This window comes from Vitis vinifera, chromosome 15 (genome assembly GCF_030704535.1).
Source record: "Vitis vinifera cultivar Pinot Noir 40024 chromosome 15, ASM3070453v1".
NCBI lineage: Eukaryota > Viridiplantae > Streptophyta > Magnoliopsida > Vitales > Vitaceae > Vitis > Vitis vinifera.
In genome coordinates, this window is record NC_081819.1 from 15,972,686 (window position 1) to 16,116,864 (window position 144,179).

General features: G+C 34.9%; 4 protein-coding genes and 2 long non-coding RNA genes across 10 annotated transcripts; 3 read left to right on the plus strand and 3 right to left on the minus strand.

The window, feature by feature from the left end:
• Positions 1-12,847: 12,847 nt before the first annotated feature.
• On the plus strand, positions 12,848-13,248 carry LOC132255151 (uncharacterized). Its single transcript, XR_009467763.1, has 3 exons — positions 12,848-12,960; positions 13,052-13,109; positions 13,187-13,248. It is a non-coding gene; the product is annotated as an uncharacterized LOC132255151 (long non-coding RNA).
• A 2,382-nt stretch (positions 13,249-15,630) lies between these two features.
• LOC109124064 (uncharacterized) lies at positions 15,631-16,053 on the plus strand. The gene is made up of 2 exons (XR_002031957.2): positions 15,631-15,742; positions 15,841-16,053. It is a non-coding gene; the product is annotated as an uncharacterized LOC109124064 (long non-coding RNA).
• Positions 16,054-17,868: 1,815 nt separating this feature from the next.
• On the minus strand, positions 17,869-19,679 carry LOC104881826 (protein FAR1-RELATED SEQUENCE 5). Its single transcript, XM_010663151.1, has 2 exons — positions 18,350-19,679; positions 17,869-17,897 (listed from the first exon to the last, which is right to left on the minus strand). Exons 1-2 carry the CDS (start codon positions 19,677-19,679, stop codon positions 17,869-17,871), a joined length of 1,359 nt encoding a protein of 452 aa, XP_010661453.1.
• An 8,232-nt stretch (positions 19,680-27,911) lies between these two features.
• Positions 27,912-47,989, plus strand: LOC100264989 (autophagy-related protein 3). 5 transcript variants are annotated; one of them, XM_002276306.5, is made up of 10 exons: positions 27,912-28,233; positions 42,177-42,247; positions 42,826-42,942; positions 43,563-43,729; positions 45,009-45,094; positions 45,569-45,620; positions 46,900-46,965; positions 47,041-47,168; positions 47,370-47,473; positions 47,682-47,989. In XM_002276306.5, exons 1-9 carry the CDS (start codon positions 28,073-28,075, stop codon positions 47,464-47,466), a joined length of 945 nt encoding a protein of 314 aa, XP_002276342.1. In that variant the 5' UTR covers positions 27,912-28,072; the 3' UTR covers positions 47,467-47,473; positions 47,682-47,989. The 5 variants fall into 5 exon arrangements, with proteins under 5 accessions (XP_002276342.1, XP_010661362.1, XP_010661360.1 ...); XM_010663060.3 differs by having other exon boundaries at positions 27,914-28,233; positions 47,370-47,478; positions 47,668-47,989; XM_010663058.3 differs by having other exon boundaries at positions 27,914-28,233; positions 47,370-47,478.
• A 794-nt stretch (positions 47,990-48,783) lies between these two features.
• Positions 48,784-84,987, minus strand: LOC100241021 (E3 ubiquitin-protein ligase BRE1-like 1). The gene is made up of 19 exons (XM_010663057.3): positions 84,460-84,987; positions 80,142-80,303; positions 79,923-80,010; positions 79,237-79,461; positions 78,967-79,128; positions 74,445-74,638; positions 74,276-74,359; positions 74,029-74,148; positions 73,747-73,933; positions 73,479-73,639; positions 73,331-73,402; positions 69,281-69,357; positions 63,530-63,724; positions 55,927-55,999; positions 55,749-55,835; positions 54,328-54,465; positions 54,047-54,249; positions 53,800-53,965; positions 48,784-49,322 (listed from the first exon to the last, which is right to left on the minus strand). The coding sequence occupies exons 1-19, from the start codon at positions 84,568-84,570 to the stop codon at positions 49,191-49,193; spliced, it is 2,637 nt and encodes an 878-aa protein (XP_010661359.1). The 5' UTR covers positions 84,571-84,987; the 3' UTR covers positions 48,784-49,190.
• Positions 84,988-110,170: 25,183 nt separating this feature from the next.
• On the minus strand, positions 110,171-131,096 carry LOC100263281 (uncharacterized). The gene is made up of 9 exons (XM_002274039.5): positions 130,958-131,096; positions 126,399-126,454; positions 124,210-124,366; positions 121,941-122,199; positions 121,485-121,613; positions 121,345-121,394; positions 120,176-120,273; positions 119,817-120,104; positions 110,171-110,903 (listed from the first exon to the last, which is right to left on the minus strand). The coding sequence occupies exons 2-9, from the start codon at positions 126,444-126,446 to the stop codon at positions 110,415-110,417; spliced, it is 1,518 nt and encodes a 505-aa protein (XP_002274075.2). The 5' UTR covers positions 126,447-126,454; positions 130,958-131,096; the 3' UTR covers positions 110,171-110,414.
• Between the last annotated feature and the right edge of the window lie 13,083 nt (positions 131,097-144,179).

A 144,179-nucleotide genomic window follows, 5' to 3' on the forward strand; every position in this document is an offset into this window, starting at 1 on the left:
TAAAATATTAAAAAATGTTTTTCAAAACCAAATGTAACCTAATTTTTTATCGAAGTAGTTTACTAGCTTCTCCAAACAAAATAATTTTGACTCTAGAAAAAATATATCATCTTTTTACATATTAAAAATGCAATTTGACATTTTCTTTTTCATTTTGAAAATAACTTTCATATTGAAATTTTCTCAAAAATAGTTAAAATTAAATAATAATAATAATAATAATAGAATGGAAAAAAACAAGACATCATTAGGTCAAGACTAAAAATGGCCACACCAAGTAGATATAATATGATAAGCAAGTTGGTTCTCCAACTTTTGATTGAATTCTATACTTTCTCCCTTTTAGGGTTTGTTTTATATGTGTTTATAGTGGAGCATGTAACAAATTGAGTTCTTGTGGGCTCTCCCAACCGTGTTTTCCCCATAAATCTTTTCTTTTTCCCTCAAATAATTCAAGACACCTAAATCAAAATCAAACCCACCACCACGAGGAATGTTTAAATCACCTGATAAAATTTACGTAATTTTTTTCAATAATGTAGTTCATTTGATTTTAAGTAATAAACCCTTGTAACCTTTGCTCTCTCAAATTCTCTATTTAATATCAATATACCTCTTATACCCTTAATTAAGGGTTACAGTTTGTGTTAATAGATCATATTAGTATCATGTTATTACCCAAATACTCAATTAAGTAGGTTAATTCAAACACAGTACAAATGATAATCAATAATCAAATAAAAAATGCAAACTCTAATATGATATAATTATTAAATAGGTAAAATGTCATATAGCTTATTTAACTTATTTAATAATTAGGTTTTATTTAATAAACCAAACAATTTAACATGTTTATGATTAAGTTTACCTATTTACTTAAAATCAAAATTTGGATGAGTAAAATATAATTTAAGTAGATTAGAGTTATAAACAAATACAGCTAAAATATGTTAGAGTTATAATCAGGTTAATCATAAATACTAAAAAAAAATGCGGATGAACACAACTTTGACCTAAACATGGCTATACTTGTCTCAAATTTGTGAAAAAAGTGTTAAGTTAGAACGGGATTTTCCAACCAATTCTTTCATTTATTTATTATTTATTTATTGCTCTTTTGAGAGTGGAGGATGTATATATTTATTTTAGAAAAATAAAATAAAAATAATTTATGATTCCTCAGTTGCTTCACTCGCAAGATTTGGACATAATCATGTTGGAGATGAATACTCAAATAATTGTTTTGGACGGATCTTCAAAGCTAATACAAAAGAACCTCTCTACCCAAGGACTCACTGGTCCACAGGGAACTGGCTGGCTCTTTCCTTCCACCCCGCTCAATGTCCTAAGAATCACAAGTAAAAAAAAAAAAAACAATAATAATAAATAATTAAAGGTTCATTGCTTGTATTTTGTTTTTCAATTTCCTTTTAAAAAAATTTAATGTTTTAATAATAAATAAAAATATAAAAATGTTTTTACTTTCAAATTTTTTAATAACTTTTAAAGTAAAAAACTAATTCCTTTGACTTATTCATGTCCTTTTCCTTTTCCCTCAACCAATGAGATTGATGCTTCCATCTTGGACATCAAGAACCATTGAAAAATCATCAAAAACCAAAGTTGTATTTTTACCATTATTATATAGTTATCAAACTTATTTGATTTTAAAAAAAAAAATGAGAAATATACCGGAAGAGAGGTTCAATTATCGGGAAAAATATGTTTTCATAAACTCATATAAAAAAAATAAAAAATAAAAAAACTATAAAATATAACTCAAGTTTATAAAATACAAATTTAAGTAGTTATTTAAAAATAAATAACATTCTCTACATTTTTTTTTATCAAATGTATTACCTTTGATGTTTTAGATACTAACTTTTTATAATATAAGTATTATCTTTTATCATTTTAGACATCACCTTTAACCCGTAAGTACATAAAACTTAAATTGTTTTTAGAGAATTGTTATTTTGTAATTATTTTTATATAAGTGTATAAAAACAATTTTTTTTTAATATCTATTAAAAAAATTGAAGTATAATTAAAAATATGTTTATATTTTCCATTTTTAAAAATAGTAAAAAAAAAAAGTATCAAATCCAAATATAAATAATAAAATATTGTGTTACAATTCCCACATGCCATAACATGTAGCAAACCTTTATTTACTTGTCTCCCTTTTTTTTTTTCTTGTCAAGAGATTGGTATCCAATAAGGCAGTTCCCCATGAGGTGAAAAAGAAAAAGGAAGAAGAATAAAATTTCTTTTTAAGAGCATAAGCAAAGAAGTGGCTTTGTGGATGTTCTTTATCAGACTTTTTCTTTACAAAGAAAATAGTTCATATTCCCATGTGCCACACATGCATGCTTTAATGAATTATAGAAAAGGCAAAGACAAAGTGAACAAAATTATTACAAGGAAAAAAAAAATTTAGAAATTAAAGGGCTGCAATCTAAATATATTTAGATAAAAAAAATAAAAATAAAAAGTGGGGGGTCTGGTCTATTGTATTTTTGTAGTAACTTTTCTTCACTTCACTTGGCTTTTTTAAATGGGAAAATAAATTTTTTTTCCTAAATTTTATACATTTTTTTTTTCATTTTTTTAATTATAATTAAATAGAGAATTATGTCCATTGGGTTTTACCTCCCTCCCTCTTCCCCACCTCTCTTTTTCTCATATTCTACTTGAGCTACAAACAAAACTTACAAAATGGGGTGAAACTATAGGTACTAGCCACTTAAAAAAGCTATACACAATCGTGTGGGATGTGAAGGTACTGATAAATACAAGCAATAAATTTTTGTCCAAAAATCTTTCTATATTATGGAAAGAAAAAAAAAACCCATGTTTGTCACTCCATTGGAAGATACTTCAAGCTTTTCAAAAGATCATTCTACAGTCCTGTTGCATGCGAAGATAGCCAACAAGACAACAAGGTGGTCCTCATATGTACAAGGCCAATTAAATTCACATTTCTCTTTTTTTTAGTTAATCTAACCATGAAAAAAGAGGAAAAGAACAACAGATCCATGAATCCAATGATTTTTTTCTTAATATGTACATAGCTTTATGCTATAAGGAAGTACTATATTATGGTCCAAATTGATAGCCGCACAAAAGACATACATGTCACACTCTATAAGGAAGTATTTAATTAAAATTAGTAAACTAAATTATTTTTTAAAATTGATTTTATATATCACCAGAGCATAAATAAGATAATACCAAAATCTACCCCTAATCCATTTATTTTAATTATAAATCCATCATCTTAATAATAGGAAGGATATGAATACTCGAAAAAAAACTCGCACTTTGTCCATCCTTGAAATCAAATACTAAGATGGTGTTTGTTTTTTTACTTAATTTTAAATAGAATCTTAATGCTTAATAGTGTTAAATATTAGGTTGTTTGTTTTTGTAATATTTTATTTCTATTAAGTATTAAAAAGTAAAAAAAAAATCAATATATTATTTTTTCTATTTAGAAAAAATTATATATTTTGGTTTTTTCTATTTAGTAAAAAGTTTATAAGAAGTCATGAAAAAGTAAAAAAACAAAGAATCTAAATTTTAAAATTAAATTGCTTTCAGCAAAAAGCAAAAAAAAAAAAAACACCACCTAACACATGAATCCAATGACTTTTTTCATAATATATATGTAGATGAGTTGTATGGGATAAGGAAGTATTGTATTGTGGCTAAAATTGATAGCCCAACAACAGATATAATTGCATTACATGTTACACTCCATAGTTTCAACCAAGTGATGTTGGAGATTCCTTATGGCTAGCTAGGTGCATGTGCATGTGCATGGAGACATGCCATCATGTATAAATGGAGTACAGGCATGATCATGATGGATGAGTTAGAAAAGTCTTGTTGTTCCCACTTGGATCAATGGTAATTCATGTCATTTTCATTGAATCCATCTTATTCAATAACTATCGAGCTCTATTTAGATTGATTTTTTGGAAGGGCAAAAAAAAAACGTTTTTAAAGGTAAGTATAAGATTTTATGCGTATTTGATTATTCAAAGATAACTTGATTGAAAAGTAAGGAGATTGTTGTGTTTGGTGAAAACTCTTTTCCCACTTGAAAATAAAAAGTTGTATTTTCACATTTGGACTTTAACTTTAATTTTAATTTTTAGTCGAAACCAAAACAAAAATCTATCATAAAGAAGATCTAAGTAACATTAGATTTTTTTTATTTTTTATTTTTAAAAATATCAAGGTATAGTAGCAAAACCTACCAAATTGAAAATTCAGACTGTTGAATATCTATAATGAGATATAAACTATTAAACGAAATAATAAATGAATAAAATCAAGATATAATAGTAAAAACAAATGAAATTATAATATAAATAATTAAACTTGAAAATATGTACGTGACATCAACTGATTGATAATATATTTTTAATAGGTATTGAAAAAAATACATTTAGACTTTTTTATGTCATCTAATACAAATAGACTACCGAATCATATATCTATCATTGCCCATAAAAATGTTGAATAAGCGTTTACCTTGCCTTGCCATGGGTCACTAGGGTTTGTACCTCGAGTAAGAAGAGGGTTAATTATTGTGAGATATTGATAAGAATGAGAATATCTTTTCTTGCATATGACATTGATAGGAATGAAAAGGTCCAAAAGTTTTAATATTGTGACATTGATTAGAGTGAGAATATCTACCCTTATCATTAAAATGTGAGAGTTATTGTTAAGCTTGTCCTAACATAGTTCACTAGGAATCATAATGTATATTGAGATGCTTTCCATGAGTAAAGATAAGAAGGTTCTATTCTAAAGTTATGTCCATTAATTACTATGTCGATCGTGTACATGTGTAAATAAACTCAATTTTTTTTTAGAATTGATCGAGTTTGTTTTAAACTCAAGTTGGTCAAAGTGTGAATTGGGACTTGAAGATAATGATATTTATTGTAAAGATCTTTTTGATTAATTTGAAAAAAATTATCCTAAGTAATAATTTTGACATTGGTGGAAAACTGTCTTTTAAAAAATAACTTTAATTTAAATATTAAAGTGTGTTTTAAATATAACTTCCTAGTAAATTTTTAGAAATAGTTTTAAAATAATATATTTTAAAAATTATTAATCTATTTTGGTAAAAATCCCTAAGAAAACCTTGGACCTATTAAAAGGTGGATAGTGTAAACCACATACAACAAACTAATTAATCATTGAAAGCTTTAAACAATACCACAAGGTGACATCCGTGATTCTCTATGACAAAAAGAAAGTTCCAATATATATGGCGATGGTCCCTTCCAAGGATTTTGAAGAGCAAACAGGAGACAAAGAAAAAGGGTACCATAATGTTGCTTTGTTTTACTACAGGATCATTTACTTGTGGACAGAATGTCACGTTCCCCTCAAGGACAGAATGTTACTTCCTAACCCCATTAGCCTAAGTTCATGTCCTGAAGAGTGGAGGCATGCTGCAGAGTAGTTCCAAAGCTGTGGGGTTGCGTGACTTTCATTTTTCCATACTATGGGTTTGTCGTTTTGTTAAATTTTACATACCAAGTCGTTGTCTACCAAACTTCACCTAAGAACCATTATAAAATTTTGCGCATCAAGTCGGTATCTACCAAACTTTACGGTAAATTGATTGAATCTAATTAAATGCAAATCGTTTAGTGGGTGTACAAATAAAGTAGATCGGACAATGCATATATGACACCTCTTGATTAATAACATCTTTTTGATACAATGCTAATCGGTATCGTACGTAGAGCAGCGAAAAACAAAATATGAAAAGAATATTGAGGAAAAAAAACAAGAAGTATAATAAAAGTTTGAGTTTTCATTATTCAATAAACATAAGGGAAAGAATCGAGCTTACTCAAAGAATTCTTTCGTATCATCATCCTACTTAAGATTAGGTCTATCTTACCATTCCATATCTTCTATCATTGACTAAAATGATTTAATTTCCATATATCAGATCCAACATACTTTAGAGTCCATTTATAGGAAATTTTTGTTTTAATGTTTGATTATTGTTGATATATAATTCAAGATTTGTATCAAGTTTCTTATTTTATTTGTATCATTTAATTATCTCAAGAATCTTATTATTCAAATATATATGTATATATTGTTCAATAAGATTAACCGTGAATTTCATAATCATGATTCCTCGCCCGTGATATTCCACATCCCACTTCTAACTTTTCATTTCTTAGACCAATTTCTTCTATAAGGTCACATTTGGAATATTTGAATAGAAAATTAGAATGAAAAATCAATTTCATTAGCACTCATTAATGTGTTTGAACAATGGGAATAACAATAAAAATTTATTAATATAAACCAAATTTCACTTCAATTGTTCTCTTTTACATAGTGTATATATATATATATTATCCCATTAATTTATTCTAACTATCCATTCCATGATTAAAATATCCTACGAAAAATCATGTCCAAATTTTAATATAAGAGTTGATATAAAATTTAAGAAAAAATTTTGGAGAACCAAAAGAAAAGAAATGTATACAATATGATTGTAAGTTATGCGGTCCAATACAATCCAGGGTATGGGCTTGGGTAACTTTTACAATTTTGGGTTGGGCCTAGTTGGAGCTTAGACAAGTCCAACCCACTGGAATAGTTTCTTTCTTTCTTTTCTTTTTTTTTTCTTGGTATAATATAGTAAGTGTACACGTGCCAAAGCAAGTGAAAGAATATAAAAAAAAGTTCAACAAAAAAATTAATATGTGAATTTATTCTTCCAAAACTTGTATATAAATCAAGTAAAGATTCATAATCAGATAATTCAATTAAACATGAAACCAAATTTTAAAAATATATAAGATTACCCTTTTTGGCACCATATTTTATGATAATAAAATTACTTTTTAACCAAGTTTCTTAGATTAAAAAAATAAATATCACCTTGGTCTTTAACTATAACATTTACCAATTTTAATTTAAACACGTTGTTTATTTCTTTTACACTAAATTTGTAAAAAAAAAAAAAATTGTGTCAATTATTTTATATATAGTTTAAATACTTTTCTTCTTTTATATAAGAGATTTTTAATTAAAAAAAGAACAAAAATGAATTAATTTGAGCAAGAAACTTGTGGATTAAGAAAAAGAAAAATCTTTACAAAAAAAAATCTCAAATGATAGCATTGTTAGACATAATCCATTGGAAGAGTTAAAGAGAAAATTTTGAAAAAAACTAGAGAATGACAAAAGAGGAGAAAATTTTTCAAATTTTAAAAAGAATAAAATTTATAATGGATGAGAATTTTGAAAAGTTTTCAAACTTTTAATAATAAATTTTTATAACATTAATTATATTAATTGTACAATTTTAAAGAGAATGAAATTTATAATTTTAAGACACTTTTGGAATGAAAAAAAAGTGGAGTAAATAAAAATTAATGATTGGTTTTCATACACTTTCTTTTCAAAAAAAATTTATATTAAATTTAAAAATTATTGACTTATAATATGTTATTAAAAATTATTTTTAAAAATTATGTTTTTAATTTTTTTTAAAAAACCATTATATATTTTGCAAAACTTATTATTTTTTTGTTGTTAAAGATAGAAAATAGAATCCAGATTAAATTAAATAATTTAATATCAAAATAAAAATAATATATCAAATTATTCAATCAACTGGAAAAAAATATAAACGAAAAATAAGTTTTGTTCTAAAAATATTTTAAAAAATCAAAAGAACTAAAATCTCAATAGAAATTTTTTTATCATTTTGGTAAATTTTATATCAAAATCTTAATATTTTTAAAATTATGTTATAATTTTCTTAATAAAACTTAAATTTATATAAATAAATAATGTAAATGAGTGATAAAACTTTTTATTCAATAATTATTTATAATATAATAAGTGTTATTATTAATTCACTATTATTTAATTAAATATAAAAGTTTAAAATATTTAAATATCTCAAAATGAATGGAAATTACTATTATAGTGATAAAAGGTAAAAAGTTTCATGTAATTTTTTTAAAAATAAATTAATTTATTTCATTGAAGAAATGAAAGATAGGATAAGATAAGAAGAAAAAATTAATAATAAATATAAGTATTATATACACTTTATTTATTTTCTCAAAACACCTCAAATATGATTTAAAATATTTCAAATTTGTTATTAAGAAGAAAAAAAACTTGATTTGTGGGAGAATTCCAAACAAATCCTAACTATTATTGATCTCAATTCTAAATTCGAAATCAGAAAAATGCTTTTGTGATGATCTCTTACCATAACAAGACTTCTCTACATACATATTATAAATAAACCAAAATTAATTGTTGAGACTGATAAACATTATATTGGTGGATGATGGGGCACTTTGTCAAACAGGATGAAGGATGGAGTAATTATGTCATATATATTATAAATAAACCAAAATTAATGGTTGAGATTGATAAACATCATATCGTGGATGATAAGGCACTTTGTCAAACATGATAAAAGATGTAGTAGTTATGCCAAATGGGAAGAGTAGCTATGCTATATGGGACCAAACCGATTGTGTCAAAGATAAATACCTAGTTTAAGAGGTTTCTTACAAACATTAACATTTTTCTTTATAGTTTCTTGAGAGCACTTTTAGGATTGAATTTGAATATAAAATCAAAATGAAGTTATGAACATACAAATTTTCATTAAGTCAAGTAATTAAAACTTTAAATTAAATCCCTATTGCAATAATTGATGTAATAGAAATTGAAGGCAGAAGAAAAAATTAAATTTTCCATTACTTTTTAGGTTTGTTATGTGTGAAACCAAGATTTGGTTAATCTTGATTTTGATGATAACAAAACAAGGTTTAGAACTAATGATTATATTTCAAGTGTGATTAGGCAAGACGATTTCCAAAGTGGCAATCACAAAGACAAATCAAGTTAAGGAGAAATCATGAAGAAGAAGACCACCTCAAAGAGAAGTGTTTTTTCAAGACCCAAGCTTCATAAGATCTCTTTGTAAGGTTGTTGGTGCATTAGGATTTTCATACATTACATTCTTTACTTATGCACCAAAATCATCCAAGAGTTATTTTGTTTTAAATATTTTAAAAATTGGATAATTTCATGTTTTCAACTAAAACCTTGTGTTAAATGTTTTTCCAACTTGTTTTAAAAGATTTTAAGTTGAAAAAGTTGGTTGTTGAGCCAAAAACGGCTCAACCGATTGAACTGGATGATGAACCAGTCGACCCCGAGATCAACCGGTCGCAATCCGAGTCGACCCCCAGTTCAATCGGTCGAGGACCGGTCGAGAGATTCCAAAAACTTTCTCTCTCTCCCAATGGCCTTCTCTTCCCGGTTGAGGTGATTCTCTTCCCGGTCGAAGTCCGGTTGAGGCCCAACGGCCACCTGCCAAACATTAAATGCTAACGGCTAGTCAACCGGTCAACCCCTAACTCGACCGGCCAAACCCCCAAACGGCTAGTTTGACTTTTCTTTTCTATAAAAAGGCTTCAATCTTCATTTTTTTTTAAAAAAGCTTAACCTTCCCAAACCTTTCTTGAATATATTTGAGTCTTGGAAGAGTGTTTTTGAGTGCACAATTGTTCTAAAACTTGCATATCTTTAGTGCATCATTCAATCCTAGTTTTCTTGTATCATTTGAGTTTAAAGTTTTTATACTAGGATTTTGTGAGATCATTTATTTGTAAATCTTTGAGAAAAAGTTTCTCAAATATGGGGTATCACTTGAGGAGTTGTTCAAGAGTGGGATATCTCTTGAGAAGTGTAGAGGGTGCTTGGAGCCAAAAGTCCAAGAGGGTGAATTGGAACCATAATCCAATTGTATTGCTTGAAGGCTTGGTTTGGAAACCTTGAATTAGTGGAACCTTAAGTTTGGGATTGAAGATAGAGGAGAGTGGATGTAGATCGGGTTGTGTCGAACGACTATAAAATCTTGTGTTTGCATTCTCTTCCTTACTCTTTTAATTTATATGCAATTGTCTTTATATTGTTTATTATATACTTGCATATAATAGTCTCTTACATTCACATAGTTTAAATTTGCAAAAAGAGACCATCACCCTATTCACTCTCCTTCTAAGGTGATTACCATAGGTTAGATTAGCCTAATTTTTCTAACATTATGACAATGTTAGGAATGACTTCTGTTAACCCTAGTGAAATAAAAAAATTAAATTCCCAATTAAGTTGATTATAAGTATAAAAATGATTAAATTTTGAATTACCTTTTAGGTTTATGATGGTAATTTCAAAAATGGTTTTAGTCACGTCTAAGTAATAAAAACTCTAACTAAATAAAAAAATGAAATTTATATTTAAGTTGATTATTAATATTAAAAAGACTAAATTTTGAATTACTTTTAAGTTTGTGATAATAATTTTAAGAATGACTTTCGTTACATCAAATAATTAAAACTTCAACTAAATGAAAAGATTATATTATTATTTAAATTGATTATTAGTATTGATAAGTGTATTTTTGGAAATAAAAAAGTGAAAAACAGCTACTATTTTTATAAGTAGTATTGTAAACCCCTTTGTGGAGATCACCCGGGGGGAGTTGTTTTTTTGAAATGGGAGGGGGGGACCCCTTCATGCCTTGAAGATTAGCATACATGGACAGGTGGCCAAGGGAATGGTTGGCCATGATGGTTGGTGGACAGTGGTGACATGCTCCCGGGACAAGAAACAGTGGAGCAGAAAGGAGCTTGTGAAGGAGAGATATTGAAAAGAGGCTGGCAGAGGAGTAGGAGGGGAGACGGTCTGGCCGTTTTGATAGAGAGATATTTTCAGCTGCAAAGTAGGTCTCTTGCCTGGCAGCTAGGGGATTTGAGGGAAAAGTTGCAGAGAAATGCCAGAAAGAGAGAAGGAAGGAAGGCACAGGAGGGCATTGCTTTATTTTTCCTTTCGTTAGTTTGTGCTCTATTTTGTTTCCCCACTCCCCTGCTCTTGGCATCTCGTCGCGTTGCATATCAATTTGCATCTCCCTACCTGAGGAAACCGGGCACCAAATGGACCCTTCTTCAACCTCTCGTCATCTCACTCTGTTTTCAACCTCCAGGTTCTTTCCTTTCTACACTCCATTTTATTTCCTTCTCAAATTTTCTCAATTTTGCTGGAGCTTTGCTTTTGTTATGGAGGATGGACGTCTCGTGGTCTGTGAAAGATCACTTTTTTATTTTTTTAAATAAAAAAAAAATACTCAGAATGGTCCAAGCACGCCACCAGTGCAGCATTTTGTGAGAGTAGAGATGCTGTGGGTTTTTTTTTTCTTTCAATTCTATATATATATATATATAGGAAAATTCTACAATACCTCCTTCGGTACCATGCCTCCATTTTTTTTCAGCCATTGGATGAAAATGAATAAATCTCAGCCATCCAAATGAAAAGGAAAAAAAAAAAATTCAAACCGCGTACCTCCCCCTCCCGTTCTCTCCCTCATCTCTCCTCATTTTCCCCTTTTTCCCCCCTAATTTGCTCTCTTCGCCTCCATAGCCGGCTGTGTGGCTCTTCCCCACCCTCACTCATCCTCCATAGCCGACTTCCTCCATAGCTCACCCATTTCCCACTCTCATCTTTGTTTTCTCTCCCTTTTCCCGTTTTTCTCTCCACTGATTCTCCACAACTGGGTGAAGACCACGGTCGACTTCAACCAGGCCAACTTCTTCGAGGCCAACGTCGCAGACCTTATCAAAGACGTATCCACACTCACCCATTTCCCACTCTCATCTTTGTTTTCTCTCCCTTTTCCTGTTTTTCTCTCCACTGATTCTCCACAGCTGGGTGATGACCATGGTCGGCTTCAACCAGGCCAACCTCTTCGAGGCCGACGTCGCAAACCTTATCAAAGACGTTTCCACAACTAGGTGGAGACCACCTTCGCCGTCAACCGGGATCAAAGACGTCTTCACAGGTGGGTGAAGACCACCATCGCCGTGAACCAAGCCAACCTCCTCCAAGACGACGTCTTGACCTCATCAAAGAAGTCTCCCTCAAGGACCGCGAGCTCAGGATTATGGGCGAGGTCGGTGCCAAGATCTCTCTCAAGGACCGCGAGCTCAGGATTGTGGGCGAGGTCGATGCCAAGATCCGAGTCTTAGACTTCATTTCTCCCGATGTCCAGGTCAGCTATTTTTTCTACTAGATTCTTCTTCTCGAAGATTTTATGTAAATTTTCTGAATTTTTGCTTTCTCTCCCCCCTACCCCTGCATTTTGTCACACGGAGAATTTCGGTTCTTTCACACTGAGAATTTTAGTGGAATCTTCATAACCCTTGTATTTTCTTCATATTTTATATTTTGTTTAAGAGGTGTAAGGGGGTGTTTTCAGGTTCTAAATTTAATGGTTTAAAAACCCGAATTAAAGACGTAGCTGGAAGAAGAAGAAGAGGACGTGTAGTACTAAGGAAAAGAAAGCTAAGAAGGACACAATTGTTTCTTACTCAAAAGGCGCTTGTATCCTAATTATTTGGCGAGTTCTATATAAAGGGGAAAAAATGTGAGTAGTAATTATGTGTTTTACAATATTGTATCCATTATATTTCATATTTTTTGTTAGATTTATGGATTGATTACATTATAGAAAAAGAGTGTGGTTAGATCCATTATTGAACATTGAAAAAAATTTATATGTTAATTTTGTCATCATTTTAAATGTAAAGATATTTAGGGAGGATGTTGTAGTTGTAATGGTATTTGTATTTTAATTGGCATTTGATTGATTGTAGAAAGATATAAATATAAAATTTATTGAAATGTGAAAAAAAAAATTATGTTGAGATAATGTGTTGGTGAAAGTATGTTTGATTTATTATATCCGAAATCATATTATAAAAATTGACTTAAATGATTTGATTTAATTTTTAGGAGCGAACGCGATGGTCTTGAAGTTGTTAGAAATCCAAAGAGGCCTATCGGCGCTTGGATACATTACTAGTAAAGGAAAATAGAAATATGTAAAATAATATGTTTTTTAATGTAATTTTTGTGGTTGTTATTGTTAAATTTGTTTGAAATTGTTTTGTAGTAACGATCAATTAGCCATGATGAAAGAGAAGGATAAAGGAGTGAAGATAAATGATGATGTAAGGAGTAATATTGCTATGTCTAATATAATTACATTTTAAAATTAGAATTTAAATTATGTGACCAATTAATGTAGTTGAGGAAAAAATTGGGCAAGAAGTGGAATGCACTTTCAAAAGTAGAAAAAGAAAATTTCATTGCAAAGTCCAAAGAAAGTTCAAAACAATATTCACTTCAAAAGGGTGTGGTTTCAAAGGTAATTTTTTTTTGTAATGAATATTTAATTTATTTACTTATGTATTTGTTGGAAATTATATTAATGTAAACATGTTTGATGTTTGTGTATCTTTTCAGTTATATCTTCAGACTCGATGCTCCCCCGAGCGAGTGATTAGAGTGATTGAAAAATTAGAACCAAAGCAAAAGGCAGCCATAGAAGAAATAGGATTTGGTAGCCTCTTACAACTTCGATGTAGGAAAATTGATCATGGGTTATGTCTTTGGTTGATAAATAGTTTTAATCCGAACACTTATATGTTATAGTTGTATAATACTTGTATCAAATTATCCCCCATTGATGTTGAATTTATTATGGGATTGAGGGCAAGAGGGTTCAAGATTGGCATGAACAAAGATGTTGACCATAAGAATGATTTATGTAAAAAATATTGTGATAAAAAAGGGCGATTGCCATTAGTGATGTTAGAAAATCAAATTAGGGAGGATAAAGAAGGTGGAAACGATTTTAAAGTTCGTTTTGTATTATTTGTGTTGGGTGCATTATTGTGTCCAACAATGAAGCTTTTTGTGAATCGTTGTTTCTTACATCTTGTGGAAGACATCGATTCAATAAAGAAGATGAATTGGGCAGAATTTGTGTTGTCCTATCTTGTGCACGGATTGAAGAGTTTAAGAAAAAACAACAAAGTGGGGTTTGCGGTTGCTTATTGTTTTTAATGGTAATATCCTTGTAATTAATTTACATCATAGTGAAATACGATTTTGTTTTAATATAATTTATGAACTAACTATATATCTATGTCAAATATACTCGTAGTTATTCTACCACGGGCATATATCGTTTGAAGAGAAATTTCTACCGCTATATACTCGACCTTCTCCTCGGATTACTACTTGGGGAGATGATGAAGTATTGGACAGGAAACGAAGATTGAAAAAACTTGGTGGATATGCAAATGAGAATGTAAGTTATAGTTTTAAAAGTCATTTACTATTGATTTAAGTTTTTAGTGATTTAAAATCTGATATGTATTATATTTTGATGAATATATTGTAGCTCAAAATATGGGTGATAGAAAATGAGATAAGGGATTGCGTTGATGGAAATGCAACGACAATGGCAAGTGAGAATGAGGACGATGAGAAATTTGTAATCAATCTAAACAAAGGTGTTATTAAACGAGTAAGTATTTTACAATATTCATCGTGACTATCTATATTAGCATTGAACCTTTGTATTATGATGTTATTAATCATGTTCGTATATATCACTAGGTTGATGGTGGGAACTTAATGGAGATGGATAAAACCTTTCAACAATTAAAAACACATCTAATTGATATGGCTTATGGTGCAAGTAGTAGTAGTTGTGATCAAATTTTGGCTAAATTTGAGGAGAATTATACTATAGTGAAAGGTCTCTTCCTTAGGTCAAGCGGAAAACCTTTGAGAATGCACGAGGAAGGAACGAAGAATGACATGCTCTCATGCGAGAGAAGTTTGGAAGATACAAACAATATGAATGTGAATGAACATTATTGATTACTACCAAAAAGTGCTATTTTGTAGACCTAATTATAATGATTTTAAGCACCTTTGAGTAGTAATCATATTCATTTAACCCAATTAATTCATTAAGGTCCTTAGTAATTGGTTTTAACCATTTTGTGGCAAGTTTACATGTTTTTATCAGCTTATGAATCGATTCAAGCATGTCAATTGATGGAGGAGCTATTTGGGCGAGTTAAGCAAGGATTTTGGACGATTACAGGCTTGAATTTCAAGTGGAAACACGAGCACAAGCAATGGAGAAGAGGAAAACAGAGTGAAGAAAACAGCTGCAGTCTTTTTCTCTTGTTGTTTACTTACATATTAAGTACAATATACTAATGTTCGTATTATGTTTTCTTATTAGCAAATGATTTTGTGCGGGAGTCCTCATCCTTTTTTCAATAGAAAAACATCAATCGTGAGTAAGTACATTAGCGAATTGGATGATTGCGAGAAGGTTAGTAATTATTTCTAATGTTTAATTGCATATATGAAATTTAGAATAGATATTGTTTTCACCTATAATATAGTAGATTTTTTGTGCCCCAACTCATATATATTGTTTTTCTAACTTTACAGCTATTTATTCCAATGCATGACGAATGCCCTGATCATTGGTATCTGTGCGTCATTGACTTCAAAAACTCTCATATCCAAATTTTGGATTCATTACGATCGAAGAATCGAGACAAGTTCCGGTTTCAGAGTGTCAAAACAGTGGTATGCTTTCATGTTTATATTTTTCTTCTATTCTATTTTTTTTCTCTTCCATATTTATTAACACTTTCATAATAAATTAGGTTGAATTTTGTCAAACGTTCTTCAAATTGTATGACATAGGGAAAGATGTCTTCCAATTCTCCATTGATTGGGCTCCTTCGATTCCGACCCAAGAGAATGGGTTAGTATGAATACATAACTCACATTACTATTCTTTTTCTGAGGTATAATTAGACAACCATTTAATAAGTTGTTTTGCTTTTCTTTTCTCTTTCTTAGGTGGGACTGTGGAGTGCATGTCATTAGACATATGCAGAGATTCAAAAATGGTGATTCGATGACGAGCTCCGACTTTTGTAATTCTGTTAAAATACGTCGAGAAATAGCATGTGATTTAGTTTTACACGAGGGAAATAGAGAAAAACAAACCATTGTGGCTATTATTTGTACAAAGACGTCGACACGAGCAATGAAAAAATTATTATTATGATATTTGTTCTTTTTCTAATATTTATCATTTCCATCTCCACATATCGTTATGTTTATTGGGAAGTTGTGAGATTCAATGACCATACATTATTAATGATTAAGTCCATTTTATTTGAATATCCAAATACTCTTCTTTCAATATGGTAGTCAAAATGAAATTGTAATATATTGGTATCATTCATGTTCGACATGTGTGATTTTGTACGATCTTTAACCTAATCAGATTTGTAAATATTCATTTATCTATGCTAAAAATATATAGTTAGTACATTAGTAGACCGGTTAACGAATGACGTTGAGCCGGTAAGAACCAGTCCAATGATTTAGCTAAGTCCACTTTTCATAGGCAAACGCATTATGCTAACCGGTTGAGAACATTCCTCATATGGATAATGACCCTATGGATGCAATGTGAACTCGTTGAGGATTTGTCCCAACCAGCTCAAACAATTTTGGATGCAGAATCACTCGGTGTAGGCGTTCAATTGAGTGATTGAAGAATTTTCTAAAGCGAGTGAGCAATTTTTTGAGTTGTGGAAAGCAGTCAATGAAGAAATTGTCTCAACCGGTTGACGAATGATTTGACCAGTGGGAACCGGTTGAGGAATTTGCTCAACCGGTTGAGGGTATTTTTAACCAAGGGCAACCGGTCGACCGCTTGTAGCAACCGGTTGAGGGATTTTCTCAACCGGTTGACGGTTTTTGTAACCAGTGGCAACCGGCTGAGGAATTTTATCAACCGGTTGAGGAATTTTCTCAACCGGTTGAGGGTATTTTTCACCAGTAGCTACCGGTCGAGGAATTGTAACAACCGGTTGAGGAATTTTCTCAACCGGTTGATGGTTTTTTTAACTAGTGGCAACCGGTTGAGGAATGGTATCAACCGGTTGAGGAATTTTCTCAACCGTTTGAGGAATTTTCTCAACTGGTTGAGGATTTTTTTAACAGTGGCAACCGGTTGAGAAATTTTCTCAATCGGTTGAGGCCAAATCTTAGCCGGTTGCCTCCTGCAATGCTATTGTGCAATTTAGAAGTACGACTACCGTCCACAAAAAGGGTATGAGTTGTACCAATAACTTTTCACTACATAAACATTCGACAAGGTACCATTAAGTTCAATTAAAAGGTTTGAAATTGATGGAAACTGCCATTACAAATTACCTAACTACGATTTACCCATTTTGAGTAAAATCACTAACTTTACCTATTTCATATGAATTACATCATATTGATTACTTTCCTATAGTTAACTCATAACCACCTAATTGTCAAACTTTAACCACAATTGAATTTAATTAAATTCGCATAATTAACCGTTTTTTTCGACATGATATAAATGAATCGGTTTCTCCATTTACCAATCATTTTATCACTTGTTATCAATTAAATTATAAATGTAGAGGATATTGCATTCTATCAATCAACTTGACTCTTAATCAAAATTCAAACTTTTCATTAAATAGTTAAATTAAAAGTACACATTAGTGGAAGTGATAACGTCAACTAATATAAATACTGATTTAATACCTACCATCCCTTACTCCGTTAAGGAATAAAAAAAAGGTTGCATATCCTTTTCAATTGGATATTTGTTTGGATCCCCACCTTGACATGGTGTTGTCATATTTTGTTCATGTTGCTGAAATCCTGCTATCTGCACATGCACATTCCATTGTTTTTTTCAGCTGTCCAATTCCATTCCAATTAATTAAACCTAATCATTAAATAATGCATAGCTCAAATTCATGTCAAAAGTGTTTCTTTATTCCCGAACTTACATTATTAAGTTCACCACAATCTATGTACATGTCAGATCAGTCATTCGACAAATGCTCCCCTAACATTCCCTGCATTTTTCAATAATTAAGTGTTGTCAATTATTATTGAATTAGATGTTATCAATGTTTGGAAATTATATAACAAGCCTATTGTACATACATGTACGGTTGCAAAAATGTCAATTGATGAATTTGTTGAAGGCATCATTTCCATTTAAATGTCACATTGGGAAGACAAATTAGTTTCCTCCTACGTACTCATAATGCCATCAAAACAATTATGTTAGTTATTTATGTAAGTACAACTACAAAAATTAATCTTAAGGGCAATTTTTTATTGAATATGACATACCATATAACCCGGCTGAGCATTTTGAGGGATTGTAGCTTCTGACACTTTCGAATTGTGTGACCCACTCTTTTACAATGACTGCATCGTCTTTCCTTTTGAACATTCATTGCCACTTTGCCTGGATTCCCTTTAGTCTTCACAATATTTGGATCACGAACTTGGTTAGTACCTGTCACTCCATCTACTGCTATTTTCTTCCCTTTCAAATTATAGGTATAGAGTTCCTCCATTCTCGCCGTCAAATTTTGTATTTCATTTTTGGCCTCTATAAATGAAGATGACGTATCTGACGCAAAGTAGGAAAGCTTGTTGCACATCGAACTCAATGAACCATATCGTACAAACCGATCCATGTCGTTATCCGTCTCATTCACTGGTACTGATCTTGTATACACCTTTGCTAACTTTGTCCACCTCTTCATAATACATGACTGAGGAATCTCTTCCAAATGCTCCACCTTCATAACCACCACCATGTGGCAACATGGGATGCCAATTGACTCAAACATCATGCATGAGCATTTTAATGTTACAATATCCGGGCAAAATTGTACTTCCCAATTTAAGTTCGGGTGTCTAAACTTAGATAATGTGTATGCCCGCATTGAATGATCACTTACAAGCCCTACCACAAAGAATAACTCTGCATTTTTCATCTCCTCATGAAATTTAAGGAAAGATTCTTTCGTGTATACCGTCGCAGCATGATTTTCAAGTATGGATAGTTTGGTTGAAAGCACGGGTGAATAATTGTTCGACTCGAACTCTGCCTTTGCCTCGTTTTGCCGTATTCTCAGTATGGCTCTATCAAATTGTTGTACAAACTCATACAATCGCAAGTGAATTTTTAAGAATCTATTTAGATATGCATTCATACTCTCACACCTTTGTGTGGTTCTCATCCCTCCAAAGAAATTTCCACGTAAATACGCCTCTACCCATCTTTTACGTTTCCCATATATCTCGGTCACCCAACGATTCTCATTAAGTCCCAAATTTGCAACCATTTCATGCCAAACCTTTTCAAATTCTTCTTCATTCCCACGCATGAACATACACCTTGCAAATATGCTTGAGAAGTCCTTAATATGCACATTCGTGAATGCATTTCGTTGCAAATGCCATGAACACAATCGATGACACGTATCGAGTAATACTTTTTTAATTGCCTTACGCATAGCTTTATCCCTATCGGTTACAATAGATATGGGTTTCTTATTCATCATTGCATCAAGAAATGTCTCCAACACCCATTCATATGTCCCAACACTTTCATCTATCAATAACGCACAACCAAATACAACAGTTTGGTGGTGATGATTAACATCGACCAACACTACTAGAGGCTTTTTATAGGCATCTGTCCTATATGTTGTGTCAAATGTTAGGACATCTCCAAAACACGCATAATCCATTCGAGCAGTTGAATCGGCCCAAAACAAATTTGCTAGTCGACTTTCTTCATCAATGTTGAATTTATAAAAAAATGAAGAATCCATTTCTGCCTTTCCACACAAATAAGCCAATGTCGCTTCTGCATCAACGTGATTGTATATATCTTTTTATGTGAAACCGACGTGCTCATGTCCCCCTGATTGTTTGACCATATAGTCCATAATTTGTGTGGTTTTAACACCTACTTTACGCAAAACATCAACTTGTGCCTTATCTGGAATTGTGTGTTGATAGCATCGACCAAATTATGATTATGATCTCCTATAAATTCCTTTACAATCCACTTTCCATCTTTCCTATTCAAGCCTACACGAAATGCAGCTTCACATCCAACTCTACTCAATGATCGTGGCTCACGCTGTCGCTTCTCATTTTCAATAAACTTTGTCGCTCGCTGTCCTTCTCTAGAACACACCCACTTTCGAGATATTATATCTCCATTCTTATCTTGCTTCAAATCATCTTTTCAAATACTAAATCCGACTACTTTTGCTAACATGTTGTAAAATGTTTCAGCCTCATCTATGCAATCGAATTGCAATTTGTAAACTTCTTCATCTGAAATACCCTTCAACACCTTCTCTTTCAAACCGTTTCCACCCAAGTGGTAAGTGCCACCGATAAATGCATCGTCATTGACGACGTCCTCCTCCTTCACTTCAAACTCCCGCTTGATTGTTTTCTCATTCACCGATTGCATCATCTACATTACATAAAAAATGTAAAAAAGTGCCCCAATAATACTTTAACAAATTATCGTATCACTTTTGTATCAATTGATTGCATACTTGAAGATAAACCGAATTCGACAACGTCATCTATTCTCATTTTTGGATAAAAATTGAGATTTTGAGAAATTACAGAACCGATGTAGACTGCAGACGTGATAATTTCTCCATGATTTTCAATTTAAAAGGTCATATGTTGCAAAATTGATACTTGTCTGCTATACACAATCATAAGCAAAACTTTTTGAAATCATTACAGAAACGCACCATAATTTAAATTGACCTTAGACAACCAAGTGAAGTAATAGTTAAATTCAACTTCCTAGACATGATTCTGCTGTTGAGGCTAAGGTTGTAGTGTTTTTGGAGGTCCTTGTGCAAGAACAATATTTCATATTGTCCAACTTTTTTGTGGTAGTGGATGGTGTTGTTGGTCTTGATGAGCATAAAAAAACAATCGGTACAATTGTTTGGTTCCTTGTAAACCGAATCTATTCTCTTCCCTTACTCTAAGCTATTATAATGTGGAAGAAAGTTGTTGACCTACAAATTAACCGGATGCATTTTGGTGCTGCTTACAAAATTTGGCAGTGTCTACCGGTTGAGAAAATGTATCAACCGGTCTTATTTTACCGGTCGATCGGTACATGTTCACTGTTATAATATGTTAACAAAGTAGCTAATTGTTTGTTTTCGTTGTTCATTTCATTAAGGCCTTCATTCCTTATTAGAACGTTAGAATGTTGCCCTATTTAGGCATAATATGTTAACAAAAATTCCATCATTAATCTTAGTTGCCATCTTCAAGGAGTTTGCTAGTCACAATAATTAATACCTCTCATGCACATTCTTTAAAAACATGGAAAATCACTTTTATATAATTCTATCTAATAGCATGGAAGCTTTTGGGTACACCGCCAAACTTATTCCAAACTTACCCCATATTGGGAGTCAATAATACACATTTCTTAAGGTTGATTCTCTCCTTTTAAGTCAGTTGAATATGTATTACCCTATAATTTTGATGATAGTGTGATTTTTACATCCAACATGAATCACTTATATTAAATAAATTAATGTCAACTGTTCAACAGATCACTGATGCAGATTACTAACAATGTGCTATAGACAATCAAAATCCAAACTCTTTAACATCATTACATGCCATTTAAAAATCACTATTAGGTTTTGGGAATATTTCCCCATCCATTTGAAAGATGAGGGCATTCAGCTTAAAAAAAGTATTATGGATTTGTTTACCTAATCTTTATTGAGTTAAAGATCATACCGTTAAAATGGAAAGTCCAAGTGTGATGCAGCTTGACCTAAAGATTTGTCTTATGGATGTTTTTTGTAACCTGTTCTCCAACATATAGCAGACCTCATTCAGTCTCCAAGATCCTTACAATATGTTCCCTTCCAAATATATACTAACATATGTATGTGGTTGGTTGATGGAGTTATTACATTTTTTAATAGGCTGCCACATGTTGAAAACCTACCACCACAATGATACACTTGGTGGTTGATAGTTTGGATATTTGCATCAGTTTTTTAGGTGCCATTAAATATAACATTTATAGCGGGTGGGAAAGTCACCTAATGTGGATATTTTTTACACCCATTTGAAATGGATATATGTATAACTTAACAAAATATAAAGGGGAGATATGGACTTAATTGATAATATTGACATTTCTTACTGTTGTTTAGCCTATTTATTGTAACTATGTTTTCATACTTTGTGGAGATCACCCGGGGGGAGTTGTTTTTTTGAAATGGGAGGGGGGGACCCCTTCATGCCTTGAAGATTAGCATACATGGACAGGTGGCCAAGGGAATGGTTGGCCATGGTGGTTGGTGGACAGTGGTGACATGCTCCCGGGACAAGAAACAGTGGAGCAGAGAGGAGCTTGTGAAGGAAAGATATTGAAAAGAGGCTGGCAGAGGAGTAGGAGGGGAGGCGGTCTGGCCGTTTAGATAGAGAGATATTTTCAGCTACAAAGTAGGTCTCTTGCCTGGCAGCTAGGGGATTTGAGGGAAAAGTTGCAGAGAAACGCCAGAAAGAGAGAAGAAAGGAAGGCACATGGGGGCATTGCTTTATTTTTCCTTTTGTTAGTTTGTGCTCTGTTTTGTTTCGCCACTCCCCTGCTCTTGGCATCTCGTCGCGTTGCATATCAATTTGCATCTCCCTACCTGAGGAAACCGGGCACCAAATGGACCCTTCTTCAACCTCTCGTCATCTCACTCTGTTTTCAACCTCCAGGTTCTTTCCTTTCTCCACTCCATTTTATTTCCTTTTCAAGTTTTCTCAATTTTATTGGAGCTTTGCTTTTGTTATGGAGGATGGAAGTCTCGTGGTCTGTGAAAGATCACTTTTTTATTTTTTTTAAATAAAAAAAAATACTCAGAATGGTCCAAGCACGCCACCAGTGCAGCATTTTGTGAGAGTAGAGATGTTGTGGGTTTTTTTTTCTTTCAATTCTATATATATATATATATATATATATATATATATGTCCTAGTAGCCGGTCAAAGTAGTACAATTATGGACACCATACATGGGCAGCCACCTTTGCACTCAATCCAAAGCATGCCCATTTTCTTTTTTTTACCCTACACGTTTTCATGTTTTAATAATTTAGTTTCTTTCTTAAATAACTTGGAACTTCCTAATAGTCATACTCTCACTCCCAATCTGATATAATTTCCTAAAAATTTCCAATTTCAAAATCTAATTCTTTAAAAAATCTCATTCACCAAATATTTGTTTAAGTTGTAATTCTCAAGTTCATTTTTTCTAAATTCTATTTTTAAGTAATTCTTCAAAATTCCGATTTTCGAATTTAATTCCTATTTCAAAAATTCTACTATTCACGTCCATTTGGTTAATTATTATTTCCATTAATATTATTATCATTCCATTTATTTATTTTATTCATTCACTTTAAAATTTCATCCGTTGACAATTCAAATTTTCCGACTTCTGCATTTAATTTTCAATTTCAAAAATTCAAATATTCACACTTATTCATTTAATCATCATTCTCCTTATTATTATCATTCTATTTATTTATTTATTTTAAAATTCTATTTTTAAACATTTTTTTCAAAATTCCAATTTCTAAATTTAAACCCCAATTTATGAGATTCCAATTTTCATACCAATTCATCTAATCATTATCATTTTGTTCATTTGTTTATTTTTAAAATTCAATCTTTAAATAACTCTTCAAAATTCCGGTTTCTAATTTTAAATTTCAGTTTCCAAAATTTTAATTTTCACATCAATTTATTTAATCATCATTATTTTATTTATTCATTTTAAAATTCCACCGTTAAACAATTCTTCAAAATTTTCGATTTTCAAATTTTATTTCTAAAATTTAAATTCTTAAATTTAATTCCCAAGACTCCAATTATCAAATAATATTCGGGACTTCAATTTTCAAATAAACTTTAAAAATCCAGTTTTCACTCGAGTTGTTTTAATTCTACTTTAGTTTTCAAATAATCTTCTTTTTGTCTTGATTTTATATAAGCATGAATGCAATTTTCATAATTCCAGAATAATGAAATTTGTGAGATTAATTCGTGCAAGATGGATCGGGCTTTGGTGGGGGCCCCACATACGTGATTTTATGATTGATTGATTTATTTATTTATTGATTTGTTTGTCACGCGCAATTGATTTATTCCACTCTATGACATGCATGTGATTATTTTGTATTTAATTGCTAACATTCGCTTTCATTGAAGTAAACCAGTTCATCACTCAGGTACATTCTTTGTCTCTCCTATTCATTCAATTATTTTGTTTTGAGTAATATTTATCTGGTATCCATGCTCGATTAATCAATTGTCATGATTGTTTCATTTTATTAGTAGAGACCCATTTTAGGGACTTAGAGAGGTGCTACGGTCTTTACCGTACCTTCCTGATAAGTAACCTGACCCCCGAACCCGATCCGATTTTTCACAGACCACATTTTCCAAAATAAGGAGTCACACTTAGGGTTTTCTTTCTTATTTTGTTTACCCTTTTAAAAATGAAACAAAAATAAGTGACGACTCCAAGTCAGTTTTCTTAATCAAATAAAATCAATTTTTCAAAATAAAGATCGAGCTCGCCATCGAGTGAGAAATGCATGAGCCGAAATGCGGGGTCCACAAGTATAAATTGATAATTGTTTTAATTTTGATATATATGAAATTTTCCATAATTTCAAGGAGATGTTGTACCGGATTTTTAATCTGAATTATTATATTTTAATATTTAATAAAAGTCACTGACAAATAAAAAAGAGACTAATTAAATGAAGAGTCAGTCTCAGTCTCTTTCTCCACTTTTCTAACCCTTCTTCCCTTACTCTACTTTTTGTCTTTTTTTAAAAATAATAATAATCTAAAAATACTCTTCCACAATGTTAGCACTTTTCCTATTTTTATCCGATTTAAATTTTATTTTTCTCCAAAAATTTATATCCTATTTAGAATCTAAACAAAAGTTTTTTTTTTTTTTTAAAAAAAGAAATCATCTAAAAAATATCTCAAAAATTAAAGAATATATTAGAAATGCCAACTAAATAAAACTACATAGAAAAAATAAAATGAAATGAAATGAAATTACTATTATAAACTATTACACCCTAAATACCATCTTAGAAAAATTAAAATAAAAAGCAATATTTTGTATTTTAATTTTATATACTATTGTTTTTTAATTTTATTTTTATATCTTTTAAATTATTATTATTATTATTATTAGTGAAGAAACTTTCAACTTCAATGTTAGATGATTATGTATTTATAAAGTGTGAAGACAAACATGGCAGCTCTTACATCAACTATCACCTTAGATTTCTCTTAATCATAATTTATTATAATTTGTAACAGATTTGATTATATCGAGGAAGTCTCTAGAACTTTCTGAAACTTCTTTTTTCTTTCTTTATACTCAGTTAAAAGACTCCACGAATCAGAAAACAGAGACTTGACCCTTATAATTTTCTTGGTTCGATAGGTGTCAACATGATAACAGCCATGGAAATCTCAGAAGGAATAAGCATTGCCATCCAATCGACCATTTATGCTTTCATGATATTATTGCACATAACATTATATATTTTATATATATTTGCTAATATTTTATATTATAAATTAATTATAATAAATTATTTTAATTAAGTTAATTTTACTTATCATATTTTATATAATAATTAAATGTAAGACAAATATAAATTTATAAATAGTATATGTTTGAACCGGTTGGTCCACCAATTCGCATGGTTCATGGTTGATCTATGTTATTTTTTATTTATTTTATAAACTATATATAAACATAACATAATATATCTCATTTGATACATTACTTTAAGATATCATGCTCATTGGATATAATATTAAAATATATCATATTCCATTAAAAATTATATATTAGGATATATATTGCCTATTTAATAAGATATGATATCTTACGATATACTTATTATATCTTACCTTATCTAGTCAATTAGAATAGCTAAAACATATTCTTTTAATGTGGTGAATATCAAGGGAAATATTGTAAATGCTTTATAGAGAGTAGTGTTCTGATCACTACATTTCAAGCCAGTTTGGCAGTGTTTTTTCAAAGTGTTTTTAGCCTTAAAAACACTTTGAAGCATTTTTAAGGTAAAAAATAGGTGTTTGGTAATATTTTGAAAAACACTTGAAGTATTTTTTTAAGAGAAACACTTGGGTGGTGTTTTTTTAAAAAACACTTCAAAAATTTTCATGTATTCCTAAAATACCACTCACCGCTATGTTTCGTTTCCCTTTCACTCTAGACTTTCTTCTCATTTTTCACTTCCCTTTCATAAAAATAATATAATAAATATTTATATATATTTTTTTGTAATAAAAGTTTTTGGTTTATTATAATATTTTTTTTAATAAAAGTCATTTTTAGTAATTTATTATTATTAAAAATGTTTTTGCATTTACGCCATATATCATAAAAACATTATTAGAATCACTTTTTTCAAATTCTTATAAAAACGTTTCTCACAGAAGTGCCATAAAAGAAAACACTTCCAATAAAAACACTTCCACTATGTACAATACCAAACGGGCTCTTTATTTACTTTCCCTCACTCTCTCATTCTCTTAATTATCTTTTACAACTTATTTTTCTTAGTTTGTTTCTTGCTACCATTCATATTTATACATTTTTAAAAGCCAAATTCTTATTACATGTATGACAATTGCAAATTAATTTAGAATTCATTTGGTAGTAATTTTAGAAAGTGTTTCTAACATTTTAGTGTGTTTGGTAATGATTTTAAGAAATATTTTTAATTATTTTAATACTTAAAAGATAAAAAATTTTAAGTGTTAAAAAAACTTCATAAAATAACTTAGTGAATGTGACTTTAATTCGATAACTAATTATTTATTAAATAGATGTAAATTTACTTTTTGACCGATCCTTATCCAAGTCACTATGAATGATTAAAAAATTTCACAATCACTATAAAAAATTATTTTAAATTTCACCATCACGATAGAAAATGATTTTAAATAAAGAGATAGTAAATAATTATTTGGATAAATTTGATAATTAGTTTATAAATGAAGTTAGAGGGAAGAAAAATCTCAACTCCAACCCAAAATTAGGGAGTAAAGGATTTTTATTATTTATTTATTTATTTATTTTTACTGATCTCACAAGATTTTAATTAAATAAGTCCAAAGATCTTTTCTTGAAATATTAAAATTTGATATAGTTAAAAATTAAAATTTCCAAAATTTCATCAATTAGGAAAATAATTCATTATGATAATATCTAATGAAAAAATGCGCCCCCAAGTGTACCAAAGAGAATATTTTTTTTTCTTTCAAAATTTGAAATTCCTAGAAGAATAGGGTTTTGACCCTAAAAAGATTCAAAATGATTAATTTACTTATAATTTTTTATGAATATATTTTTATTTTTTAAACTATAAAATAGGAAAATACATTAGAGTCGGTTTGATAATATGATTTAAAAACAGTTTTTTGTTTTTAAATATAGAATTTATTTTTAATGATTAAATATAGAATTTATTTTTAAAAATCATTAACACCCGATATTTTTTAAAAATAATTTTAAAAAATAAAATGAAATAAAGAATAATTTTTAGAGAATAAGTAAGAGTTATTTTCATTGATTTTAAAAAACAAAAGAAAAACATAAGCTTCTTTGACCATATTTCAAAAAACAATTTTTAAAAACAAGCTTGAGAAAAGATTGGACCCTTAGTTTTTCAACAATTGAAGGATTAAAAAGGAAGAATAAGAAATAATAATAATAATAATAATAATAATAATAATAATTATTATTATTATTATTGTTATCCAAATGATTTCAAAACAAGCTTATAAGTGGTGACATATTTTTAAAAACATAAAAATAACGTTTTTGGAATCATCTTGCTTTCAAAAGTAGTTTGAGAAAACGTGTTATTAGAAAATAGACTTGGGATTTTATTTACTTTATATATCTAATTCTCACATTAAGTTTTAATAATATATTGTCACTTAAAAAGTTTAGCATGTGACGGTGTACTCACGCGCCTGCAATTCCCGTAGATTGAAATACTCCATATTCCCTCACCGAAAAGCCGAAAAGCTCCGAAACCCTGCCTGCTAAGATTTCTAGGGTTTCGAAATCTCCATCGCGAGAGAGGATGGTTCTATCGCAGAAGCTTCACGAAGCCTTCAAAGGAACTGTAGAGAGAATCACTGGGCCTCGTACCGTCTCTGCGTTCAAAGAGAAAGGTGTTCTCAGCGTCACCGAATTCGTCATCGCCGGCGATAATCTCGTCTCCAAATGCCCCACCTGGTCTTGGTAATTTCCACTTCTTTGTGTTTTTGTGCCGACGTTTTGGTTTTGGTTGAATTGTCGATTCTTTGTTGTTGCCAATTTCGATTATTCGGCTTTGAATTTCCGGAGGTGGTTTGTTGCTTCGTCAATCATTCTAATCACGTGATTGGGCATTGCGCGGAAGCAACAGGATCAGTTCTTGCAATCCTTTCAATTTTGTGGAAAAATATGAGTTGGTTATTATTTTGATTGATACTGTTGTTCGATGTCTGTTATGGGCGATGTATGTATTTCAGATGTCATGATTTGATGCTATTTTTTTTTTTGAATTGTGAATTGATATTGATGTATGATTTGATTTTGAATATGGATGTTTTATTCCTTTCAAGGTTTATGATGTTGATCTCAATGTTTAGCTTTGAATGCCGAGTTTCTGAAACTTGTAACTGTTGTTAAAGCTGTAATAGGGGTTTTGCAATGCTCTATAGTTCAGGTGGGAATATGTTGGCTTTGGTCAGTCCTGGTGATGTGTTTTGGCATTAAGCTTGCTATTTCCTTGGGCAACATGGTGGCTCTACCCATCCAAAAAGGTCTTTAGAGTGTCCATGAGGACTAGACGCCCCATGGATGGTGCCAAGTGTGGACTCTGGGCATAAATTTCGATCTTGAGGTGCTCAGATGTGCTTCCTCCAGGCAGTGCCATATTGACTAAGTTGGTATTGTGTTTACTGGATTAGGCTTTGGAGGGCATGTCCTATGCACTGTGTGCTTTGTGTCTCTGCTAGGATTAAGTTGGATTAGTGTCTTAATTTGGATTTCAAATCATGTCCTATGCTCCAAATCAAATTGTGTTGAGTTCAGGAAAAATCATGACCTTTTAAGTTTTGAATTTTGTTTTAAACTACAAAAGAATTAGATTAAAAACTGTTAAATTTGGCCATAAAATTATTTTATTGATCCGCTGAAATTTTAAATGAATAATACAGAATTTGGTCTAAATTTGATGGTATTTTAGCTAATATGATTCAATAGTTTTGGCCATACAAAACTGGCTACAATCAGAAATTCTGGAAAAGTCAAGTTTAAGTTAAAATGTAGAAATTAGAATTTCCCTGTCAATCTTCATATTGAAAATGATACCAGAGCTTAGGGTTTTTGTTATATTTTAAAATGTAGCCTGAAAACACAATTTTGGTTCCTCCAGTTTTGTGTTCTAGTTTTTTTATTCTTAAGGCTATTTTTGTTGATGAAACTTCTTGTGCTTTTTCTTACAAATGATGGCTAAACTTTTAATCCACCCCTTATTTTTCATTTTTTTTTTTTTTTTTGGAAAATAAGTTTTTGAGGTGATAGAGTTTTTAGTACAAGATACTCTTGAGGATGGGGGGGGTTACTAAATACTGGAATGGGAATATAAATTGAAAGGAATCTTAAGCTGGTTTGACAATGTTATCGAAATTAGTTCTCTATTGTTTTTGGGAACAAATTTGTTTTTATTCTTTATATTTTGTGATAGGCAATGATGAAATTTTATAAACAACCACTGTGAAAATAGCGCATCAACTTCATGAACAAGATTCTTATTGGAAATTTTCTCAGCATATTTTCCATGAAGACCTCATTTTCAAAAAGAAATTCTTAAAAACTTGTTGTTAATAAAAAACTTGTTGTTAATAAAAAATTTGTTTAATGTGTTTTCTAAGTTAGAAAACTTTTTTCAAAATAGTTTCCAAACAAACCCTTAAATTCTCAACTTTAAGAAAATATTAGAATGGGAATCCCATAATTATTTCATTTTCGGCATCCATTTCTAGAAATTTAATTCTCATTCCTGAATTTAGATGCTGATGAGCCAAACACACTTAAAAGGATTATTTTTTAAATTCACTTTAATTCTGAAGCAATTTCCAGGATTATGAAATACTATAATGGGAATAAAAGTTAAAGGGAATCTTAAACTCCTAATTTTAACCAAATATTAGAATGAGAATATTGTATCTATTTCAGTCTAGCATCCATTTCCAGAAATATTTTTCTTCTGGAATTTAGATGCTGATGACTGAGGGTGTAATTGTTTTTGAATATCGTAATTAGGGAATGAGTGTTTCTTTATCAAGTACAAGATTGCTATATTTAGGATGCACATAGATCTCAAAATTTTAACTTCCTTGGATGTGAGATTCTCTCAAATTGAGCAGATCTAATACCTATCATAGATTTGGTAAGATAAAAGAAAGTGGACAATTAATTCTTGTCCTTCTTTATTTATAAATAAATCTATTGTATTAAAATACTATTTGAAGGTACTTCTATAAATTCTAATTCTCAATTCAATCCTATAATAACCGAACACTAGAATGGGAATAAAAGTTGAAAGGAATCCATATTCCCAAATTTAACCAAAAGTTTGAATGGAATCTCATATCCATTATACTTTGAGAATTGATTTTCAGAAATATGATTCGTATTCTCAAGTTTATATGCCTGCAAACTAATTGCAGCTTGAGAACCATCTTAATTTGGTGTATTATGAATTTAGTATTGGCATATTCCATTGTAGTAGCTATTTGGGTTAGTTAGGATCATGATTATTCAATTAAATCAAGTTATAATCATCCAATTAAAGTAAGCCTATTAAAAAAGTTATAATTACCCAATTAAATCAAGTTGTAGTATGAAGGCAAGTGTTCCATCCGTCTATATTTGCTTTGGACACCATCAATGACTTTGTTTCATGGACACTCAAAAATATAGACGCCCTTCTATTGGATATTAAATGACAAGGGTTTAGGTATGAGATTGTTTTTTTGATAGGTAAGTAAAGATTGTATTAAACAAAAGAAAATACAAGTAGGTATACACTACATATACAAAGCAACCTAAAACCCAAAAACCGGTGCTAAGGCACAAAAATCAGCAATCGCACCATACATAGAGCCATCCTTTTGAGTTGATCTAGAGTCATAATCTTGCCCTAAGTTGCTTCCTAGAGAAGCTAATTCTTGATGGGACCTAGGAATTCTACACTGTGCTATAAGAAAACGACTCTGCTCTCCTATTTGACAAAGAGGAATAAAAGAACTTAAATGAGAAGTGACCGTTCTTTGTAACCAACCACTCCATATTATCTTCAATGCCCATGCTAATGGAATGCTCATGCAACCTCCTAAAAAAGACTTCTACCTCCTCTATATCCCAGTCATGCAACTGTCTTATAAACTTTGGGCTCTAGCTACTACCATCCCAAATGTCAACCACCTTAGCATTTTTTAAAGAGGGTATAAAATAGAGTTGTAAGGAAGACTCCTTCAAAGGTGTGCCCCCATTCCACTTGCCCTTCTAGAACTTCACTTTGTTCCTAAAGCCCACCTTAAAACTTGTTCTATCCTTGAAAGCCTCCCAACCACCCATGATTGCCTTCTATACCCTCACTCCATAACCCTCCCTTGCCTCTTTAGCACACCACCCCCTTTCTTGCTCATACTTACCAACAATTACCCATTTCCAAAGAGGACTTCTTTCACTCACAAATCTTTAACACCATTTTCCCATAAGGGTCTTATTAAGGATGGATAAATTTCTTATCTATCAAAAAAAGGATGGATAAATTTCTTATGCCTAAGCCCCTTTATGCTTTTCCATGTAAACAATAGACCAATTCACCAAATGCAACTTATGTTCCAAAGGCCCCCTATCCCCAAGAAAATCTCTTTGAATATCTTCTAATCTAGCAACTACCCTCTTCGGGATGACAAAAAGGGATATGAAATAAATCGACAAGTTGGACAAAGTATTTTTTATCAAAGTCTATCTTCCACCTTTTGAGAGATACTCTCTCTTCCACCAAGCAAACCTTTAGAATTTTTCTTCCACCCATCCCAAACCTTATAGGACTTGAAAGGGGCTCCCAAAGGAAGGCCTAAATAGGTGGTTAGGAGAATGCCCACCTTGTAACCTAAAACTCTAGCAAAATCCTCCATATTTGAGACCACCCCAACATGAATCAACTTGTTTTTTTCCAGGTTGATCTTTAGCCTTAATATTGTGTCAAACAACATAAAAACCCAACTCAGGTGCTTTAGGTTCTCCTTACAAGCATCATAGAGAACGAGGGTATCATTTGCAAATAACAAATGGGAGACCTCCACTCCCACACCATCTCTTATTCTAACTAAGAATTAATAAACCCTCCCCCCCCACCCCACACCCCACACCCCACCTCGACTCTCTTTGAGGAAAGAGCCTCAATTGCCATGATGAAACATATAATGGGACAAAGGATCTCCTTGTCTCAAACCTCTAAAGCTTTACAAGAAACTTGATGGGGATCCATTGACCAAGATATAGAAATGCACGATAGAGATGCACCATTTAATCCAACTAATCCACTTGGAGCTAAAGCCCATGTTTTCCAATCCTACAAGAACATAACTCCAATTTACATGATTGTAAGCCTTTTCAATATGAAACTTAATAACGATCCCTCTTGAGTTGTCTTTAAGTCTAGAATCAATGGCCTCATTTGCTATCAAAACGCATCCAAAATTTGTCTCCTCGCTTGAAAGGCATGCTAAAAATTTGAGACTATGTTACCCATCACCTTTTTAAGTCTGTTGGCTAGGACCCTTGCTGGAAGCTTGTATAAACCTCTTACTAAGATAATCGGTCTAAAGTCCTTTAAGTTTTCTACACCCCCTTTCTTTGGAACCAAGGCTATGAACATGATGTTTAAACTCCTCTCAAAGGACCCTAAATCATGGAACTCTGTAAAAAACCCCATCACCTTTCTTTTCACAAAATCCCAACAAAACTAAAAAAGAGCCATGGAGAAGCCATCCAAACTAGGGGCTTTATCCCTAAAGTAGCAAGGACCTCCTCTTTTGAGTAAGGGATCTCCAAAGCCTTTGAATCAACATTGGACAAGGATTCAAAGGACAAGCCACTAATGCTTGGTCTCCACTCCCCCAACTCAAATAGAGTCATGCAAAAAGCATTTGCCACTCCTCCTTTAATGTCAACTTCCTCTCCTCTTTTGAGTAAGGGATCTCCAAAGCCTTTGAATCAACACATGGAATATAGTTCTCCCATGGTAAGGGGGGGGGGGGGGGGGGGGGGGGGGAAAGAGGGGGGAGCTGCTGGTTTGCAGTAGACTCCAAGACGTTTGAAATCTCTGTGGAGGTTTCTGGGAAGAAACAGAGGGGGATTATTGTGGAAAGAAGCAGAGGCTTCACTTCGTGGATTAGATTTGGGGAATCCAGCTTGGGCTGGCTGTTGGAGGGTGTGGAGACTAGCTGTAGGGGTGAGGGTGGGCAAAGGTTTGTTAAAAGGTGGGAGGATGGAGGTAGGAAGTTCAGATTAGAATGCCGAACAAATGATGCCGGTAGGTTTCTACTATGTTCTGTGGTGGATTCGGAAGCAAAGAGACATTGCTTGGTGTTCCCGGAAGGTAAAGGTTTCTTGGGAGGATGGGCTTTGCTGGCTGAAAAACTTCGCTCCATAGGAATTCTGTCAAGAGATGAGACTAGGGAAGAAGAGATACCCCATAAGACTGAGAGCAAAGATGGGGCTCCTAAGGGGATGAAAGAGAAATCCTATGTTGAAGCAGTGAATACAAGAGAAGTTCCAAGAGAAAGAAGGCTAGGGGAGGCAGTGTGGATTCAACTGGGAGAAGAAGATGTGGGGAAAGGAAGGGAGTTTTTGGATAGTTGCTTGGTTGGGAGATGGGGAGAGACGGAGATGACGGATGCTGATTTGCGTGATATGGAAAAGTGGGGAAAACATCACTGGAAACTCCAAGGAGAAATGAGGATAGCAAGGATAGGGGGCTGCTGCTGTTTGTTTGTGTTTGAGTCTAAAGCAGAGGCAAATAATGTGTTACAACGAGGCTTCCGGCGCTTTAAGGAATCAGTAATACATCTGAAAAGATGGGACCCAAGTGTGGGATGTTCTCAGAGTCGTGAAAAAGTCAAGGAAGTCTGGGTGAGAGTAATGGGATTACCACTGCATCTATGGAACCGGGAAGTGTTTAAAAAGATTGGAGACAGTTGTGGGGGATTTATTGCAATGGATGAAAGTACCGGGGCATTGAAGGAGCTACAATGGGCTAGAATTTTGGTGAAAGTGGAGGGGATGGGAGGGCCAAGCTCTCTGCAAGTGGTAATCGGTACTTCCTGTTACGCTATTCAACTTTGGTGGGAGATGTTGCCAAGGATGACTGATGTGATTCCAGCCGGCATGTATGGGAAGGGGAAGAAGATGGAGGTAAGGGAAGAAGAAGGGGGGAAAACACGCGCCAGTGGTGCGGTGGAAATGGTGCAAGCAAAAGGACAACTTGTAAAGCTGACGGTGCCGTCTGAAGATGGAGAAAGCAGCTGCATACCAGCCTTGGTTACAGTCTCTGACATGATGCAGACAAGAGGGGTTGTGGCAGAGAGGCAGAAGGATGGTGGGGAGTTTTTGAAAAAAGAGGGGACTGCAATCAAAACAAAGGATAGATCGGGCTGGGTCCTGGATTCAGAATTGGAGATTAGGCCCAGTGAGGAGACCCCGGTGGTCACTAAAGAAGTTAGTGGGTTGGATCTTTTAGGCCCACATGCAAAAGAGTCAAAGTTAAAAGCCCAGAAGGGGCCAACTGAGGAGGACCATCTTGAGGTACGTGGGCCGTCCCTTTTAGGCCCAATACCAAGCAATTTTGAAAGTGTAATGGGCTGCGCCCAGGTGGATACTCATAAGGGCTCAGCTGGGATCGGGCATCCCATAACTCATTCCACAGTTCCCGCTGGTGCTAGGGCTCGCGAGGCTTGTCGGGAGGAGACAGATGGGTGGACTGATGGGGTCTTGGTCGGCGCCTCTCAGGGATCGACTTTCCCGGACTGTAACTTCAAAGAAATTACCGACGAAGCTCTAAAGGAGGAGGCGGCAAGGTACACATACTCTTGTACTCGGGACGATTTTTCGTTTGGGGAGAGGGCTCTCTATTCTTCTTCTCGTTCTGGGTGGGTTGGGACGATGGTCGATCCAGCTAGGGGTAGCGATGTTGGGGGACTAGACATGGACCCTCTAAGGATGATTATGACGGATGGAAGGGAGGCAGAGGTCCTAGGGTCGTCGGGGATGGTATTTGGGACTGATGGAAAGGAGGCAGAGAAAGTGGTGGGATGGGATATTACGGAAGAGAGAAACGAAGGGGGCGAGCAGTGTTGGCAGTCCAGTTGCTTGGCTAGATTCAGCCGATGCCTCGGGATGCCGACGGAGGGCTTTGAAGGAGAGATCCTGCTCCTGCTCAAAAGAATGAAAGAAAGAAAATTTCAGAAGGGGAAGAAGGGGAACCAGGATGGTAGGAAAAAAAGAAAAATGGAATCCTCCAAATTCGAAAGGGAATTGAGGAAGTTGGAATGGACCGTGAATTATATTGGAGGAGAAAGGGGGGGGGGGGGGGGGGGGTAATGTTTCCAAAGTTAAATGAAGATCCGAATTCTATCTTGGAATGTTAGAGGGGCAAATCACTGTGACAAGAGAAAGGTGATTAAAGCATTGATTAAGAAGAATAAAGTAGACTTGGTCTGTCTACAGGAAACAAAGATTCAGGAGATGACTAGAGGGATTATTCGGAGTATAGGGGTGGGAAGGTTCCTTGATTGGGGAGCTGTGGACTCAAGGGGGTCAGCGGGAGGCATAGTGGTGCTCTGGGATAATAGGGTGCTGGAGATGATCGAGCTAGAAAAGGGAGAATGTTCAATTTCTTGCCTTTTTAAAAATTTTGAGGATGGCTTTACGTGGACCTTCACAGGGGTTTATGGTCCGACTAAAAGGAGAGAGAGGGAAAATCTATGGAATGAGCTGGGGGCCATCCATGGCCTTTGGAATGGGCCGTGGTGTGTTGCTGGGGATTTTAATGCTATTCTAAGTCCTGAAGAGCGCAGTAGAGGAGGGAGCTTTAATTCAGATATGAGAAGATTTGCAGAAGTTATAGAAGAACTACAATTAAAGGACTTGACTCTGTTTGGGGGTCCTTTCACCTGGAGTGGAGGGGTGAACAACCAGACCATGTCAAGACTAGATAGATTCCTGGTCAATGAGGGGTGGGACTGCCGTTTTAGCCATTCAAGGCAAAGCATTCTACCGAGACCAGTGTCAGACCATTTCCCAATTCTGTTAGAAGGAGGGGGCTTGAGAAATGGTCCATCCCCCTTCAGATTTGAGAACATGTGGCTTAAGGTGGAGGGGTTTAAAGATTTATTGAAGGCCTGGTGGGAGGGGGATAATTTTAATGGTGCTGCAAGCTTTGTTCTGGCTGAAAAATTAAAGGTGGTGAAGACTATGTTGAAGGAGTGGAACAGAGACGTTTTTGGCAGAGTGGAGTATAGGAAAAATGTTGCTTTGGACCAGATGCAGTTCTGGGATGCAAAGGAGAAGATAAATCGATTGACGGTGGAAGAAATGGAGGCTAGAAGAGAGGCGAGGGAAGAATACAAAAAATGGGTTCTTTTAGAAGAGGTCACTTGGAGACAAAAATCTAGGGAAGTGTGGTTGAAAGAAGGGGACAGAAATACAAGTTTCTTTCATAGGATGGCCAATGCGCACAGGAGAAGAAACAACATGGAACGAATAAGAATTAATGGTGTGTGGAAGTCGGAGGAGAATGGGATGAGTGAAGGGATAGTAAATGCATTTAAAACCCTGCTGTCCAATCCGGGGGATTGGCGCCCTTCTTTGGCTGGACTGCAGTGTGAACAGCTACAGAGATTGGATGCTGATGCTTTAGAGGTGCCGTTCACGGAAGAAGAGGTTCATGACGCGTTAGTAGGTTGTAGTGGGGACAAAGCCCCGGGTCCTGATGGATTTACAATGTCTTTTTGGCAGTTTGCGTGGGATTTTGTGAAGGAAGATGTGATGAGATTCTTTAGGGAGTTTCATGAACATGGTAAATTTGTGAAAAGGCTAAACACTACTTTTTTGGTTTTAATCCCAAAAAAAATGGGGGCTGAGGATTTGAGGGAGTTCAGGCCCATAAGCTTAGTGGGAAGCCTATATAAGTGGTTGGCTAAGGTTTTAGCCAATAGACTTAAAAGAGCGGTTGGAAAGGTGGTTTCTAAGGCTCAAGGGGCTTTTATGGAGGGAAGACAGATCCTAGACGCGGTGTGAATAGCTAATGAAGCCATTGACTCGATCCTAAAGAACAATGAAAATGGGATCTTGTGTAAACTTGACATAGAGAAGGCATATGACAATGTGGACTGGTCCTTTCTTCTTATAGTAATGCAGAAAATGGGTTTTGGGGAGAAATGGTTAGGGTGGATCAAGTGGTGCATATCCACTGCAAGTTTCTCTGTGTTGATTAATGGAACGCCTAAGGGTTTTTTCCAAAGCTCAAGGGGTTTAAGGCAAGGGGATCCTCTCTCGCCTTATCTCTTTGTGATTGCTATGGAGGTCTTCAGCTCGTTCCTTAATAGGGCTGTGGACAATGGTTATATCTCGGGCTGTCAGGTGAAGGGAAGGAATGAAGGTGGGATTCAGATTTCCCACTTGTTGTTTGCAGATGACACTTTGGTGTTTTGCCAAGCCTCCCAAGATCAGCTAACTTACCTAAGTTGGCTGCTAATGTGGTTTGAGGCCGCTTCGGGAATGAGAATTAACTTGGATAAGAGTGAACTTATTCCAGTAGGGAGGGTTGTGGATATTGATGATCTTGCCTTGGACTTTGGATGTAAAGTGGGTAGTCTTCCGTCCACGTATTTGGGTCTTCCTTTGGGCGCTCCGTTTAAGTCAGTGGCAATGTGGGATGGAGTGGAAGAGCGGTTCCGCAAAAGATTGACTATGTGGAAGAGACAATACTTATCCAAGGGAGGAAGAGCAACCTTGATCCGGAGTACCTTGTCAAACCTTCCCATTTACTATATGTCTGTTCTAAGATTACCAAGTTCAGTTAGAAGTAGACTAGAACAAATCCAAAGGGATTTTCTTTGGGGCGGTGGCAGTTTGGAGCGTAAACCACATTTAGTAAGATGGAAGGTGGTATGCTTAAGCAAGAAGAAAGGGGGTTTAGGGATCAAATGCCTTTCCAATCTCAATAAGGCACTCCTTTCTAAATGGAATTGGCGTTATGCAAACGAGAGAGAGGCTTTGTGGAATCAAGTGATTAGAGGGAAGTATGGGGAAGATAGAGGGGGTTGGCGCACGCGGGAAGTGAGAGAGGCGCATGGCGTGGGGCTCTGGAAAGGGATAAGGATGGACTGGGATTTGGTGGGTGCGCGGATTTCTTTTAGTGTTGGCAATGGGAGGAGGGTGAGCTTTTGGAGGGATAGATGGTGTGGGGATGCCCCTCTGTGCGATTCGTTTCCTTCCATCTATGCCTTATCGATTGAAAAGGAAGCTTGGGTGGCGGATGTTTGGGATCCCTTGGTGCAAGGGGGTAGGGGGGGTTGGAACCCTTGTTTTTCAAGAGCCCTAAATGATTGGGAGGTGGAGGAGGCGGAATTATTTTTGGGGTGTCTTCACGGGAAGAGAGTCATTGGAGACGAAGATGATAAGGTAGTTTGGACTGAAACAAAGAGTGGCATTTTTTCGGCTAAGTCTCTATACCTTGCTCTAGAAGCGGGCTGCCCTAGTTCTTTCCCATCTAGCTGCATTTGGAAGGTGTGGGTACAACCCAAAATCAGTTTTTTTGCGTGGGAGGCCGCATGGGGTAAGGCGCTTACCCTAGATCTTGTTCAGAAAAGAGGATGGTCATTGGCTAATAGATGTTACATGTGTATGGAAAAGGAGGAGACCATAGATCATCTGTTGCTCCACTGCTCCAAAACAAGGGTCTTATGGGAGTTGCTTTTTGCTTTGTTTGGGGTGTCTTGGGTGATGCCGTGTTCAGTTAGAGAGACTTTGCTTAGTTGGCAGACTTCTTCTGTGGGCAAAAAACACAGGAAAGTGTGGAGGGCGGCGCCATTGCATATTTTTTGGACGGTTTGGAAGGCGAGAAATCGTTTAGCCTTCAAGGATGATGATATATCAATACAGAGGTTGAAATATTCCTTTTTATGCTCGCTTTGGTCTGAGGCAAAGCTGTTTATAGTAGAATGCCCTCAAACTTTGGTGAATTTTATAGATTGGGTGGGATCATTGTAAGATTTTGGGCCTTTTGGTGGGTGGGTCTTCTATATGTTTTTGGTCTCTTTTGGTGGCGGGTGTATAGGTTTGTATACCTTACATAGGCTGTATACCTTGAGTCGCTCTTTTGGCGTCTCTTTTTAAATGAATTTTCTTTACTTATCAAAAAAAAAAAAAAAGCCTTTGAATCAACACTAGACAAGGATTCAAAGGACAAGCCACTAATGCTTGGTCTCCACTCCCCTAACTCAAATAGAGTCATGCAAAAAGCATTTGCCACTCCTCATGTCAACTTCCTCGGTTAACATTTCACCATTCACCTGTATCTTAGCCAAAAAAATTTGTATTCTTTGTGCATGGGCCTTTTTCTGAAAAAATTTAGTGTTCTTATCTCCCCTTTTTCGCTAAAGTTCTCTTGACTTTTGTCTCCAAGAGATTTCCTCCATCTCTACCCATTTTTTAAAATCCTCCACCACCTCCTTCTAACCTCCCTTTCCTCCACTAAGAGAAAACCTTTCCTTTCCTTGGCATCCCAAAAACCCAAAAACTCTTGTATTCAACATCTTGTTTGTCATATATGCATTGAATAAAGAAAAAGAACAACAAGTTCCTAAATTCATTCTCATTTACTTTAGTAATTTGGCACTCATTTCACAAAGACAAATTAAGTACTTATACTAGACATTCTATATTAACTTAACCAAGGTTTTGAAAATTGGATTGGACTGGCTTGTCAAACCGTCGACCGGAGGCCTTTTTGGTCTAGTTCCCCATTTTGAACCGTCTACCCATTGGACTAGTCTCGAACCGCTTGAATCGGCGGTTGGATTGGTGAATCGGGTGAGCCAAATAGTTCTTCAAGAACCAAACGGGTCAACACCACCACCTTTTTATTTTGGGAAAATGGGCCAAATTTCCCTCATAGCCCAATATTCAACGCCCACTCCTATCTTGCAAAATGGGTCATTAAGCCATACATTAAGCCCCATGGCCCAACAGTCATTTAGTTTGTGATGGATGGGAAGAGGTTTCTAAAGCTCTTCATGTTTCCTCTCATTTCTGATGTAGGATCAATGTGAAAGAGTTTAAAGAAAAAATCAGCTTTGTTGTTGCAACAAGGGAGCTTGAACCATAGACCTCAAGTTCACAGTAGGATAATCTCTACGCTTTGCTATGCCTTTGCTTGTGTTGAAACCTTACAGGGAGCAACTACATAGGTTAATTCAAAAAATAATATAAATATACATAATACAATTTTTTTTCCATTTTCAATATATTTTCATATTTAAATATTTTATATATTTTGTTTAATAAATTTCAAATATTAATGCATTTATATAAAAATGAATAAATAATATTACAAATATTATTAATTTTTAATTATATATATTTAAAATATTTTAAAATTATTATTTATTTTAATAAAATATAAATTATATATTTTTTACGTCACCAATTCAACTGTGGTTCAACCACCAGTCCGACCAGTGAACTGCGAATCGATAACTTTTTCGGTTCAATGCTTGGTCCGGTTTTGAAAACATTTAACTTCAATTTGGCCAAAGATATAAAATAAGGGGAAAAAAATGAAAATTAGGTTACTAATTGTGTGATTGTGTCATAGGCCCTGAGGAATCTAACACTTAGGCAAATACCAGCAGCCCAACACATGCATTTGAATCCACCTAATAAGTCAAGACGCATTTTAAGGCATCGTACATGATTTTGAGACTATAAGAAATAGGTGGTTAAATTATCTTCTTTTTTTCTTCATTAACAACATGTCCTTAGAAGTTTTGCTTCACCTCTCAAAGCTTTTATTTGATTAATTGAACTCTAGTTTCTTGTGTCAATCAAAGGCAAAACAAGCTCAATTGATTTCTCAATGTTTTTTTGATAGACAATTGATTTCTCAATGTTGTAATGCTCAATCAATCAAGCAGTTAATAAAATTGGTTTTCTTATTTATAAATCTTAACAAACATTTTTGTAGCAAGCAAGGGTTTTTGGTGACATTGATATTGTAATTTTCTCTCGGAAAACATACTCTATCAGCCCCCAAATACTAGTGAAATTGTGAGATCCAGACTTTTGCCTCCTCATTCTTTGAGAGAAAATCTCAAAATGATAGTAGAATAGGGCTCATATAGCTTATACCCATTCAAGGATTCAAGTGTCTGCTGATGGGCTTTGGTGTTTGTGTGTTACGGATTTGTAGTTCAAATCTTTGACGTGTACCTAGCCATGGATCAATCTGTTGCTTTGTGCAAGTCATGGAAATGGTTCTTGCGTGTCATGAGAATGGTTCATTCGTGCTTTGCGATTTGACCTCAGATGCTGAGATTGGAGGATTCAAATTGGGTAATCAACACACCAGTATTTTTCCCTGTAAACTTATTGTGCACTACTTTATCTTTATTAAGTGCTGCGGTTTTCCCCATTAGGTTTTCTCATAAATAAAAAAAAACTGTCCAGGATATTCTTTCACTTGATATGACAAAAACTAAGCTAATCAATTGAAGATAAAACGTGCCTTTGATATATTTGTGAAGATTGATAAATCTTGTTCAACTGATCTTTAGGTATTTATTTGGTGTGATTACTAGACCTAATTAAATTGAATTCTTTAACTATTTGAGTTGGTAAAAGAACAAGTATGTTAAGACTTATTTGACTCCCTTTGAGCCAGCAAGTCTTATATTACCCAGAGTTTCTGGGTTTTTGGGTTTCTTTGCATGGTCATTCTCTGCAGCTTTTGGAGGATTCTTCATCATCCTTTTCTAGTAATTTTCCTGATTTATGTAATGATGTTTCTCATTTTCTTATCAAGAAAAACGTTTAGTTTTCTCATCATGTCATCTTGTCAGGGAATCTGGTGAGCCAGGCAAGAGGAAGTCATATTTACCTCCTGAAAAGCAGTACTTGATTACTAGAAATGGTAAAACAAATACCTCTGGTTCTTTCTCTTTCTTTCTTATTATTTTTCTTTTAGTAACATTCCACGTTTGAGTGGTGGTTAATATTTGGCTATTATAAAGACTCTGAAGTGATGAGATTGACTATGGTTCCATTTCCACTTTTCCTTTTTGCCTTTTATTAGTTACCTTGTGATGGTTGAGTTTAGGCATTCTTTCCCCAGCTTACAGGGCCACCATGGGGAACCTTTGAAGTCATTCACTGGTGATGGAACATCTCCAATAAATAATTTTATTATGCTTTAAAAAATTAATTTAACAAGGAATCTTCCATCTCCAACATGTCACAGTTTACTTGCCTTTTCCCCTTTTGGAAAAAATGCTCTATTTTTTGGATGATTAGGCTCTAATTGTTTGGTTGTTTTATTTATTTATTTATTTTCTAAGTGAGATATATCATAGGTGGAATCATAGATATCAGTATGGAGGAAAACTTCCAGCAGCTCTTTTTTAGATTATTACTATTATCCAAAATCTATTTTTAGCTTCTTCCAATTGGTAGGGTTCAAAGCAATGATCAACTGTTTGCTTACTTTTTCAGTCCCTTGCCTGCGAAGGGCTGCATCTGTTGAAGAAGAATACGAAGCTGCGGGTGGGGAAGTTCTTCTTGATAATGAAGATAATGATGGCTGGTTAGCAACCCATGGGAAACCAAAAGGTACCTATTTTTTTTGGATAAGAAACTGTTGTAACAAATGTAAGAAGGACAACGTGTTCCTTCAGGTACAAAAATATCATTTATCTACTCCATTCTCTGAACCATGCACTGAAATAAAAACAAGCACCAATCTATTAGCTTAAGTCAGAGGTCTGCCTTATCCAATGTTATACACCCAACTCCCATCTTGCCTTCTCTAGCCCATGAAATCATCTTGGATTAATAACATCTATCAAGTTGACATTTATCATTTATCTTGGATTAATAACATCTATCATCTTGCCTTACAATTTGATAGTGATCCCCCTCCTGAAAGGCACCAAAAATACCATAATATATCATAACCATGGTCTCTGAAAATGCCACCAATGGTAATAGTACTTAGATTTCCATGAAAGACAGTGCTTGGGAAGGAGATTGATTATTTTTCATAGACAGTGTTTGGGAAGGATGATTGATTATCTTTCATTTGTAAGATAGAAAACAGATTCACTGGAGAATTCACCACTGGATCTAAAGATCCAATGTCCACTTAGTCGTTGATGCCATGTTACTTCTTGAAGTAGTATGTTTGAGTGTCTTAAGTTTAAGCTTTTGAAATTTAACTGTCTTTTCTGTAGAAACTAAAGGTGATGCAGAAGAGAACTTACCTTCAATGGAGACTTTAGATATCAGCAAGGATAAGACCATAAAGTCAATCCCCACTTACTTTGGGGGTGAGGAGGAAGAAGATATTCCTGACATGGCAGATTATGAAGAAACTGACAATGTTGTTGAAGCAGATGCTGTAAGTTGTGATCCTGTATACTAATCTTTATGAAAAATGTTAACTATATGTAGGGAGCAATGTTGCTATTTTTAATTTTGTCTGCAAATCTGCCCAAAAAATGATGGTGCTAGTTTCTATTAAATTTCCAGATCAATGAAGCATTTCTTGAATTGTGTAATGCATGCATTGCAGTGTATCATTAAAAAATGAAAGGAAAAAAAAGGAAGAACTAGAATACAAGTTATAGAAATTACATCCTCCTTAGAGGAAATTCCAGATCTGTAGTTGGGTGATGACCCACCTTGGTATCCTTCTTGGCTTTGCCCCTGTACATGTCTATTGAACCTGGCTTAATCTATTTGATGGGTCTATGGCCATCAAACATTTTCTTAGAAATAATTTTCTGAAAATTCTTGTAGTTTGCAAATTACTAGTGCTTGTTGATAACATTTTCTGCATTTGGTTAAATTGCTCACTAGCAACCTTGTTAATGAAGATTTCTTATTTTGGGTTCTTAGGCCTTGAAATGTTAAAGAGTAAGCCTTTGTTCTAGCACTAAAAAAGAGGAAAGGCATTGTTGATAAGTGCAAAAACAATCTATTTTAATTCATGTTTTTAGTTTAGAACTTCAGATAATCGTGTATATTCATGTCAACTGGCCCTGCTTTGAACAATGGCTTCCTGGTTTAATATCTATGCAGAATCAATATTGACTCAGAAACATCCTTTACAAGGTTAAACATTTCCTTAGTGTAAATTCAATCACATTTAAAGTTGTTTTTCTTGTTGTTGCTGCTGCTGTTATTCTTTTAAGGGAAAACAGAAACATACTTCATAAGTTGGACATAGGAATAAGTTCGATTTCCTTTTATACCTGATTAAAAGTGTCAAAATGGAGAGATTTGTTAGCTAACTTATTATTAAATCAGTGCATAACAAATTTTGTTGAGAAAGCAGATCTGTCATCTGATGAGGCAATGAGGATTAATTTACTGCATAATTGAAAAGATCTATAAAAGGATTCCAATGGACATTTTAGACATGACTGTGACTTTAGGTTAGATATTATTATGCCTACTGGGTAACATTCATGGTCAAGACCAATGATACTGTAGGCCAACAAACCATGTTCTGATCTCTTGCATAGAATGATAATAATATTTTGTTATTATAATCATCTAATTCAATGCATATGGTTGTATTATTTTTTTGTTTCACTAGTTAATTATACAATTTACGTAGTTACAAATTTAATTTGCTGTGAATTGTGGTGTACATGTACCCATAATTAATGCAGGCAACACTTCAAATGCCATATCTTGTTGCACATGAACCTGATGACGACAATATTCTACGAACTCGAACCTATGATGTCAGCATCACGTAAGATAATTCAATTTTATGATTAATTTATTTTCTTTACGGTAGTGCGAACTAATATCTGATTGCTTTATAGCTGGCTATGTCATAAGACCTTATAACTTCTCTATTTTCATTTGATTTAAATTGGAAAATAGAGGAAGTCAAACACTTGGTCCCTTCAAATTTCTAAGATCCTCTTTTTTATTTTGTTTTTATTTTTTTTCCTTTTCCCCTCTTTTGTGACATCTTTAGAGTTGATTATCTCAGAATGATGGAGCACAATTGAAATTATTGTGTGTGTGTGTGTGTGTATAAGGACCATGTCTTATTTTTGGTTGGAGAGGGAGTTGATTATCTCAGGTTCAACAAGTCTCATACTTCACCATGGGGCAATGCCATAACGGGTTTTTTCCCCCTCTTTTATTATCCATTTAATGATTGATACCAGGAGTTCATTCCATGGCATTAATTTGGTTGATTTTGCCTTGTTTCCAGGTATGATAAATATTATCAAACTCCTCGTGTGTGGCTTACTGGATATGATGAGGTACATCCTTGTGTATTTTCGATGTGGCTTATGTTTCTACAGACATGTCTACTTATGTGATTTCAGGGTTTTTCCCCTGTTTTATTAGAAGATATTGCTTTTGGTTTATGAATCAATGCTTTTTTAATTCCTTTCTTTTCCTTCTTCCTTTTAAATTTTGAAATGTGGTTGATTTACCTGCATTCAGACTACTATACCACAAAAGAAGAAAAAAGAAAAAGAACAGGACAATGTATTTGGGTTTTATTAACTGGCCCAAAAGAATGAAGATTTGAGCTTAAGTTTCTATTTCCATTGATTTCCTAATGAGCTAAGCTTGAGCCATTAAAAGATCTGCCTGTTTGAGCCCAACTCAATTTATTGGTGGCATGCGTGTTTGTTCATACCATTTTTATAGTTATTTGTTTTTCTTTTATTCCTATTACATGGACTTGAACCTGGAATCTCTGTTATCCACCCCCTAGCCCATGCCACTTGGCCCAGACCCCAAGGGTGTGTGCGCACGCACATGAAAATATTTGTAAACACGATGAAAGGGATAAATTTAAATTTTAGAATTAAGACCTATTCAAGGAATCTTTAAATTAAGTTTTAAAGTTAAAATAGGTTTTCAGTGGGCATCCTTCCATATTATTTTTTAAACTTAAATAGGCCTCATGTGCTGGCAATATTTTTTTCTTTTTGCAAACTTAAATTAGAACCACATGACAAAACTGTGACTTCTGACTAAAATACAAACTCTGTGTAGGTAAGAAATCTGTATCTTCACCCTGCAGCGTTGTCTGAAACACTAGACCACAGTTTGCCATCATAGCAAAAAAGTCCATTTTGAAGGATAGTTTGAAAAAAAATGCATATTTAGTATATTTTTTGGGCTAAAAAAACAAATTTTGACTTTAAATAAGAGGCTGACAGAATTGTATTAGCCAAACTTAGAAAAGAGGAGTTCAAGCTTCAAAGCTTGCCTACATATTGTTTTTTATAAATTCGGTACATTACTTGTGGTATGCCCTAAATTTCAGCAAATTAGGTTTGACACTCATTTCAACAAAATTTAGGTTGGTCACTCTTTCCTGGTACAAAGTCAGAAAATGCATATACTGGTGATTCAGTTTGGCACTTCAATGGTTGCTAGAGCCTTGGAATACAGTCCTTTATTGGGAGGCATTTTGTAGTTGGAATTTTGATGGAATTTTTTTCTGCTTTATGCACACAACTATTTTAAACTAATTACCACTGTTATGCTACTTACTGGGATGCTCTTGGAACTTTGTGTTAGGCAAGGATGCCTCTACAGCCCGAGCTTGTACTGGAAGATGTTAGTCAAGACCATGCACATAAAACAGTGAGTTGTCTCTGGTAAACTGTTTATTTTCTTTATTGTATTTGATTAAATTTAAAGTTACTTGTTTAAATACAGGTAACCATTGAAGATCATCCTCACTTGCCTGGCAAGCATGCATCTGTACATCCCTGTCGACATGGGGCTGTGATGAAAAAGATCATCGATGTGCTAATGTCACGTGGAGTTGAACCAGAAGTTGACAAGTAATCTTCTTCCCACCATTTTGGTTATAAAACTGATTTATTTATCCTGCTACTAAAAAAATAATACCCGTGATTTTCCAAAGTATCTTTTGAATTGCAATGCAAATTATGCTATTTAAATGGTTGAGCTAAGATAAAATATTGGATAGATAAATATCTGTATTGTGATAGACAATTTCATCTGGATTGCAATTTTTGTAGGTACCTTTTCCTATTCTTGAAATTTGTGGCCTCTGTGATCCCTACTATTGAATATGATTACACCATGGACTTTGATCTTGGTAGCTCCAGTAGCTGATCTTAAGGTAAGGTAAAATCCTTTTATTCCTGTTCATGCAAGTATTAGATGGGATCCATGAGAGCTAATGGGGAGATATTCTTCTCATTCATGTCAATTTTTTAATAAAGCTTTAAAATATTTTAAGCTAATAAAAGTTCCCAGCTTTTGGCTCATGTTTGTAATAAAATTTCTGTTCAATATTGCATGTCTGAAGTGTAGGCTGATTGTTGCAGATTTAGATTTGAGATCCAGGCTGAAGTAAATTAAATTAGAGATGGGAGGGGAAGTAGGGAACTGCTCAGAAAAGCCCATTTCTCAGGGTGAAGCCACTTTGTACATATGGGTCCCACATATATATATATATGATGTCTTTCAGATGTTTATACCTGTGATGAGGATGGAGCATGTCGTTGGATGACAATTGTTTGGTGTGTACTGGAATGATAACACTATTTATGGAGTCAATGAATTTAGGGTATATGTGCAGTCTGTAAACGAAACCACGTTGATGCATATAAAGACTTCTGTGTTTTAAATTCAATCATTTCATATTTTGGTGTATTTAACTACTGCACAAAAATGAGAGGTGGCACATTGTTATTAGGCTAGTGCCATCGCCATGTTATTTAGTGTGATGGTTGACACGTGATGTGCCCGCTTAGTTTGTTTACCAGAGTTTTACCTTAAGATGATTTCCAAATTTTAGGCTGCCAAATAACCGACTTGGGTTCCAGTTACAGCCTTCCCTTTTAGGTAAGCTTATATTGTTCAATAAAATTGAAAATCTCATTAAAGATGCCAACTCCAAACCATTCCAGATCTTCTCTATGATGCAAAGTCGAGAAACCTGAATGTTTTTGCTTGGATGGCAGAAGGCAAGAAATATCTAACCATGTTCACAGGAGTAAAAAATGGAAAATCCAAACCAACATTCTCAGAAGACAAACAGAATGAGAATAAAATTATAATCTAAAATAGAAAAACAAGCTACAAGTGTATGACAATAAAGAAATGGAGTGAACTTTATGATATTGAGATCAAACAATGAATAAATGATGTTATATCACTTGTGAATCCTTTTTCAAATGCTACCACATCTACAGACACTACTGGGTACACCGAGGAAAATTAAAGAACTATTAGTATGGGCTTATAAAACAACAAAAATAAACGTGCAGCAGAGCAATATCTGATCAATCTGTGCTGGGAAAACTAAGCTGATGATTTTGCTCCGCTTTAAGCTGAATTAAGCTCTTGAAATAGAGATAAGAAATGGATATCGTACATTCTGAAGCAACTTGCAATGAAATTCGCGACAGGATGCGTTTACCAGGCTTTTAGGCAACAATATTTTTATTCAATTATATGGTTGTCCAACCTCCATTGGCCTTCACATATAGCTTTTGGATTGGTTCTGATAAAATCTGCAAATAATAAATTCAAAGATTCCAGTCGCTCCAAGCAGTAAAATTAAATAAAGAGACAAACATCATAAGTACAGTGAAATTCAACAAACTACTTGAAAATCAATAACCACGACTCCAAATCTATGATGATTTGTGCTGGTTGAATCAAGGCGGGTAGGAACTTCCACCAATTCAGGTCAATGTATCTGTCTCTAAGATAAACAATACACATGAACCTGAAGGGTACCAAACGTAGGGACTTTCCACATTCCACCAAAAGAAGCTGGTGTTAATCCCATAAATGAGCAGCAGAGAGCACAGTTTCCCTGGTCCCTTTCAGATGTAAACGGGTTTGACATCATTGGGCCCAAAACTTGCAGAACATACAGGACACTTGCGGTTACGAGCTTCAATAATTCTTTGCACACAGGGATTGCAGAATAAGTGATAGCATTTTGTGATGACAACCTGAAGAACCAAGACATGCCTAATAAATATACCACAAGGATAAGAAGCGAGAACAAACAAAATGACAAGTCTATATCAAAGTGAGATCTTTTTCCACTAATATAATACTAAACTGGTATTATAAGCACAATCACTACTATGGCTATTATTTCAAGCAACATTGACAAAGGGACAATGTTCCTAGTCTAGGCCCAGAAGGATTGTGAGGCAGGGTGAGAGATGCCTATGCTCACAAAAATCAACAAAAAGGAGGGAGCAGGAACTCTCTAGTGCATCCAAAAGAGATGGATGAGATCAGTGAACCTCAGATACCAAGTAATAATCCCAGCGAATCGATACCCAAGATCAACCCCAACTCTTTACTAGTAGTGTTTTACTTAAATCAATTTTTTAACCTTTTTAAAATGTTACTAAGGTGTTTTAACAGGTTTCAAACTTTTATGTAGAAGGCATTTTGGAATGTTATAAGCCCCCTCTTATGGGAAATAAAATTTATCAGAAAAAAAATAGAAAGCGAAAAAAAAAAAAAAAAAAACAATAATCTCCCATTGTATACCCATCCCCATGCAGCCACCACTTCCCCTGTCACTCTTCTCTCTTCTTCCTAATTTTTCCCAAATCATAGTTTGGAGAATCCAAATATAATCCTTCCATTGTGGTCTCTACGAAGAAGGCTTTGCTTCACACAAATTCAATTGCCAACAAAGTACCCTGCACCCATCAAAATTTAAATGTTTTGACACTCCAGATGAATCCTAGGACTATGATAAAACCTACATCCACAGAATTTCTGATGAATGAGCATAAAGATTTCTGGTATTACCACAGAATGGTATAGTGGAGAGAACCTTTTCATCAATATTTTTAGCCCCCAATGGAAATCTTCAAATATTCCTCTGTTCCTAGCCGATACCACAAATGAGCAAATTGAGGTACATAAACGCTGTAGCTCAGATGATATCCTAGAGGGAGTTTGAAGTCGAGAAGTTGGGAGTACAAGCCCATCTGAGGATCACTAAGCTTTCAGTATTTTTTTCAAAATTATAGCTTTGATATTCTTTTCTGTAGGAAAAAAAAACTGATTTATGATCACCTAGACAGATTATCTTCTAAACCTGGAAATGAGAATCCCAGAATAGAGGAAACGATCGAGGGAAGGCCATCCTTGCTGATCTCAAAAGAAAGAAACCAACTAGAAAAGGCGACATCAAAATAAGAGAGGAGATGATTAAAAATCCCTCATCCTTCACAAACACAATGCAAATGTGAGGACAGAAAGCTTTATACGTCCTTCTGTCCTCATCCTTGGTATAGTGCAGGCAGTGGCTACCCACTGGGGACAAGTACAATATGGGGACCTTTCCAATGTGTTCCTACATCCTGATCACTTCTGGCTATCAGGGAAGCAAGATTCTGCATTTCATTAATGGAACTTTTTGAGATTACTATCTAGGCAAAGCTTGACACTGCATGCACTTATATGATCAAATCTCTTCAGCAGAGGAAAATAAATCACAAATGGAGGTTCAAGGGTCCAAAGTCTTGAATGAAACATCAGAAAGGCATCTTTATCAAGATTTATAAAGGAAATGAGTTCAGGGAATCTTGGCATTCTTAGGTTGCATATGGATTTAAAAATCCAGACGTTGCCACCATGAGCAAGTAGGTTCGCTATTGAGGTAGATCTGACCAACATGGCCCTAGATAAATGGTTCAAGACATGAACTCAAAAGGATAGATTCTTCCTCCCCCTACAAAAGAAGAAAATTGTATCCTTCAAGCAATGAATTTTAGCACTTGTCTAACATCAAACATCACCAAAAAATGTCGAAGATCACAAGTTATAAGTTAATAATCCAAACCTACCCTTCAGTGGTCACTTTCAAATCCTGACCAGCAGCATGACCTTCATATACATAAAACCACATTTTCATCATGCTTTTAAATACCCCTTATAGGAACCTCCACTCTGAAAACCAGAATACTAGTACCTAGTTCCTCTATGTATAGAAACTTTGGAATGAAGCACAATTTCCAAAAACACATAACCTTCCTTCTCAACCACAATTCAGAATAAAACAAAAACCAAAAAAAGTGAGGACTGTTCTCTTTATAAAAAAAAAGCTAGGACTTGCCAAAATTGGCAAACTAGGATCTTAACAAGCTACATGGCTTAGTTAAAGGTATCTTAACGAGATCAAACATACCCAACCACAATCAAATCCAAAAAGGAAAACTATTTTTAGAGCATCAGACATTTATATGCCCCCAAAAATCAGGGCAAACATCAACAGAACAAGACTAATCAAACTACTTACAACACAATCCCACAATAACAAAATGCTATGCCCCAAGTTCACATGATATCTCCATACTCCCAAAAAGAAAGGGACCAACCAAATGCCTAAACCATCTTGGATCCCTAAAGGATGCTAATTGGGGTTTCTGCACTCGCAAGCTTCCATGTATAGAAGCTTTAGTTTTCTTCCCTCAAGGTTGAGTGCTCAGGCTGGTAATTTCTTCTCTAGAGAAGCCAATGCTGCAACTTGAAGTATATTAAAGTGCTTCGAGGTTTAAACTTAGATGTTATGCCTCAAAATGCAAGCTGGACACTTCAAGTAATAGGTTAGACTTTTGCCTTACTGCATATATCTCATATTTTTCTCTAAAGAATTTTCCACTCACAAAACTAGAACATAAATTTTAACTCATTTTTGGTACACATAAAAATGTATAAACCTTTATTATTTCCCTCTCTTCTTGAAGTAAGAGTTGGAAACCGCCTTAAATCAAGAAATGAGAAAACACGGCAGATAATACAATGGATCCTTAAAGGAGTCCATTCCCTTGTCTTGATCTAAATTTGAACATTGTGGAAGAATGTCTCGTTATTCTTGATCTTTTTAATTAATAGAAAAGATCTATTAGGTTTCTAATTAAAAGGAAAAAAAAAAAAAAAGAAGGATGATGGATCCTTTGAGAGGAACCAAGGAAATAGTAAAGAGCACAATAATTATATATATAAACTAAAAAGGAAAAGAAAATGCTCACATGACATCTAACTCAAATTTAAGGGAGATAACTCCCAAAAAAGCATCCAAGATTAGAGATCCCTCTCAGCCAATGCCATAAATGAACCTCATCTACTGGCTCCAGCCCAGGGAAATGACAGAAGAATCTTTTTCAACAAAAAACCTTTATCCTTCTACAAGACTTTGTCCTCAGCTTCAACCTCGACCTTTCCAGCAAGGAGATCTGGGATCCTAAAGTATTGTACAGGGTTAGCTTTTTGGTTTGAGAGAAAATCAAGGAGAAAATCCTAGCCATAGATCACCTTATAAGACATGATTGGACCTTCATAAATCAATTTTGTTTGTGCAAACAAAATAAAGACACTGTAAATCACATTCTGATTTCCAGTATCTGAGTTCTACTACATAGTCACATTTGCAGTGCAAACAAAATTGATAATCACACTTGTATTCACTGCATCTAGGCTTCTGCATGAGCCCTTTGTTGCTCTCTCTTTTTTTGGGTCTCTTGGGTCCCTTCCCAAGCAATCAGATACCTACTATAGGGTGGTTGGAAAGGCAATTTCCTAGTGAAGAATAGCAAACTGATTTAGAAAATGGCTTATCTATGTTCTATTTCGGAAAATTTTGAAAAAAGAGGATTCCAAGATCCTTCAACGGTTTAGAAGGGTCAGTACAAGTGGTGGAAAAGTCAATTTATCAAAACTCCACTTTTGTGGTTTAAAGGGCAATCATGATAAACAGATTTTCCATCATAGACTGACTTCATAGATAGTCTGTGGTTGGGGTAGTCAAGGAGGGATCTTATATTTCTTTCCTTTCATGAGCCTTGCAATGCCTTATATACTCCCTGTGTACTTGGATCACACCCTTGCTTTTTGTTATGCACTTTTTTAATAGTACTTTTCAATTTAGTTGCCCATAATTTCAATTTAACATTTTAGTATCCTACCACCAAAGAAGGTAAACACAAGAACTATTAAATCATTATGTTGAGTAACAAACAAAGCTGAAAGTATCCAACATCTTGGAGTCCAAACCACAGTTGCAAGATGCTTTTGCCCTCAGTGGAAAACTAGTTTTCCAGGAAACACAACTATGAACAATTCACTAAAAATATGAAAAGATTCCTATCACCAGAAATGATCTAGAATTGTTAATTTCCCTTCATAACATCCAAGTCCAATCCCTTAATTCAGTCCTTCCTATGTTTCTCTAAGATTTCTCATCTTTTTTTACGCACTTCCTCATTAAGTTTATCTTTTTCCAATCATCTCAAACTGCTTCCCATGATTCCTACATTTTCCTTGGATAAAACTTCCATAAAGTTTCACATCCTGATTCCCCAAAGTAACTATGGTCTAGAAAGCACCAAGCACTACCAATCAAAGTTTGCATTTCAGGCTTGTCAGCCCATAACATAAAAATAGTAAGTGGGCACTCACCTCTTTTGGCCTCTCATGGCATATACCGCACTTCAGTATATCCCTGTATTCTCTGAGTTCCTGTCGAAGCTTGTCCACAATCGATGACCCCTCTGTCTGTGCTCTAAGACGTGAAGCCTTTCTCCTTACAACTTCCAATTCCTCCTCTGTTCTTTTCTTTTCAAACCTGAGATACAGCGAGAATGATCAATTTATGCCTGTACTTTGCATAGGTTGCGAGTGAAGGGAAATATATATGTTCCATTACCTCTCTTTCTCTAGTTCAATCTGCAGCTCTCCAAGACTAACTCGACTCTTGTCGACTTTGGATTGTGATTCCTCCAGTGACTCCCTTGCTTGCTGAGATAATCTAGTCACATCCAGTAACCTTTTTTGGAAATTAGCCAAAGTACCTAAGCTTTGCAATCTATCTTCTGCAAGTTTTTGAACCTGATCTGAGCACATCTTCAACTACAAAGAAAATACATTGACACAATATTAGCATTTTTTATGAAATTGAGTTAATGTCAAACAAACGTTTACAAATACCTGATCTTCAATTCTTCCAGCTTTCATGTCAAAAAAACCAAGAGATGTAGTGGCTCGTTGAAATCCCCTCTCCATGGTTTGTTTTTCCATCAGTAGAGAATCCTGCAGCTGTCTTGACCTCACACCCTCTAAAACAAGCTGAAAGAGGAAGAACCAAAGTCACAATATCAACTCAAAATGAAAACACTGAATAGACATGTAAATGAAAATTTGGCCTGAGAGCCCCACCAAAACCCACACCACCCATTCCCCAAACCACCACCATCAGCCACTGAGGTATGCTTGTGGAGGTCTTAAGAGCGAATATGCAGGCTACAGATGTGTTACACTAATATTTGAAAAGTAAGCAAAATTTCCTTAATATATGCCAAAGAATATTTTTAAGGAATGTCAAATCTCAGATGTTTTAAGCAGGAAAATATGAGCACATAAACTTAGTTGATTTGACAAAAATGAATAAAATTTCTTATTAGAAGTCATATTCCTATTTCTTTTCACCTATACACATGACAAACAAACAAATTCAACATATATGTTACCAGTCATGACCCAATCACTAAACTAGTTACAGCTAAATCATGATGAGAATAGATACTTTGACTAAAAGCTAAGGCTTCCATTATAAAGCATAAGGAAACTTTGGAATTTGTTCAAGGTTTTGAATCCAATATGAGTGTGTGCTAAAAATATCAGCCAGACAAACAATAACATAATCTTGCTGGATCTCTGATTTAGACAGACAACTTCAAGGCATTCGATATCATTTCTTTTATCTTTTCTTCCCCCCACCTATATATATATATATATATATATATATATATATATATTTCTGGTAAAATACAATTCTTGAAACCTGATACAATTTCAGCCTCAGTTCCAATGTTATTATTACTTGCACCTCCAAAAAGGTCCAACCATATGTAAGAAAAACTTAAAAGGCCATTTAGCATTAGCCAGCTGAGCATCTAAGGGGTCCAACAGATAGATCCATAAAATCCAGGGTAAATGCAATAGGAACAACAAACTTGGTAATTTATCGTTCCAGTATGTGCTGGAATGAAGACATTATATCATGATAAAAGATAATGAATTAGGCATAAATAAGAAAAGAGTATTTAACATTATCACAAATTTTTATCATATGAAATTGCAGGGTGAAAGTAGTAAATCACAAAACAGAAGGAAAAATAAGGATCTTCATAGTCATTGAGAAGATGTTACATAAATTAGAAGGGTTGCAATCCAGAAAATACAAATTATAGGAACAAGACTTGGGGCCAAACAAACAAGTTATACATTGAAAGAGTGAGAATAATCATACAACCTCCAGCTAAAGGACATAGATGAGCACAACATGAACGAAAGTGAATATTTCTTTATAGACTTCCAGATAAAAAGGGGAGACAGGATAAGCTAACCACCTTAATGTTATAGTCATCTCTCTCAGTGATTTGCTGCAATAGGTGTTGGTTTTGAGTCTGCATATCATCATATGCCTGCCCAATTGTCTGACAAGAAACCAGATTAACAATCTTAGAGCTATTTCACATTTGTGCTAAAATAACAAATTCTGTTCAAATAATAAAACGGGAAACTTACTTCTATCTCAGATAAGTAGGCTTCATTTTCCTCATGCTTGGATTTCAGGACATCTGAGAGTCTAAACATATCCCTGAAATGCAAATAAATTAAAAATCTTTCAGAATTTTTTCTACTTATTTAATATACCTAAAAAAAATTAGTTATGATCAAATGTTAATCCACCCAACAAAAATGAAGTTGATAAATTAATCTTTTTTTATAGGTAAAGAAGTAATTCTTTAAAAAGCAATAGTACAACAAAGTACAACAGAAGTATACAAAGAACGCCTTAGAAAACAACAAAAAAGACCAAGGAACAACCAAGGCAGGAAAACAAAAAATTACCCCCCTCCCTTTATAAGTACCCAACCACTCAACAGAGTCCATTAGAGTCATTGAACCATCACCTATGTACGTTTTTACCCACAATAGAAGATTAGTTAGCAACAAGTTTTGGAACTCTGAATAGACATCTCTACATTCTTAAATGACCATCGATTTCTTTCCTTCAACAAAGTCCAAAATAGACATAAAGAAGCAACTCTCCAAACATTCTTCTGCTTTTTACCAACAAAAGAACCATACTACCCAAGCAAAGTCTCCCTCACCATGGCCCCAAGAAATCCCAAACAAGGAAAACCACAACTGTCAAAGAACTGTTGCCTTACATGGAGCCCATGGATTCCAGATGAGCCCTGCTGGAAAAGAAGTTGAGCTTCCCAACTTAATAAGATAGAATAAAGTGAGTTTCACTTCAATGCATTGGAAGATGGGGGTGAAGTGACTTTCCCTTAAAAGATAATTTGGAATCCTTAGGCTCCAACTAAAGTGAGTTTTTTTGCTTGGGAGCCAACTTGGGGCCAGATCCTAACTATGGACCAGCTCAAGAGGAGGATGGGTTTTGGCAGGTTTTTGTTGTATGTGTAAAGATGCGGATGAATTGGATGATCATCTTCTCATCCATTGTGGGGTAGCTAGAGAATTATGGCACTTTCTCTTCTCCTTCTTTGGCATTTTGTGGGTTCTTCCTTTTTCTATTAAGGATTTGTTGGAGGGATGGCACGGTAGCTTTGTGGGTAGGAAAAGAAGGAAGGTTTGGAGAACAGCCCCTCTTTGTCTTTTACAGATAATTTGAAAGGAGCAAAATCAAAGAACTTTTGAAGGGGAACAATGCACTATCCAAGCCCTCAAGGATTCCCTCTAAACTAATCTATATATGTGTTCTCAACGGTTCCTTCTAGGAGACGAGTAGGAAGGCCCATCCTCTTTATTAGATTTTATAGAATGGCTGGGCTCTTCTTTTTAAAAGTGGTTTTGTAGCTACTATAGCTGATTTTTGTTTCTCACTTGTATGCTTGCAGTATACTGTATTTGCCACTTTAGTTTGGCATCCTTTTTATAGTCATTAATATACATACTCTTATTTGCCTATCAAAAAAAAAAAAAAGATAGCATAAAGGGACTTCACTGAGAGTTTTTTTCCTTGTAACTGTCCACGCTACCCTATCCTCTCTCCACTCACTGACAAATGACAAATTCTGCTCATATAAACTAATCTGATTTTAACCATATACCAACATGGATGAAAGCATCATCATACTCAGATAAGAGCTGATCAAACCATTCAGACTTCAACACTAGAACTTAAATCCAAGGAAAATATTTCAAAATGGATTAGTAAAAGACCTAGTAATGTCAGAATGGTCTTATGTTAATGAATATAGAGAAAAAAAAGTTCTTATGAAAAGAGCTTGCATAGTTTTCTCAAGCACAAGGTAATAAAGGTTCTGGAGTGTGAAAAAAATTCTGAATTTTGGTTAACTGCAGGATCATGCCAGAGAAGACAATGTAAAATCTTCAAGCCAGATAAAATAGGTCAACCAAGCTCTCACCAAATTGCAAAAAGGTAAAATTAGTCAATTAATATTAGTATAGACTACAAAAAGTTTCAAATTTAGAAGGCAGAACCCAGATATTGAGCCAGTTGAGAGAGAGAGAGAGAGAGAGAGAGAGAGGAGAAAAACCTTATTCTCATTCATTGTGATCTCTACTTACAATTGAGAGATATATATATACAAGGCTAGGAGTCCTAACTACCATACATGTGACCTATATTAACAAGGAAAGATAGTATACTATACAATACATACATTATATTCAACACTCCCCCTCAAGCTGGAGCATATACGTCATATGCACCAAGCTTGTTACAAATATATTTAATCCTAGGACCTCTGAGAGATTTAGTGAAGATGTCTGCTAGTTGATCATTTGAATTGACAAAACTTGTAGCAACACATCCTGATGCGATCTTCTCTCTAATGAAATGACAGTCAACTTCAATATGCTTGGTCCTTTCATGAAAGACTGGATTGGATGCAATATGTAATGCGGCCTGGTTATCACAGATGAGTTTCATCTATTCATCCTTTCCAAATCTCAACTCCTGAAGAAGATGTCTCAACCATATGAGTTCACATGTTGCCAAAGCCATAGCTCGATACTCGGCTTCAGCGCTAGATCTGGCCACTACATCTTGTTTCTTACTCTTCCAAGATATTAGATTACCTCCAATAAAAACACAGTACCCTGAAGTGGAACGTCTATCTGTGGGTGAGCCAGCCCAATCTGCATCTGTGTAACCAACAACTTGAGTATGACCTCTGTTCTCGTACAATACACCTTGGCCTGGTGTACTTTTGATATATCGAAGGATACGGATTACGGCATCCCAATGGCTATCACATGGTGACTGTAGGAATTGACTAACAACACTCACAGGAAAAGAAATGTCTGGACGAGTAATGGTGAGATAGTTCAATTTACCTACGAGCCGTCGATATCTCCCGGGGTCTCCTAAAGGCTCCCCCTGTCCTGGTACAAGTTTGACATTCGGATCCATAGGTGTGTCTACTGATTTACAGTCTAACATACCGGTTTCTTCCAGGATGTCTAAAGCATACTTCCTTTGGGAAAGGACCACACCAGAACTAGATTGAGCTATCTCAATTCCCAAGAAATACTTGAGTTTCCCCAAGTCTTTGGTCTGAAAGTGGGTAAAAAGATGTTGCTTTAGTTTCTGAATACCATCCTGATCACTGCCTGTAATGACGATGTCGTCCACATAAACAACCAGATAAATACACTGCCCCAAGGAGTTATGATGATAAAAAACTGAATGGTCTGCTGTACTGCGAAGCATGCCAAACTCTTGAACAACAGAACTAAAACGGCTAAACCATGCTCGAGGAGATTGTTTCAAGCCATATAGAGAACGGCGTAACCTGCACACTAAACCAGACTCCCCCTGAGCAACAAAACCAGGAGGTTGCTCCATATAAACTTCCTCGGCAAGATCACCATGAAGGAAGGCATTTTTAATATCCAACTGATAAAGAGGCCAAGAACACATAGCAGCCATGGAGAGAAGCAAGCGGACAGAAGCAATCTTGGCAACAGGGGAGAATGTGTCACCATAATCAGAACCATAAACTTGAGTATAGCCTTTAGCAACTAAACGGGCCTTAAGGCGATCAACCTGACCATCAGGACCAACCTTAACTGCATAGACCCAACGACAACCAACTGTAGATTTACCAGAGGGTAAAACAACAAGATCCCAAGTGCCATTAGAGTGTAGAGCAGCCATTTCATCCACCATTGCCTGTCGCCAGCCTGGATGGGAAAGAGCTTCATGGGTGCTCTTTGGAAGAGGAACAGAGGATATAGCAGAAACAAAAGCAGAATAGGGTGAAGATAATCGATGATAACTCAAAAAATTGTAAATAGGATGAGGATTACGAGTAGAGCGAGTACCTTTCCGAACAGCAATAGGTAAGTCATTAGGAGAAGGCAGAGCCGGGGCAGGTGAAGCCGAAGGGATAGGAAGTGAGTCAGCAGGTGCCTCAGGAAAAGGGAGAGGAGCAACGACACGAGGGCGACGATGATAAATCTGAAGTGGTCGAGGGGGCATAGCATCAGGTGGGGAGACAATGGGAATGGGCAAGACTTCAGAAACAGGAAGAGACTCAGAAGTGGTGGAAAAGAATGGTGAGTCCTCAAAGAAGGTGACATCAGCGGAGATAAAGTACCGATGAGTCTCAAGGGAATAACAACGATAACCCTTTTGAAGTCTGGAATATCCCAAGAAGAGGCACTTCATGGCTTTGGCGGAAAGCTTGTCCTGTCCAGGAGTGAGAATATGAACAAAGCAAGTACAACCAAAGACACGAGGAGGAAGGAAATAAAGTGGTTGGTCAGGGAAAAGAAGGGAGTGAGGAATCTGATCGTGTAAGACAGAGGAGGGCATACGATTAATCAAATAACAAGCGGTAAGAACAGCGTCCCCCCAAAAGCGAAAAGGAACATGACTATGGAGGAGGAGAGTACGAGCTGTCTCAACAAGATGTCGATTCTTGCGTTCAGCTACCCCATTTTGTTGAGGAGTATGAGCACAAGAAGACTGATGAAGAATCCCATGATGAGACATAAACGAAGTAAATTGGGCTGAAAAATATTCCCTGGCATTGTCACTGCGTAACACACGAATAGAAATATTGAACTGGGTTTGGATTTCAGTATAAAATTTCTGGAAAATAGAGAATAACTCAACTCGATTTTTCATTAAAAATAACCAAGTACATCGAGAATAGTCATCAATGGAAGTGACAAAATACTGAAATCCTAAAGTAGACGCAGTCCGACAAGGACCCCAAACATCAGTGTGGACAAGCTCAAAAGGAGACTTTGCCCGATTATTCAAACGCTTTGGGAACGAGACACGAGTATGTTTCCCAAGCTGACATGACTCACACGGAAGCGACGACAAAGTTGAAAAACGAGGAACCATCTTCTGGAACTTGGAGAGACTAGGGTGGCCCAGACGATTGTGAATGAGGAGAGGAGCATCAGTGGAAATGCAAACTGCAGGAGATGAATCTGAGGTGAGGTGATAGAGGCCTTGAGACTCACGTCCTATGCCAATCGTCTTCCCCGTACTCCGGTCCTGCAAGGTCACAAATTTATCAGAAAAGGTAATAGAGCAATTAAGAGTACGAGTGATTTTGCTAATGGAAATAAGATTAAAAGGACATTCAGGAGTATAAAGGACAGAAGTGAGAGGTAGAGAAGGCAGAGGAAGGGCCAAACCAATACCTTTAGCCACAGTTTGAGAACCATTAGCTAAGGTAACAGTAGGTAAATCAGAGGTAGTAGTAATAGAGGAGAAAAGATCCTTATTACCAGATAGGTGATCAGATGCTCCAGAATCGAGAATCCAGGGTCCAAGAGAAGATGTGTGGGTAAGGCAGGCAGAGGCATTACCAGGCTGGGCAACAGAGGCAATAGAAGCCTGAGATGTCTGAGATGCGGAGGAGCTCGGAGGCTGAGGCATCGGAGAATCAGAGGACTGGGCCATATGGGCAGTGCGAGGAGGTCTTCCATGTAACTGATAGCAACGATCGCGAGTGTGGCCAAGTTTATTGCAATAGGTGCAATGAGGACGTTGGCCTCTACCTCGGGTACCACTGCGTCCTCCTCGAGAGGTAGTTTGAGAAACTAACACAGAAGAATCTGAAGCGCTATCAGATGGCAAAGTCTGAGTGGACGAGATACGGAGGAGGCGAGCAAACACATCATCCAAGGACGGAACTGATGAACTACCAAGAATCTGATCACGAATAGGCTCAAGATCCGGACGGAGGCCAATAAGAGTAAGGACCATGAAGAACTTGTCAAGCTGTGTTTGTTGAGCCCCAACATCAGGAGTAAGAGGCATCACAGTCAAGAACTGCTCCTTAAGAGAGGCAATCTGACCAATATAAGTAGATAGATCCAAGTCCTGTTGGCTGAGATGGACAATAGCAGAAGCCACCTTATAAAGACGTTGGATATCATTCGTGTATAATCCTTTGGCCTGAGTCCAAAATTTAAAACAAGTTTTATAGGCCTGAAGATGAAGAAGAATCCGGGGATCAACCGATTGCCATAATACACTACACAACTGTGCATCTATCTTCCTCCACTGTACGCGGTCAACCTCAGGGATATCTGCCTCCTGGGTAACCAAGTGATCCTCATATCCTTGACCCATAAACCAAAGTTCAACAGAGGCAGACCAGGAGAGATAATTCTCACTGCCAACCAATTTCTCTGAGGTAATCAGAGGAGATCCAGAGAGAACAGACGTAAAGATCTGATTTTTGGTGGTCATATTCACGTATTTGGATTGAAGAGAGCCCTAAGATGGGTTCAGATTTCGGCGGAGAGAGAAAAACAGTGAAACCACGGCTGTGAGAGGTGCAATCAATGGAGAAAAAAGGTCGTGACGTGCCTGGAGAGGAAGAGAAGCAGCACCCAAGCCTCGGGGATGGAGGGGGAGCCCTGTCGGAGGTGGCCGGAATGGCAAGAAAGCCAAAAACAGGGAAAAAATGGAGATGCAGGGCTCGGGGAGGACTGCCGGAGGGCTAGAAGGCCAAGACGGCGCCGGACGAGCCTGGAGAGGTGTCGGAAGTGGCCGGAAAGTGAGCCAAGCGCCGTCACGCGCCGGCGCGTGGGTGACAGGCCGGAGGAGTAGGGCGGCGCGTGGGGGCGCGTGAGATGCCGGTTGCCGGTGGGGTTTCCACTGGCGTGTAGATCAGCCTCCGGCGGTTCGGAATATGTGGTCTTTTCCCGGAAAAAAAGGTCGCCGGAAAATTTCGCCGGAAAAGGTTGCCGGCGTGGTGGAGATCCGACGGCGATGAGGTTGTCCGGGGTGGTTCGGAAAGAGAGTGAGGGGACCGGAGTGAAAACACGGTCACTGGACGGTTCGCCGGAATTGAGTACACGGCTAAACCGAAAAAATTAGGTTTTCTCCTTTGGCTCTGATACCAAGTTGAGAGAGAGAGAGAGAGAGAGAGAGAGAGGAGAAAAACCTTATTCTCATTCATTGTGATCTCTACTTACAATTGAGAGATATATATATACAAGGCTAGGAGTCCTAACTACCATACATGTGACCTATATTAACAAGGAAAGATAGTATACTATACAATACATACATTATATTCAACAGAGCCATTTGACAGCATCACAAAATCAGATGACATAGGTCAACCAAGATATCACCAAATTGCAAAAAGGTAACAATCACTCAATTGATAGTATCTAGCACCAGTGACTCATGCCATTCTCCGCATAATTCATTCAAGAAAAACTCTAATTTCCAGAATTAGCTTGTTTGCCATATATATCGCACTTGGAGCAAAAAGCAACTATAAAACCTTTCAAGCATATTTTGCCTGATCTAGAGAGATATAATAAGTGACTTTCTTGTCATTTGAAATTTTTTTTAAGGGAAACAAACATGCACAAGTTCAACTCTCTAATTGAAAGAGCACCATGAATCTTTTTATGTCTTAGAGTGGACAGGGCAGTAAGCCTTTTTTCTTTTAAAAAATAAGGCCTATTTCTGCACAGGAATTGTACACTTGTAAAGAAATTTCTTACAGGTGAAAAATAGATAGAAAGATCAATATACAATTTCATTTAACAATGAATTTGACTATCCAATGATGCTTTGTTATTAGAGGGTCAACTAATAGTAGAATATTAAGATATAACCATCATTAACATAAAGATGAACCTCTTAGAAGCTTCCAACTTCTGTCTCAGGTCAACAATCACCGCTTCAGCAGCAGCTAGCCTTTGCTGAGATAAGGCTTCAGCTTCAATTGCTGTTTTAACTCGCAATTCCAGGCTATGCTCATTGAGAGAAGACTTGAGGCTTTGCACATGAGCCCATGCCTTGTATTCTTTATCCCTAGCTTCTAAGACATCCCTGCATGCACAAACTGAACTTTTAAGGACAATTACTAGAACCACATCTTTTTGACATTATCAGATTAACCCCTAACAAGTGATGGATCAAATTGGGCAAAGCCAGATTAGTAATGCAAGATTTCATGTCAGACAAATTGATGTCACAAAGCTAGAACCTTTTTCTTTTTGGATGGTAGAGGTATAAAAATGCAAATTTTATTAAAGAAAAAGAAGAACAACAATCTTTATGCACCGATTATCATAGAAAATTTTTATGACAAGCACCCCACACTCCTAATTGTGAATAACTGAAGGTATCCTGATCCCCCAATATACAGTCATCAAATCATTGGTCTTACTTTAGTTCCCAATAAAAATACCACCAAAAATCTTGGTTGGCAATTGAAAGAGCATTTTCCAAAACATATAAATTAGGTTTGTGAAGCAGAAAATTGCAGCCAGCTATCAGTTAAAAGAATGTTTTATTCCTCATTGATATAGTCAAAGGCACTTCTTTTAGTGCATCAGGTCCTAGAAGGAGAACAAAAAAACCCATGTTTGATGTTGCCTCGGATAAAAGGAAGTCAAAAAGTTCATGATTTCTATTCATATTGGTAAGAGATCTTCAGTTATGCAATAATCTAAGGCCACAGTTGAGAATGTAGTGTTTTATCATGTGACCATATTTAATTCCAACATGAAACAAAAAGGCAATAGAAATTCATTAAAAACCAAAAATTCATTCCAGTAGTTACAATAAAATGCATAAAATAGAATGATAATAAACCAAGCTGCAGAACACAAAACGTTATCTTTACAAAAATAAAAAAAGGAAAAAAATTGAACCATATTTTGTACAACCAAATGCAAAATCTAAAACCAAGCCTTAAAAATTTTGAGGAAAGAAAAACCCCTAAATTTTCACAAAATGGAACACCAAAATATGATTAATTTTCCAGATTTCTGCATCAAAAGTTTCCACATTTGAACCTCCATCTTTGTTTTGAGAGGATTTCTCATCCTTCCTTTGTACCTTTTAATCCTCATTTAATATATTACATTGTTGTTTCTCATAAATTAAAAAAAAAAAAAAAGTTCCCATGTTTGAACTTGCTAGAAGGGACTAAAAATGGATATTCAATGGGAAGTTACATAAACCACCATTGCAGCTCAGGTTTCTTAGATGAAAACCAAGGATAAACCTAATACAAAGGTGCTAATCAAAAAACCCAAAAGCCCTCAGAGAAACATAGAAAACCAAAAGGCTGTCAGCAGTTCACTCATTTCTACAAGAGACATATACAAGAACACCACAGGGCAAAAAACTAGTTGAGGGAAAACAAAAAAAATCCTTCCCCTTACAACCGAACCAATCTACAAAATCCATCAAAGACATGGGCAAGTCCTTTAAACCCCCTTCAACCACCCCAACAAATTACCCATAAAAAGGGATTTAAGCTCTTGATTAGTAACTCTACATCATCAAAAGCTGTCCCATTTCTCTATTTCCAAATAATCCAAAACAAGCACAAAGGAGCAGCTTTTCATGCTTTCCTTCGTTTCTCCCTGACAAAACAGTCATGCCAACTTAAAAAGAGTTTATTTCACCAAAGAACTCAGCCCCCATGAAATACCAAATGAGAAAATTGCCATAGAATTCTTGCCTTGGACCAGTGAAGGAGAATTTGCTCGATAGATTCTTCCTCACCTTTCCACATAAGACACCTATTCACAAAGTTCCAACTTCTCATTAATTTTTCCCTAGTCAAAATACCTTTCCAAACTGCTTCCCATGGAAAAAAACTTACCCTTGTTGGAACCCAAGGATTCCATATAACATCTGTCAGAAAAGACACTAATCCTTCATGCTCTAAACAAGAACAGGAGGATTTGACTGAAAAGTTGCCACTCTTAGAGTTCACCACATCATCTTATCTTTAGAATCCCCCCCTAAAGAATTCCCTTGCAGTCTCAGAAGAAACACTTTCATGCCATCCAATTCCCAATCATGGAGATGTCTTAAGAATCCCCACACCATGTCTATAAAAAATTTTACCCTCCTTCCTTTGCTTGCACTAAAACAAGTTTTGTTTCTAAACTCTTTCCACCCTTTCCATATAGTTTTCCACATCCCTACACCATACCCCTCCCTTGCCTCTAGAGAAAACCAACCCCCCTCTTCTTTCCCAAACTTCCCTATAATAACCTGCTTCCAAAGAGATACCCTTTCCAACGCAAACTTCCAGCACCACTTCACAAGGAGAGATTTTGTTCAAGCCAAAAAGATCACGAACACCCAACCTGTTTCTTTTTTAACATACACACATTGGATCAATTCACCAAGTGAGGCCTTCTTTTCAAAAGTTTCCCCTCCCCATAAGACATCTCTTTGAATCTTTTCTAGCATGCTCACCCTTGGAATAACAAACAAGGACATGAAATAAATGGGAATGCTAGATAAGGTACTTTTAATTAGTGTCAATCCCCTCCCCCCCCCCCAATTTGTCAAACATGTCGCTTCCACATCAAAGTCACATCCTAAACCTATTAGTTCTTTCTTTGAACCTCCAGTTGATATTTTGGACTTTGGCACATTGAATGACATCATTCATTCCCTTGCAAAAGTACACAGTGAAAAATTTCCCACAAAACACATCCTTAAAGCCACCAAATGATGGGAATAAACCAAAAAAATGGCCTGACCTCTAAATCAAATTCTTAATACAAAATTTCCTCAAGGTAGGAATTCCAAAATTCATACTCACCACAACCCTTCCTTTCCACTGCCTTTAGACACACCATGCAATCTTCCATCATGAAACCTTTTTGTCCTTTACACCCTCTAGATCATGAATGCCCCACTAAAACTTACAAAACACTTTCCACATACTCTTCCACGATAATCAGATGCTGTTATGTTAGCTTCCCCGATCATTACAAACCCACGCAATGCAACCATTGATTAGACAAGGCCTGATTCACAACACTTGCTTGTTGGCCGGATGTGATGGAACAAAGCCTTATTCATGCTGGGTAGCATTCTGTGTTCCCCCTTATAAGCACACAATATGACTTGACATACTATATTCAAATCTTATCTGGTGAACAAATACGAGTATAATAATGTCACAGTAGTCCCATTAGAGCATCTAACTTCTACTACGAAAGTTTCCACTCAAGGAGATCCACAATAGCCCTTCAACCATCCTTAGCATGCACACCATGCCACAACTTCTCCCCACCACAAGAGATACTAGAACCAAGCACAAATTGAAATTTCTGAATACCATGTTCCTGTCCAAACCCTCCTACATCCTTGATACTTACTAAATACCAAACCAGTACCAGGTACCTTTCATATACTCTCCGACTTATTTCAGCTCTAAATTTATCTCATCTTCATGTAACAATTTTTTTAATCCCCACAGGGAACAGACAAAAATTATCAATCATAAAAAGCCATAAATCACTTGTCAGTGATAAAAGTAAGCTTTTCTCGCTTCGAAAGTTGGACCCCTTTTCAAGCACAAAGGAAATTTTCTAAATCATTCAGTGTGCCATGATCACTATTTTTATGAACCAAGTGTCACACAATTCTATTGCATATAACTGAATAACTCTCAAATTATTTATAGAAATCAAGAATGTTGCAAAAAATCTCGAAATAGTTAAAGTAAATCTTAGCACATTCTGTAAATTGCTAGTCCCAACAGTCATGATATTTTTCCACTTAATTCTCAAATTGCAAATTGTTGCCAAAGCACAGTAAATCTCTAGTCCCAATTTATCCGATTTCTCACACTGGTCAATGAATGTCAGAATAATAAGTGCTTTGGCTAGAACAATGACAAGGATCCTCCACATGTTTTAAATGCCTGAAAGCATCCATGGTTTCATTAACCAAAATAAAATGGATGCGAAAATGCACCATTCCAACACACTTCTCCCATTCTACTGTTCTACTTCTACCATGTCAATCTGAAGAGACACGTTCAGAGATTCAATCACCAACATGAGGTCGATTGTGTCAATTCACAAAGAGCACCATAAGGACTATCTTCCACAGGCAAAGGCACACCAAGAAAAAAATGCAAACCAGAGAGCATCCTCCAAATGCATCCAACTACATAACTCAAATTTAAATTGTTTTTTTTTGGTAAGTAAATATTATAAATACTAGAGAAGAAAACTATACATTACTCAAATTTATTTGCTTCATCCCTTCAAGGAATCATTTTATGAAGGGCATCTTCACACTTCTAACTACGTTTGATTGCAAATGACTGCTCATCACTTTTGTTTCCCCCAAAATTTCTTATAACATGTAAATGATCAGTAATTTAAGTGTACTCCTCCTCGCAGCAAATTCCATCAAATCTAAAAACGTCAATAATCCTTAAATATTGAACTACCCAACTAATTTTTCATCTCCAAAAGAAAAATAGTCAACTGTAACCCAATTAAAAGAGATTTTGATAATAGAAAACTTGAGGGACTGACAAAATCGGATGATAACTTCAATGTTAAACTCATTGAACAACTTCCCCCGCAGATCTAAACACACAAACTGTACATTTGACATTAGATCTCCCCTTCATTTCCTCATAACAGACCGTTTTCTTCTACTTACTTTTAGGTCTTCATACACAAGACATAGAGGAATATCTGAAGAGAACTGAATCTACAAGGAAGGTGAAAGTATTCCGATTTATCCAGAGTAGACTACTTTCCCATGTCAATTCTTCCAAATATCTATATTGATGCATTCCTTACTCAACGCACTGAGGACTTCAATCTTTATTTCAAAAACCTGAGCCTGATTATCTTCATCAAAGACTACCCCAAAAAACAGAAAATCTATACACCCACATAAAAATAAAGAAAAAGAAATAAAGATTTACCAATAAAAATATTTTCACCATGTTGCTCATGTTGAATTTGTTAATCAATTTGCCAATCCTGCCTTTATAAGGCAACAAATGAAGATGCTAGACTGATCATGTTTCTTTTACCACCTAGTATGTGGGCTGAGGTGGCATCACCACATCATCACGAAGAATCACCATATGAGTAAATGAGATTGTATTTTCAGAAAATGAGACCAATATATTTTATTTTGTGTTGCTGGGGCCCACCAAGCTAGGAACAAAATAGGGTGGTCATCCTAGCTTTTTCCACAGAAAAAAGAGCAACAACCCAACCAATTAAAGTGAAAGAAACCAAGACACTGCTGACAAGTGATAAGTAATAAACTCATCCCACAGAGAAACTCCACTGAAATGGCAAGCTCATAGCATACCGAAGATGTGGAACAATTAAACAGAAAATAGAAGCAAAAGAATAAGAAAACAGGGCAAAGCTACAAATATACTCATCCTAGAAAAAAAAACCATGCAATTACACTTTTAAACACCATGAATTTACAAGTAAAGAGAATATGAATTTAATTGCAGTAAAATAACCAAAGCTGTTTAAATGAAAAATAAAATAAATAACACACACACATCCCTTGGAAGAAAAAAGGAACACAAAAAAAAGGAAGAAAAAATCCAGCATATTTCATACACACTCTGACCTTGAATCAACAGATTCACATCTATACATTTCCAAAATAAGCTTCAATTGTATATCACTCTCCTCCAAGTCCTGAATCTGCACACAAGAAAACAAAGTGAAGCTGAATCACATGATATTACATTTCAATGAGGAAAAAAAAACCCTTTACCAAGAAAGGGTAAGACAGAAAAACTGGAATAATTCTCACCAAGCATACAAAAGAGAGAGGAAAAACAATTTAAAATCCAAACTGGACAAGTCATAATAACAACATCCTGCTTCTCTGCATTTCTCTTCATTTCTAGACTATTTGAATTATGATGTATCTCAACATAGAGGCTTTTAACAGAACCCTTGCTTCATAGCTCTCCTTCAAATTTTATGGCTATCATTGTGTGAGGTTCAACATGGGTTCCATCTTCAAAATTCCACAGCCAAACTGACTGGAAATTGGGCACTATAATTCTTCTATTTTTTTAATTCAGCCGATCAGCATGACATGACCTACTTGAATGGCTTGTATGATTAGGTCATGATTTTGTCAAAGCTTCAATTGTATAGATGAGACCAGCTTCTGGTTTTTAAAACAAGAACCTGAGTTGAAATTATTGCAAAGTATACAGTAAGATGACCGAGCAGGGCAGCCCATAGTGAAACAAAGACAGTGACTTCATGATCTTTACCTGAACAAATGTATACTTCACACCTCCTCTACCCTTTGCCTTATGATAAGTGGGCAATTTAAGAGTGAGCTAAGCCCACATCAGAAAACATTAAGCATTGAAGAATTCTGCTTTAGATATTTTGTCGTGCTTAGTAAAATTAAATTTAAAAATGAAAAAGGATAAAAAAAAAATAATTATTTCATGTTGAGATAAAAAATTAATTCCGAGGAGCACCTAATAATTATTTTTAATAAATATTTCAAGTTGAGATTGAAAAAAAAAAAAAAAAAAAAGAAGTAATTTATTCCCACATCATAACCTACAAGCCCATCCAAGTATGCATATTTAGATGCTTCCATATACTATTTTATCCCATTAAAACGGATGAAAAGCGACAAATAAATTATAATACCACTAACTCTGAGGTTAAGTGAAAAAAAAACATGAGTTCAAACAATTTCCACAGGATACCTATTATAGCAAATGCATATATAGATGATAAAAGTAATTCACCTACCAAAACAAGCTAATAAAAAAGAACTATGAGGTCAAACAACAGTACATGTTCTTCCTTTCATCAGTCATCTAAAAGGCAAAAACTAGAGAAAACTTTCCATAACAAAATAATCCCAAAGCATTAACTCTTTAACTTTTCATGATTATACAAATATGTCAACTCTCTAAGCTAATTCCATGCACACCTGCAGGTTCCATTAAAATTTAATTAGCGCCAACAAGATTTTTACCTGAGCCCTATCTACTATTAGATGACAAAAAATTTATGTACAGGTCACAAAGGATACAAAGAAATCTAAATGATTCAACTTCAAAGCCTAGGGCCTGCAAAATTCACAATCAGCATCAGAATGCCAAAATAATAATTCAAGCTTCATATAAAAGCAAAATTTGACCCTTTTTTTATAGGCAAAAGAGAGAATATATTAAAAGCGTCAAACGAACTAGTGCACCAGAGTATGCAGGACATCCAGAACAGGCACCAAGAGGCAAAGCAAAAATGAGGAAAAACAAAAACTACTCCATTCCTCAACAGAAACCAAACCAATCTACAAAATCAATTAAAGGCAGAATGCCTTCCTCTATGTGCACCTTGAGTCAAAGAAAGATATCATCAAGGCAAGTGCTTTTGAGACTTTGGTCTGACATCTCCACGTTTTCAAACGATCTTCAACTTCTTTCCTTCCAAATAGTCCAGAAAATGTACAAGGGAGCAGCCCTCCACTCTTTGCTTTCACCTTCTTCCCATAAAAGAGCCATGCCACCCTAGAAGTCTCCCTGACCGTGGCAGAAACAAAGGCAAAAACAACCCAGGTAATACCAAATAATGAGATCAATAACTACCATAAAATCCAAGCTTTGCCACAAAAAAGAATAATGTGATCAATGGATTCTTCCTCCTCTTTGCAAAGAGTACACTTGTTGACTAACGACCAACCTCTTCTTTGAAGCTAGTCCAAAGTCAACACCTTACCTTAAAGCTCTCCCCAGCAAAAAGTCTCACTATCCCTAACAGAAAAGGAATGGCATAGTCTAGCCCCAAAACGGAATAAAGGCCTTTCAAAGAAAACCTACCATTGTTGTCCATCATCCATACTCCTCTATCCTCCTCCCTATTCACCATCTTTCATTGGAGTCCTAACAAAAAACACTCCATAATGTCCAACTCTCAATTATTCAAATTCCTTGCAAAATGGAAATTCGAGTGTCCTTCACCACTCTACTCCAATAAATCTGCCACCCACGCCTCTTTCAACTTAGCCAAGGCAAACAAGGAAGGAAAGAAAACACATAAAAGCTCTTCATCACACCATCTGTCCTTCCAGAATCTTGCCTTTCTCCCATCACCCACAAAAAATGAGACTCTGTTAAAGAAATCTCATTTCTTTCTTATAGCTTTAGGTAACAACTCACCTCACCCCCTCCCTGATGAGGTAAAAGCAAAGGGATTAATAGGATTATTTATTTATTTATTGTATAGGAAAAACAAGAAAATATATTTAAAGAGACTGAAAAAGGTCACAACAAAAGCCACATGATACATACAAATAGCGCTAGCAGGCAAGCAAAAAGGAAGAGAGAACAAAAATAAAGAAATTATGTCTATAGCCTTTTGGCACTATCTAGATACTTCCTATATGCTTTGGTCCACCCTTTTTCTTTTTTTGGAATAGGCAAAAATAAATACTTTTTTTTGGCTTTTAGCACCTCTTCGTAATATAAATGCTCTTCTTCAATTATAAAAAAAGAAAAAAAAAACAGCACCTAAATAGAATAGGGTGCACCAAAGTACACTAGTATACAAAGGTGTTTGTCTTTCTTTCTTTTTGAGTTTTGTTTATAATGTTTTCTTTTTTCCCATAAAAAATAAAATAACCTCCTCCTTATAACACAACTAAGTTGAGATATTGCCATATGAACACCCATTTCTATTCACAATAGCTTCACCACATGACATTCTAAAGCACATCACCTCATGGATGATTGGGAATGCAAGATCATCACAGCCTGAACCTTTAGCATTCTAGCATGGGTGAAATGCTCAGGCTATTAAACCTAATCACCATGATGAGTCTGAAAGGCAAGTAACATTTGGGCATATGATATGTGGGTATTTATATTTAAAAGGTAAAAAGACAAGCAATGTTCTGATAAGAAAAACAAAATTAGGAATCAGCACCTAATACAAAAACCTAGTAGATTTTATGTCCTAAGATAGCCCAACCAGAATGGGTTTCACTGACGCATAGACAAATTAGAAACATTGAATTGTAGCGCCAGATTGGTTTCATCTTTTTCTTTCTTGTATATGTCTCTACTTCATCCACCATTACAATACATTTTTTTCCCTTACCTCTTGTTCTCGATTTGATTAATACTTCTTATATGAAACAAACACTTCATTGAGTACAAAAAGAAAGAAAAGAAAAAGGATGGATGAGCTATGCAAACCAAACAAAAGAAAGGAACTGCAAACAAAGGTTCCAGAATAACTCTTAAAACAAGTGAAACCAATTATCATAAATACCAGCAAAGAACCAGGGACCCAGATAAACACTCAGCAAGAACTAATATAGATTAGTTTCCCAGGTTTGTTTTAATTAGGATAATTATCCAACTAAGAAGAAATACATAATTATTTTCATCACATAGGCATGTTAAGTACGGTTAAGACATGTATGTTCAAAACGGGAGGTCTTGGCAAAGGCTGTCAAAGAAACCGCAAGCATTCAAATAATCTTCTGGATACAAGCCAAATGCTGGGTTGGATAATTTTAGTAGGAAGATAAAATTTAATACAAGTTGATGGCACTTCAATAATTTTATCCTAATATTCTTATTTCTTTAGATCCTAATGGTAAACTAAAAGTGACAGTAACATATCATACCAAAGCTTGCAACTTCCGTATATCAGCAACCTGGTCAGCAGATCTAGTGGATAAAGTTTCCAACTCTTTTTCCTGTTTGAAAAAGCAAATGTTTTAGCATTTCCTCTGCATGCAGAAATTATCATTTATATACAAGAAGGAAGCTCACCTTCCTCTCAAGAACACTGGATAGAGACTGCACATCAGCCCGCAGAGAGTGAACATCGGAAGCAGCCTCTTTGTATTTACGAAGTTGATTTTGCATAGTGCCCATGTTGTCAGGAAATGAAGAAAGTAGGGCTTTAAATTCTGCAATGATTTCTTTTCTTCCTGAAGTACAGATGTCCATCAGGATTGCATTATACCTTCCCACAACATTTAAGAAGGGCGCAGACATTTACAAGACGATCAAAGGAAAGCAGCATATATCTCTATACCTGGTTCTCTTGATGCCTCTTCCAGCTTAATTTCAATCAGGTTTCTTTCATTAATTTGATTCTGTATCTCTATTCTGAGCTCTGATAATCTAGAATCAGTAACTACAGAAGATCTTCGAAAAACATCAACAAAGTCATTTTTCATATTCACTTCCTTTTCCCTCCAGACAAGGTTATCCTTCTCAACCTACATTTCCAATGAAGCAATGGTAAGCATGACATCAAAATCCTTCAAGAAAATGACAGCTAAAGATATCAATGAAACTACCGACCAGCTACAACCTGTAGTTTCTCAAATAAGGCCTGATAATGGACAACTTCTGCTTTCGACTTTTCCAGTTGATCTGTTACCAAGACATAGGCTGAAGAAGACGAAATGCACTTCACATTCTTCAAAGTGTTCTGTCATACAAATATCCCCATTGAAAATATAAATGAACAGGTAGATTTCTAGTTGAGACTTCCCTGGAGAGAGTTAAAAGAGTATCTCCACAGCAAAAACAGAAAAATCAGGGATCCAGAAAAGAACCTGCAAATTAGATAGTTGCTTTAATATTCCTATCCTTTCTTCATAAAGAGCCTTCAGTTCTAGTAGGCGAGATGAAGATTGGTCCTGTGCAGGGACTTAAAACAGTTGATACACTAAGCCTTTTTAATTGAGAAATTTCCTGTACCAGAAAGAAACAGCAAAAAATTACCAATAGCTCCTTGAGTGTAGCCTCCATATCATGCAGATCTTTTTGTTTATCTCTGGCCTTATCTCCTGCAACATTTTTACTCCCCAAGCTTAAGATGGGGAAAAATGCCCCTTTAGCTGCATCTCTCTCTGCTTTAAGAGTTACCAATTTACAATTACTTTCTTCCAGCTCTGCAACAGTGCTCTCCAATTCCCCTTTAAAAGAGCAACCAAAAAGTAACAGTCAAACCTGCATACTATTTACTGACCTTTCAGGCCATAAGAATTGATGACAGTTCAGAATAGAAGCTTACTCAAAAATGGTAAACAACTTTTTTTTTAAAGGGAAAAAACACACACATGAGCACTTTATCACAAATTTTTCATTTGATGTTTTAAAAAGTTGTTTCAATGCAGTATATCTGCCAGTTTCAAAAGACTAGCTCAGATCAGTTTGATAAAATAATGTATAGTTACAACCTAAAAGAAGAAAAGAAATATAACTACCTTGTGATTCCCGAGCAAAAGAAGTTCTAGGAAGAAAAATATTTAGGAACATCATCACAAGAAATGTAAAAGATACATAATAGAGTTGTCTTCCAAGCCTTTTTGTGCTTCTTGCCCACAAAGGAGTCATGCCAACTAAGAAGAGTCTCTCTAAACGTCAAGGAAAGGACTTAAGACACTCCAAAGAGAGCAAAAAGCAACTGTCCTAGTCTTTGCACAATGAACTAGAATGTGGTCGATGGATTCTTCCTTGTTGTAGCAAATGAAACATCTGTTTGCTAAGGACCTCACCCTCTTTTAAACCTGATCCAAAGTTAAGGCCTTCCGATACGTCTCTCCTAAGCAAAAAAAACGTACCTTAGGAGGTATGCAGGATCTCCAAATGATAATCATTAGAAAGGACTGAACCCGCCACCTCCAAGGTAACATAAAGGGATTTGACAAAAAACTTATGCTCTTTAACTTTATCCAAAGCACCCTATTTTCCACATCTCTACACACCCTCTTCTCTTGAATTCTCAAAAGGAACCGCTCCATAGTATCCACCTCCCAATCATTCAAAGGCCTAGAGAAACAAGGGAATCACCCCCTTCAACTGACTAGTCCCAAACATCCACCACCCGTGCCTCTTTTGAAACAGCTATGGCAAATAGATAAGGGAAATTAACACACAATGGATTGTCTTCACACCACTTATCCTTCCAAACCTCACCCTTTGACCATTACCCACCAAGAACGAAATTCTATTACTTAAAAGATCTCATTCCTACCTAATAGTTTTCCACAACCCAACACCATACCCCTTCTTGATTTCATGAGAGTGTCACTCCCCTTCTTCTCCAAAGCACCAACACCATTTACAAAGGAGGGCCCTGCTGAGCGTAGAAAGACATCTAACACTTAAACCACCCTTCCTTTTATCTAAATAAACAACTGCCCATCTTACTAACTAAGGCTTCCACTCAAGAACAACCCCACCCTCCAAAGAAAGTCACTCTAAATCTACTCTAATCTCATTCTAACCTCGGCAAGCACAACAAGGACATAAAGTAAATAGGCATATTAGAAAGGGTGCTTTGTATTAGAGTAATCCTCCCTCCTTCTGAAATATATTGTCTTTTCCATATGATCAATCTTTGGCAAAAAAATCTCTCCTCATCCCATCCCAAGTTGTCACAGATTTAAACGAGGCACCTAAAGAAACACCCAAGTAAGAAGAAGGGAGAGTGCCTATATTACAATCAAACTTTAAGACCAAGTCCTCTAAGTTCTCCACCTTACCTACTGATAATATCTCGCTTTTATCTTAAGTGATTCTCAACCCCAAAATTGCCTCGAACTACATTAGCAACCAACTTAAATAAGTCATCTAATCATGTTAAGCCTTATAGAAGACAAGAGTATCACAACAATGAATAGATGGGAGATTTGAACCCCTATGCCACCCCTTCCCCTCACTCTACAACTCAACAAAAAACCACCACTCACATCCCTCTTGAGATGGCAACTAAGAACCTTCATAGCAATCACGAATAAATAGGGCGAGAGTGGGGGTGGTTTACCATTGACAAGGATAGAAAACCTTGTTGTCAAAATGCACCACTCTATCCAATCAATCCACTTCTCCCCAATACCTATCTTTTATGGTACAAAAAGTAGGAAGCTCCAACTTACATAATCATAAACCTTTTCAATATCAAGCTTGCAAAGCACACTAGTCTCATCACTTTTTAACATTGAATCAATAGCCTCGTTAGCAATCAACACCACATCCAAAATTTGTCTACCATCCACAAAAGCATTTTGGGACAAGGAAACCACTTTATCCACCACCTTCTTTAGTCTATTGGCCAACACATTGACTAACAGCTTATACAAACCACCAATCAAGCTAATAGGCCTAAAATCTCTAAGATCCTCAACACCCCCATTCTTTGGAATTAAAACCAGAAAAGTCGCATTTAAGCTCTTTACAACTCTACCCTACTCATGGAATTCCCTACAAAAACCTGTAACCTCTTCCTTCACAATATCCCAACTAAATTGCTAAAACACTATAGAGAAACCGTCTGAACTTGACGCTTTGTCCCTACTAAGGTTTGAAAGGGCAACAAAGATCTCATTAATTGAGAATGGCTCCTCCAGCCTTGCAGCATCCTCAACACCCAACCCATTAGAAGACAATCCATTAATGCTAGGTCTCCAATCCTTTAGGTTCAATCAAAAGATTTTGAAACGCCTGAACCAACCCATCCTTAATTTCATTCCCCTCTCAAAACTAGGTTCCATATATTTTAATCTTGGTCACACAATTCCTCGTTTTGTGAACATTAGCCATCCTATGGAAAAAAAAACCCTTGTTTTTGTCGCCCTACATCAGCACATTTCCCTTGATTTCTATCTCTAAGAAATTTCTTCCAAAAGAAACCATTTTTGAACTCCTCCCTTGCCATCTTTCTAGCTTCCACCACCTTTACCGTCAAAGCACTAGATCTCTCCTCATCCCAAAAAGTCACTTGTCACAGAGTCAACTCCTTTTTGGGATTAAAAAGAACTTCCCTCCCTTTACCTAGAAGCCAACCAATCAACTACACCTGCAATAGATATGGAAGCCAAATCTGAGCACCTTCAAGCCAAAAGCAAAAGGGTGGACAAGAACGATATGTTAAGGGTCTAGTCTCATTCTTCTACATTTTCAAATAATTTGTCATTTGTCTTTCCAAAAACTCCAAATAAGCACAAATAAGATGCCCTCCACACCTTACACTTTTCCCCACACAACATTCATGACTGCCTAGAAGAGTCACTCTAATTAAAGAAGGCAAAACCACTCCACTCTCAATAACCTTATTTTAAGAGAATGAACAGGAATCTAAGCAGCTGATTTTCTTCATTTTGGAGAGAAAGCATCAATTGGCCAAGGACCAGCCCCTCCTTAACCGATTCAACATCCAAGTACACCACCAAACCACTTTGCAAGGAAAAAAAAACCCACTTTTGTAAGGACCAATGAATTCCAAACACTTCAATAAGAAGTGCCCCTCCAGCTTCTAATTCCACACTAGAATAAAAAGATTTGGCTGAAATTTTCTCATCCTTTGGATTGTTCCAAATCAGTCTATCCTGATCATACCTCCTTGTCAAACAGTCTTGAATCCTCTATAGAAGAACTCAAGTTCTCAAGTTGGTGTTAGCTTTGAAAAAACAGTTTCTCAAGTTCTTACTTTTTATTTTTTTTAATCTCTAAGGAGGGGACCAGCTTGTCCTTTCATTACCTTGACAAAGTGGAGCCTGCTTAATGGTTAGTGATTGGGCAACTTTGTTTTCTTTTATTGTTCTTTCGTTCCTGGATTTTGTGGAATAATCTATGTACACTTCCTACATGCTAAAGATCACTCCTTTTATGTAGCTTTAATATTGCCCATTTGCTTATCCATATAAAGTAAAAAAAAAAAATCAACAAAAGGGCTAGGGATTACCTAGTTTCATTAAGGAAAAATGGTAAATAAGGTTTTGCTTGAGAGCTCCACCCATGCCAAGCCAAAGTACCTCTTTTTCAGAAATTTTATCAAGTCCAACTTGCCCTTTATAGTTGAAGATTCTGGTCCAGCGAACTGATTTAACATAATTAAGCAAAGCTAGAAGCATTGAGCTGAATTAGATGATCATGCTCTTGGTTGTTATTTTCAGGGCTTCTTCAGAAAGAATAGATGCCTGAGACTAGCTAACCAGTCCAGAGATGGTTTGTCCAAGAGGGAAGGCTAGATCCCTAGGGAATTGTGTTGTGATCGAGATCCTCCAATGTTGGTATAGGGTCTTTCTGTTTGGCAGATTAGCTTGGTTTTAGTTGGCTGTGCTTTGATTCTTGCCTTGATGCTGCTTTTTCATTACAGGAGGTTCATCCTTACTACTCCCTCCTTTCATTCAAATTAATAAATTTTCTTATCACAGTAAATTCCTTCAATGATGGAACTCTTGAATTTTCTTAGAACAGATTATGTTATATCATTTGCCCCTGTTATAGGTTATAAATTTACCTCTTAAACGTTTAAGCTCAGCCTTATTCTTGGCATCTATGTCCCGATGGCTCTGCATGTCCCTTGTGACTGATTTGTGCTTCAAGTGAAGATCACCAAATGCCAATCTCATGTTATTAACTTCTGCATGTAAATCACTGGATATCTTTTTGTTGCATAAACCTAAAAAAAAAAAAAATTGCATGATAAAGCAAAAAATGAAGGAAAACTCAAAAAAGATATATGCTTCCAACAGAAATAACATAAGGAACATATATAACCCTAACTTACCATCTTCTGGAAGTGCCTCTAAAACTGCGGCATATAATCCATCCTTCAAACACCACAGATCATTAATGGTAGATACAATATTACTTAAACTGTTCTTAGTCTTTCCACAGGATGTTGGTCTGTCTTCTTCCATCCGATCAGAAAAGTCATTTGCAGAGCAACTTTCAGTTGCACCCGTTTCTATGAGCCGGCTGAGAAAAGCATCCTGTAAGCAAGAGTTTCCATCTGACAAACAATTTAAAGCAACTTCATCAGCAAGTATAATATTTAAATAAACAAACTGGAATCGAGGAGGCAAAGGTGATTGACGCTAGAACTACATCTTCAAGTTGTCCTGTGGAACTTCAAGAATTGGAATTCAATTTGGTGATTTTTTTTTTCAAGCAGCTCTGCATATATTCTATAGCTGAGCTTCAGCTAAACAAAATGATTTGGTTCAGCACATAACCACATGCAGGTGCAGGTGCCATTTCTAACCAGAGTTTTGTGTTCAGGGCGAACAGTCAAACAAGGAGAAGGATAATCATACCTTTTGGTGGGTAAAACCTTCCCTAACGTGCAAGTATTAATGGTGAACAAGAAAACTACTCCATCGAAATTAATCAAATAATTCTGAATATACAAATGCAACAAGGTAATATGGAGAAAGAGTAAATGAATGGCTTATGTGAGCAAGCAATCCTCACCCTCTGTTGTTGAAGGAAGTTTAACATGTCGTCCAGCACTTGCTGAGTCCTTTAGGTGGACAGAACATGTTTCCAAGTTATCAACCAGCTATAGTAAAAAATAAGAGGAGTCAGTTCTCCATCAAGCAATGCACAGCATGCCAACAGTAGCCTAATATTACATTACAGGAGTAAAAGGAGAAGGTAAAAAAGGAAAGATTAACATCCATGGAAGATTACCTCTCTCCAAGTTTTATTAACCAGTGTTAATGTGGTATTATATGACTGTTGTGTCTCCTTCAGTTGGCTGAACTTATTCTCAAGAGCAGAACACTCAACCTTCTGAGCTTCTAACTTCTGTTTTAGCTTTTGATTTTGATACTGAAGTACAGCAGTATCAAGCTGCATCATTGGAGAACACCACAAGAAAAATGAAGTTCAGAAACAGTCTACTTAAATACAGCATTAAACTACATTTTGCCAACCAATCCATAGAAATTACTAAAGAAAATGATGGGAACAACATGGGAAAAATCCTTTGAAAACTTACAAGAAAAGGGGAAAAGCTGGTTTCAATGATCAAGCCTTCGACTGGGATACCAATGATGATTTGAGTTCCTCTTGGGACTTACCATAGTTTAAGTTAAGTCAAATCTTGCCCTTGAGGTATGGCTCAAGTGGTAAAAGATTGGGAAGGGTTTGTGAGAGATTCTAGGTTCAAGTCCCATTCGGGAAAAAAATTAAGTTGAATCTTTGGTCAAGGATCTAGTTTTCTTAGTTTTCTTGTTATATTAGAAAAGTTTCTCTTTCTTCTAGTTCTTAAATAATATTCCTTTCATATATCTGGTCTTAGTTTTGTAAGGGAAAGATAAGGAATTTAGAAAGTTGTTGTATTAGGAAAGAGAGTCATAAGAATCAATATAGAGGTATACAGCCTTTCAAAGTAACAGAATTTTAATAATGTTTTCAGCATCTATTATGCTTCCTTTGAGGGCATCATTGCCTTCTCCCCAAATGTGATTGCTTAGTAAATCCATGGTGAGATTGTCTAGGATCCTTCTTGTTGGCCAATAGATGCTTTCTCTGTTCAAAGCTGAAAACCTTGTTTATGTGCAACTTGTTAACCTGGACCAAACTGTTTATAGGCGAAAGCTCAAAGTCCATAGTTGATTTTATTGATTGCTTGGGTTTGGTTCGAGGGAAGGAGTAAGTTTTTATTTTCCCTTTCCTTTTTTTGGCCGTTATTGGCGGCCATTGTATACATCGTGTGTGCTTTCGTGTGCCCCTTTCTGGCACTCTTCAATACTATTTCTATTCACTGATCAAAAAATCTTATAGAAGCTCTATAGCACTGAAAATCTAAAGGTCCTAAATAAAATAAAAACAAGTGTTTCATTGGTAACAAGCTATAGAAAATGCCATTTTCGAATGCCCATAAAAACAAGTTTCTTCATTGATAACAAGCTATAGAATATGGCATTTTCGAATGCCCATAAAAACGAGTGTCTTCATTGGTAACAAGCTATAGAATATGCCATTTTCGAATGCCCAACAAAAAAGTTATATTTTTTAATAGGAAACAAGAAAGCTATTCTATGAAAGCAAAAAATCTAATAACACTGCAGACAATCAACTATTCATGCCATCCAATTACAGTATGCAGTTTTAAGAAAAGTCCCAGACACAGGCAGTTACAACACATGTTAAATGCTTAGAGCCTTGTCCACCCCCTATACTTGGTTCATCCTTTTTTGGCACTCTTTATATTATTTACTTATTTGAGAAAATACCTTATCAAGATTCAAAGCTTGAAATTCATAAAAGAGTAAAATTTTTAAATAGTTTCTAACAAAAACACAACACAAAGATACAAGCACCTTTAACTGTTTATAATAGTTTCTAAGAAAAATTAAATTTTAAAATAATTATATTTTAATCAATTAAAATGTGCTTTGAGGTTAGATGTTAATTACAAAGGACCAATAAAGTAATCCTACATGAAAAATTGAGACAAGTGTTGCCAAAGGTCCACCCCCCCCCCCTTCTTTTTTTTTTTTTTTGGGTGTGGGGGAAGAGCGGATAAGAAAACAAACTGATTTATTGCATTGAAATTAGTAAGCAAAAAAGATGAAAAATCTTTCCAAAATTGGCAAAAAAATAAAATAAAATCCAAAAGGAAATGTAAATCTTAACAAGATAACGAAATAACATATCAACCATAACCACACTTGGGGTTGCAGTTCGGGGGGTGGGTGTTTTGTAAAAAGATCCATCACTTCGCTAAATGATCTACAACTAGGTCAGCTAAGCACGGAACCCAAGAGAGAACATCCAAAGCTAATATGACATCAATAATTTAAAAGAGACATTCATCATACTTCCATAGACATCTCAAGTTACTAGCTTCTTGTAATAAATATGGTCAACCTTGAGATTGTGAAAGAAAATATTTGCTTGATATATTAGTTTTCTTTCTCAATTTTTTTCCTTTAGGGAAAAATAGTCGAGTTTAGAAAGTTGAAGGTTCAACGATAACACATAAATACCTACATATTAACAATAAATACAAGTATAAATGATTAATTGGAACTTAGAACTAAAAGTTATAACTAAAACATCAAACCATTTATTTTCAAAATTCCATAACAAACTTGTGCATTAAAATGTCATATTTTGTTACGTTGAATTTTCCAAAACTCCATAGTTCAATATTTTCATACATATGATCTTGACAAATGCCCTTTCTTTCTTGCTTTGCTTCTTGACATCCTTCGTATACAACTTATGTCCTTTGGCACGCTTTTTGTTAGGCATTGTTAATTTATTTTTTTTTTTTGCCTATCAAGAAAAAAAAATAATCTTGATGAATGCCAATATTTTAACTCTCGTGTCATAGGCAAATTAAAATATCATAAAGAAGTGTCTTACCACGAAAGGGGAGAAGGCATGCACAATATATGCACACAAAGTGCACCACAAGGTAAAAAAAAGAAACTAAGAAACAAAGGATCAACCAATACCTATTAATGTCTCATTAATTGATGAAATCTAGAAAAGAAGAGTCAGTTTTCCCCCTTCGAGGAACCATATCTCATTAAAGAGTTGTGTAGGATCTCTTGCTCAGTTTGTCTAGTTTGTAGTAGGTGTTCTTGCACCCCGTCGAGTATTTTACTATTGGGCTGGCATGGACCAGACATTGGGAAGCAACAAAGAATGGCTTGGAGAATGGCTCCTCTCTACTTGTTTTGATATATTTGGAAAGATCAGAATGACGAAATCTTCAATTACGAGGAGCTATCTAATCAGAGGTTGAAAAGAGTTTTTTTCTCAATCTCTCTAAGTTAGTTAGGGTTCCCATAGAATTTGTAGAACTTCTTTTCTTTGGATTTCAATGGCCATCAAGTTGGGCATGGATTATGACTTTTTATTTTTTATTATTCATTTCTGTATTTGGTCACAAGCCTATAGCACGTTTATCTTTTTCCCCACTAAAAGAAGTGGCAACACAGGAAATTCACATAAGAAAAGCAGAATAGGAACTTTATGCAAATAACATAATGAACTATTGTCTTTCCTACATCAAGGCATGGATGGCAATATTTCCACCATAATGAAGCTCCTTGCACTTATGTTTGGCTGTATAGAAAAATCTGAGAAAGTCCGACACCGAGGTTGAGCATGATGTGTCTAATGCTATACCTTCAAGTGCCTCTTTTTTTTCTTTGATAAGTACTATTTTTTGGCTAAATGGAATCAAACCTAGAACATCCCCATCCTCACTACCAACCCCTTGCCACTTGAGCCAAGCCTCAAGGGCATGATATTGCCTCATTTAAGGGCGAGGGCTATAAGGCCCAATTGGGTTCATAGATCGTCCAACTCAGAAACAGCATTTGCTAAAGGAAATGCTAACATTTTGGGGGGCGTAATTACCTCCGCATCCTTTTCCCCTGCTTTGTAATTTTGTTCTACAGTTTTGCTTTCTTTATAATTGAATAAAATGACTCATCAACAATAATACATATCTACAACCATAATAATCATCATCATGACTACATCAGTCATCGAGTGAGCATGTCATCAACAGAACAAACAAAAGGAACCATAAATAATCAGTTACTGCACACAAAAGGTACTCCAAAGTCCAAACCGAATGATTACCATGTATGAATGTGTATCATACATAAATACATATATAACCAAGCGGTACAGTACAGAAAATAGTAAACAAAATATGTTCTGTTTATATCAGAAAAGGCATAATAATTGATACAGAGCATGAGCATTTACACCGTAAGAAATGTATATCTGACATATTTTTCATTTTAGGGATGAATAATATCAAAGACAAAATAAAATCAAATCAAATAAAAATATTCGTAATTGAACAAAAATCTATAACAAAAAGTTAATTACAGATGCAAGAAACCTTGAAATGGATATACAAACCCCAAAAAGACCATAAAAATGGAAATAGAACCAGAAATCATTTCTAAAATTATATAAAATCAATTACCAATTTTGAGATATTACTGTCAAATGGAGAAAATGATCTTACCTTTTTATCTTCAGATACGGGCAAGAATGGCATCTTCTTAGCAGTAGCAGCCGTGGGCGACAGAGAGCTAAAGTGACGTCGTTTTCGGTCTGGTTCACCTGTGCTCCCCATGGTGAAACCACACAAACCCTAGCCCCAACAACAGCTTCACTCACATTAGGGCACACCAAAAGGCAAAACCAATATTTAATTTTTCAAAACGCTAGAAAATTAGGTCTAAACTACAATAACAAAAAAATACCGCCCACAAAACAAAACAACTGATCTTTCAAAACCCTAATTCCATAAATTTTGACGATCTCACACCCCAAAAAACCAGTCTTTTCCCAACCACGAAACCCTAAGCTTCTCACAACCTAATTCACTCTCTATCTGAAACTGTATTTGAAACTCTCTCTCTCTCTAAAGCTCACAGAGAAGAGAGAACTACTCTTTCTCTCTCTTAAACCCACTCCTCTGTCCTCTCTCTATGAATTTCAAGCAGCTGTTGAGAGAGAAAAGGCGTATGTGAACGTCAGGCTCTGTAATTTTGTGAACTTCTCAAGGGTATATTCGGAATAAAAATGGCTTTGCGCTCGAACCGTACAGTTGTTCAAGGAAGCCATGGGGATGATTGCGTCACTGCCAGTGAAAGAAGGAGACTCACTGACTGAATTTGATTAGCGGAATGGTGAAAGTACCTGTGGTTCCCTTCGTTTGACTTGATGTTTTCTTCAGTGACTTGAGATCTCATTGGCTGTTGTTTTATCCTTTGTGACCAACTTTTTCTTTTAGTTCCTAAATAAGAATGGGACTCTAGGCCTCCTACAACTTCTCCACCTTATTCATTTGTAAATGGAATAATATAATTTTAAATAAATAGAACAATATTAGATACAATTTCCCATTTTGTTTTTAAAACCTCAAAATGACATGATAATAATTTTTATATAAAATAAAAAAACTATTTAAACTTCCTTTAAAAAGTTCAAAGTAATTTATATTGTTAATATTTTAAAAAAAAAATTATATTTTATCTATAATTAAAGAAATTATCAATGCATTTGAAAATCTACTTTAAAAAATAACGTCATCATGGTTATCTAATGTAATTTGAAAATATAGTTTTCCAATTAAGATTTGGTTGAAAATATTAGCAAGTATAGTTTTGCCGATGAAAAATGTTTTAACGAGCATCCTTGAGTTTTTTTATTATTCCAAAGTTATGATTTAAAACGTTTACAATGTTTACAATTTTTTCTTTTAAAAAAAAAAAAAACTTGTTCTTACTTACATAAGTTATTTTACACATAAGCTAATATCAAAAGAGAATTTTACTTAACAATATTAAATTTTATGGGCTTGTTTGATAAAATAGCTAATCATTTATAAGTGAAAATAAAATGGTAATTCCCATTTTTTCAATAAACTTAACATAAATCAACCGCAACCACCCTTCACTTCTTTAGTACTTGTAGGATTAGTCAACTAACTTCACTCATACAAGTCAATTGAGTTCCAATCGAGATAGAAATTATTGGCTCGTCAGCAATCCTACCATTGAATAGGTTTCCCATGACTCATACATAAATCAATGCAAGGATCATGGCTCCAAGTTAGTTCTCGTTGTGGAAACAAGTGTCTTGCTTTAACTTTCTAATATCGCTTTTTCCATTGCCTTTCTCTTCCCACTTTGTAAATTGCAAGCAGCTTACATATGTTCACTTCTTTTTTTGAAATAGAGGAAGAGGAAAAGTCGACCTTAACTTTTGAAGCAATCAATGAAAGCACAAGCAAACTTCTAGTATGTATGATTAGGCTTGAGCATAAGGAACTTTCACCACACAATTGCAAAAGAAAGTTAAGATAAAGATCAATTTGAGAATAGACGATCTATGACATATATTATTTCCATGACACGAGAGAGAATCTACTTTGTGTATGAATGAGATTGTCTTTAATTTCACTTTTCTTCGATGCAAGAAGCATCGAATTGCATGTGAAAAGCATGATTGTTTTATAATATAAATTTTAAACCACTTAAAACTAACAATCTATGGTAAAATATCGTAAGTGAATTTTAAAATTTTATAACTTTTTTATTTATATTTATGTCTTTTGTAAAACAAAGATTTCTATTATTAAATAATTTTATACTAAAACGTGTCTTCATTTAAATTAAATTTTTTATTATTAGATCCTTTATGTAATATAATTAAAATTCTAAAAAAAAAACACTTATTTTAGTTTACATATGGGAATTATATTAAATCATACTCCATTTTTAATTGGATTATGTTGAATTTGAATTCCTTTTATAATAAAGTATTTTATTTTTTGTTATTTAATATAACAAAATTAGAATTCCAAATATACTCTCCTTAATTCATTTATAAGAACTATTTTTTTATTGTAGAGTTTATGAAAAATCTGATAATTATAATTATATTTATATTTCTTTAAATGATTTTAATAAAAAAATAAAAACGATGAGGAAATAAATTAACAAATTATTTTTATTTATTATGAACTATTTATGTTATACAACATTTTTTTCTTTTGTATTGTGATCTTTTACTTTATAATTTATGATTACATTTACTTTATCTCATTTTTATGTCATCCAAATAGAAAAGAATAATTTTCCTTAATATTTTTTTCATTAAAGATCTTTTTTTTTTTATAAAGAGTTATAAATAGATTTATATCAATATGGATGATCATCTACAAATTCCCATAATATGATAAATTATCATATTTCATTACACCCCTTCTTGATAATCATAAGAATATTATCTCATTAAAACCTTACCAAGAAAAACCAAGAGGATAAACCTTAGTGAAGGAAATAGTACAATATTCTTCAAATATTTTGACCGTTGTGATTGTCTTGTTAAAAACTTTGCTAGTACACCCAATTGGATAAAACTTGAAAGAAGAGAGAAAAAAAAGTGCATTATATCCATATTAGCATTCTCCCCTCCCATATAGACATGACTATAATATCTTTAATACTTCAATTGATAGATCTCTCAATCTTCATATTATAAAGTCGTATCTTAACTTTTTCAATGTAGTTAAAGACAATGTCTTTTGTAAATAAATTTGCTAAATTATTACATGACCAAATTTGTTGAACATCAATTTCACCTTTCTCTTAAAACTCGTGAGTATTGGAGAATTTAGGAAAAATATGCTTGGTTTTATTACCTTTTATGAATCATCCTTTAATTTGTACAATACAAGTAACATTTTCTTCATATAACTTGGTAGCATTACCTTTGATGAATGGTAGCCCATATGTTTTCTGAATATGCTGGACTATTAGCCTTAGTCATACACATTCACGACTTGTTTCATGAAATACAAGAATCTCTTAATGATTTGAAGAAGTGACTACCATTGTTTAATTGATCTTCATGATGTTGTAACTACTATAGTTAAATACATACTTGTTTAAGATTGAGCTTTGTAGGGATCTGAAAGATAGTCAGCATCTGCATATCCAAGTAACTAATATTTTTATCCTTTCGAATAAAATAGACCATGCCAGTTGGTCCATGAAGATATCGTAGTACATGTTTGACTTCGTTCCAATGTCTCCAAGTTGGTGTATAACTATATCTTGCAAGCAAGTTAACAAAGAATGTAATATCCAATTGTGTACAATTTGTAAGACACATCAATGCACCAATAGCACTAAGATATAATACTTTTATACCAAGTACTTCTCTATTATCTTATTTTATGACATAATGAGTCTTTTTTCACTTCAAGTAAATGAACTACCAACAAGAACTTAATGGATGTGATTTTCCATATAGAAGCGCTTTAAGACTTTCTCTATATGTGTTGACTGATGGACTAGCATTCTATTTGGAAAGTGTTCTATCTACAAGTTGAAACAAAATTTTGTTTTTACAAGATCTTTCATTTCAAATTATTTCTTCAAATAATTTATTGTTTTTGTGAACTCTTTAGAAGTCCTAATAAGATTTAAGTCATCAACATACACTACAATAATTGCAAAACTGGTTTTTGATTTCTAATTTAAAATATATAGATATATAAAGTTATTTACACACCCATACTTTAGTAGGTATTCACTGAGGCAATTGTACCATATACGTCTAGATTGTTTCAATCCATATAAGGATCATTATAACTTGATTTGGTATATGCTACAAAGATTTGTAATATTTGCTTTGAGTAATTTAAATCATTCAGGGACTTTCATAAAACCTCGATAAATGAATGTTCAACAAATTAATAACCTCGCATAAATAATAAAGTCTTTTGGTTTGAGCTCGAATCATTGTACTAAATTAATAACATCGTTAAATGCATAAGATAATAATATTTCTAGAATTTCATAATATAGTATTGAGTAACTTTTTATAACTTTTATTTTCTCAAGTTACTTATTCTCGAAATCATCACATACTTGAAACCTTTTTATTTTTTGAAAAACCTTTTTATTTTTTGGAGCATTAAGTTTTAACACCACTTCTCTTCTTTTTAAAAGTCTTTCTATCTTTTGCAATTAATAAATTTTTATTTTTTAGTTTTTTAAGCTTCCGTGTATTAGTTTTTTTTTTTAACCAAATACATTGTTTTTAAATTTATGGGCTTATTACACTTTACCCACCCTAACCTATAGTTTGTTTTGCATATTGTCCATTTGAGTTCAAAATCAAGCAATGTACCCTTCATCCTTTATTATTGCATGCAATATGCATTTTTTGAGAGACAACGTTATTTTTTTGGACGGAAAGACATGCGCTCTCTGCATGACTGAGGGTAAAATAATCATTTTCTTATTAAGTGAGGGCAAAAGGGTCATTGTCATTTTAAAACTCTAAACTCCAACCTCTTTTCTTCTTAGTCGATCATTTCTTCCCATTGTTGTTATTGAATCCTTAACCCAAAGCCCTAGAATCCCAAGGAAGCTAATGCAAGGTTTTTCTCTCTCTGTTGTATTCACATCTCTCATCTTTTTTGCTTTATCTCTATGAAAACTCTAATTCGGAGTCGTTGTTGGATTTTTCGATTCAATTTGTGGAATTTTCTTGATTCAAGGTCATGGCGATGTGGATTGATGTTAATTTTTTTATTTATTAAATTTCTTGTTTTGGATGTGAGCGTGTTGATTTATTGGGGAATGAAAGGAATTAAGACGAATTCCCAACCTATGAGAAACAAAAATAGAGAAAACACACGCCAAAGAAAAAAAAAATCACACTCACAAGACAGTATTTAAGTGGTTCGGCAATTTGCCTACGTCCACGGAGTTGCAGGGATATTACTATTATCAAGGAAGAATTAAGAGTACAACATAGCGGCTACAATATTCTTTCTATATATAACATGACAACCCCACCACACTAAAAAACCCTAATTACAAAAGGCGGTTCCACAATGGGCTAAACGGGCCTATCGTTCCAAGCCTTCGCTCTATGGACTAAGCCTCAATAAATCTCCCATTAAAAAACCATGCAATATTATTTGGGTCGGGTCGTCAAATCGGATCAAACAAAACTAGGCTCCATAAAAGCCTAACAAATCTCCCACTTGGAGACTAGTTCAATCACTAACATCAAACCGCTATCCTCCAAGAAACAATCCCTCATCCCTGCAACTCATCCTCCTGTCCTCAAGCTAGAAGACCAATTGAAGCTGCGCACAGCTTCAACTTCTCAATAGTGACACCCTTAGTCAACATGTCTGTTTGGTTCTTAGATCCACAAATCTTCTCAAGTATTACCGGTTTGTATATGCTTCAATTTTGAATGAAAAGCCGATTTTTTGGCAAGAAAAATTCCACTCTGATTGTCACTGTGTAGAATGTCCATCTCCTACTTCTTACCCAATTCATCTAAGAAACCATGTAGCCAAATCATCTCCTTTCTAGCTTCAATTGTTGCAACATACTCAGCTTCTGTAGTAGACAAAGTAACAATCTTCTGTAGATTTGAAGCCCATGATATAGTTGTACTACCTAGAGTAAAAACAAACTCGGTAGTACTCTTTCTACTATCAATACCACCAGCAAAATCAGCATCTACATAATCCTGTAGTTTCAAACTTGCACCTGTGAAGCAAAGACATGTATCTAATGAATCCTTCAGATATCTTAGAATCCACTTGACTGCCTCCCAATGCTGCTTTCCAGGCCTACTCATGAATCTGCTCACAACTCCCACTGCATGTGCAATGTCTGGCCTTGTACACACCATAGCATACATCAAGCTGCCAATAGTTGAGGCATAGGGCACCTTGCTCATATGGTCCCTTTCTTCTTCTGTCTTCGGTGACTATTCTTTGCTTAGTTTGAAATGACTACCCAAGGGTGTGCTCACTAGTTTAGTTTTATTCATGTTGAACCTACTGAGAACTTTCTTCACATACTCTGACTATGAAAGTTTCAATGTACCATTAGCCTTGTCTCTAATGATTCTCATACCAAGGATTTGCTTTGCAGCTCCCAAATCCTTCATTGCAAACTGTTTGGACAATTGCTTCTTCAGATTATTAATCTTCTCAATGTCAAACCCTACAATAAGCATATCATCCACATACAACAGTAATATGATGTAAGAATTGTCAAAAGACTTAACATAGCAACAATGATCAGCTTCACATCTCTTGAACCCAATTCTATGCATAAAACTGTCAAACTTCTTGTACCACTATCTAGGAGCTTGTTTAAGGTCATACAAGTTATTTCTCAGTTTGTAGACTAGATTCTCTTGTCCCTGAACAATGAACCATTTTGGCTGAATCATGTAAATGTCTTCCTCCAAGTCACCATGAAGGAATGCTGTCTTCACATCTAACTACTCAAGATGTAAGTTTTCTGCAGCCACCATTCCTAGTACAAGTCTTATTGTTGACATCTTCACAACTGGAGAAAATATCTCTGTGAAGTCAATGCCCTCCTTCTGCTAGAACTCTTTAACAACTAATCTGGCCTTGTAACGTTTGCTACCATCATGCTCATTCTTTATTTTGTATACCCATTGTTGTGCAAAACCTTCTTTCCTACTGGAAATTCAGTTAGTTCCCATGTTTGATTCCCCAACAAGGAATCCATCTCATCTTTCATGGCTAACTCCCACTTGCTTGAATTCTCATCTTGCAAGGCTTCATCATAACACTCTGGCTCACCACCATCAATCAACAGGAGATAATTTAAAACAGGTAAATAACGCTGTGGAGGTCTAATGTTCCTGGAAGATCTGCGAACTTCAGCTACAAGTGTACTTAGATCTACCTGTGAATTTACATTCTCCTTATCTTCTTTACCCCTTTTTTGGACAGTACTTTCAGTCAATTCATCTAAGTTGACAAACTCAGATTTCTTTTGATCTATCTCTATAACATCTGACACTACAGTTGACTTGTCATTGTACATAACCTGTTCATTAAATATCACATTTCTATTTCTGATGATTTTCCTGTTTTGTTCATCCCAAAGCCTATAGCCAAATTTCTCATCACCATAGCCAATGAAAAAACATATTTTAGACTTTGCATCAAGTTTACTACAAGCCTAAGAATCAAGATGAAAATAAGAAACACAATAAAAAACTTTTAAATGTGAAAGCTTTACTTCTTTACCGTTCCAAACCTCCTCAGGAAGTCTGAACTCCATGGAAATTGATAGTCTTCGGTTTATCAGGTAAGCTGTAGTGCTAACAACATCAGCCTAAATTTTTTTTGGTAGTCCAGCATGCAACCTCATACTTCTAGCATGCTCATTGAGAGTTCTGTTCATGCGCTCAACCACACCATTCTGTTGTGGTGTCCCAAGAATGGTCTTCTCCATCCTAATTCCCTGTACAACACAAAACTCACTGAACCTTCCATCTATGTACTCTCCTCCATTATCTGACCTCAAACATTTTACTTTAAAATCTGTTTCTGTCTCAACCATGGCCTTCTACTTCTTAAAAGTTTCAAATACATTAGATTTATTTTTCAGAAAATAAACCTATACCTTTCTGATTGAGTCATCAATAAAAGTGATGTAGTACCTTGAACCTCCAAGGGATGCAACCAGATAAGACTCCTACAAATCAGTGTGTACTAGTTCCAATTTTTCAGCCTTCGGTGTCCTACCAGTTTTCAAGAAGCTCACATTTTTTTGCTTTCCTAAGATGCAACTTTCACACATGTAAAAATCAATGGACTTCAATTCTGGTAGTTTTCCTTTTAACAATAGCATCTTCATCCCTTTCTCACTTATGTGACCAAGTCTGTAGTGCCATAGGCTTGTATCAGTACTTGCATCAGCAACTACAATTGTGTCTCTTAGATATGAGGTCATATACGGAGTACTAGTCTTCTTTCCATGAGCCAATACCCTAGCTCTCTTTGTAACCTTTCAAGTACCACCAACAAATAATATTGCATGTCCTTCATCATCAAGTTGTCCAATAGAAATTAGATTCCTCCTTAGGTCAGGAATATGTCGAACCTTCTCCAATAACCAAACAAACCCATTGGGCAATGATATCCGAACGTCTCCCAGACCCACAACATCCAAGGCTGAACCATTAGCCAAATACACCTTACCAAAATCACCTGTAGTATAATTCTGTATGATTTCTCAGCATGGAGTGGTATGAAACGAAGTTCCTGAATCCAAAACCCAATCATCAAGTGGACTGTCTACTGCAAGAAGTAATGCATCATGTATCTCGTCTATTACAGCATTAGCAGAATCATCTTCATTCTTCTTCTTAGGACTTTTGCATTGCCTTCTAAAGTGACATGTTTTCCCACAGTTCTAGCATTGTACTTGTTGGCCTGATTTAGATTTGCTTATGTTCTAATTAAAATTTCTGGATTTTGATCTACCCCGGTTTGAATTTTTGTCATTTCCTTTGCCTCTTGTCTCAAGGTTTAGGATAGAACAGATCCTAAGGTTTCGTCTGCATCTCTTCGACAAATCTCCTCAGCCAGAATTAAATCTCGTATATCATTGTACTTGACCTTTTCCTTTCCCGTAGAATTGCTTACTATCATCCTCATTGTCTCCCAACTGTTTGGCAAAGAAGCCAAGACAATCAGAGCACGAATCTCATCATCAAAATCAATTTCTACAGACGACAATTGATTTGTGATTGTATTAAATTCATTCAGATGTTGTGCTACTGATGCATTTTCTGCCATATTCAAATTGAACAATTTCTTCATCAGATGCACTTTATTGTTTGCGGACGACTTTTCACACATATCGGACAAAGCCTTCATCAGATATGTTGTGGTCTTTTCCTTTACAACATTGTGTGCAACAGATCTAGACAAAGTTATCCTAATAACTCCTAAAACCTATCTGTCAAGAAGTGCCCATTCCTCAGCCTTCATACTCTCAGGTTTTGTCCCCAAAAGAGGCAAATGCAATTTCCTCCCATAGAGATAATCTTCAATCTGCATCCTCCAATACGCAAAGTTTGTGCCATCAAACTTTTCTATTCCAGACATATTTTTTGCTTCCTCTGCCATTGTTCCCACTCAAACCTAACCCTAGGCTCTGATACCAGTTGAAGGGAATTAAAACAAATTCTCAACCTGTGAGAAACAAAAATAGAGAAAACACACGCCAAAGAAAAAAAAAAATCACACACACAAGACAGTATTTACGTGGTTCGGCAATTTTCCTACGTCCACGGAGTTGCAGGGATATCACTATTATCAAGGAAGAATACAGAGTACAACATAGCGACTACAATATTCTCTTTATATATAACACGATAACTTCACCACACTAAAAAACCCTAATTACAAAAGACGGTTCCACAATGAGCTAAACGAGCCTATCAGCCCAAGCCTTCACTCCATGGACTAAGCCTCAGTAAATCTCCCATTAAAAAACCACACAATATTATTCGGGTCGGGTCGTCAAACTGGATCAAACAAAACTAGGCTCCACAAAGCTCAATAGGGAATTCATCGACTTTTAAAAGAGTTGAGATTGGATTTTCTGCATGTTGTTGGTTTGAATTGTTTTTTGCTTTAGATTGGGTTTTGATAATGTATGTTTGGTTGCGGAGAAGAAAGTGAGGTTATGAGAGGGAAATACGATTTTGTGAATTCAGATTAGATTTTGAATTTTTTGAGCTCAACTCAATTGACTGATTATACAAGTTTTTGTTTGAGTTTGTTGTTGTGTTTTTCTCTGGAAAATTGCAAGAGGAAATGTTATTGGATTTCAAATTTTTTTTTTTCATTTTTTTCGACAAATTCCAATTTTCATTTGAAAACTTGATGAATTAAAGTTGGATTTAGATATATAGGATTAGAACTTGGGCATGTTTTCAAATTATTTTTATTGAATTTAGATTTTTCAAATTTGAAGAAATAAAGTTTTGATGAGGATGGCATTTTGCATCCATCTCCAGGTGCTATGACTTCAAATGAATTTGATGCTCGATTGAACAAGTTATTGAGCTCTCATTTGAAAAACCCTAGTTTAACACCTAAGAAAACTCCGAAAACATCAAGATCAGCTGCCAAAGTTGCAGTTAAAGTGGTTAGGGCTACTATTGAAGAGAAGACCGCAATTATAAAAGAAAATGACCCTTTTGTCCTTGATCACATGAAGAGTACTTGCATTTTCGATAAAAAAAAATGTAACATCGTCATTCAAAAATGTACATTACATGTAATTATAAAACATGAAGGGTACATTACTTGATTTTAAACTCGATGGGATAATGTGCAAAACACGCTATAGGTTGGGGGGAGGTAAAATGTAATAAACTCTAAATTTATAACTCATATATGTACAAGTACTAGACAATAAAAAGATAATACTTTTTTTCTAAATTAATAAATATTGATTTATCAATAAATTAATAATCTCACTAACATAATAATTTCTTTTGATCCCAAGAGTATTATTTTATAAGGGTTTTACTATGTATACACACACACACACACACACATATGTGTGTGTGTGTGTCTGTGTGTGTACATATATCATTATACATGAATCCATATAAATATGTAATGACAACATCCATGATAAGCATATCAAATCCTTCTAAAATCGTCAAACTAATTAAAAATTAAAATGTGATTGGGTCCATGACAGGAAAGTATGTTTCTTCATAGTCAATACCAAGTCTATACAAGAAATCTTGTGCTACTAATCGCATTTTATATCTTATAATTTTATTTTTCTTATTGCACTTTTGTATAAAAACTCATTTGTACCCAACAAGTTTTACATTTTCAAGCATTTGGATTATAGGTCCAAATACTTCTCATTTTGTTAGCAAGTTTAACTTTATTTGAATTGCTTCTTTCCATTTTGGGAAATCGTGTTTATGTTGTCATTTATCAACAGTTTTTGTTCAGGATCCTCATCGTTTTTTATGATGTCAATAGCCACTTGGAAAGAAAATATATAGTCAATAATAAGAGTATTTTGATCTCATTTTCCTCTCTATGTAAATAACTAATTGAGATCTCATTATTTTGAGGTATTTATGTCTTCATATGGTAATTATATAATTTGTGCCTCTTGAGGGGGCATTTTGGGATTGATTAGTGAATTTTAATGGCCTATTTTTTAGGCACAACTTCTATAGGATTGTTCACCTTTTCATATGTTTTTCCTTGTATTTTTATTTTCGAAGGAATTGTATCTTTTGAGCTGATGGGTCTACCACATTTCAAACATGCCTTAATCCATTGCCTTTGATATCACTTAATCATCCTATCAGGGCATCAATCAATGTTGGAGCATTTGCAATCATTATGAGTTGGTCACTTTCTTTGCATTAATGAATGAATATAATACTTGATTCACAATTTCTAACGAGTGAATAATTTTTTGAACTTCTAGTTCACATTGATTTGTTCGAGGATCAAGGTGAGACAAAGTCAATGCATTCCAAGTAATTTTATTATTTTTTACGCCATTCTTTTGGATTTGACTTTCTTTGCCTTAACTGTAGACCCTTCATTTTGTCTTTTTGACACATGCCCTGATTAAGTACTCTTTCAGTACACAATAGTAGTAGTTCTTGGTAGCCCATTGCTACTCATATAGCTTACCTCTTTAAGTCATTTTGGATACTAGGTACACTTTTATGACAATTTGCTTAGACATATTTAGTCTCATTAGGCACACTTGGCCTGTCTATGTGCATATAGTTCGCTTAGGTTTACCCCAATACCTCTAAGTCATTTGCATGGTTGACGTAGTTTACATGGCTTGCATGACTTATGTAGCTTGTATGGTTTCTTTATGAATATGTGACGCGTACTTATATTTATTTATTTATTCATTTTCTTATCTACTTTTGTTTTATATAGTCATTATATATATATATATATATTTTTATTATCATCATTAGAATTGTCTTTGTTATCATTGTTTCAATTATCATTATTACTATTATTATTATATTTTATTTTTGTATATTTTTTTATTATATTATTTTCTTCTTTATTATTTTATTTTTATTTTTATTTCCAAAATGCTTATTTATTTAGGTAAAAAAATAATTCTTGAAGAAAAATAAAAAGAATTTTGGTGGAGAATTGGAAAAGAGCCTCAAATGGTAAAGAGAGACCGGGGGATTACAAGACATGAGAATTGAGAAGAAAATGGAGGAGGAAAGTCAAAATAGGTAGGATTTTTTAGGAGACGTTCAAGGAACTTTCAAAGGAATCATTAGAAAGAAAGAAATCCATTTTTGAGAAGGTGAGTTTGGGCAACAAGAAAAGTTGGAGAGCTTGAGAGAGAATGAGGAGAACAAGAAAAAAAATGAAAGAGAAAGAGAGTAACAAGAAAAACACACATGACTCATTAACTTGTTTTTTCTCCGCTTAGTTGCTTTGGTCTATGCTTGATGATCTACAAATGGAACTAGCTCTTGGTAAATGCTTAACTGATGGCACATTTGGTAGCACATGAGGTTCAAAAAGGGCTATAGAATACTTACTTTCAATCTCACATGGGAGATTATTCAAACCTTGACCCTGGTAATATGAAACTCATATTCAAACTGCAGATTTGGGGATTTTGAGGGTATCCTAACAATAAATGGCACCATCCAACAACATTTTTCTTCATCAAAGGACATCACTTGGTGACCATACTAAATTTGGCATTGCCATTTGGATCGCGAGGATGTTTGCTTGCTATCTTGCACCATAGAAGAATGCATGAAGCTATCGTGCACCATTTTTTGAGTTCCAAAACACATTCTGATAAGTTAAGAGGAAACAATCCACATCAAATTTTGGAGGCCACAACATCTAAGGGGGTTATTAAGACTTGAGAGGATCTTTTTCGACTTTCTAACATCTTCAATCATTTAATCCACTGAAAGTAAGAAAATCAAAGATCATTGGCAAATGAGGTTGTGGTATGGTGCCTAATTTTGGGTGCAATAGCCTTAATTTTGAGTTATATATCACATTTGATCATCAAAGGTAGGAACAATAAATGACGGGGTTTGGATTCTTCCATACATATATCAATGATGGCAGTGATGGTGAGAGGGTCTCATGGCGCATCATCAAAGCCATCCAAAAAGAAAGCTCCAACCTGGACTACGTCTCATGATGCTTCTTCTAACAGTTTGATGGCTTGTGTCGTTCAACATTTTGGGGATGAGCTTAATCATCCACTGAATGTGATGTATCTATATCAAAGGAAGTGGATTTAAGAAACCATCCGCATAAGTATTGGCAAAGGCGTACAATCCATGGAAAGAGAAGGTTGCCACTTAGAGATAGAAGCACCACACATGTGTATGAGGGACTTACATGTTCCAGATTCTTGAGATCAACACACATATGGGAAGACTTCACAACTCAACTTGCAACTCTTTAAATGAGCAGCAACCACACCTCAACATGTAGCAACTCACAAGACTACTTGAAAGAGTCACTACACAACCACTACACAATAGGTTTTTGGAAGGTAAATAAAATCGTTGGTTTTAGCTTTAATCCATCATACTTTAGTTTAAATGTTTTTGGATTTTTTAGTTTATTATTTTATTTGATCTTATGGACAAATCCATGTCTTAGTTAATAAATTTTAGTCTTCCATTGATTTTTGTTTAATTTATATATCTTTATAATTTTAGTTATTAATTTATTTAATCCCATGAATAAAATTTTAGTTTTTGTTTAATCTACATGTCTTTAAAATTTTAATTATTTAATTTAATTTATCTTGTGAATAGATCCATGTTTAAGTTAATAAATTTTTAGTCTTTAATTGATTTTGTTTGGTTGATATGTTTTTAGAATTCTGGGTTCTTTAATTTATATGGTCTCATGTGTTAAAGACCTTTATTTTAATTTTGTGCGGTTAGTTTATCTCTCATCTTTAGGTTTAAGTGTTTATAAATTGTTGTTCGGTTAGTTTTTCTTTCTTCCTTAGGTTTGAGTGTTTATAAATATTTACTTGGTTAGTTTTCAATTCACCTTTAGGTTTTAATATTTAATTAGTTTGTTGATATGATTGATCCTACATGTTAAAAACCTTGTTTCAAATTTGTTTGGTTAGTTTTTATCTTGAATTCATTGATATTTCTTTTGATCGAATCCTATTTATTTGATTTAGAAAATTAGTTAGTTTGAACAAAGTAATTGTCTTGATTGAATCTCATTTATTTGTTTTAGGAATTATAATAGTTTGAATAAAATGATTGTTTTGATTGAATTTTTTTATTTGTTTTAAAAAAATTAAATAATTTGAATAGAATAATTGTTTGAGTTGCGATCCTTTTAAAATTATCTAATTGTTGGTGGGCTAATAAAAAATCTTTTCTTTTTGGTGGCTCCTTGATTTCAAATGAAAGGTGGCCAAAAAAGATATCTAAGTTGTTGTTGTTGGTGGTTTTTTTTTTTTTTTTTTTTTGTCTTATTTTCAAATTCTTTTGTGTTAGAGTTCAAAAATTCCTTCTCTGTGTCTACTATTTAGGATTTTTTTAATTCACTTGTTTCCTTTTGCTCTTCTTAAAATTATTTTGAAAAGTATTTAAACCAATAAAAGGCTTTAAAAAACATTCATTATAGGTTTAGACAAAGAACACATTATCTTTGGAAATTATGCAACTCATTTCAATCTAAGTTGCATTCTCCTTTGTTGGTTTTCAAAATTTTGTTTTTATTCACATAGGTTTGAACTTATATTCCCAAGCTAATGGGAATACATATATTAAACTTATGAATATTGAATGGGGACTTGGTGGAACCCTTATATGATTTTTTTTTTCAAAACTCATCCTTGTTGTCGAATTCCACTTTAGCAACTAACGCTTTAGTTTTAAAAATCAATTTGATAATTTTATAATGCTTTAAAAATTTTTCCAAAAATTGCATGATGTTTCTTATTTCTTATAGTTGATTGTGGAATGTTGATTGAGTAAAAAAGCCTTGCTCAAAATTGAGTTGTGATCACCCTTTTCAGCATGTTTTGTTTAGGCCTAATTTTGTATACCCGAGAGCACTTTGCAAAATTAAATTAATTTTTGATCTTTTTAATTTAAATGAATATTTTTCCTAGATTTTTGACTTATTAAAATTGAATTTTGACACATAAAATATTAAAAAATATATACTTTCTTGATGGAGATATGATTTTTCAAAGTCACACTTATTGCACATTACCAAATCTTGACAATAGATCAATTATAGTGTTCTAAAAAATCTTTTGAATGATTTCTGCCCTTGGATTATTTTAATTTTTTTTTACAATATAGACATCTTAAATGACTTGTGTGATTTTTTGTATGAATTTATAAGGCATGTAATTATTTTTTAAAATTCAGTTTACATTGGTTATTGTTTTTGAAAAAGATATTGATTTGGGACCTTTATCTATGATCTAGATGTTCCCAAATCAATTCTAGTTGATGAAAAAGTTGGTGTGGATCTAAAAAACCTTATGATATTCCAATTAATGGCTCTCTCTTGGATTTTTGCTCATGAGATGGTGGAATCCTGTTTTAAGGGATGAAGGCTAGGGTTTCCACTTTCTAAAAGACAAAATGGTTGAAATTACTAGTCCTAAACCCTTATGGGGTTTTACATAGGCTTGTCTATGGGCTTAAGTGACTTGAGTCCATCTTAGGATTAAGTCACTTAATCTAGCCCATTTAGTCATAATTAATTATTTAATTAAATCTATTAGACTCCAATTATTTAATTATTCAAATCCAAAAAGACCATTCATAAGCTCTTGTGTAACCTTACATATTTACCAAAACACCCTTATGCACACATATGAATAAAGAACCCAACTATCCCTTAATAATGTGCCACCTGTTGGCACTTGAAATTTAAGTAATGGAAGCAATACCAAATTTATATAATAAAAAAAAATTGTTTTTTTAGGGTTAAGGTACTAACCTTTAGGTTTGGATGTTCTCAAACCTTAAATTCTAAGTATTGAAGAATCAAATTGATATCTTCAAAAGTTTCGTAGATACACGATCTTTCGCTCGATGACTCTTCCTTGATCTTGACACACTTTTGGTAGGAAGGGAAGAAAGGGTAGAGGCTATGACTTTCTTTCTTTCTATAGGGTTCCTTAATGAGCTTAAGTGACTTGAGCCCACTAAGGGTTTGAATCACTTAATCTAACCTAAAATGAATCCTAATTAATTAATTAACCCAACAAGGCCTACTAATTAATCAATTAACCTAATTTAGAGACCTTGTTCACTTACCCCTATGCAATCATGTGTGATTACCAAGATACCTTTATGTATAAAAGTAAACCTAGAGCTAATCCAATCTTGATAAACCATACCAACAAGGTATATGAGCTCAAACGGGGACTACTGGAATCCATAGGACAATACTGACTTCCTCATAATTCAATTCTAAAATTGATTCAACATCTTAATATAGAGAATCAACTGAACTCCAACATCTTATGTAAATAATAACAAGACGTCATGTGCTCGGATCTGTGACCTACCATTCATTGTGTTCAGTTTCCTCATGAATTGGTGTTTGTAGTCAAACAACGTGAAAGTTATTAACCTTCCAATACCACATCTACTATCCTTGAGTTATAGATCCTCCTATTATGTGTTCAAATGACATATCTTAACTCTTTAAGTGCATAATGTCAAGTTCCATTTAAGGAACTACTATGACCTAGTTTACTTAGGATCACCTAAGGGGATGTTTTGTCTCAATCCCATGAGATATCGCGATGTCTCTATTGAGAATACCTATTGCTACCAACTTTTATCAACAATGGTCTAATCCATAGGGAAAATATATGATCAACTTATGATCTCACCTATAGGTCAAAGTCACCATTAATTTTAGCACAAACTCAACATTCTCTCAAGTTTGAGAGACAACATAATAAAATAACCTAATGAAATCATGATTACTTGATAACCTTAAGTCATGACTCACTGTAGGTCTCGTCTAATGTGTAACCATACACATTAGTATATTCACCATGGGAAGCTCATCCTGATGGCTAAGACCAACCATCCCTCCAATTAGGAGATAGTGCACTACAACTTCAAATGGATTGTCTAAGTCTATAGATTGGCTGTAAACAAATAATCTACTTGTAAAAAACTCATGACTTGGATCTTCTGTACAACTTCTAATGCACCCAAGTCATGTACAATGCAAGAGATGTTAGATGAGAATGCTCATAAAATATAATGCATGAAATAAGGATATATAAAAGTAAAACTAGAATATCATTAAATAAATAATGAATTCCAAATCTGTTACATCATTTCATGCTTTTAAGGGATTTATCCTAACACCACCAAGGCATGTGAGCTCAAAATAGGGATCACTAAGACTCATACAAAAATATTGGCTCTAAAAGAGTCTAATTTGAAGTTGACTCAACATCCCATTACAAAGAGTCAACTATGCTCTGGTATCCTATGATATTAAATCGAGATACAAAACTCGAGTCTATGACCTATTAACAACTAAATGCAAACTCCTCATTAACTGATATTCAAAATCTAATGATATGAATACTATTAACCCCTCAAGATTAATTTTATAATCCTTGAGTCTTAAATCCTCTTATTATATGATCAATTGACATACTTTAACTCTCTAAGAGCATATGTCAAATTTCATTTAAGGAAGTACTATAACCATAGTTTTTATTATCACATGTCTTTAAGATCACTCAATATGACATATTATCTTAAATCCATGAGATATCATGACACTTATTTTGAGAATACTTGTTGTCACCTACCTTAATCAATAGTAACCCAATCCATAGGAAATATATGACCACTACAAGGTCTCATCCATGGGTTAAATCTATTGAAGACCTTAACATTAACTCAATGTTCTCTTAAGGTTGATAGCTCAAGTAGTATAGTAGCTTTGTAAAGTCATAACTACTGGATAGCAAATGTCATGACTTAGCAAATGTTTTGTCCAATATATAACTATACAAACTAGTTCACTCACCACACGAACCTTATGTTGATGACCAAGATAAGTCATGCCTCTAATTAGGATGTAGTGCACTATAACCTCAAATAGATTTTCTAAATCCATGAACTAGTTATAAACAACTCATTTACTTGCAAGGACCCATGACTTAAATTTTTCATATAATTCTTAATGCACCTAAGTCATGTACAATCCATGAAATGTTTGGTGCTAAGATTTATGTTGGGATTGAGCCTTAGAAAATATGACGTGATGTAACAGATAGAAATGTTAGGAAAGAACCCTTAAAAGCATGACATGATGTAATAAAATTTTTGATTTTATTATTTATTAATAAAGTTTCAATTCACTTTTATTTATCCTATTTCCATACATTATATCTTATAAGCACTGTGACTTGCACATTTTGCATTGTACATGACTTGGGTGTAGTAGGAGTTGCACAAAAGATCCAAGTCATGGGTTCCTTACAAATAGATGATTAGTTCACAACTGGTTTGTAGGTCTAGAAATCTCATTATAGGTTGTAATGTACCACCTTTTAATCGGAGGGATGACTAGTTTTGGCTATCGAGATGGGTTTCCTATGGTGAGTGCACTAGTGTGTATGGTTATACTTTGGATAAAATTTATGATGAGTCATGACTTAAGGCTATTAAGTAGTCATGACCTCACTAAGTTGCTTCATTGTGTTTTCTTTTAGCAACCTCGAGAGAATATTAAGTTTGTACTAAAGTTAGTGGTGACTTTGATCTACGTATTAGATTGTAAGATGATCATATATTCCCTATGGATTGAGTCACTGTTGATGGAAGCCGATAACAATAGCTATTTTCAATAAAGGCACCATGATATCTCATGGGATTAATATAAAGTGTCTCATTAGGTGATCTTAAGGAGGTGTGTTTATGTAAACTATGGTCATAATAGTTCTTTAAGTGGAATTTGATATTAGCTCTTTGAGAGCTAAGATATGTCAATTAAACACATAATAGGAGGATCTTTAACTTGAGGATAGTATAGGTAGTCTTGAAATGTTGATAGTGTCACCTTGTTAGACTACGAACACTAGTTCATAGGAAGATTGAACATAATAGATTGCAAGTCACGGACCCAAGACATAATATCTCATTTTATTTACGTAGGATAATGGAGTTTAATTAATTCTCTATAGTGAGATGTTGAATCAACTTCAAAATTAGATTATAAGGGAACTAGTACTCCTATGGATCCTAGTGGTCCCCGCTTTGAACTCATATACCTTATTGACACGAGTTATGAGGGTCGGATTGATTCTAGGTTCACTTTTATGCATAAGGGCGTTTTGGTAATTATGCAAGGTTACACGGGGATAAGTGAACAAGGTCTCTAGATTTTGACAATTGATTAATTAGTAGGCTTTATTGAGTTAATTAATTAATTGAGACCTATTTTGGGTTAAATTAAGTGACTCAAGTCCTTAGTGGCTTAAGCAACTAAAAACCCTTTAAATACTCCTTTAGGGCTTAAGGTTTACATAACTTTTTCTAGAGAGTTATCTTCCACCTCCAAAAAGAGAGAGTCATGACCTCCACTCTCTTTTCCATCCCCATTGGAAGTGTGTTAAGATCAAGGTTGGAGTAATTAAGCAAAAGACTCCAGGTTTATAAGACTTCCTACAACTTGGTTCTTCATCTTCATTGCATGGAAACAATTTAGGAACATCTAAATCTTAGGTATGATTTTCGTTAGCATATTCTAAATTCATATTAAGTTTAAAAATGCAATTTTTCCAATTGTACATAAAATTTAGAATAGTCTAGGATAGTTAAACATATTCCTAACCTGATTCAAGATTGGAAAATGAAGCGGGTTTTTCCTTTTAACTAGTATCAAAGCAATAGGTTAGTGAGCGTGTTATAACCATTTTAGGATGTGCTAACTTGGTCATGTTGGGCCTAAGGAGATGGCCCATCGTGCCATTGTGTTGGCTGATCATGTCAACCTACTTGGCCCATTCAAATATTACTTTTTGTTTTTTTTTTCCCTTTTTGCATATCAAATGTCAATAATAACTCTCTCAACAACTATATAATGGCTAGTTTGAGAAGTAAAAAAATGAATCAATAGCTTTTTTTTTTTTTTTTCATATCAAATATCTATATTACCCCTCTTAACAACTATATAACAACTAGTTTAAAGCATAAATAAGTAAATCACTCACTATTAGTATTTTTTTTTCTTATCAAATAACTATAATACCCCCTTCAATAAGAATATAACAACTAATTTTAAGGGTAAATAAGTAAATGACTCACCAATGATTTTCTATAAATACTCTATCATTTTAGTTTTTTGTCACACAATTCTTTATTCACTCTCTTTACATTGTTTACAATTATCTTTAATCTCACTTTCTACAAATTTCTAAGTTTAAATTCCCTACAAGTTCTCTAATTCAAGGCTTTAAGTTATCTAATCTCCACAAGTGTTCATTGCTCACAAGTTCTTTGGTGCTAAAGATATTTACTAACTTTACAAGTGTTCATTATCACAAGGTTGAGGTATTTATATTTAGTTATTTTATTTACTTATTTTTTAATTCTATATTTTCATTTAATTATTATCTTCTTTTTGCCTTTCTTTATTTTTTTTTTCTAACATTAAAAATGAATTCTCGTTATCTATATGTTGAAAACTTTGACTTTAATATTGATGAATGTAATGAATTTGAACCTTTTGAAGATAAAGAGAACCCTACCCCCACTAGTGTCCCTCTCTCTAACCCTTCCTCTAACTTTCCCTAACTTGATTGTACAAGCAAAAGACTTAGGGTTAGTAGACTTACATCTGTAGTATGGAATCACTTCATTATAATAAATAGACAAAATATAAGAGAGCTAAAAAAATTAGCAGAATGTTAAAAAAAAAAACATATATTTGCAAAGTTATTGGTGGCATAAGTCACCTTAGAAGACATGTCAAACAATGTACTAAAAAACATGGTGCATTAGACCCTAAGCAATCTCAAATAAATATAACTAAAATAGGATCTAGTACATCATCAATGTACACCTTTATATTCTTGATTAAGAAATTCATAAGAGTTTGCTAAATTTGTGGCTAGTGCGAACTTATTATTCACATTTGGAGAAGATCCTAGATTTTTACATTATATTCAAGAGTAAGTCTAACTAGCCCTTCAAAAAATTCCTAAGAATACTTGTTGTGGTAATGTAATTAAAAGCTATAAGGATTATAAGCAATTAATAATCCAAGAATTTAATAATCATAGTGGTATTATATCTATGACCTTAAATATATAAACCAATCAAAGTAATAATCCTTTCACATGTGTGATAACACATTATAAAGATTCAAATTGGAAATTAAATAAGAAAATATTAGGTTTTCGTAAAATATATCATCCTCATGATGGGTATGCCATATATGATTCTATTACAAGTGTTTTTAGAGAGTTTGACATACAAAGCAAAATTTTTAGTAGTACCTTTGATAATGCTTCAAACAATACAAGTATCATAAATTTATTTGTAAGAACAATTAGAGGAGGTCCACTAAGTGAGATATTCCATGTGATATGTGTTTTTCATATAATTAATTTAATAATACAAAATGGTTTAAAATAAATGTCTCCCTCATTAGAGGTTATCTAGTTTAATATACAATTTATTTATCCACCTACCTATCAGATTACAAAAATTTAATGTTTTATGTAAAATGGTCGGTTTGAAGAAGAAAAAATTTCGTTGTGATGTTGATAATCATTGAAATTCTACATAGCTAATGTTAAAATCTTGTGTAACGTATAATAACATATTATCGAATTATGTTAATGGCAAGGTAGGTAAAATAAAATAACTTTTGGATTATATTATTTATTAATAAATTTTCAATTCACTTTTATTTTTCCTTATTTCATGCATTATACCTTACAAGAATTTTGGCTTGCATATCTTACATTGTACGTGACTCGAGTGTATTAAGAGTTTCATGGAAGATCCAAGTCACGAGTTCCTTGCAAGTGGATGACTTGTTCATAGCCGATTCATGGGCCTAGGCAACCCATTATAGGTTGTAGTGGACTATCTCCTAATTAGAGAGATGACTGGTCTTTGACTATTGTGATGAGTTTCCTATGTTGAGTGCACTAGTGTGTATAACCACACATTAAACAAGGTCTATGGTGATTCATGACATAAGACTATCAAGTAATCATAACTTTACTAAGTTACTACATTGAATTTTTTTTAACCTTGAGAAAATACGGAGCTAGTGTTAAATTTATTAGTGACTTTGTCCTATAGGTGAGATTGCAAGTTTATCATATATTCTCTATGGATTGAGTCATTATTGATAGAAGTCGGTAACAATATCTATTCTCAATAGAGGCACCATGATATCTCTTGGGATTGAGACAAAGTGTCATCTTGGGTGATCCTAAGGAGGTGTGTTCATGTAAACTATGGTCATAGTAGTTTCCCAAGTGGAACTTGACATAAGCTCTTAGAGAGTTAAGATATATCAGTTGAACACACAATAGGGGGATCTGTAACTGAAAGATAGTATAGGTAGTCTTGAAAGGTTGATAATTTTCACTTTATTAGACTACAAACACCAATTCATTGGGAGATTGAACAAAATAGGTAGCAAGTTCGAACCTAAATATTCAGTGTCTTGATGTTATTTACATAGGGTACTATAGTATATTTGATTCTTTGTAGTAGGATGTTGAATCAACTTTAAAATTGGATTTTGAGGGAGCCAGTACTATCTTATGGGTCCTAATTGTCTTTGCTTGAGTTCATATACCTTGATAGGCTATGGTACGGTCTTGAAGGGCATTAAATGTAGCTTTTGGCACATTGGATACACTAGGATCGTTGGATGCAACTTCCAATGCTCAAGTCCACTACTCGAACGGTCAAGGCACTTGAGCGCTCCTATAGATTTCCATATTTCAACGACTAGTTTCTACATCTCCGATCATCGTTTTTTGCTAAAAGGTACATATTTTTGGTAGGGTAATGTGTAAGAACACCTCATGATCATCCAAATTGCTTCCAAATCCTCTATGGGTTATAAAAAATGATAAAAAATAGATTTTTACAATAAAAGCCTTTACTCCATTAATCAAAAGTGTACACACTATTCTAAGAAAACGAGATTTTTTACATAACAACAAAAATCCTATGCCCCTTATAGGGCTAACAACCCATCTAGAAAACAATAAAGGCAATCCCAACAAAAAATAATGACAATCATAATAAATAATCATAGTTATAACAATCATATTATCATGCACATAATTATCCTTGGGGCCATGAGATAAATAAAACACCCTAGAAAGGTTTTAATATGCCTTTTGCTAACCTAAGATTCTGATACTAGTTGTAGGGAATCCCGAATCACTAAGTTCCCCATCCTAGGATCAAGTAGGTGCATAATTTTCTTCGTTAAGCTCTAAATCCAAGTACTAGAAACAAAAGATACATTTTTAAACAATATGAATCTAGATTAAGTGCAATGGAAAATGTTACCTTGATTTGGACGTTTCCAAATCAAATATACACGATGAAGATGAAGCTTGAAGTCTTTGGAGGTTTGGAACATCCAAGATCTTCTGCTCGATGGCTTTAACTCAATCTTGGCACTCCAAAGATGGGTCTTTAGAAGGGAGGAGGCTATGACTTTCTTTTTCTTTAGCTAGTGGAGGATAACTAACTTGAAACCCTAACCCCTAAGGGGGTATTTATAGGATTCCTTAACTGCACTTAAGTAACTTGAGCCCACCAAGGGCTTGACTCACTTTATCTAGCCTAAAATGGGTAATAATTGATTAATTAATCTCACAAAGTCATCTAATTAATTAATTAACAAAATCCAAAAACTTTGTTCACTTACTCCTATGTAAACTTGCATAATTACAAAATGCCCTTATGCGGGAATTCTCTTCATGGCATGGTCTACGAGGGAATTCAACCAAGAAACAAATCACTATACGTTGCTCATGGCAAAAACAAAGTATAAAGCTCTAGCCTTTATTATTTATGAATTTCCTTAGGTAATATACATTCTCTAAGATCTGTAAGTAGACTTAGGAGTAATGGAAATGCATTGTGATAATCAAGTAATCATTCACATTGCAACCAATCCAATTTTTCGTGAGTGAACACAACATATTAAGTTGGATTGTTATGTGGCTAGAGAGGAAATTCAATTTGAACAAGTGCATACTCCCTTCATGTCTTCCCATCTTTAAGTTGCAAATATGTTTACCAAACCTTTGGGAAAAGAGTTCTTCTATTATCATCTATGCTCCAATTTGAGGGGGAATGTTAAAATTGAGATCAAGAGAAGTGGAAAATTGATTTTAGTGAGAGGAATTATTAGATATAATTTCATTCTATCTAGAGATTACTTTAGATTTTGCGGCAATTAAGTTTGATTTGTTTTGATTGATTAGTTGTATTGATGGGTGATTTCCGTTGATTGAGGCTTGTACCCTATGTTTATATGGAGCTAATTTACAAAGCTCCTCACTAGTGAATTTTCTCTTTTATCCCCTTCATCGATGTATAGCCACAACGACAAACCATGTTAAATCTTTATGTTCTTTTCATCTTCTTCATTCCTCTTTCTTTTAACAATCTCAACAATTGTTATAAAGCAAGTCTTAGGTGACATGTGGGTGCACTTATCATAATTGTTAGTGAAGTAAACTTGGATAATATGAGCTCATCCCTCAATAAATATTAGCTTATCTCAATCAAGGATGAAAATATTGCGATGCATGGACAAAATATCATTGAAAAATGGTGGAGAAATCTTGAAGCAACAAATTTTCTCAAAAATTGACAAGAAATTGTCAATTTATTGGAGATAAATAAGAGATACCGCGATAATCAGCGGCGCTTATTGGTTGTGGCAATTTGTCATGATTATATATTAGCTATTTATCTACGATATTTTACCTACCAACCACGCCTTCCAATGATAATAAAATTCATCCAACGGCCAGGATTACAAGCAGTGATCCAATGGCTGAGATTTTGACCATGAGATGACTTCCACTAAAGTTAATAATGACAATCCAATGGTTGAGATCTCGCACTCCCATTAAAGCTAATAACGACAATGCAATGGCAAAAAATGCATGGGGAGATCCACTGTTTGAGATCTCCTTCATGTTTTGAAATTCTTCGAATGGTCATGTGGTTGATCCAATGGCCAAAATTTAATATCATCTTGATCTGAGAACAATGAAGGTTTCCTAATGGGAATTCCATGATCCAACGGCCAGATTTATTTTCTCCCAACAGATAATTTGGCTAAAATTTTCCCATGAACACATAACATTACAATGGAGTTATTCGTATACAAGGTTAGGCTTACAACAAACTGGGGTTATGTACATAAACAAATGATGGACTTCAATCAAGCTGAAGTCATGCTGGTACCCAAAAGAATAAAAAAATTGGGAAGGCGCTATAGAGGGGAAAAGAAAGAATGACAGGCTAATATCAGAAGCTTCATTCATCTTTCATTGCAAGCTCATGTCTCTTCCTATCTCCAGCTTCGACTAGCAGCCGGAGAAGAGCTTCACACACTTGAGAAGCATTGGCTTCAGTAGGATCATCATCTAATGCTGAATAGACCATCCAAGCATGGTCTAGTTTACGTTTTGGTCGTACCACAATGGATCCAGGGACTTGTGCATCACGGCATGTTACAAGGCCATCACTCTTCTCGCCATACCTGATTTGAAGCAGCTGTGCACAAGCAGCCATTGCAGCACCAAGGGGAATGATCACTGGAACTTTAGCGGGCTGGCCAGCAGTTAGGGGTGCAACTATGGGTACCTCTGCATGTGCAACACGAGATAATGTCGCTACAACTGCAGGAGAGATGCCAGCTTCTGTGATAAATGAAACGACTGGGAGTGCTGGTGGCAAATGGTGTTTCCTCAAGAATTCCTTCCTTTTCTCGTATGTTAAATCTTCTAGAGCTTGTATATCACCCTGCAAAACAGGATAAGATTTGTAGAACTAGAATGTTACATGGTTGTGCTTATAAAGGATGCTGTTAAATTGATAATTCTTAAGGCCTCAACCAACCTATCTTAATTGCTATATGAAAATATGAACTAAGATTAACATGATGAAAATGTTCCTACTCAATTATTACTTCTATAGATTGCATATCTTTAATAATGGAGAAACCTACGAGCTCCACACTGCAGGATGAGAGAAAGCCAGAGATACACAACCCCTCCCCTAAAACTGCATATTAAACAAACTGGGACTCAGACTCTGAGCCCTCTTCTCAGCAGGAGTGGGCCAATTGAGTAACAGGTTTCCTCCAGGAGCTTATATTTGCATGTCTTGCCAATTAAATTATTCCATATTTTATTTAAGGTGTAAAATTACTATCATCCCCCTCACCCTCCTCCTAGACACACCACCTAAAGAAAAAAAAGAACTATGGCAAAAAAAAAAAAAAAAAACCTCCATTTCTAGAAATATCGAAACAATCAAATATTTAATGTGGTATGTGGAATGTAGTAATATAAATCAAACTGAACAAAGACAATCCCGGACCAAAACTATTGATGGACATGTACACAACTATCATGATTGTTATGCATATATATGAACAATAATATTTGATAAGCATGTATTTCAAAATATATGAAACATGATTCACATATTGTTGAAACTTATTATACTAGTCCTGTATTCAGTAATCATTCCCATTTACAGCAATCAATTGACATTATTGAATTTAATAGCTATTCCTCCATCTCTCACTCATTCTCATTGGTTTAATCTTTTTCAAACCATCTGCAACTCAGTAGAGATTGGATCAACAAAGTGAAGGTGTGGGTGGGGGATCTGGCCACATCAAACAAACTAATGCCAATTCTAAATATGGTATCAGCAATAAGCCTGACACAGGAATCTTACTTCATAAACTTGGACAATAGTACCATGTGTGTTTGTTTGTGTTGCTATGGTAAGCCCCGTACTATAATAGCCAAATAACTTTCTTTTAGTGATTTTTTCTACTAAACTTTAGTGCATGTTGTATAGACAGGTTTGAAACATATAGTTTATATATCAACTTTAAATATCATATTCTACCTATGAGTTATTTTACGTAACTTTCCATCATGTAATTATTATTAAGAAGCAAAGTAGGGGATATTAGCAAATTATTTTCCTTTGATATGGAAAATGAAAACTATATTGAGGGAGTGACCTTGAAGAGTTCAAACAAAACCAAATTAAGCTTTAACATCCAAACACCAACATTAAGTAGGTGAGAAATAATAGATACACACTTAATCCACCCTACTCTTTCCCTCTCTGATATAAAACAATAACCAGATCTCAGAAACATTGATAGCTACAATCAGCTATCCAAAATAATGGATTCTACAATCACTTAATTGGACGGTCTAGTTTTGGGAAAGCTACTCTTTTTTTTTTCATAAGAGTTTGTAATGATATGACTCAATGTAAGGAAGGTTTCAAAGGCAAATAGTTGCTGGAATTTCTGGATAGCAGGTACTTTAGATTTTTGGAAATCTAGGTAATATCCTGAATGTAGGAGGTATAGGGTTATATAAAGAGGCTTTATGTAAGAGAAACAAAGAAATGATGTGATATTTCCTAGGGTTAAATAGAAAATGCAGCAGTGTGGAGAATTAGACAAAAGAAGGATAGAAAATCTTATAATTGAAAGAGAAGATGGTGAATTTAAGGGGTGGTAGAAGGTGGTTTGCTGTGGAGTCAAAATCTTTTGAAATTTTGATTGATGAAGTAGGAGGTAAGTTGAGAGGGTGCATTTGGGAGAGAAGCAAAGGAATAACCTCTTGGATTAGATTTGGAGATTTTAGTCTCTGTAGGTTATTGGAAGGAATTGAGTTTTGCTGCAGGGGTAGAGAGGATAGAGGTTGGTCCATCGTCTGGGAGGAGAAGGGAAGGAAGTACAATTTGGAGCGTCGTTCAAATGGGGCAGGAAGATTTCTGCTCTGTTCTGTGCGAGATTTAGAGGCAAAACGTTTTTGCTTAGTCTTTCCAGAAGGGAAGGGGCTGACTGGAGGGTGGAATATTTTGGCAGAGAAGTTGAGAGAGGTTGGGGTAGTTCCCACTGGAGGCTCAAAAAATCCTGTGTCCTTTGAGGCGCTGAAGAAGGAAAAGGAACCAGAACCAAGGATTTATGCGGAGGTAGCAAACTCAAAAACGGGAAGGTTAGGAGATAAGGTTTGGCTGGAGTTGGGACAGAGGGTGAAGCCTGAAAGACTAGAGCAATTGGATCGCTGTTTAGTAGGTAGATGGGAAAATGGAGCGATCCCTCCCCCTGAGCTGGATTTTCTGAAAAATTGGGCTGGTCAAGTCTGGCTTCTTAGAGGTAAACTGAACTTATCTGTGTTGGGAAGAGGTCTTTTGCTTTTTGAGTTTGAACTGTTAAGTGAAGCCGAGCGTGTTCTTGAAAGAGGGATGAGAAGGGTGAAAGACAATGCCTTATTCTTGGAGAAATGGCACCCGGAGGTGGGGTGTTTTTGTAATAAAGTCAGTGCAAAGGAGGCTTGGGTGAGAGTAGTAGGTCTCCCTCTTCATCTATGGAGCCGCGAGGTCTTTAAATTGATAGGTGATGGTTGTGGTGGCTTCATTGCAGTGGATGATAAAACGGATAACATGGCAGAAATGCAATGGGCTAGATTATTGGTGAAGGTGGTAGGTAGAGACATTCCCTCATCTGTCCAGATCGTGGTTGGGTCGGGGTGTTTCTCAGTCCAGTTGTGGTGGGAAACCCCACCTTGGTTCTCTCAGGTGGTGCCGGCGGGATGTGTCAACGGGAAGGGCGTCTCAGGGGAGGAGGAAGACGCAGGGAGTGGCTCACGTGGAGGGTGCAGAGGTAGAGTGTTGGAGAAGGAGGCTCAGTCCAAGGAGCAGGTGGGAGTACAGTTCGAGCCGCCCTGTGGAAGCTCATCAAAAGACGCTACAAGGTTCTCCTCTGATTCTGCCGAAAGGGGGTTTGGTTTGGAGGCGACTGATGGAGCAGACAGCATAGGGAGTAGGGGTCATGCCACTGGTACTGCAGTCAAAAGGGGTGGTCTCTTTAATGGGTCTGAAGATCTTAATGGTGGGCTTGTTCTTGGGGAGGTCCAGTTTAGAAGTGGGCTTGGGGAGGAGAGTCTTAAGTCAGCGATTGAGGAAGCCCAGAAGGTTGGGCCGTTGTCAAGGCCCGTTATGTTAAAAGGGTGGCTGATGGGCTGTGAAGAGAGGCCCTTTTGCATTAAGGGCTCTTTTACGGGCTGTGAGGGCTTACCCGATTTGGGCTTTGGGTCCGAGTTGGAGGGATTTAAAGGTGTTAGGGCTCGATCCCTTTCTGAGGTCGCGGAGATGGGAGAAGCAGAGGAGACGTCGAGGGGTGAGGATGCGGGGGTCGTCTGCTTTCCTGGAGGGGACCGGAGGGCTTCGGAGGCTTTTCCGACGAGTGCGAGAGCGCCGTTAATTGACGAAGTGTTGAGAGCTGAGGCATCCAGGTACGAGCCCTATTCCGCGGTCTTTGGGGGGGAACGGGACTTCTTCTCTTCTACTCCTTCTTCTGGGTGTGACCGAGCCTTAGTGGTGGGGGATGTTTCCGGTTTGGATGTCGCCGCTGAAGGCGCTAGTAACCAAGTTCCATTACGCGCAGTGTCGTCTGATGGAAATCCGTGGGTGATGGACTCAGAGGGGGAAAAGTCTATTGTGGATAAGCCGGAGGCTGATGAGGAAATGCAAGATAGGGAGGATCCTAGTAGTATGTGGGATGAAAGTAACCTGTTGAAGTTCAGTAAGGCTCTGGGGTTCGCGACAGAAGGCGTGGAAGGGGAAATCCTAAAATTATTGTTAAGAATGAAGACCAGAAGGGATCAAGGCAAGAAAAAGGGATTGCTAGGATTGACTAGGTTTGATCGGGAAGTTAAAAAGTTAGAATGGTCGGTTAATTACAATGGAAAGACCAGAAAGAAAGGTTCGGACAGAAGAGGGGGGGACAGATCCTTGTGTTTTAAATGAAGATTAAGATTCTATCTTGGAATGTTAGAGGGTTAAATGATAGAAATAAGAGGAAGCTAATTAAAGCCTTAATTAGTTCCCATAAAGTGGATTTAGTTTGCCTGTAGGAGACTAAAATGTCTGAGATGTCTTTAGGGGTAGTGCAAAGCCTAGGTGTGGGGAGATTTCTGGAGTGGGGAGCCCTGAATGCAAGGGGGGCTGCGGGAGGGGTGGTAGTTTATTGGGACAGTAGAGTATTGGAGTTAATGGGGATGGAGGTGGGCCTTTTTTCCATCTCTTGTCGTTTCAAGAACTGTGAAGATGGGTTCAGATGGATTTTTTCAGGAGTGTACGGTCCTACAATGAAAAGAAATAGAGAGCTTTTATGGGAAGAGTTAGGGGACATCCGAGGGCTTTGGAATGACCCCTGGTGTATTGGTGGAGATTTCAATATGATCAGATTTCCGAATGAGCGGAGAAGAGGAGGGAGACTGTCTCCTTCAATGCGAAGATTCTCGGAGGTGATTGATGACTTGGATTTGAGGGATCTGCCCCTTCAGGGGGGTCCTTTTACATGGAGTGGAGGGTTGAACAATCAAGCCATGTCAAGACTTGATCGATTCCTGGTGTCGGAGGACTGGGAGGGCCATTTTAATGGAGTTGTACAGAGTACTCTTCCTAGGCCAGTGTCAGATCACTTTCCCATTCTTTTGGATGGGGGAGGGGTGAGGAGGGGGCCTGTTCCTTTCCGTTTTGAAAACATGTGGCTTAAGGAGGAGGGTTTTAAGGATTTGTTGAAGGGGTGGTGGCAAGGTCTAAGATTCAGCGGGTCTTTTAGCTTCATCCTTGCAGAGAAATTGAAGGCTTTAAAGGCAATCTTAAAGTCATGGAATAAGCTAGTTTTTGGGAAGGTGGGAGTGAATAAGAGATTGGCTTTGGACAAAGTGGATTTCTGGGATTCTCAGGAGAAGATGCGTACATTATCTTTGGAGGAGCTGGAAGCTAGGAAGGAAGCTAAGGGGGACTTTGAGAAATGGGCTCTTATGGAGGAGATTTCTTGGAGACAAAAATCAAGAGAGGTGTGGCTGAGGAAGGGTGACAGAAATACCGGCTTCTTTCATAAGATGGCCAATTCCCATAGAAGGAGAAGTTGTTTGTCTAAGATTAAGATTAATGGTAACTGGTTAACAGAAGAGCAGGATATCAAGGGGGGTGTGGTTGGAGCTTTCGAGAACCTACTAACAGATCCTGGGGATTGGCATCCATCAATGGAAGGTTTGGATTTTAATAGGATTGATGGTGAGGATGCAGCTCGTCTGGAAGGGGTTTTTACAGAGGCAGAGGTCTTCTCCGCCCTCTCAGAGCTGAACGGTGACAAGGCTCCCGGTCCAGACGGCTTTTCTCTCAGCTTTTGGCAGTTCAGCTAGGATTTTGTGAAAGATGAGGTTATGGGCTTTATGAAGGAGTTCCATGAGCATGGCAGATTTGTGAGGAGCCTGAATTCAACTTTCATGGTCCTTATCCCTAAAAAACCGGATGCGGAGGACCTTAAAGATTTCAGACCGATTAGCTTGATAGGTGGATTGTATAAACTGTTGGCAAAAGTGCTAGCAAATAGGATCAAGAAGGTGGTGGGAAAGGTGGTGTCTTCAGCTCAAAACGCCTTTGTTGAAGGAAGACAAATTTTGGATGCTGCCCTAATTGCCAATGAGGCAATTGACTCGTTGCTGAAGAGAAATGAGAGTGGGGTGTTGTGTAAGCTAGATATAGAGAAGGCGTACGATCACTTGAATTGGGATTTTCTACTATTGGTATTGCAAAGAATGGGGTTTGGGGAGAAGTGGACTGGCTGGATCTCCTGGTGTATCTCCACAGCGACGTTTTCAGTTTTGATCAATGGCTCTCCAGCCGGTTTTTTCAATAGTTCAAGGGGTTTGCGTCAGGGAGATCCTCTCTCTCCCTACCTATTTGTTATTGGGATGGAGGCTTTTAGTAGGCTCATCTTTAGAGCAGTGAGGGGGGGTTTTCTTTCGGGCTGCAGGATAAAAGGAAGAAGTGGAGACGGGGCTGTGGTAACTCATTTGCTGTTCGCCGATGATACTTTAGTTTTTTGTGAAGCTTCCCAAGATCAGATGGCTCATTTAAGCTGGTTGTTGATGTGGTTTGAAGCCATATCAGGTTTGAGGATTAATTTGGATAAGAGCGAGATTTTGCCGGTTGGGAGAGTAGAGAATTTGGAGGCTTTGGCTCTTGAGGTTGGTTGTAAAGTGGGAAGGCTGCCAAATTCTTACTTGGGGATCCCTTTGGGGGCAAATCACAAGTCCGTGGCTGTTTGGGATGGGGTGGAAGAGAGGTTTCGGAGAAGGCTTGCCTTGTGGACAAGGAATTACATCTCCAAAGGCGGTAGAATTACCCTAATTCGTAGTACTTTGTCAAGTATGCCCATATACTTGATGTCTTTACTTCGAATGCCAAGAGTGGTTAGTTTAAGATTGGAAAAAATTCAAATGGATTTTTTGTGGGGGGGTGGAGCTTTGGAGAGGAAGCCTCATCTAGTAAATTGGGATTCCGTGTGCTCGGACATAAGGAAGGGTGGTTTGGGAGTTAGACGTTTGACTACTCTTAATAGAGCCCTTTTATGCAAGTGGAATTGGCGGTTTGCGAATGAAAGGGAGGCTCTTTGGAGGCAAGTCATTGGTAGGAAGTTCGGGGAGGAACAAGGGGGCTGGTATACTAGAGAAGTTAGGGAGGGGTTTGGAGTAGGCTTGTGGAAGGAAATAAGGAAGGAAGGAGCTCTCTTGCAAAACAAAGTTGTCTTTTCTGTGGGGAATGGTAGAATGGTGAAATTTTGGAATGATAATTGGTGTGGGAATTTCTCTCTCAGTAATTTGTTTCCCTCTTTGTATGCCTTTGCTTCATTTAAAGAGGCTTGGCTAGAGGAGTTATGGGATCATTCGGGAGATGAAGGGGTTTGGAATCCTAGCTTCTCTAGGTCCTTTAATGACTGGGAGGTGGAGGAGGTGGAGAGATTACTTCTGACAATCCGGAGTAGGAGGCTTAATCCTCTTTTGGAAGATAGAATGCTGTGGAAAGAGACTAAAGATGGGATTTTCTCAGTTAAGTCCCTTTATAGTTCGCTAGCTTCAAGAAGAGATGTTCAATTCCCTTATAGTAATATTTGGAGTACTTGTGTGCCTACCAAAGTAAGCTTCTTTGCTTGGGAAGCTTATTGGGGTAAGGTGCTAACCTTGGATCAACTTAAAAAGAGGGGACGGTCTCTAGCTAATAGATGCTTCCTTTGCGGTATGGAAGAAGAGTCAATTGATCATATTCTTATTCAGTGCTCTAAGGCAAGAGGGTTATGGGAGTTACTGTTTGCTCTGTTTGGTGTTACTTGGGTCCTCCCTTCTTCGGTTAAAGATACTCTTAGTGGTTGGAGTGGCTTTAAGTTGGGCAAGAAGCGTAGGAAGGTGTGGAACGCAGCCCCGTTGTGCATTTTTTGGGCGGTTTGGAAGGAAAGAAACAGGATAGCTTTTGATAATGAAGAGTTATCAATTCATAGGATGAAGAATTCTTTTGTTTGTAATCTTTGGCTGTGGACTAAATCGGTTGTAAATGATGGTCCTATTCCTTTGATCAGTTTTTTTGATTGGCTAGGCACTAGTTGAGGGCTGGTATTGTATCTCTTTTTCTTTTTGTGCCTATTGGCGCCTCTTGTATACATCCTGTATGCTTGGGTCAGCCTCAAGGCGCCCTTTTCTAATATATTTTTGTTGTGTGTTTGCCTATCAAAAAAAAGACAAAAGAAGAAAAGGCTACGCAATCTTGACTTCAATAATCAAACCCCACAATTCCATTAGTTTGGTGAATAAGACCTTATCTATAAATGGTCGAAAGCTTTCTAGGCAAATATCCATCATCACCACTACCCCAAAACCAATATGAAAACCAAAATATCTAATGGACTGGTTTGCAATCAAATAAAGCAATTCTGCACAAAGAAGAAAACTAAACAAAATAGGAACTCGTAAAAATAGGACACATAATGGAAAAAAAACTTATTAAAAGAACAAAATTCCGACAAAAATGTTTTCAAAATTCTGATATGACGCAATTAAACCCCAACAAGAAACAATGCATTACGAGACTGCCACTAACCTGCCCTTGAGGCCTGGTTCAAGTGGCAAGGGGTTGGGATGGGGAATGTTGGAGGTTTCAGGGCCCATTCCGAGAAAGGAGGGAAAAAAAAGAAGGAAGAAATTACCTATCAACGAAAACAATGCTGTTAACCTGGATCCTAACAATTTTTATCTCTAAAACAACCCTCGATCTCTCTCTCTCTCTCTCTCACACACACAACATAAAACTACATGTATACAAAAAATAATATAATCTACACTTCTTAAAACTCACATATTTACAAATTTAAACACACCTCCCTCTCTCTCTCTCTCTCTCTCTCTCGTTCACAACATAAAACTACACGCATACAAAAATAATATACTCTACACTTCTTAACATGCATACAATAAGTAATATACTCTACACTTTTTAAAATTCACACTTATAAATTTAAACACACCACATTGCATAATATAGTTTAGTCATTTCATCAAGGATTAAAGGGAAGGGATTTACTAAATTACTCACTATGCTATTGAAATTACTAAACACCCCCTAAATTTACCACATTGCTACTGAGACTCTGCTTTGTAACTGCAGGCATTGCAACAAGTGTCATGGCAGTAGTGCTCATGATAATTTGTAGGCCATGGAAATTATATACCAGAAAAACAGATTAGAGGAGAAAATGTTGGAGAACCAAGATCAATTAAAAAAATGAACTCATGAAGAGGAAAATAAGACAACAAACAACAGGAGGTATACCTTAATCACTTTACAGATCAGAATCTCCATTAGTTTCCGTAAATTAACATAGTCACCGAGCTGTCCTTCTCTCAAGATATCAGAAGCAATTGGGCTACCACCATATGGACTCTGGGCTAATACCAATCCAGCAACCTTATCTTTCAAATCAGACCAGTACATAGATAAAGCAGCCGCTGCATCTACTCCCCCTTTGCTATGTCCAAGAAGCAAGACACGTTTTTGGGAACCCCAATAGATTTCCTCAATGTACTCTTTTATCTCTCGAGCATTTTTCTCAACCGAAGCCTGAAACTCAATGTTTAATATAAAATATAAAAACCATGAAGATGCACACTAGTTAGAAACTACCAAAATACCTCGCTGTGAATCTTGGCAATATGACAAGCGAGACCCATCTTTGAGAAACTTATTTTTGTATTAACAAAATAAAGTGGTCCATGGTTGCTGAAAAGACCTGCCAACCAAAATTTTTAATAATATCATGAACATACAAATTCAATTGAGGTTGCATTTGCTTTGAACCAACAAGAAAGAAGACTAGATTTGGAGCATGACGGTGAAAGAACTCACCAACCTCTACCATTCACATGAAACAACACTAAAAATGCAAGAGTCCACCACTTAAAAAAGGTTTTACCAAGAATTTGAAATTATAGCAATTTTTGGCAGTTCATTTGATCTTAAGCCATTTTGAGTTTTTTGAAACGTAGATACTTTAACCAATATAACATTTCTTAAAACAAGTTTCTGTTACTTCAATGAAATTTAAAAAAACTTCCTTTAAATCTTACGATTGACTTCTAGTTAATACACTTCAATGAAATTTAAAAAACTTCCCTTAAGTCTCAAGATTGAATTCTAGTTAGTCCACTCTAGCAACAAACAAAAACTGAAATCTAATACTGTCCTCCTAACATTTAGATCTCTGGGGAAAAGGTGGACATAGTTAAAAAGCTAACCATCCAACATTATGTCGACAGACAAAAGGATGGAGCTACATGCACTGCCAGAAAACACAAATTATAACGGAATTGTGAGATCCTCACTGCCACAAAACACAGAGATCTTTGACTTTAATCCATGGGATGAATTAACAGATCCAATATTTAAGATCCTGGGTAAAAACTTCAGTTACAGATTATCTGAAGACTCAAAGGAAGGGAATTTCTCTGTTAACTCACTTTTTAGCTCTTTAGAAGCAACGTTTAGAGTTCCTTTCCTAGCAAAAAAGGTATGGAGTTGAGGACCTCCACAAAAATGAGTTCTTTTGCATGGGAGGTGAGTTGGGAGATGATCCTAATGCTAGATCAGTTGAAAAGAAGAGGAAGGCCTCTAGTTAACTAGTGTTTTGCCTATAAAAAGAAAAAAAAAAGATAAAATAAACCTTCCTAGATTTATCATAATCTTGAACATACATAATGCGTGCCTCATTCTGACGGAGGGAAAAATGATTTTTCCTATTGTCATGCCCTAACTCAAGTAGAGATATTACTTTAGATTTTGAGAAGAAAATCCTAATTGGTACCTGGAACCAACAAGTAAATCATTGAGTTGGGCAACCTGTGGACGCCATGCCTGATAGAGGGAGAACCAACTAAATCAAAAACTGCATAATCAAACTAAGCAGATGTTTGCACATACATGCAGCAATGTGGTGCACTGTACCTGATCTCATCAATAATTTCCATGAACCTATCAGTTCCATCTTCCACTGGAGGCATTCCTGGCGCACGTTGTATCCATCCTATATCATCTGCTGACCCACGAACAGTTCTCCGTGCCCGGTCAATAAGGCTGAAGATAGACATCAGAATGATTTATTCAAGCACCTAGAGGAACCTTAAATAACAAAGCTTATGCGTGTGGAATGCAAGAAACATCTAAAAGTAAATAGTCAATAGCCTGAGAAACTTTTCTCCTTTTGCACCACCAATTATATAACTCAAATTAAATCATCACTACTAATAAAGTTGCTTTTATGGAACAGAATGTTCCAGAATGAAGGGTAACTAGTTCATAAAACAAGGTAATAAGCCAGGTAGGAACTTGAAAATCCAGCTTGTTTTTTGCAATTAATTTATCAAAGAACACATGCATCGTTAATATGTAGAGAAACAATACCCTTGAAATATGGAAATCCCGTTTTGGTGGGGATGATCGGTCACCACAAGAGCACCATTATTTTGCGATGTATCTCCAGGTGAGTTCCTCGTTATTCCATCAGGTACAGGAGGAGTAGCAGTTTCTGTATCATATGATTCATAAAGTGTAGAATAACTTCCTCTTGAAGGGCGGTGAATACTATCCAAATATTCTCTGGTTTGTTCAGAAGGAAATGTTGTCAGCTCCTGTTCATTCACAGCTGAATAGGCAGGTTCCACTGCAACGGTTGCAAGAAACTGTGATTAAGCTATCCAAGTCCCAATGCTTCAGATAAGTTAAAATATGGGTAGTGATACAAGGTAGTGGTGACTATTAACATTAACACAGTTGATTTAAGAAAAAAACAAAATCAAAAACAAAAACAAGTGATGAAAGGAAAACAAAAATGTAGCTTTTCATATAAGATTATTTTACCTATTTCCCCTTTTTATAATCAATTTCTATTCTTTTACTACATTTTAAACAATTAACATAATAAATTCTTTTAACAAAAAAAATTTTGAATTTGATTTCTCTTAAAAATTATGAAAAATAGTTGAAAATCTATATATCATTGTATTGTTATATCACATATCATATCATATATTGTATATATATCATAAGGGAGGTTTTAAGAAAAGATACAAATTGTGATGTGTATTGATTTTTATTAAAAAAATGCACCATATTGTTGTATCATATCATGTATCGTAAATTTTTAACAATTATGTCAACTTTAACTAATAGATAACAAGCCTTCTTTGAAGATGAAATTTTCTTCACTCTAGGATTTTGTTACTAAAGAATTCGTGTACATGCCCCTTGGTATGATTATATTGGACTGGAGAGAGGTGTGTAGTGTCTATAGGAGAAATGTTGGAATTAGGACTAAGCAAATGCCCCCCATGGGAGTGACTCAATTTATGGCTGTTTTTCAGATAGCATGGACAACGATTGGTGGTGTCTTCAAAGATTAAGGTGTCAATGTGGTTGGCTTTTTCCAAAAACCAGCTAGTTTTGTAGGTCATTGATAGGGAGATCCTATCTTTGTCAAAAGGCTTGAACAAGGTGACTTTAGTGGGTATTAGTAACCCTAGCATGGAGGGTGATTCAACTATTGTTCTCTTTTGGATGTGTTAGTGCCAAAGAGGCTTGTGAAAATTAGATGTCTGGATTAAAAATATTGTTGGCCTTTGAGGTATGGTTCTCCTTTGAGTTTTGTTTGAGGTATGTGGTCATTTCTTTTCTTTTCTTTTCTTTTCTTTTTTTTTTTTTCTTGTGTTTGGTTTGAAGGATAGCTCATCCTTCTCCTCATTGCTTATCTTTCCTTTAACAAAATGCTGTTTCCTGTTAAAAGAAACAAATCAAGTTGACATTGGATTATGTTGAGAGTTAAAGGACTGCACCTATCAAAACATATGGCAACAATAAAGGCTTGAAGGCAGAAAATCCAGCATTTGCAGGCAATGGACATCATGGAAGAAACAAAGATGAAAAAAAAATGATGATAGCTAGACATTTCTAAAAGATGAGATCAGCTTTCAGAAAACTATATTGCAATAAGTAAAAAATAATAATAATAATAATAAAAGAAAGAAAGAATAAGTATAACTTATTGGTTTTCATAACTAAGGAAGGCGAGATGCCATGCTTTTTAGGTTGCATTATCATATTTTATGGACTTAACATGTGTGTTATGATTCAAAATTCATTTATTTGTTCATTTATTTTTGGGACCTTCTAACTGATTTTCTATATCATCATTTCCACAATCCGCGTGCAGTTCTCCACCACCACATTCTTCTGTTATGGAGAAATTGGTAATAGGTTTAATGCTGCTGCTGATAATTTGTGAATTTTATGATGTAATAATTGAAGCAATATAACAGAAAAAGATTAGTTTAAAATAAGAATACAAACAATAGTAAATACATTAGTTCTCCCAGAACAAAAATTTTTACTCAATCCAGCGACAACTCCTTTAGAACAATATATGAACAATAATATAGGAAGCAGAAACCTAAGTGGGCATACTATTTCTTTTTCCTTGATAAGTAATCTTTTCAAGCATACCATGCTAGCAAAGCAAAAGAACCTAAATAATGTCATAATGATTAATATAGTCTTCAGAGTGTTGTGAACTTATTCTAAATTTGTATATCAAAATCCCATCAGAATAGAGAAGGTAATGTTAAAAATATAATAGCAAATAATAGAACGATGGAAATGGAATATGCAAGGAGTGTACCAGAATAATCAGTAAAACACCGACTTAAAAATGAAGTTGTTTCTGCAAGATAGGAAGCAGCTTCATTCAGAGCTGGGACAGAGGTAAATAGTTGTGGAATAAGCCCATCATTTCTGCTTTGGTAGGAAATAAGTTCATTATTTCTCAAACCACCATTCTGCATCCAAAAAGAAGGCAGTTTAAATAATTAAGGAGCTCATCAGAATTTCCTCCCAACCCACACAACCAAAAAAAAAAAAAAAAAGATAAAAGGAAAGAGAGAGAGAGAGAGAGAGAATCTCTTAAACAACATATGAAAGCAATATAAATGAAATTAATTGTTTAAACAATTGTGGAGCAAGAATTTACTGTAGGGCATATCCATTAGTTAATTATAACAACAAAGGACTTAAGTGAATTGATTAACAGTAACCAGTTTATCTAAAGGATGATACAAGAAATGAATGTTTGTCATGTTGTGAAATATAATATCCATTTTCAAACAGCAGTTTCAAAACTATAGTCCTTTTTTCATAGCCATATCATCTCCAGCAGCCTTAATAAAATATTACTTGGTTCTCAATATGTGTTGCTCTATATAGATGTGGACAAGGAGGGTGTGAATGTTGAGAGAGGATGGTAAAAGTGATTGAAATTTGGTGCATGGTGAATGGTCATGACAGGGAACAAAGGACCTTCATTGACATTTATCTGATTTACAGCCTGGAGATGATGAATCTCAGGGTGAGACTTCAAGAAACACATCCAAAGTAGATTAATTTTAAGCCTTTTAAACCTCCATGAGTTGTACTATCCACATACCAAACAAACAAAACAGTGCAAAACAGGAAGAATTCTGGTGTCAATAAGATGTAACCTATGAATGGAGTATGCTACAAGAACCTTGCAAAAACTTTCATACTCCATGTTATGAATTTCTAATTTCTTTGAAGGTAGATTCTTTCTAACCAGCAATGAGTTTTAAACTCTCAACTATACTTAAATCACTTCTTGAAATCTTCCTTATTTTCTCACTCAAGCTTTCATCTCAGTCCCAGCTCTCCCCTTTCTAGTTCACTAAGTTCCCTTGTTTTTTCTTTTCAGTTATTATATCCTCTTCTTACCTGACCAAGTTTTCTGAATAAGTAATAGCACTTAACAACATAGGATTTCAACAGAGACCAAACTGATGATATTAGTATGCTGTACAAGAAAACAAAAGTTCTTCCCTCGAAATTTGCAAATATGGGTCTAATAAAAATATAACTGTAATTTTGGCCATTCTACCAAGAACCTGCTGAGGGAGAAGAAGTGGAGATTTCATCTCCCCAACCAATTTGGTTTAAGAGGAAGTAAATTGGGTTTCTCACTTTTAAGAACTCAGTTTCACGGTGTGAGGTAAGAGAGAAGGGATCTTATAATTGGGGTTTTGAATAAAAAGACCCTTGTTTTCATTTTTCTTTTTTTTGGCTTTCTCCTTGGTGATGCAATTTTTCTTTATCAGTTTCTTGTTCACCAGAAGACAATGAACTTTCTAATTTTCTACTCTGCTACTTGGTGATGATAGAACCATCCCATCCCACCACCACCACAAAATTTTCCTGATGATCTACTATTTGTAAGTCTTTTTCATCTTTCATCATCTTCTAGCCTAGCTTGAGTTTTTCAATCTTATTCCCTTGATACCCACCAAATCCAGCAGGGAAAAGAAGAATAAGGTCTCAACCTTGAGGAATCTTAGCACTTCACTGCATAACAGTTCTATCATATCCACACCAATTTGAAAAACATGATTGCTTTGGTTTCTAGGAAAAGAAGTGCTTCATTAATTTGACTCCTTAAATTATTCCTATCCATTATGTATACACAGGTATTTACACTCAACTTGTCGGCTAAAAATTTCTGAGCTTTATCAATAAATCAGCAAATAAGCAAAACTTCATAGAAAAATAAGATTTCTGACCCATCATAAAAACAGATGATTGTTAAGGTTTTTCTTTCCTTTTCTCTCCATATTTATTTATTTATTTATTACTTTGGATAACAACAGAAACCCCTTTGTGCCAATTCTTTATAAATCTTGATACACACAATCACCCACAATCTAAGCACATGAAGACTAAGAATTGCAGCAGCAATGAATCAATTCAGAAGAAGGAAGCTCTAAAACAAAGATGACTATCATAAAAGTATAAGAGATAGATACTTACAAAAAGTGGGGTGTTTGATTCGCTACTGTCAGGATTCCCACCTTCCATACTTGAAACTGATTTTTGAAAAACATGGGCATAAACATAATGAGTTGGTTTGGTAAAGATATGATCAAGTACCGCCAAAAAAGCAAGCACAGATAAAGAGAATAATCAAGAATATATATGGAAAGCAACAAATTCAGATACTACAAAGCTGCCATTGGGATCTTGTTTCTGTTAAAAAAAAAAAAAAATCCTGATGACTACAAACACAAATTGAGTGCACAAGGCACTACACGTTAGCTAGTGGAAGAGAACTATGGACCTTCATGAGCACACTAGAGTGTTCTATCCTTTATTTTTTCAATTGTTTTCAAACTTGATTTAAAAGGAAAACCTTTGAGTGAGTCATTTGCTGATGTGTTTTAAAGTTAAAATGATGCCACAGCTAATGTTTCTAAAGCCTAAAGCCAAAGTGTTTACCAATGTTTTTCCTATTGCTTTGACTCTACTCACAAATTGGATTTCAACCAAGAAAGTCTTCCAACTCTGCCTTTTAGGGTAAAGTTTTTCAAAAGAAAGATTTTAAGCCTAGGTATTTTCAAAACTAGGCTTCTGGTTGGCCGATTGAAAAGGTTTTTATTTTTACATCTCAATTGATCAAGTGCCACCTTGCTCAATTGAGCCTGGAAAATTGGCATTCGTCAATTCCCTTAGAGCTTAAACCTTGAAACCTTGAGGAAGATAATGAGATCTTCTTCACAAATTCAAGTTTGATGAATGTTGAGTGCAAACTAGGCAAACTAGAGATCTTTGAAAACCTGCAAACCGTCAGTAATCCATCTTTCTAGATACCTGTGAGAGGTCTATGCTCATGAGGAGTGGCTTAAGAGGAGCACTGCACTTGTGAGGAGCAGCATATGATGCTCAAGGCACACAGGGTGCATTGTTCTTGATATTTGAACAAGACCGATCTACTGTTGGGGTGATCAAATGAAAAATTTCTTAGGTTCAGTTCAGATTTGCTCAAGACAAAGCCGATGATTGCTTAAGAGGTCTGTGGTAAACCTGTACTTTAACAATGTTTAACTCATAGCAGATCAGCTTTGAGCTTCAGCTCTGTGATCTTTGTCTGGTTTTAATTAATCTAGGTATCCTTGTCCTCATGTCCTTTTCTTGTGCATGTTCTATTTCTATATCTTGCCACATCCACTTGATATGCTCAGTTTAACTGTTATCCTCTTCCCCTATTCAAAGGGATCCAAAAAAAACTCAAAAACTAAATCTACATGAAACCAGTAAAATTAGCAACATTTCAGATGTAGATGCAGGGATATTTCAGGACAAACGGAAAAGGATCAAAGGGATTCACAATTTTCAGGTCTTTATAGAGTTATCACAATGAAAAATCTCACCATATTAGTTGTCCTTGGTAACTCCTCATCACCTCCATAGAACCTTAATTTCCATCACAATCTCACTGATTTGGAAATTGAGGACCTTGAAAAACTCATGTTCTCACTCAACCTTGTGCACTTCTCTCTTTCCACTGTAGATACAAGAGCTTGATCTTTATCTTCTTAAGATTTATTCTCAATAAAATCATTTTTCTTGGCTTTGTCCAATTTTTCAAATCCAATCCTATTCTTTCCAGCCAAATTTTTGTGGAAATCAAAAGCCCTATCTAAGGTCAAGGCTTTGGTTGTCTAGTGGCACACAAGAACGTGAACACCAATGACGTGTTAAAATTGAGAAGACCTTACAAATTCCTTAGTTTTCATTTATGCATCCTATGCTTGAGAAGTGGAGAATTAATCGACCATCTGTTTCGCATTGTCTGTTAACGTTGGAGCTTTGGCACAAACCATTCAGTCTAGCCAAAATGAATTAGGTTCTGCCAAGGAGTATATCTGACATGATGACTATCTCATTTAGAGGTCTGGGGAGTTCCATAAGAGACAAGACCCTATTGCAAATCACTTGTTTCACCGTGCCTTAGATTGTGTGGCAAGAGAGAAACGCTAGGATCTTTGAGGAAAAGTGGAGAACGATAGAGATATTGTGAGATCTACTTCACTTTTATTCCTCCTTGTGGACCTCTTGTACCGTCGTCATCAGAGGTATTCCACTCAATGTTATTCAACTTGGTTGGCTTTCGGTTTGTAAATCAAATGGGGTGGATAACAATGAGAGGAGTTGAGTTCGGTTTTGAGGAATGTTACCTTTGTTTATCCTTAAGTGGCCTAAATCTTTGTGTACAATTCTCCTTGTATAGTTGAGGTGTTTAGTCTTACTTTGATTAGTTTTTTGTATTTTGTGTAGAGGACACCTTACCTTTCTCTTACACTTTTTTTTATAATTAATATATCTTTTGTTTCTAATTAAAAAAAGAAAAAAAGGATTCAGAATTAACTTAGACCTATATTTGGTTTTAGTTGCCACTAGTTTTTGTACTAATCTACAAACATTAAGCTTTTGGATGTGGGTAAGAGGCCTAATATGAAGGGCTTGCCTATGAGTTGGATCACAATGTGAGATCCTGGGTCTCCCTCAACTTCTTTTAGAACTCCTGTGCAAAACTAGCTGTGGAGAGATGTGAGAGGATGTTGGTGTCTAGGAAGTCTAGATATCTTCCAGGAGGAGCTTGTTTGCAGGGCTGCTTTAATTTGCTCCCTAGTGATTCCTTGATCTGTTGCAGGAGCGAATTAGAAAATCGAAAAGGTGTCTTGTCTATAGAGTTAAGTATAATGAATTTAAGTATCATCTAGCTAAACATAATGAAGTTTTGTATGATGGAGATGGTATTATGGATATTTATCCTCTCTAGTCTCTCCTTAATGAATAATGTATTGTCAAGTGGCTTTCAAGATTTCCCAGAGTGACAACCTTTAGAGGCAGGTAGCTTGAGAGGGAAAATGGGCTTCTCTTGGATGTTACATTAATGAAAGTTGTACGGCCTTAAAGGTGTGGCTATGCAAGGGCATCCGGAGCATCACACTCTTCATCTAAAGGATTAAAATTAAATGTTGAATCAAAAGTTACATTTTGGAAGGATCTTTACTATGGTGATCAGTCTCTTTGCCAGTCCCAAGACTTATTCAGAGTTGTGTTTACTGAGGAGGCCAGGACACTGAATAACTTGAAGTTGTCATATAGCCCTTACCATATTGTCTCTGATATTTTCAGTAAAACTAGGAAATGGACTCTTTCAATGCTCTACTGCTTCTGATGGATGGTCCCAGGATGCTACCTACTGATGTTGTCAAGGCACTCTAGCTCCTTGTCTAAATCAAGGAGGTATTCTGCATGATACGTTTTAGGCTGTTGGCTCCCATGAAGAGAACTCATGCCTACAAAAGTTGCCTTTTTGGTCTGAACAGCTGTCTCAAGTCATGCTAGAATACTAGACAGCAAGGAGTTGGACCTTGCTTAACAGGTTTGTCTTGTGCAAGGCTGACGCTGTATCTATTCACCATCTCCTCTGACAGCGTTCATTTTAGTACAACATCCTGTCTTCCTTCCACAGAGTTAGATTGCCACATGTCTTCTTAGATACATTTATTCTGGGATTAGAAGCAAGATTGGGAAGGCTTTGGGGTGGTGGTGGCGGTTGTGGAGTGTCCCTTCCAGCTGCCAGCATCTAGTGGAACTTATTCGAAGACAGAAACCATGAAATGTTTTATAGTGTCTGGAGATCAACCCTTACAAGAATGATTGTCACTAATTTCTTTCTTCTTATACTAGACATTTGTTTGGGACCATGGGCAATTATCATAGAATCTGGGAAAACCCTTTTCCTCTTGGTGCTCTCTATATATCTTGCGTGTACATGGGCTGCACCCCCTTTTTGTAGGTGCTTTCTGATCCATTTATTTGCCTATCAGACACTATATAACCTGGGAAACCACTATTGTTCTTCAATTGTTTTGTTTTGTTGTCCCTGAATGCTTGCAAATGATCCTAATATATGCTCCATGCCTAAGTCATCATTATTCTATTGATTCATATACCTCTACTTCAATAATGGTGCACAACCTCATCTTGCCTAGTCCATGGAATCAAAAACACATCACCTCTCTCTCAGCCATTGTTCAAGGACATGAAATAACACCCCCAATTTCAAAACCAAACCAAACAACGCTTATTACATAATTTACTGTGAAATTCAATTATCAAGAAAAAACAAAAAAAAAGATGATTTTATAGAAGATTCAAACACCCCCTGATTCGCATAATTCACAAACGTCAGCCATTGAAACAAGAAAACATCTCCCACCAAAACCCCAATGCACTGTTTGGATGCTGAGAAAATGCAGGGAAAGAATAATAAAAAAGAACGCAAGGAACCCGATATTATTTTGCAACAAACGAAACCTGAGCCCAAAAACACAAAAACGTTAAATTCAAAAATTCTTTTAACTTATTTTCTTCACTTTCCTAGGTTTCCTGAGGAACCAATCAAAGGGCAATTTCCACTCGTCATGTTGAAAAATTCGCAGATAACCAGAACAAATAACCAAAATATCAGAAAATTTCACAACAAAAACTCTAAAATTAGGGATTATTCAATCGCTTACCAGAAAATTTTGTCGCTCTTTCGTGGAATAAATGAGAGAATTTAGAAATGCTTCAACGAAACCAAAGTTAGGGCTCAGAGAATTCTGAACCGCCAAGCAAGAACTAACCTGAGGCCAACAAGCAACGGAGAAGAATTGATGGAAAATCAGACGACGTCGTTTTACTGAGTCCACAATTTCAACCCAATATACGACGTCGTTTTATGGTGGGATTTTGCTTTCAGTTTCAACCAATAAAAACGTTCCATAGATTTTTTTTATGGATATTACTTTTTCCTCCTTTTTTTTTTCCTTTATATTTTTAATAATTATATATTGTGTAAAATTTTAATGGGTGACAACTTTATAGCCATTAACTTTAAATTTAAATTTAATTTCTTTTCAAATTTATTATTTAATTTTCTACATAAAGAAATTCTTTTAACTAAAAATTATTTATTGAAAATGTAAGAGAAAAATAAAAAGCACTTAAACTAAATAATCAAAAATTTCAATTCTACTAAATTTAAATATATATTCATTAAATTTTTATAAATATGTATTAGGAAAAAGAAATATTAATTGCAAATGAATTTTATATTTAATTATAAAAATAAAAATCATGTTTTGTTGCCCGAATATAGCATAGAATAGGATAAAAAAATATAATATTATATTAATCCCATTTTTGGTTGATAATTGTATAGGATAAGTTATCTTATCACTTATTTAATTATATGTTCAACCAAACACGAAATAAAATGAATGGTGTAATATATTATCCGCATTATTTTTTTATTTTTTTTTATCAATTTTTTATTTTTTTAATATACTCATTTTACAAAATATTTTTTTATTATAAATTAAATTTATGATTAAAAAAGAAAAACAAAAAAAAAATATTTATAAAATAATATTAATATATGATATATTGTTGTAAAATTATAAAGTGAAAGGAGAAGAAAACTAGAAAGAGAAATTAAAATGTAGGAAGAGAATATTATAGATTTTCATTAGAGGTATCTCCCTTTTATTGGGAGTCACAAAGAGATATACATCAATATGGATGATCATCCACAAGTTCCCATAATCTGATAAATTCTCATATTTTATAACACTCCCCCTTGGATGATCATAAAAATATACCTCATTAAAACCTTACTAGGAAAAACCCTATGGGAAAAAACCCTAGTAAAGGAAAAATAATATAATATTCTTTTGGATTATTATAACTGCCTCGTTAAAAACCTTGCCAGTAAAACCCATTGGGACAAAACCTGGATGAAGGAAAAAAGGAAAAAAGAATGCAGTATATCCATATTATCATTCTCCCCCTCATGTAAACATGATTATGATTTCTTCAACATTTCAAATGGTAGATCTCTCAATCTTCGTATTCCAAAGTCATACCTTAACTTTTTTTAATGCGGTCGAAGGTAATGCCTTTGTGAATAGATCTGCTAGATTATTGCATGACTGAATCTGTTGAACATTGATCTCACCTTTCTTTTGGAGCTCATGAGTATAGAAGAATTTAGGGGAGATATGCTTAGCTTTGTCACCTTTTATGAATCCTCCTTTAATTTGTGCAATACAAGCAACATTATCTTCATGTAACACGGTTGCATTGCCTCTGATGGAAGGTAGTCCACATGTTTCTTGTATATGTTGGATCACTGACCTTAGTCGTAGACATTCACGACTTGCTTCATGAATTGCAAGAATTTCTGAATGATTTGATGATGTGACCACCATTGTTTGTTTGATAGATCTCAATGAGATAGCAATACTATTGTAATTAAACACATACCACATTTGTGACTTACCTTTATATGGATCTGAAAGATATTCTGCATCTGCATATCCAAGCAATTGTTGCTTTGATTCCCTTGAGTAAAATAGACCTATACTAGTAATTCCGCAAAGATAACGCAATATATGTTTGACACCATTCCAATGTCTTCGAGTTGGAATAGAACTATATATTGCTAATAAATTGACAGAAAAAACAATATTTGGACGTATACAATTTGCAAGATATTTAAGTGTACCAATAGCACTAAGATATGGTACTTCAGGATCAAGTAATTTTTCATCCTTTTTTGCAAAGACGAAATGGGTCCTTCTTCACATCAAGTGATCGAACAACCATTGGAGAACTTAAAGGATGCGCTTTATCCATATAAAAACGCTTCAAAACTTTCTTAATGTATGTTGATTGATGTACTAAAACTCCATTTTGAAAATGCTCGATCTTTAGGCCGAGATAAAATTTTGTTTTTCCAAGATCTTTCATATCAAATTTTCTTTTTCAAGTAATTTGTTGTTCTTGTGAGCTCTTCAGGAGTTCCAACAAGATTTAAGTCATCAACATACACTGCAATAATTGCAAATCCGGTTTCTGATTTCTTAATGAAGATGCATGGGCATATAGGGTTATTCATATACCCTTATTTTAGCAAGTATTCGCTAAGGCGATTGTACCACATGCATCCAGAGTGCTTTAATCTATACAAGGATCGTTGTAACTTGATTGAGTACATGCTACGATGCTTTGTATAGTTTGCTTCAAGCAATTTAAATCCTTCAGGGATTTTCATGTATATATCATTATCCATGGATCCATATAAATATGTTGTAATAACATTCATGAGACGCATATATTGTCCTTCTGGGACTGCCAAACTAATTAAGAAATTATATGTGATTGCATTTATGATAGGAGAGAATGTTTTCTCATAGTCAATACCAGGTTTCTGTGAGAAACCTTGTGCTACTAATCGCACTTTATATCTTATGATTTCATTATTCTCATTGTGTTTTCGTACAAATACCCATTTGTACCAAACAGGCTTTACATCTTCAGGTGTTTGGACTACAGGTCCAAAAACTTCTCATTTTGTTAATGACTTTAACTTTGCCTGTATAACTTTTTTTCATTTTGGCCAATCATTTCTATGTCAACATTTTTCCACATTTCATGGTTCAAGATCTTCATCATTTCTTATGGAGGCCACTTGGAAAGTGAAAATAATATTATTTCGATCCCATTTTTCTCCCGTGTATACATAACTTATTGAGATCTCACAATTTTCAGGTACCTATGCCCCTTCAGGGGCTTTTCGTTTAATATGTGCCTCTTCAGCGGCTTCTTGCTCAATATGTGCCTCTTTAGGGGCTTCTTGTTCAATATGTGCCTCTTCAAGGGCTTTTTGTTCAATATGTGTCTCTTCAGGGGCTTCTGCATTATTTGTGTCTTTTCTAGGGCTATAGATTTATCAATTTTAAACTGATCAATTATTTTTTATGACCTTTTTTAGAGTGCCAAGTTTTTCTTGGGTTCTCCTCTTCCAGGGAGTTACATTTTTTGAGCCGACAGGTCTACCACGCTTCAAGCGTATCTTGATTCATTTGTTAACTATCCTACAAGGATATCAATTCGTGTTGGAGTATTTGCAGTCAGGATATATGACTTTGTCACTTTCTTTGTATCAATGAGTGCATTTGGTAATTGATTTGCAAGATTTTGCAAATGATGATCTTTTGAACTTCTATTTCACATTGATTTGTATGAGGATCAAGATGAGTCAAAGTCAATGCATTCCAAATAATTTCACGTCGTTCTTCTGGAACTGGCTCTTCTACCCCTAACGGCAAGAAAATTGTCTCATTAAAATGATAATCTGCACAACATGTCATTCTACCTTTTAAGTGTATACGTAGACTAGTCACTAATTAAAAACTTCTGGTTTTGTAATGTACATCCATATGACCTTTTACCCCGGGAGACCAAGTTGGTCTTACAAGATTCTTCTGGATCTAGTATCGTATAAAGTGTCATTCATATGGAATCAAATACTACTAATGACATAGTATAAGCTCTTCTGGAGCCTTTAATCAGGTTTCTATCACCTGATATAGTATTAACATTGTTTGCCATCAATGTTGTGCAATTAATGAGACAAGAGTTTCATCTAAGTAACAAGTCATAAAACATTGTCATAAAGACCTCGTCTTTATAGAGTTGAAGAAATATTATCATAGAGAAAGAGTTAAAATCAATGGAAAAATATTAGTCATTGATGATGACTTAATAAGTTGTATAAAAGTAACGAGAGCATATACAATGCAATAAAACAAATATGAAAAGATAATTTAAATTTATATATTTCTTAAATATCTCACACATTTGATTTTGTAAGTATGAAGCAATTTATACATGAAATAACTAGGAAGTATTTCAATAATCAAACTAATTGTAGTGATGGATCAAGGTATGAGAGAGATCCATGTATCTTCAAGTATAAATAAAGAAAAGAATTTAAATGATAAATAATAAAATTTGAAATAAACTATAAAAGATGAACAATAAACAATGTGTTCAAATATGATAACAAAATAAACCTATTTGCAAAGAATTAAATAAAAACATAACGTTTAATCATAACAAACATTTCCATCACCAATTAGATGGTCAATTTTCCCATTAGGATTCTCAAAGAAATCCGAAACATCTAAATGGATTAGATCCACTTGGCCATCACTATCAATGAAGTTCATTTCAACTTCCATTCCTTTATTGATGTTTGGTAAAGGTCGACCAAATGTTTGGGCGTAGGACAGGTACGCGACCAATGCCCCTTCATACAACATCTATAACACTTATTCTCATGGTTCTTAGGAGGTTTGTCTTGTAAACACTTCCCATTTTCTTGTTTTACCTCAGTATTATTCCACTTTTAGTGGTGCAATGAGGCTTTCCTTTTCTAAGAATTTGATGAATTATTACTATAAGAACCATGGTATAGGGGATTTCTTCCATAACCACGACCACATTCTCGTCATCGTCCACGAGTTTGGGATAATATTGCATTCACTTCAGGGAATGATTTAGATCTAGTTGGACGAGACTAGTGATTTCTCATCAAAAGCTCATTTTTTGTTAAACCTTCATGGAGATGATGATGAAGGAAAATCAGTGTTTTTGCACAATCCTGCAGGGATATTTGATTTCCTTCTTTGATCATAACTCCAAGATTCATTGACAATTTTGTTTTGTATAACTTCTAGTTATACAAGAGAATTAGAAATTGTATGCATAGCTTTTGGCTATGAAACAATTGTAAATAAAAATTGTTTTCCATAATTCCTATTGTGAAAAATAAGTGAGTACGAAATAAAAATAAAAAACCAATATTTTTCATAACTTTGAGTTATGATTATTTTGTCAAAAAAAGAAAATATGCAAATTTGTACATAGCTTTAGGCTATAAACTATTTATGTATAACTTCTAGTTACACAATATAATTAAAAGAAATTAAAGAATTTAAAAGTTAATATCTTTTATAGCTTCAGGCTATGATTATTTTGTCAAAATAAGAAAATATTTAAATTTGTACATAGCTTTAGGCTATGAACTGTTTTTTTTTTTTTTTACATAAATTTGTGTATAACTTCAGACTATGAACTATTCATTAGGTAGATTTGTACATAGCTTCAGGCTATGAACATTTATTTATTTATTTATTTTATAACTTTTGGCTATAATATTGTTTGGTATAACTTCTAGTTATACCGTATAATTAAAAATAAATAATTAGGGATCATATACATAACTGGTCATGTATTTGTAATTTTATAATTTTCCCCATAACTTTTGGTTATAGGGATTGCACACATTTTTCATAACTTCTAGTTATGAATTTACCCCATAATTTGTAATTTATCTTATAACTTATAGTTATAGAGATTGTATATATTTTTCATAACTTCTGGTTATGAATTTACCATATTTATAATTTATCCCATAACTTTTGGTTATAGGGATTGTACATATTTTTCATAACTTTTGGTTATGAATTTACTCTATAATTTATAATTTATCTCATAACTTCTTGTTATAAGGATTATACATATTTATGCATTCGAATAAAATAAGTGAAAATAGAGAGTTAAAGAGTGACAAAGTAGAAAATCATGATATAAGTTTATCACATACCTTTTCGTGAGAAAGAAGAGAGAAGAATCTTTCTATTTCTCTTAATAGAGAAAAAATTTTCTATTTATTTTGTACAGACTATTCATGCTGATAAGATGTTGTAAAATTATAAAGTGAAAAGAAAAGAAAACAAGAAAGAGAAATTAGAATGTAGGAAAATAATAAAATAGATTTTCATTAGAGGTATCTCCCTTTTATAGGGAGTCACAAAGAGATATACATCAATATGGATTATCATCCACAAGTTCCCATAATCTGATAAATTCTCATATTTTATAACATATATAAATTAATTTTATATATTAAATAATATAATATAAAAAAAATTATTTATAAAGTTCAAATATTTTAATCATGAATATTGTTAAACATAACAAAAATTTTATTTTTTTAAATAGAAAATATTTAAATGTGATATAATTTATATTTTAAACATTGAAAATAATATATAATTTATATTATTTTTTATTTATTTCATAAATTAAATATAAATATAATATAATATAATTTAAAATATCATGTCCATAGGATATGTATATCCAAAGATATGGTATTGGAAATCATATCTTAGGATATGCTATCTAATAAGATATAATATCTTAAAAAATATAAATATATATCCTATATATATTTATATATATATATATATATATATATACTAAATAACCTTAAAAAAATTAGTATAAAATTCCAAACATCCAGCCAACCAAATGTAATGAAATGGTTTGCCTAAAATTTAAAACAAATGTTTATCATAATATAATATTAAGGTTATTTGATTAAAATGAATGAAATCATCCTCTTTTTTCAAATTTAACCCTCAACTTTTTTTAACCCTAAATAATATCCTTTTTGTACAAAAATGCCCTTATTTCTTTTTCTTTTTTTTAGCAAAACATTTTCTTTTAAAATACACATGTAAATAATCAATATGTAGAGGACATTTATGTCAAAATATGAGATTTTTTTTTATCCTTCTGTTAATATCTTTTATAATAACACACATAGGAGGCCAGATTTTATAATAATATCTTTTATCTTTAGTTATTTAATATAATAAAATTAAAATTCTAAATAAATTCTAACGGAGAATTAATTTTTCATTAAAGGGTAGAGTAGAAATGTATTTATTTAAATGATTTTGATAAATAAAAAAAAAGATGATGATGAAATAAATTAGGTAAATATATCATTTTTATTTATTATATCACTTTATGGTATATAAGAAATTTTTATTTTGTTACAATCTTTTATTTTATAAATTATTTTTATTGATTTTCTTATTATATATTACTAAAAAATATTATATTTAATTGTTGTAAAGTTTGATTAAAAAAAATTTGGAAAAGCTTAATAGAAGAAAAGAGAATAGTGAATAAAACTTCTTTTAATCGGTTATCAATAAATAAAATAAAATCATTAACGAACAAAGTTTTTAAAATTTTCTTATTTCTTCTTTAAGAAAATATGAAAGCGATGTTTAAAATTTTTTTATAATACTTTATTTCATATATTTTTTCTATCTCATTTTTCATGTCATTGAAATGAAGTGGAATTTTTCTTACTATTTTTTTTGCCTTTTCTAACATTTTACGAGGAAACCAATATACCCAAATAGTTTTCATTATTTTTAAGATCAAGTTAAATTTGATATAATCGAGTAAATCTATATATAATTCATTTAATATTTATAACTAAATTATGTTTATTAAGATGGAAAACATAGTAATAAAAGTTATGGATTTATGAGAAGTATACTAAATCTTTTTTTTTTAAATAATAATTAATTAAATAGTAATTAAAATATTATAAAACATCCAACACCATAAGTACTAATTAAAGAAATAATATAAACATTTTTTATATGCTTGAAATGCTTTATCACGAGGATTAGGTTTTATCATAATTATAACAATTTTAATATTCTCTTTCAATTTTTGTAGTTTTCTTTTATTCATATCTTTTTGCTTCCCGAAATTTCTCGATCAAAAAAAGAAATGGCCAATTTTTTTTTCTAACAATGCAAACTTATAAAAAAATCCTAAAAAATTGATTTAGATATAATGTTTATTTTTTAAAACCTATCATAATTTAATTAATTTAAAAACTAATATTCCATGATGATATAATTTTTCCTCTCTTAAAAAGTGATCATATATATTCATGTACATCCTCTTTAACAAATTATTTATTTATTTAAACTATTTAATAGATTCTTTATGCATTTATATATTTATTATTGTATAATTTTTATTTTACTAAAGTCGAAAGTTTTTCTTAGCGATATTAAGAATCATAATTTATTTATGTGTTATTTATATATATAATTATAAAAGTTATTTTTTTTTCAATCGTTATCAATTTATTTTGTATTTCACTTTAAAAAAATCATTCCCCTATTCCATTATTAGTCTAAAAAAGAATCCCATCCATTCCCCTTAAATGCATGTTGCCATCCATAAGATGTAAAATTTAAGATCAACATCCATAAGGCTTCCAAAATGAAAATAAATAGAGGTGATTCGTCCTCAATTAGTGTATCTTTGATTTAGTCATCAGACGGGAGTTATCAACAAAATTTATAAACCTATTTCACCATATACTAAGATAGCATAGCTAGCATAGCATAGTGGTTCTAAGATCGTTCACTGGGATGAGTTTTCATTTCACACCTGATATTAGTTTAAAGAATTGGATTGATGTTTTTTCTTTTCTAAGTTAGTTTTAAAAGAAAACATAATCTTTGGTTGGAAAAGGTTGGTTTTAAGCTAACAAAAAAAAAATAGTAATTGATTTTAATTACAAAGAAAATGGTTTCTTGAAGTTTCAGGTCACTAGGTTCAGGCCCCTTATACAAAAGTGGAGATTCCGGATCTTTCCTTGCATTGGGGATTTAACCTATAGTTATCCTCCCAACCGGTGTGTTACAGTTGCTTCTCATTAATGGTTTCAACGCTAAATCCCTCTCACTGATACATCTTGCAATGGCTCGTACCTCTTACCTAGCATTTGCCATTCAAGGTGATCCTTAACCTTGGATTACACTTCAAAAGCTCGCAGGAGATAACTAATGGATGTCTCCAGGGAGTCCAAAAGCTTACCAAGTGTTGGCTATTCTAAGTAATCCTACCTTTAAACCACCTACCAGAGGCTCTCAAGAGATAACTAATGGATCTCTATGGATTGAGTCTGAAAAGCTTACCAAGTGTTGGCCCAGGTGATTATAAGGGATTTTAAGTTAACTAAAATTATAAAAACCATTAACGGGTCACAACTTCCTCTTCATTAAAAACTGAAACAAGGAAAACTCCCACTTTTGTAGTTGGGTCCCTTACCTAGCTTTCTTTCATCTAAGAGATATAAAGTCTAGCCACTCATCCTCTGAGAAAACATCTTCAGAGGTTATTTGGCTAGAAAGAAAAATACAATCAAAATGAGTAGGTAAGGTAGAGCAAAGCTCTGTATATTTCTTACTAAAAAATGTACAAGTGATCCCCTCTCGAATTTCTTCCGAGATTCAAAGATATGAGAGATATATTACAAGGAGATATCTTAAGATATATAAAGAGAGATATTTTTAACCTCTTAATTAGATATCCTAAATATCTTTGTAGACCCCCATTTTGGGAGTCATTCTGCAGTTTGCTTTTATCCAGGTGTCGCGCTCCTAAGCACCCACGTGTCAATCCCTGATTGGCCATCATGGAATCAGAGTAGTGCTTTTGAAGGCCAATCCGGGGTCGACACGTGTCATCATGGAATCAAACAAAAATCGTTTTGGCTGTTATTTGAGGGAGAAAAACCAGCTACATGGGGGGTCGTCTGGCTGTTGGAGGAGTGTTTTTTGGAAGGCTGCAGAGTAGTGGGGTTGGAAAGTGGTAGAAAAATCAGGAGTGAGTGGGAGGGGCAGAGCTTTGTTTTGGTGATTTTCGGTAGAGAAAAAGGAAAAAGGGGGGCTCTGTTAAAGAAAAGAGAGGAGAGCTGGAAGTTGCAGGGAGAGGTGAGCTTAAAGGAGACATTTCGGGTCACAGTGAGGGAATGAGAGAGCTGTGTATTTGGAGAGTAGAAGAGGTGCTGCTGTCTCGTGAGTTTTGTTGATTTTTTTAGAAGGGAACTTGAGGTGCTTGTGGCAGAACGGAGCCTTACTGGAGAAGGACACTCTTAGGTATGAAGGCAACAAGTTTATTGTTTGGTTTAGATCCTTGTTATCCCTCTGCATTGCTTGTTGATATTTGGATATTTATTGTTTTGCTTGGGGTGGATATTGAAGGCCACTGGTTTGTTTGTTGATATATATGCCTGCACTTGTGTGGATTCGCTCATTTTTTTTAATTTGCTCTGTTCCTGTTATGGTTCTGAAATGTTCAAGAATCATACATGCATTTGATGTGTCTTACTCACCTGCTCGGAGGATTCACTGATGACCCGTGAAGTGAATTTTCTGAGGTTTTCTTTGTTCACTCATTTCCATTTATGCTCTGTTTTACCACCTTCCCCTGTTCCTGGTATCTATCCGCGCCATGTATCAATTTTTCCCATCTATGCTCGAAGAGGTGAGTTTAATTTGTTGAGGATCACGTTTGCCCTGACCATTTTAATCGAGATGCTTCCGGAAAAGGTTCAGATTGAAGAAGAAGGTTAGTTCCGGTGGTTTCACGGAAATAATATTCCATGATAATGGTGATTCTAAACTGAAGTAATTGTGAAGATTCACTCAGGATCACTTTGATCTGAGCTTCATCATCACTCATCCTATTTCTGACTGTGTTCCCTTCACCGCGTTTGGTGTTTGTTTGGATCATAACTATGAGAGAAGAGGTTGATCGATGTAAGGATGAACGCTAAAGGGGAGGTCTCTGGATCATTATGTTGCAAACAAAGACTTTGATAAAGCAGTAAGCGGAATCAGAGAAATGTCACAAGTAAATAAAACTGAGGAAGCAGAGAAAATACTGGTCATTCTTTAGAAAGCAGATCTGTACAATGGTAGCTTTTGAGTGCATCAGTTACTAAGGAGAGCAGCATGATGTTCATTCAAAATTTCGTTGAAAGTGAGAAGTGTTGGTATTCGGCTGGCTTTTTACCTCATTAAGTCAATATGAAAACCTTCAATGCATTTTCTGGGTGCTTTGTCCAGTGTTTTGGAGGGTCATTATTGGATGCTTTCCCCCTGAGGATTGGATGTCTATTATACGGGGTAACGGGACTTCATGGGGTTGGATTAACAGCAGATCAATCCCGGCAAGGAGCCACCTCAAGCATGGAGTGTGTTGCCCCGCGCTAATGACAGTAACATGGGCGCCCCATTTTTTTTAGAAAATTCATCACCGTGTCAACTTGCATACTCCCATTAAAATCTTTCAAACCCATTCCATGCTAGTCACTTTCTCTCACTATCTCTTCCTAAACCCATTTTTTTTCCTAAGCCTTCACATTCATCCCGCCACCTTTTCTCTCTCATCATCCATCTTACCCATTGTTTTCTTCACCACCCACCTTCATTATCTCACACCCATACATACCATTAAATCATCCAATACCCATCCTTTCCACCGTGGCCGCATGTGTTCTCTCTGTTAAAAAATATTTCCACTTCCGGTTTTGAGAAAGCCTCCACAATCATTTCTCGCAAACATGGAAGATTATATAAGAGAAGCATCAAGGATGGGTTCTGTTCCGAATGAGCCATTGCTGCAGTTGACACATAAATCCGAAGATGCTCCTCCTTCTGAAGACTCAAGATTACTCAGTGATGAGGAACCCATCAAGGGATGACCTTGTCTACACAGCCTGGAAACCATGGGTTGCAGTTGGAATGAGAAATGTTGACTATAAGTGGGCTCGGCATTTTGAAGTTGATCTTTCAGCTTTCAGAAATATCCTGGACATTGGCAAAGAGAGGATGATTGTCAGATGTGAACCCCTAGTCAACACGGGGCAGATTAGCAGAGTTAGTGTCCCAATGAATCCTGCCTTTGTTGTGGTTGCTGAGCTTGATGTTCTTATTGGTGGCCTCATCAATGGCTATGGAATTGAAGGAAGCTCTCACAGTTATGGCCTATTCTCTGACACTGTTGTGGCTTATGAAATCATTTTGGCTGATGGGCAGCTAGTTAAAGCACAGCAATATACAGAAGAAGATGGAGAGAAGGAATTTAGCTGCCCTCGAACGAGCCGCCGGCGGCGAAACGCCTTCTACCTCACCACCATATCCCCACCTTTGGATACCCACTTTTTGGAATATACACAGCTCCGCTTCCCCCTCTTCAACATTGTGCTTCGAAGCTTATTACCCATTCTGATGATACTGAAACTGTTGTTAAGGCACGGCTCTGTGTATACAATGCAACGAGTTTGTCTGTGGATGGCTTCTACCGCAGTCGGGGAAAGTTTGCTAGAGTTTGATCTTCCTGGAGGAATCCCAGAATCCTGTTCAAAGCTGCCTCAAGCTTTGAATCTAGATTATCATGAGAACAAACAGTCTGCTGCAGCACTTCAAGTTAGACTTGTGAAACTGCAGGAAGAAAATTTGTCGGCTATGAATACAGATCCATGGTACTTGGCTTACCACTATTCACAACCTCCACTTGTTGAAAGATTGGCTGCACTTGGTGAACCCGACAAGAAAGAAGATTAAAGGGATAAGGCCTCAATGCAGACAGTGAAAGCTAATTTCATATTTCAATCTGGGGCGTTGCAAGACTTAGTTCACATGTATTCATGGGGTGAGAAGTGGAGAGAGAATGGATTCTACAAAAGCTACAGGAGACCGCACTTTCCGCATGGCCACCTAGGACATACAGCCTTTGACCATGTGCCACCACCTTTTACTCCCTCATTCTCTGTTTTAATAATTGTTCCTAATCCCATTTTGCAAGCATTTTCTAAAAAAATCTGATTTTCAAATAATCTCCATTTTCTCATCTTTCATCCTTAGAATTTTCAGGAACACCTAAGAGTCTCAATTTCAATAAAATTTGACCGCCATTTTCTTTTCGGCGAGCCACTTTTGCATTTTCTTTGTTTTTAAAAATGTTTTAAAAATAAGCAGGAATTAAATTCCGTAATTCCAAGTGATGGAATTTATGGAATTGATTCATGTAAAATAAAAGGGCTTTGGTGGGGGCCCCACATCAAAATTTTGAAAATGAATTTGAGTGAATTGAAGTGTGACATTTGATGGTTTATTACTTGGTTTAGTGACACATGTGCTATATTTTAATATTCATTGCGCACTAACTCTA

What these genes read in the sequence shown, in the direction of transcription:
- LOC100263281 (XM_002274039.5), bottom strand. Translation starts at nt 126,446, where the DNA reads ATGGAAGGTGGGAATCCTGACAGTAGCGAATCAAACACCCCACTTTTT. An exon ending in GGGATTTCCATATTTCAAGG is followed by an intron (nt 121,614 to 121,940) that starts GTATTGTTTCTC and finishes GTCTATCTTCAG; the next exon opens with CCTTATTGACCGGGCACGGA. An exon ending in TTGCCAAGATTCACAGCGAG is followed by an intron (nt 120,105 to 120,175) that starts GTATTTTGGTAG and finishes ATTGAGTTTCAG; the next exon opens with GCTTCGGTTGAGAAAAATGC.
- LOC104881826 (XM_010663151.1), bottom strand. Translation starts at nt 19,679, where the DNA reads ATGGATTCTTCATTTTTTTATAAATTCAACATTGATGAAGAAAGTCGA. An exon ending in AGCAGTAGATGGAGTGACAG is followed by an intron (nt 17,898 to 18,349) that starts GTACTAACCAAG and finishes TGAAAAATGCAG; the next exon opens with GGAATGTTAGGGGAGCATTT.
- LOC100264989 (XM_002276306.5), top strand. Translation starts at nt 28,073, where the DNA reads ATGGTTCTATCGCAGAAGCTTCACGAAGCCTTCAAAGGAACTGTAGAG. An exon ending in AACCCATGGGAAACCAAAAG is followed by an intron (nt 42,943 to 43,562) that starts GTACCTATTTTT and finishes TCTTTTCTGTAG; the next exon opens with AAACTAAAGGTGATGCAGAA. An exon ending in ATGTTGTTGAAGCAGATGCT is followed by an intron (nt 43,730 to 45,008) that starts GTAAGTTGTGAT and finishes TAATTAATGCAG; the next exon opens with GCAACACTTCAAATGCCATA.
- LOC100241021 (XM_010663057.3), bottom strand. Translation starts at nt 84,570, where the DNA reads ATGGGGAGCACAGGTGAACCAGACCGAAAACGACGTCACTTTAGCTCT. An exon ending in ATTGAACTAGAGAAAGAGAG is followed by an intron (nt 53,966 to 54,046) that starts GTAATGGAACAT and finishes GCTGTATCTCAG; the next exon opens with GTTTGAAAAGAAAAGAACAG. An exon ending in GCCATGAGAGGCCAAAAGAG is followed by an intron (nt 49,323 to 53,799) that starts GTGAGTGCCCAC and finishes TTGGTTCTTCAG; the next exon opens with GTTGTCATCACAAAATGCTA.